Genomic DNA, 121948 nt, shown 5'->3' with positions numbered 1-121948 from the left:
GGCAGGGCCAGCCAGGGCAGGGGCGCAGCGCTCAGTGTGGGGGAGGGCAGCGCGCAAGGGAGAGGGAGTGTGCAAGGCAGGCCCAGGGCGCTGCGTGGAGGGAGAACCCAGGGCCGGATTAGCTCTCCTGTGGGCCCAGGGCGATTAGATTTTGCAGGACCCCAGTATACAAGTCTTTTTCCTAATTTAAAACAAAATTATCACAATTATGGCATCGGAGCTATTAACGCTATACCAAACTTGCCTTTTAATTAACATAAAGTTGTTCTGTGGTGATATTTCAGTCTTAAAACATATAGAATTAAATTAATTCAAAATAGCTGACTTCTTACCTTAGAAGAACTGTTATATTAATTTCTGGGTGGGAGTTTGGGTGCAGGAGGGGGCTCCCGGCTGGGGCAGAGTGTTAGGGTGCAGGAGAGGGTGATGGGTGCGGGCTCTGGGAGGGGATTCTGACCTGGGGTGGGGGATTGGGGTGCAGGAGGGGGTGCAGGGTCTGGGAGGGAGTTTGGATACAGGAGGGGATTCTGACCTGGGGTGGGGGATTGGGGTGCAGGAGGGGGTGCAGGGTCTGGGAGGGAGTTTGGATACAGGAGGGGATTCTGACTTGGGGCAGGGGGTTGGGGTGCAGGAGGGGGTGCAGGGTCTGGGAGGGAGTTTGGGTACAGGAGGGGATTCTGACTTGGGGCAGGGGGTTGGGGTGCAGGAGGGGGTGCGAAGTGCAGGCTCCGGTGGTGCAGCAGGGCTCAGGCAGGTTCCCTGCCTTCTATAACCCTAAGCTGCTCCTGGAAGCTGACAGCTGCTGGCAAGTTTGTGTGTCCCTGGGGGGGAGTGGAGACAGCATGTCTTCATGTGCTGTCCGTGCCTACAAGCACTGCCCCCCCCCCAGCTCCCATTGCCTGGTTCCTGGCCAATGGGAACTGCAGGGATGGAGCTGGGAACGGGGGCAGCATGTGGAGCCTCCTTCCCCCCCACCCGCCAGGGGCTGCAGAGATGTGCAAGCAATAGGTGCTGACTTCCCCTCTGCCAGGTGGGTGCTCAACCCCTGGCCTTGCCCCACCTCCATTCCACCCCTTCCCCCAAGTCCCCGCCCCTGCCCTGCCTCTTTTCTGCCCCCTCCCCTGAGCGTGCTGCATCCCCGCTCCTCCCCCTCCCTCCAGGAAAGTCCTAAGTGCCGCCAAACGGCTGTTTGGTGGCGGTAGGGAAGTGTTGAGGGGGAGGAGCGGCAAGGAGGAGGATTGAGGGAAGCTTGGCTGCCGGTGGGTGTGCAGCACCTGCTAATTTTTCCCCGTGGGTGCTCCAGTATATTATGTGGGGGCTTCCTTAGCCCGAGGCTGCAGCCCTTAAAGCCCCTGTGTTAATCCGTCTCTCGAGAAGGGGAGTGCGCAAGGCAGGGCCAGGTCAGCTCCACACTGAGCAGGGGGGAATGGGGAGGGCAGGGCCAGAGCAGAGCGTGCACCAGACTGAGTGCACTGCTTGGGAGGAGCATGTTGTGAAGGCAACAGGTAATTCTGTAGAAGCAGCAAAGAATCCTGTGGCACCTTATAGACTAACAGATGTTTTGCAGCATGAGCTTTCGTGGGTGAATACCCACTTCTTCGGATGCAAGCAGTAATTCTGGTGAGCCCAGGGCTAGGCTGGGCTGGCTACAGAGCCCCAGGGCTGGATTCTGCCACCCTTACTCCTGTAGCTCTCTCTGCAGGCAGCCCCAGGAATTTAAATTGAACTACTTGGAAAGTGCTACTTAGTGGCAGTAAGGATGCCAAATTCTGGTCCTGAGAGCACTGGCCAGTGGCTGGTCTTGTCTGGTTGTGGGGTTGGGATGATGCAGACCATGGGACTAGTGAATGCTGGGCTGAGTGCCAAGCCAGGGCGCAGCATGTGCCAGATGGTGACAGAGCCTGGGAATATGAATATGATGCAGTAGTAGAGATGCATAGTTTAAAGTGGTATTTAGGTAGGTGCATAATATAACAGTCTGGGAGCAGTATGGAATAGGCTAGTGTGACGAAGTGGAACTGTTCTTAATGTTTCCTCTGAATACTGTGTGGGTGCCTCAGTTTCTGGCCAACACTCTGTCTCCTGGCAACGAACGGCCGGGGCCCTTCCCCCCTGCAAGGGGATGCTAAAGGTGTGGGAGAACAAAGGTCAGGTGACCTCCTGGCCTGGGAAAGGAACTCCACAGAGAAGGAGGGGCTGGAGGGGGTTTCACTTTGGGGCTGGCTGGGGACGGGAAGTGAGTGCAGACGGGGTTGTCTGGCTCGCTGGGCCCCAGAATGGACCCAGCTGAGGAGTTCTGTTCTCTGTACCCACAAGCTCTGTTTTAGACCGTGTTCCTGTCATCTAATAAACCTCTGTTTTACTGGCTGGCTAAGAGTCATGTCTGACTGCGAAGTGGGGGTGCAGACCCCCTGGCTTCCCCAGGACCCCTCCTGGGCGGACTCGCTGTGGGAAGCGCACAGAGGGGCAAAGAATGCTGAATGCTCCAAGGTCAGACCCAGGAAGGTGAAGTCGTGTGAGCTTCTTGCCCTGAAGACAGTCTGCTCCAAGGGAGAGGAGGCTTCCCAAAGTCCTGACTAGTTTTGTGGGGAGCAGTTCCAGAGCATCGCCCAGTGACAGCTAGACATGCATCCTGGGAATATCACAGACCAGGAAGGGTTCAGCCTGGGTGAAACAGGTGCTGGACTTGACATATACCTTGAGAATAGTCTGCAGGGCACAGTTTGTGGGAACTTTGTAGAGCTCGAACCTGGCCTGGGATAATGTGAAATGCTTGAGTAAATCACATAGCAGGTTGGGTGCAGAGCCTAGGTAAAGCATGCAGCAGGCTAAGTGCACAGTCTTTGAATAGCACGTGCAGAACTTGGGTGCAGCCTGAAGAAGGGAATTCTGATTAGATACAAGAACTAGTCTTCCACATGGCCAAGAGTATTTATTCTGAATTGTAAGGTGTTCACTCGCCTCTAGAAATAGCTCAAAAAAATTTAGTCTTAAAAAGGAAAAGGCCCAGCCAACAACAAGCAATACTTAAATGACTTATGAAAAAGGGTAGAAAATGCAATTTATAATAGACTCTCTGTTCTTTCCTGTAGTACTGAGATGAGAAAAAGTATTTACCTCCATCATCTCATGGTAGCTTTATTTCATCCTGTTTGTTTAGAACCTGATTCTGTAGAGCTGGGCTGCAGAAACACTTTTATTTATGCAATGAGTTCCCTGAGTATGGTAGGTAATTATGAGGAGCAATGAAAGGTTCTTGTTTACAGGTGGAGATGGTATCTATATGATAAATTGCAGAGCCACAATGATAAATGAATCCTGCACCTTTGACCACCTCACCTGTATTTTGCCTAATCTGTTTCCCCAGGATTTAGTCAAACATTCCATTTTCTTGAACAGCTTTAAATAATAACCATTAAAAAACCATCAAAGGGATAAAGAAATGATTCCTTCTTCTGACTCTAAATGTGGAATTTTGAGTCTGCAAAATTACCCCAGTCCAAGGCATTAAAGATATGTTAATAACTTTTCTATACATAACATAGTGAATTTAAAGTCTTATAGCTCATGACTCTATAAATCTGGAGACTGGATTTTTAGACCACAGAAAAGGAAATTCTGATTTTCCAATGGAGCCCTGTACTCACATCTACCCCTGGAATGGACTAAAATATACTGAGATTTTTATGTATAGGAAAAGCAGTTTTATATAATTTTTAGGTGTTTTAAGGCTCTCTGAGCCTTATACTAATTTGACTCATAGTAACTAAAGCACCTGGCTTTATGCATCAGGTAATTAAAAAAATTCTAATACAATTTCTAAAAACTTTAAAACATTGCTAAAATAGTTTTTCGGTAACAGATGTGGCATATACAGAATATATGATGACAGTATAACAGTTTAATCAAGTTGGAGTTTGGAATAGCAGCAAAGATTATAATCTATAATACTCTGACTTTTTACCTACTGTACAGAAAAACTGTCATTCATTCAGAGCTGAATTTTGCCTAGCCTAGGCCTTGGAGAGGTGTAATTTGGAGGTGGGGGGGATTCCCATTTGCAGGAATGAGAAAATCTTGAGGCAGGTTGACTTTTAAAAGGGGTGGCTGTTGGTGTGTTAAAGTCCCAATTAACTGGATTAATAGGCAGAAAAAGGTGATTAAATTCATCTTTTCACAATGCTCTGCAATTATCACATTGATACAAACACCATCTGTTTAGTATGTAAAAGAGAAATGTAGAGTACACACAGATTTTATAACTATATATAATATGAATACTTTCATCCAGACACATGCGAATAATGTATACAGAGCTAAGAGGACCTGAGGTTTGCATTGACAAGGCTCTAGTCTTTGGCAACATAGAATACTAGGGTTGGAAGAGACCTCAGGAGGTCATCTAGTCCAATCCCCTGCTCAAAGCTGGACCAACACCAACTAAGTCATCCCAGCCAGGGCTTTTGTCAAGCTGGGCCTTCAAAACCTTGAAGGATGGAGATTCCACCACCTCCCTAGGTAACCCATTCCAGTGCTTCACCACCCTTCTAGTGAAATAGCATTTCCTAATATCCAACTTAGACCTCCCCCACTTCAACTTGAGACTATTGTTTCTTGTTCTGTAAAAAAATTGGCATCTCTAAGTGGAATGGTTATATTATGATCTGCACCCTGAAGAAATCTGTACAAGTACATGTCTGCAGTATTTTATCACATATCAACATTTCAGTTGCTCTTGTCCATAGTTGTTGCTGCATTTCAGCTGCTCTGACCTGGTCTTTCTTTAGATACTCAGAGCTGGTTCTTGTTTGCTATGAGGCATCTTTCATCTTGGTTGTTTTTTTTATATTATAGCATTTAATTTTACATATTATATAGCGTAAGTGACAACTGATTCTGGGCAAAACTGACCTGTACCACTGATGTCAGAGAGTTTTACCATAGACTTTAATAGGAAGTAGTATTGTGCCCAAATTCTTTTTCTATATTGGAGGAAAATGGTCAAATAATACCACAAGGTGAATTGCATGGATTTCTTTTTCTTTTTTTGTCTTTTGTGCCTGGGCTGTCCCTCGCTTCCATTCAACTGGCCAGGAATCAGAGACACTCTGGCCAACTGTTACTGCCCTTTGTCAGGTTCTAATTTACTGAACCACCATAAAACAAAATTATCAAGCAACATTCATTCAGATTTGAAACAAGGGGACATTTCATATGTTTATTGCTCCAGAAAGTACATAACTTCTTTAGGCCACTCATTCTCCATATTATAATTTTATGATGCTCTGAAGTTTGCCCTCTACAGTTCTGATAACCTCTTATGTTGTTTTGTTTATTTTTATGAACAGATTGACCCCATTAAACTGGGTGTCAATCCATAACCATAAAGAGCAATCAGCAGAAAGCTTCCAGACAGGTACAGAGCTTGGTTTTAATTAAATATTATCAGGATTCAGAGCAGGTCAGAGGACAGTCTTGGACTTCCAAGTGTCCTAAAAATTATCTGTATAGAAAAAAATATATTTACCCAAAGTAAATAAATAAGCAAGCATTCAATATGCTGCTTATACCTTTTCAAAGATCTTGTGCATGAGAAGCCAAGGATGTGTAAAAACATTTAGAGAGCCAAAAGATTTGTATAGTTGCATTATTCTACTGAGTGCAGTGTGACTGGCATCTTCCAACCTGACTCATATGCTTGGTTTTGGAGGACTCATCTATATTCGCCTCCAGGATGAAATGTTTAAGCATGTAAAAATTCTAGTCATGAAAGTGAAAATTATGAACCTAATGTGAACAGAGTTTGTCAGGCTTTTGTTACAAGTGATTAATATGTGTATGTTTAGCACTGTACAGATCAAATTTGTGGAGTTAGGCATACACCAGAACCATCTACAGGCTCAACTCTGAATTTTTTAACAATCCAGTAATGGGGGGGACTATATGGTAACTTGTTGCCAGGCAGATTGTGGCAAATTGTTAAGGAGAGGTGCGGTAGTATGGAGGAGTACCCTTCTGTGACTAACTGTTCATTTAGAAGTTTATAATGTATTTTTGTGTCCTACCATTTGGGGGAGGGCTGCCACACTTCCGCCAGGAACCAAAAACAATGAGTAGTGATTAAGGCAGGTCACACAGATTGTAATAGTGCCAGAGAGGTATCACCTCCCAGAAAGATTCACATACTCTAGTTCAAACTGAATGCTCCAGGCACCAAGAGACCAAACAAAACAAAACAAAAAGACTTTTGGATAAATACCCTGAGTTTAAACTGACTCGGGGATCTTCATCCTAATCTAGCAGATAGGACTTTCTGCCCAAGGGAGGGAGTCCCAAACCTTGCAGAAGGAAAGACTTTAGTCTACTAGGGCCCCATAAGACTGATGAGCAACCTCTGCTGAGCTTTTAGCCTGCATATAGTAACAGTTTTTAAAAATGTTTTCTGTGTTATGCTTTTAACCTAAAGAAAACATGTGCTTGCTTAGAGCTTGTCTGGTAACTTGCAACAGCTGGCAATACACTAGTTCTAGCCCTTGGAGTGAGCAAAACACTGGCACTGGCCTTTTAAGCAGACCAGCTTGCTGGGGATATCACAGCAAAGGCAAGGAGCTGTGCAGCCTTAAAACTCCCAGTCAGGAGGGAATGAGACATGGGTGTCTGCCCAGCAAAGGTAACATTTGGGAGCTGGAAACCTTTAAGTGTATGGTCCCTCAGGGCACTGAGGGGGAATACAGGTGCAGTTCCCGGAAACTGGCAGTGTCCACACAAAGCATGATTAGAGTAATTCTGTTGTAGAAATGCGTCACATGCTTGCAGGTTGAGTGCAGAAGCCTACTTACTCCCTGGCTTGAGCAACCACAGTCATTATGCAACCGATCTGAGGCAATTGTGTCTTCACTGTAGGAGGTGGCCCAAGTACATGGAACTCACTTGCCTTTCTGCTCAGTCTGTTGCTCACTGGTGGTTAAAGACATCTTTACAGAAAACCATTATGTATTATTCTCTTTTCCATTTTTGTGGTTACAGCACTTCTGCTTCACTCCAATGGTGAGTGATTGTCTTATTAAGTAAGTTACACGTGCAAAGTGTGTATGCAATTGCTCACCTAACTACCATACCACAGGCACGCCTGGAACTGCATGCACCTATGACCACAATTAGCTAGTTGTGTGCAAAACTGCAGTGAGTGAACATTCAAGTTAGTCACATGATTACATATTTGTTGTGTACAGAACTGCAGATGTATTTTGTTTCTATAAAGCAAAGTTTAGCCCCTCAGCCTTATACTCAAAACCTCAAACCATGTATGAATAGCATGAATCTCCATTCTTGAGATTTTGGTTTAAATTGACACAATGCCAAAATCCATTTTACACAGATGCAGGACGGGGTCTGTGTGCGCAGGGGAAGGAGTAGGGTGAAAAGAGAGGTGTCTTCCTAGCTTATGTAACCAATAAGAGCTATTGCAGATTCCACAGCTGCAAAGACAAGTTTGATCTGGTTAGAGCCTACTGTATGTTAGATTAAACCTGTCAATTCAATATATATTCTTGTACATACACTGAAGACCTGGGCATAAATATATAGTTTCATTAGGTAACATTTGACTAATAAATGCCCCCCCCCCTTTTTTAAAGACATGATACAAAACCATTGTTTTTTTAAAAAAACTGCAGTTTAACAAAAGTTCTGGTTTACCCAATCGAAATAATACCAGCTGTGTAACACTTCTGTGAGCCTGCAACTAGAAAAGCAAGCTAAAAGCAATGCATTAAACAGCCTGAGACTAGTAAATGTTTGCCAGGTCTTGGAGTCGCTGATGAAACTCTGATGGTCTATATTTTCTCAGAGGCTAGGTTACAAGTGAAAGGAAGCATTAAAGACAGATGCTGCATTTCCTGTCTTTGTTATTACTCACTCTCTCTTTTTGTGCAAGTTTGTCTTGTGTTGCCTGGTGTGTGCACCTGCAACAAAAATTCAACTTTTAGATGGATGATGGTAGGTGTAGCATTGTTTTTAAAAATTATATGTTTGAAGTATTACTTGTACTCATATTTTCCTTGGGGTATTTCCTACAACCTTCTTCCTACACACTATGTTGTACATACTGAGATGTAACAATATTTTTGAGGACTTAGCTAGGGAAATTGTTGAAACCAAGCCAGCGCATTTATAAAAACATTTTATTAATAAAATGTTTACACCTTTTTTGCACAATACATCACATTGGTAGTGATTTTGCATGTTATTACATTATAAAAAAGTTTATTATGAATGATTAAGCTGAAACAAAGCAGTTTACAATATGCCAACTCGTTTGCAGAGTACGTACTATAACAATACAAACGAAAAAGAGATCAGAAGTCTAGCTTTCTTCATTAGCATCTACAAACCAACAATACAGACTTACTGTGTACACTCAGGACCAGCCCAAGAGAAGACCGTAAAAAAAAAAATCAAGTCTCAAAACATTCATAAGCTTGGCAATTCATTCTTACAATATTTCATCACTAGTAATCAGACTATATTTCATGCAGTGAAGCAATGGTTGTAAATTTGTGCACTTTACAGTACTACAAATGCTTTTGTAACTGTGAGCTTATATTTTGTTTTAATAATGGATGTTAAATAAGAAGGCACAGACCTTTTAACCCTTACACCAGGTTAACCCCCAACATAGTCTTTAAAGGCAGAACATTCTTAAGAAGGACCAGAATTGCTGGTACAAAGATAAATGGGAAAAATTAATGTTTATAGACAAACTTATTATACTGCAAGAATTATATGCTTAATTAAGATTTTTACTTGTGCCCTAAACACAGGAATTTAAATGCTCTCCTTTTTTATTTTTATGCCCCCCCCCCAAGACATGTGGAATGATTTCTTCATCCTGAAGAATAAAAAACATTTGCCAATGTATTATACACATTCTATATAGGTCTTTGTACCGTTTCCATCACTGTGCTCCATGAGCACATGGTGTACCACACACACACAGTATCTGTCAGCCTTATTACCCCGTATTCAAGAATACAAAAGGTTTATTAACTAATTCTTGCAAAACTTTACCCATCCTAGCTGAGTAATGTTTTTGGCAAAGAAGTAACACTTCCTACATCATCCCAGGAGGATGTAGATGTATGTGTCTTGGCTGCTATGTTTTCACAACAGTTTTGAAAGGCAGTAGTAATGAATTACCATTTTGTTTACAAATATTTGCTGCTATGGCAGATGATTCAAGAAGAAGAAAAAAAGAAGATGTCACCCCTTACAACCTGAATCCCTTGCAGCATTGTGCAAGATGTCAAGAAAACATAATAGGTTTAAGGTACAGTATAGCTTCATGGAAAATACAAATCATAACATGAGTAACTAAACAAGACACCAAAGTAGAGGTGAACCCATCTTCACTGACTACTCAAGTAAAGGGTTAAAATATGTTCAAGAGCAATAACTGGATGGAATTACTAGAAAGGAAAGGTCAGACTAGAGAGAATAGGGGCTTATCTTCCAACATCTGAAAAATTACAGTACCTATGCAAAGAAGGGAACAGGAATGAAGCAAAGAAAAATTAAATCATATCTAAAGACAAAATAAAAATACCTTTGAATAGATTCAGAGGTAATGGGTTTCTTTACCACAAAAGTGAAGAATTTTGGGGATTAGAATATGGCCAACCCCAAGTTCTTAGATAACACAAGGGGAAAGTCAACAATTGTTCCTTTTGGAAGAATGCCAAATCTTGTAAGTGTCCTGGAATTAGAGTAGTTTCAACAAATTCTGATGTAGTAGTTAGAGGTTAGATCATACGCCTCATGTAGAGAAACCCACAGGTGAGGAAGAGGGGCACATGGCAGCCACTCATGTAACCTCCCCTGCTTCCACTGGATCACTACCAGTGGAAGTGAAAAGAAAAAGCCAACCATCAGTCTTAAAAATTTGATCCAATTTTAAATAATTATGCTCACACTACAGGTTGTCAACATTAGGAGCAAGATTTCCAGAAGCCTTCAGCATTTAGCAACTGTTACTGTTGTCGGATGGAGAATTTTTGAAAAATCTGCCCACTTCATTGAGGCACCTACACTGATCTCTTGAAAGTCAGACCCAGGAGCCCTACAATGTACATTATAATATGGGACTATCTGTTAGGGTCTCAGAAAAAGTTCTGCTGCCAGTAAGGATTTCAGATTAAGATAGATTTGAAGCCAGAGTCTATCTAGAGGTTTTCTTCCAAACACCCTCTACAGGATTTCCTTTCTATGACACTGCCTGGATAAACTTCAGAAAGGTCAAAAATGTATAACCAAGTTCGGCATCTTTGGTTCCAGCTGTATTACCAGGAAGAAGATCTGCATTTATTTCTCAACGCTCCAGAGAATCAGAAGGCATTTTTCTGAAATTATAGGCAAGTATGAATTCTTACATGGGAAACCAAAAAAACGCTGTTTCAAGCTTGCTTCCTTCCACAAGTTAGAGCCACTTGACAAGGCATCTGCTGTCACATTCTTTGGCCAGAAAGAACAGCTGACAGATCTTTTATCCTAGAAGCCATATTTTATTTTTGCCTCAAACATCCACATGCCAGCATCTCATTTCTACATGCAACAAGTTTGTTGTTGTCTAATAAAACGTACAGCTGGAAATGTAAAATCAATATTAATTTTGTCAGTTTTCTTTGTAGAATTTTATAGTGATCTTTTATGTAGTTTGGTTCTGGACACATGGTTCTTATATTAAGTGACTGACTGTAGCTCCATAAAAATGCATGAAGAGAATATTATTTGTGAACTCAGACTGCTAGAAGAGTGCAAAAATCAACCTAGACATTTATTTAGTTCTTATCTCTGTGGTTTTGGGATGACTAATACACCTGATCAATTTTGGGAAGCTTCCAAGATCCTCAAGTGAGTAACTGGGAGTGGATGGGTCACTACAAAAAGTAATTTTCCGTCTGCTGATACTTTTACCTTCTTGTCAACTGTTGGAGGTGGACCATGTCCACCTTGATTGCATTGGCCTTGTTAGCACTACAAAAGTAATCAACTGTTGAGAATAGGCCACTTCCACCTTAATTGAATTGGCCTTGTTAGCACTGACCCCGCCCCTAACTTGGTAAGGCAACTCCCATCTTTTCATATATAAATACTGCTTACTGTATTTTTCACTCCATGCATCTGATGAAGTGGGTTTTAGCCCACAAAAGCTTATACCCAAATAAATGTGTTAATCTCTAAGGTGCCACAAGGATTCCTCGTTGTTTAAACTGAAATTATTTTAACAAATAAGATGTGGTCTGGGATGGTGCTGGTAACAGTAGGTCTGTGAATAATCCAAATTCTTGCCCTTTTTTTTTAAATTACTTTGAATTTTTACTTTTATTTAGTTATTGCTATTTATGAGCAAAGTTCACTAAAGGAGTCACAGGCCATGGAGTTCAGACAGCATCTCCTGTAAACCTGCAATTCCCAAAAGTAGTCAACACACCACAAATATAAAACCTCATTCTCAACAAATACTAGAGACACTTCTACAAGGAGGGAAGTCATCCAAACATCACTGATAAAAGCTGCTTTTCCCCTCATAATCTTAAGTGTTTTATATCATGTTTGTCTCCAGTAATATTAAATACAGAATAGTTTAGATTTAACATCTTCATGAAGAGCCTGTCGAGGATAGCTTTTAAATCATGCAAAATATTCACCTTGAATGATTTTATTTTCAGCAACTAAATTGAAGGCTTTACCATCTACAAAGGAGATAGCTCCCTGATGAGAGCTGGCCAGTGAACAACGAATTCTCAGTCTCCTGACCAATTTAAAGAATGAGGTTTCCAGAACACTATAGTGACTATCATATCTTCCAACTACACTATCTTAAAGGAGGAGAAAAACTCCCATCACATGTGCTTGTAGTAATGTTATATTCATATTACATATAGTCACATAAAGGGTTTATTTTGCACAGAATGCCTCCATCAAAAACATTAAGGACCAGACCCTGTAGCACTTCAAGCAAAAAATACTACTGATTTTACTGGAAGTTAAGCGTTGCATCAATTTAAAGTTTAAAGATAGGCAAGACAAATAAATAAGCTAGTAATACAAGGTGTGGTTTCTCTAATAAGCTCAAGAATTTTAACTTCTTGGCAGCAAAAACTGTGAACTCCCAAGAGAACTCAGATTCCTAGTTTCCAGAGGATTTTCAATAATCTTGCCTCTAGAAAAAAACCCAGGAACGTTTCTGCCTTTTGTTAAAGTAAGTAAACCAGCAGAGCATGTCCATTTAGAGGCTTAGGAGGAGGATCTCAGCAGGTGCACAAAAACCCAGTACTGTAAAGCCACATACATCAGAGAAGCAGTTTCTAAGCATATATTTAGGACTAAAGAGTTCAATTCATAGTAGTTTTGTGGGGTTTTGCCCCCACAAAAATTTAGGAGCATGCTTATCCTGCTCCCAGCTTGATCTTAGACATGTCAGCCAATAGTTGCTACACTTTTGTACTCCATTTGAAAAACAACTCTGAAGAAAGAGCTGAAATGTTTCCACTTTGTCAGTTTCAAAAAGATGCATAGGATCATTACCAAAAGACATGCATTGTGCTACAGAGAGGATGTTACTTTCAGCCATTACTCAAATCATACCTCAGAAAAGTCCATTCCCTTTGGGAATATCAGAGGCTAAATTTTCAAGAGTGCATTTCAGTCATTTAAAAAGTTGAGACCTTAGAAGTGCTGAGCTTCTGATCTCCTACTTCAGAGAAGAGAATGTTTTTAGAAAGTCAACTAGAACCAGTGATGCTCAGTACCTCCAAAAGAACAGACTCAAAAGCTATTTAGGGACAAAAAAATGTAAGTAACTTCAGCTGAACACTGTGCAGCACATATGAAGGCTATGTCTACACTAGAAACTTCAAAGCGCTGCCACAGCAGCACTTTGAAGTGTGAATGTGGTCACGTGCGAGTGCTGGGAGAGAGCTCTCCCAGCGCTTGGAGCCTGTCCACACTAGCGCTATAAAGCACTCAAACTTGCTGCACTCAGGGGGGGTGATTTTTCACCCCTCTGAGCCAGCAAGTTAGAGCGCTATAAATTTAACTGTAGACAAGCCTGAAGGCTGATGGCTTGATGAGATGCACTGATACAGTAGAATTTGCAGGAAAGCTACGTAGCTCTGACAGATGAAACTGCACCAAGCCAAACACTCAACTACATGGATGTCTCTGATCCAGGGAGATGTTTACTCATGTTATTGTATTTCAGCTTCCAGATAATTTCAAGCGAACAATCAAGTTGGGATCTGGGATCAAGCAGCATTCTGACATATTTTAAACAGGCATGATACTTACAAGACACTATGTCGCAGCTAATGTTCATGAAACTATTTTTATGTAAACTGATAACGAAGGCATGGAAACGGTCAGGTTAAGTCTAACAGTGGGTGATTCAGAATCAGAAGACAGTTGCACAAAGGGAAAAAAAACTACATTGATACCTCATTCAAGTGGGTAGAGCTACAGAGAAATTTCACTTGTGTAGATTTAAAAAAGTAAAAGGAAGAAGAGTTATGAGACGTCAAGATTTAGTCAGAGGAGGAAGGATATAGGACTGGCTTGTTAAAGAAGATGATGTATTAATCTTAGTCTATCTTGCCAGGGACCAAATTTACCATATGCCAAACTGTATTTGGAAAAAACAAATGCTGGCCAAAAAGAGGGGCTTTTCCTTGGTCATCTCTCAAGTTATTAAAGATTTGCTAAGAGATACGGCTATATGGCTTCATTGGATCCTGATTGAGGACTCTATTGTAAGACTATTACTACAATTCTAGAGTCAAATATCTTCTTTTCAAATAATGCATATTTTATAGGTGTAGTTAAGCCAGTTATTCTCAGAGAGGAGACAATGGAGATTAAACCTATACTTTTATGTGCAAGGACACTGAAGTGATAATATAGAGGGTGTGAATCTGTTTGCAGCTACCTGAATGGATCTTCTGCATGAGAGATATTATTGATCTTTCACAGATTATATAATATGCTGTTCAATGTCCGGAAACTTGTCAGATTTACAATAAAATTCTTATGCTCAAACACTATTAACAAGCCTGAAGAAATCCAAGGCAGGTGAACACATTAAAGATAGTGAAGGCACCTAATGCTTTGGGTGGAATGGGGAAGGAGACTTCTGAAGCACTGCCAACATCAACAGCTTGCAAGTAGAACCGTGACACCATGCAACCATGTGATAACAAAATATGGTGTGTAGAAGCAGCTCGACAGAGCCTACTGTAAGTATATACTAAATCTTATCTTTAGATAAGAAGCTGGAACAAAAAGCAATTATTTGTAATTGAAGGGTACAAAATATTTTCAGTGTGGGGTTACAGTGATAACACAAGATTACAAAACCAGCATTACAAAATGGTGAGCTGCTGATGCTTCCAAGTAAACAACCCCCAACCCTAAAAGAGGAATATATTTTGTGTTATCCTGAAAGAGAACTCTGCTACAAAAGCATACTGAAGTGCCAGATGAGTATACTGCTTGACATCTTTTTTGGACTAGCTTTTAAATCAAAATTTTTTAATCTCTCTTCATTAATTGGATAACCACATCCCAGTCTGTTATTTATTAAAACCCTGCCAGTTGGTTAACTGAAGACAGAGCAAGACTTTCAAACAAGTTTGGCATTCAAAAATGATTGCCATTGTGCAAGGGCTTTGAGTAGCTATATATAATTAAGTCCTCAGTTGCTAGCCTGCTTTGATATAACACTATCATAGCTTTTACAAAACTTTAAACTTTATACTTATAATCTATTGCTTCAAATGCCACACAAAGATTTCAATCATATTATTATATATTTTAGGTTGAACCATGCTGCACACCAATACATAATTATTCTGTCTTTATTGTAAGATTCTTTATTAGGGCAATTTTTTTCATAGGGGCTTCAAACCAGCCTCCATTTTTGGGCACACGCAATAGACTTTATATGCTCGTAACCCATCTGCACATGCAGGAAGTTTGAGCATGTATAAGCTATTGCAGCAAACAGAAGTGCACACTCAAAGGACTGCATACCCACAGATAGAGGCCACACTTTGAAATCTTGGTCTTAAGAAGTTTTAATCCCAACATTTCATTAAAGCCTATTAACCCCATTCAGAATATGCTTTCTATCACACCAAGTTACTATAATAGCGAAACAGTTTGCTTGAGGATAGCTTTGAAACAAGGATTCTGAATAGGATTTAATCTGAAATATAAGCTGTTTTATTTCCTCCTTAGCCTTTGAATTTTCCTTCAGCTAAAATACTTAAGATTGTAGACTGCCAAATTACAAAATCGGGAACAAGTGTCACAGACATGGCTTTAACTTCAATATCAAAATAAACTCAAATATTGAAAATACTTTATTAGGCGCTTTCTTTAAAAATAAGAAGTTCTCCACTAGCTCTAGAGGAAACCAAAAATAAATAATGAAAATAGCATAATAGGATACGGTCAATTTATAGTTTAATATAAAATGTAAGAAAAACAGTACAACATAAGCTAAAAGCTGATTTGCTTAAAAAAAATGCCAAGTTATTTGGGCTAGACCCAGGAACCAAGAGGTAACGATCTACGCTACCATACGTGACTTGGATTTGGTTTCCTGTTCGTTTTTTTGTGCCTCAGCCAGCAAGGATTGGGTGCACTGCAGAGGTGATCTGCTCAATGGACAAGCCACATGCTTCACCAACAGTGACATCTACCAGCCATTTCAAGCAGAAATGCAGATGTGATAGGAGGGGAGCATCACCCAACCTTCTTCTGGAAGAGGTCATTGATTGCAATGTAAGACCTCACAAGCAGGGACAGAATTGTTGGAGATCCCCAGAGACTCTATCAATGGGTGAGGAATGGAAAGACTGAAGAAAGCTGATTTCTCAACTGCTTTTACATAATTTATAATACTTTAGGCATTGGTCTCATAAATATAGTACAAACACTTTACACATGCGAAGCAATAAAGAGCTTTCCCCCAAAATATTAAAGTCTTACTAGAACTATTGACGGCATCTATTGTCAGTCATGCTCAGTTTAAATTTAGAAAGAGTTTTAGCTACATTCTCTTTGACCACCATTTTTAATAGTAAAAATGCTTACTAAAAATAAATAGGTGCTTATAAATGTATCAGTTTGCCTTTAAATGATTAAGCCAGCATGAAAAGGTAAGATTGTCTATGATTTAAAATTCACTGCTTGTTTGTTCATAATACTTTTAAATAAAAAGTGCAAGTGGGATCTGGGGACTGGATGGGCTGATTTGCTCATTTTTATCAGTAACTTATTTTGAAGCCATCTACAACCAATTGCCTCACTGTACTTTGGATTAGCTATAATTATATTTAAAATAATGCTCATAACAATTGAAAGGGTAGCAGAATAGCCTTAAAATTAAAGTCACTATTTCAACAGGGCTGTTTCTTCTCCCCTCCTCATCCCTCTGGACCACGAAAGTGCTCATTTCCCTTTTACAAAAAACATTACACATCATGTTGATTACAAAACTATTAAACATTTCAGTCCTACCATCCATATGTCAACATTCCTTTCACGCAAGGCCAAAGAACTGATGATGGATTCCCTTTGAATACAAGAGACACTATACGTGTTGTAAATAAACAGGCTGACATTATCATGACTGCAGTCTCTTCTGTGAGCATACAGATGTCAGATGAGCTGGTCCATTTTTATGGGACCTTGAAGTATGAACATCAGGCAGATAAGTTCTAAGACCAATAATATATACCCAACATAAACTATTAGCTTCCAAGACCACCTACTTTCAAAACAAGTCTGATTTTCTAAAGTATCAGTCAACAACAGCTGCGTTTTGTCACTGAAGGCTGTCTTCTAAGTTTGAAGCCCTTACTGCTAGATGGGGGGTTGGTGTCAGTTGATGGAATTCTACGACCTATAAAGAGAAAAAAAAAAGTTTTTAGCAAGAGTTACATTAATTATTGAAACCACTTTTACAGAGCATCTGATATCTGCAAAAGCGTTTAATCCAATGGATTGGACTTTGGAGGGAACCCTCGTAAGGGCAGGTTCCCTTCTTTCCTGAATAGATATTGGGCTTTTAGGACTCCTCATCTCTGCTCTGGCCCCTTTTCTCTGTGTAAAAGTGCCAGAGTAGAGTATCAGATCTCACCCTATATCCCTAAGCTTGATGTTTAAACAACATGATCTGGTTTTGCATTTTTCAAGAATCAACATTTATTCAAAATCAACTAAATGCATAAGAAAAATAGCTTCCTGATTTCCTTAAATAGTTATAAAAGAATCAAAGTTGTAGTTAAAGTCAGTAGTAAACAAAATATTTAATTACTTCCATGGAGTCTAATTTTTTTTTTTTAGTTTAAAGAAAAAAAACATTAAATAGCTTCACAATCATTTGACAACTCTGATGTGTCTATGCAAGGATTGCCTCTAATTTTATACTGTTTACTTGACTCAAAAGACAAAGCTGAGAGATATTTGCACATAAGCGTTCAGTGTTTATTATAGCCATCTGAATTACAACTCAAATCCTCACTATAAGAGTGTAGTACTGCACTGTATTCCCTTGTGGGTACGGTTTGCATTTCTTCCATGTAAAAGTCAATTTGGAATAATGTAGAAAAACAAATTATTTGTGGTCTAATTGAGGGACAGGGTTATCAAAAATTTCTTAAAGGGAACTCACACAAAAATGCTTTGTTTTAAATCACATTTAGTAATTGTTGTGTGATAATTACACAATTACTGCCCCCCATTAGCCAATTATGCTTTGGATAATACATTCCCCGAATCAAATCTAAACACAGTACTCTGATTGGAAATACTATTTCCCCTTCTGTATTTGTGAAGGTTTTGGTAACCCTCATACATTTCCTTCCCTCACCCTTCAGTGACCTTGAACTACTAATTGAAACATTCACCAACAGATAGGGTAAGATGACACTGACTTTTATGACAGTGACCTGCTTGCTATTTATCCAGTGATGTGGATCATCATAGTAGGTTTAGAATCTCTAGGCAGAAGCTTTTAGAGGTCATAAGAGGACCAGAAACCAGCAGATCATCTTGCAGTCTTGTATCCCTACCAGTGGTGACAAATATGAACTCAGTGTACTCTCAGCAAACTAGAACTACAAACTAATGCAGTAGTTAAGTTTCTGCTTAGGCTTCCTTCAGAAAAAAAAAAGTGTTAACTCAAGTAGTACTTACTAATTTCTATAAAGAGTTCATTTATGTTAATTGCATTTTTAGCACTGGTCTCTACAAATATGGCATGGATGGAATCTGCATAGTCTTTAGCGTCTTTTTCCATGACTTCTCTAAAAAGAAAAAAGAAAACATGACCAAAACAGAAACATTAATTATCCCAACTTTAGAAAATTGGCTCGCTGCTTAACAGTAATTTCAAAAAGTGATTTAGTGTCAACTGTTTGGCATCTCATTCCTCATGGAGAGGTCAATTTCTATCCTCAGCTCTTCTTTTACGTAACCCCAAGGACTGGACAATAGTGTGGCCTGAACAACAGTATTTGGACAGCACCATCATATAAATTCAACAGCTACCACCATTTTCCTCTCTGTGTTTTGTTAAGGTTGCCAGAATGCAGCTCTGAAGTCAGCCGAGGGGGGAGGGACAGCTTTATTCTCAGAAAAACAGCTCAAATTATCGGAAAAAACCATGTTACTTCTAATATCCATCTCATTCAGTAGCAATCCAGACTTTGCTTATAAACCCTAATATCCTGCATCACAGCAATGTTTAAAACGTTCAGATTGTACAGACAAAAGAGACAGGAAATGAAAAGGTTCCCACAGGCATCTGAGCCATACTACATGGCACACCCTATATATTTTATGGTAGATATTTAACACTAATGTCAAGCTTCACATTTATTGTAAATGTGAGTAGAAAATACATACAAATTAATTTTGCTTTGAGAGGTCAGGAAACTAAAGTTAACTAGGAAAAAAACGGTACCTACCTTTTTGTAACTGTTCTTCTTCGAGATGCTCATGTCCCTTCCATTCTAAGCGTGTCGTGCCCATGTGTGTGGTCGTCAGAGATTTTTGCCTTAGCGGTATTCATAAGGTCGGCAGTGGTGCTCCCTTAAGTGCCATGCTCATGTGTCGGTATATCAGGTGCCGCCGGCCCTACATCTTCTCGGATCCTTCGGATGGAGCAACCACTAGTGGTGAGACAAGAAGGTCCTGCTGAGGCGATCTGCAAACATGTTCCTAGTCCCGGGCAGATGTGTGGCTACCAGATGAATGGCATTCCGCACATAAAAGTCCCAAAGGTGGATAGCTTCTTGGCAAAGGGTTGACGACCTGGATCTGCCTTGCCTGTTGATGTAATACATCGCGGCAGTATTGTCAGTGAGGACCTGCACCACCTTGCCCCTCAGATGGGGTAAGAAAGCCTGGCAGGCCAGGCAAGCCACTTTGAGCTCCCTGACATTGATATGGAGGGCCAGATCGTCTCGCAGCTGGCAGCCTTGTGTGCTGAGCTTGCCCAGGTGGGCTCCCCAGTCCAGGTCCGAAGCATCGGATATCAGGGTCAGAAACAGGGCCGGGGCTGCGATGGGAACTCCCTGCAATACCGACCCAGGGTTCATCCACCAATCCAGAGACGATAGGGTGCTGGATCACATCCTGACTATTCAGTCTAGGTTGTGCCTGTTGGGAATGTAAACTAACGCCAGTCATACTTGCAGAGACCGGAGATGGAGCCGGGCATGACTGACCACATACAGGGAGCCATGTGGCTCAACAATCACAGGCAGGTGTGAGCCATGGTGAGCGGGCTGTTCTTCACATGGGAGATCAGGTCCGGCATGGCCTGAAAACACGCCTCCGGAAGGCAGGCTCTGGCTCATATGGAGTCAAGAACCACCCCACTTAACTCTATTCATTGGACTGGCCTTAAGGTGGATTTTTTCTTGTTTACCAATAGGCCCAGGTTGCGCCAGGTGGAAGGCTTCTTTGTACTTGTTCCTGAGACCTGCCCTTGATGAACCAATCGTCAAGATACGGGAAGATCTGGACCCCTCGACGTCTTAGGTAAATGGCCACGGGTGCCATACATTTTGTGAAGACCCTTGGGGCCGATGAGAGGCCAAAGGGGAGCGCTGTGAATTAGAAATGGCATCTGCTCACAATGAGATGGAGGAAAAGTCTGACCTTCGCTTATTTCCAAGTCGAGGGCAGCGTACCAGTCTCCCAGATCCAGGGAGGGGATGATGGAGGCCAGGGAGACTACATGAAACTTCAACTTCTTGAGAGACTTGCTGAGGCATTGAAGGTCCAGAATGGTCTGAGGCCCCCCTTTTGCTTTCGGGATTAGGAAATAATGGGAGTAGAACTCCTTTCCTGTCATGTCCCAAGGGACCTCCTGCACCACCCCTAGGCACAGGAGGTTTTCGACCTCTTGAATGAGGAGTTGCACGTGAGAAGGGTCTGTGAAGAGGAAAAAGGGTGGGTGAACGGGAGGGAGGGGTGGCTGAAAACACTTGTGACACTCTGTCCAGTACCCAGCAGTCTGAGATGACCTGCATCCAGGCAGAGCAAGGAACGAAGACAGTCAAGGAAAGAACAAGGTGGATCCTGAGAGTTGACTGGCGGGGGGCGGGGTGTTCGAGTGCACCCTCAAAATGAGCGTTTCTGGATCCCGGAATGCTTTGCCGGGCCGGGCTGCTCAGGTGAGCAGAAGGAGGAAGGGTGGTGGCGGTTGTAACTTATGTCCCTATCCCTTCCCCTTGCAGATCCTGGACGAGGCTGCCAAGGCCTTGGCAGCAAGGGCAGCCAGAACTGCTCCTGGGCAGACTGGGGCTTATGCATGCCTAGCGAGCGAAGGGTGGCCCGAGTGTCTTTTAATCCATGCAGCCTCGCATCCATCTGCTCTGAAAAAAAAAAAAAAAAAAAAAAAAAAAAAGACCGTTCCCATTGAATGGGAGGTCCTGGATCAAGGTCTGCATCTCTTGGGAGAGGCCAGTGGTCTGAAGCCACGAGCTGCACCCCATAATCACTGCCTAAGCAGCCACCTAGCTACCAAGTCAGCCATGTATTATGTCATTTGGAGGGAGCATTTAGCCACTGTGGCACCCTCCTCCACCGAGTACCAAATTCTTGGGCTAAACCCTGTGGGAGGTACTCCTTGAATTTATGGAGGGAGTCCCATAAATTAAAATTGTATATGCCTAGGAGGGCCTGATGTTTTGCTACCTGGAATTGCAGGCTGGCAGTTGAATAAGTTTTCCTCCCAAACAAGTCCAGTCTTTTGTCCTCTTTGTTTTTGAGAGCTGAGCTGGTGTGCACCTGCTTGTCTTTTTCATTGGCTGCAGAGACATCTAGTGAGCTTGCGGGAGGGTGGGTATAAAGATATTTAAATCCTTTGGCTGGGAAAAAGTACTTCTTTTTGGCACTTTTGCAGGTGGGAGGGATAGATGATGGGGTTTGCCAGGGGACCCTGGCAATTTTCAGGCCTGCTAGTGTGACATGGGCAGAGGTAGAGGCTGAGAGGATGTTGAACAAGGTATCTGCGTGCTCAGCCATCTCCTCCACCTCTAGGCCCAAGTTCTCAACAACTCATTGAAGCAGGGCATGGTGTTCTTCAAAATCGTCTAGCGGGCTGGCCCTTGAGGGTTCCTCAACCGCTTCGTCCAGGAACAAAGACGACGACTGTACCACCAGGGGAGGCCCGGGGGCATAGTCTCCTGTGGGAGAAAAAGGTTTAGGGGTGGGTACAGTCTCCTCTGCCTCGACCTCTTAGCATGCCTCATGCACCCAGCCCAGTGCCACTGGTGCCGCTAACTGATGCTCTGAGGTGGTGGCAGATGAGCGGTGCAAAGGGGCATCGCCATGACCAGCACTCCCCATGTGCTCCAATAAGGCCACTGCGCTGGCCACTGGCCGTGCTGCCAAGGCGGTGCCGTTGATGTTGACGTGGCCCCAGGTGCCCTATTGCGCAGGTGGAGTCTGGGTGAGGGGCTGAACTGCCCTTTCATGCTGGAGGAATTCCTTCCAGTGACCACGGTGGGGCCATCGCCATCTGAGTCTGCCTGCTGACTATCGCCGACTGGTGCCCAGAGTAAGAGGATCAGTGCCAGTATCGAGTGGACCAGTACTGATGGGACTGGAGATGCGACGGGGAGTGCTCCCATGGGGCAGGCGAGCAAAATCTGTGCCAAGAGGACGACTGATGGGAGGGCCAACAGCGCTGATAGTACGGAGACCGGTGCCTCCCTTTAGGCAATCTGTGGTGAGATGGCAGGGACCGTGATCGCGGTGCTGGTGACCGAGGGCAAGCCCCAGAGGATCTGGGATGTGACTCCACCAATCTGCGGTGAAGAGGTGGAGACGCCGTCTTGTTTTGGGGGATCAGCATCACTCTACTGCCCCCTGAGGGTTCTTAGTGGCTGACTTGCCCTCGTGGGGAGCCTTTGCCATTTCCTGTGGCACATGCTGTGTCGGTGGCATAGGCAGAGATTTCTGCTCTCTCGGCGCCAAGGGAGCTTGGGAAGGCATCGGTGCAGTCAGGGGTTTGGGTCCCATACTGCTCCCAGGAGTTGGTGGTGGACCTTTTAACGGGCTAAGAGCCCCAACTGGGGAGACATGGCTCTGGAGTGGCCAGGCGGCCCGAACTGGGTCTCTTGCCCGATGACCCATGACTCTTGCCTGGTGCCAGGGAACCGTACTTCCGTGCTTTCTTTCTGGGCACCAACAACAGGGAGCGGTGCCGGGCAGAGCTGGGTGCTGGGGGTGCACTGAGGCCAAGGTACTCAGTGAGTCTTGGCGGGACGGCTCGGAAGCCGGATGAAAGGCAGATTCCATGATGAGAGCTTGCAAATAAATATCCTGCTCCGAGTCCTGGGCTGAAAGTTTTTTACAAATGCGGCACATGTGATTCCACCAAGCACTTGAGGCAGCTGCTATGGGGGTCACTTACAGGCATAAGCCTGTTACAGTCCATGCAGGGCTCAAACCCGGGAGACCGGGGCATGGTCACCTGGGGCAAAGTCCCCGCTGGGACTATAACTTTAATTACTAACTACACTTAACTACTTAACGCTAACTACTATAAACAAACTATTTACAAGGTCCTAAGGCTTAAAGTCAGTAGAGATGAAACCGCTAGCCCTTGCTACGCAAGAAAGGCACTCCGACTAACCACCATGGGCGGTAAGAAGGAACTGAGAGAGTATAGGGCCAGCGTTGACTGATATACCGACGCATGAGTGCAGCACTCAAGGGGGCGCCACTGCTGACCCTACGGATACTGCTAAGTCAAAAGTCTCTGATGGCTGCGGACGTGGGCGCACACACACCTAGAATGGAATCGACATGAGCAAGCACTCAAAGAAGAACTATTAATATCACATTACTGTATTATTTTTGCATTCAGTTGTCTTTATGTTCAGTGGGCACACTGTCGTGCCTAGTCAGGCTCTAGTCAGCAGTTATTAATATGCACTGAGAAGTGCACACTTCAGGGAAACATGCATGCTCTCAACCTCCTGAAAGCAATGCAAACTCTCAGACTCAGTGAATTGTCTATTGTCAATACCCAGTACAATTTTCAAAACACATCAAAACACTTTATTGATTTCTAACAATTTTTTTTCTCCAAAACTGGTCCAGGATGTGCTTCTCACAAAGGACCCTATATTCCAAATTTAATATTCAACTGTTTCCAAGTTGTCTGTGTTTTATAAAATACAGTGCACAACAGTCACGCTCCTGCCCCAGAAAAACAAACACACTCACCCACCTAAACAAGAAAAAAACAACACTACCTGAGGCTTTAAGAGAATACTTCCCCTTAGGGCAGAATTTCAGCCAAAAATGGAATTAAAACAAGTGCAAATATAATGGAAACTGTTCTGCAACTTTAGTTACAGTGTGACTGGCAGTAAGTGCTAAAATTCCTTAAGTCACAATGCTATTTTCACATTACCCCTGGGGGAATTCTGTGCTGCTGCATGCGTGCATAATTAATGAGCTGTGCATATTTTTAATTTTTTGTGCAGAAAAAAGCTTCTGCTGAAATGTTGCAGCAGTTCCACCTTTTGCCCACCAGAGGACGCTATGGTACAGGAACAGCAGCAGCACCTGGCCAGCTAGGAAAGAGAAAGAACCTGCCTTCGCAGCACCTGTCAGGCCAGCTCAGGAGCTGTGGAGAGACAGACAGCGTGGGGTGCTGGCGGGGTGGGGAATTAGACAGGGGCTCATAAGGATTAGTGGGGGGGACGACAGACTGGGACAGGGGCTGAATGGGAGTGGAGGCACAGGGCCACATCATGATTGGGGAGGGGAGCTACATAGGGACAGGAGAGTGGCGGGGGCAGAGCCACATGGAGACAGGGGGAGGGGGTGCAGGGCCACATGGGGGTGTAGGGATACATGGGGACAGGGACAGATGTGCCTGACTGAATGGGAGAGGCTAGGGGTCAGCCAATGTCTGCATGGGGGAAGCTCCTTAACAATCCCTCCCCGCCCCCCCGCCCCCCCCAAAATACCCATTTCATACTTTTCCCACCTATAACCAACAATCCTCCAAGTTCACACCCAGGCTCCTACCCAGCAATTTACTTCCCTCTCCCTCAGGTCTTCCACTACCCCTGATTCTCCCAAGCCTTTGCACTGCTTCTGTGGGGTGCAGGAAATACGGTTCTGTATTGCAGTTTAAATGAATTATTACTCAGAGCTCTGTATTAAGATGCCTACTAAGAATCTATATGTCAAAAACTTTCTTGAATCTTTTTGTCGTCTGTATTGTTACAAACATACTTGCTGACAGGTATTTTGAAATAAATGACCAAAAATAATTGAAACTGGTGTGATTATATTGTGTTATTATGACAAATAAAATATGCAGAATTTTAAAATATTGGCGCAGAATTCCCCCAGGAGTATCACATGTAGATTTAAATAGTTTCTATCTTAAAGTTATAATTCTAGTCAATAAAATTGAAATTTCTAGAGTAGCATGTACACTGCATATTGTAGCAAAGTCCTAAGTCAGACTGCCAAAAGTCATACAAAACCATCAGCATTTTAAGTATTACACTGATTCAAGTTAAGGAGCCCTGTCACTCATCAGTTTCAATGGGGGAGTAGCATGTGCACAACTCATGGTGTTATCAGGCCCCAAACCATCAGGAGGGACAGAACTAGGTTTGGCTTCACCAACACCAAGGACCACTACCAAGAACACAGTATTTGTCTTACAAATATTTAGCTTTTAGTCATTTACTTCATATCAATTCATCTTTGGAGAATATAAACATGTTTCTTAAAGATTTATATTGGTGTTCGTTAGGTAACTGAAATTTTAGCATTTTTTAAAACACCAGTGACTGAATTTTGTAGTCCTATCTCCCTTGGGATCAATGTCAGCCAACTTTGCAATGGCTCTTTAAAAACATATCTGCCTGTTTTAGCTGAGACCCCAGCTGTGGTAGTAAAATATAAACAAAGGAGAGACGTGTAGGCAGGTCCCTTTCCCAACCTGCTCTGAAAAAACAGTCCACACACTATGTAGAATCCAAACTCATTCCCTTTTTGGGGCTTGGCTTCATTAACCAGACTTCAGTAATAAAGAAGTTGAGTTCAAACCTTTTCCAAGACTTGGCCGCCTCTAGAATTCCTTCCTCAGGACTTCATCCCATGTTTTAGATCCACTTTCCCCAGAGCAGCTCCCACCCTCTTTTATATTGGTGGGGATAACAAGGTACCTGAATCAGCAAGTCAGCAAAAACCCACTTAAACTTTTCCAGAAGGATCAACATTTGCTAATAAGATGAAGTGTTGCAGACATTGCAAGCCTTTCTAAAATGGGCTAGACACCTTGTACTAGTTTTTAAAAAGACTTGCATTTTTTAATTACTATATATCTTTCATGGCTTGCTAAATCCCTTAATCTTCCTAACACATATTTAGTACCATCACCTTGTATCTGAACTTACACCTGCACTGGACTGACATCAATTTACCTTACATCATTAAGGTCACACTTATTTCCCGCAATAGCTACAACAATGTTTGGAGGTCCATGTTGTCGAAGTTCTTTCACCCAGTTCTTTAATGTTGAGAAGGTTTCCTGGTATGGAGAAGGGAGACAGAATTAAGATTCAGTACTGGCCAAATAAAACATACATGAGTGTTTGTAGAACTATATTGCAAACCATCTCCTCTTACCTCTTTTGTGATGTCATAAACTATAATAGCTGCTGCTGAGCCTCGGTAGTACATTGGTGCTAAAGCACGGAACTGTAGGGAGAAACATCATATAGAATGGATTTAATACTCTGCCAAAGATCATGTGGCTCACTGACCAGTTAATCCAATTTTCACTGCTCTAGCAAAGGAAACGAGTTTAGGTTAGTGGAAAATGTATCCGGGGCGGCTCTAGCCATTTCGCCGCCCCAAGCACGGCGGCATGCCACGGGGGGCGCTCTGCCAGTCGCCGGTCCCGCGGCTCCGGTGGATCTCCCGCAGACGTGCCTGCAGATGCTCCACTGAAGCCGCGGGACCAGCGGACCCTCCGCAGGCACGTCTGTGGGAGGTCCCTCGGAGCCACCTGCCGCCCCCCCCGGTGACCGGCAGAGCGCCCCCCCACGGCATGCTGCCCCAAGCACACGCTTGGCGTGCTGGGGCCTGGAGACGCCCCTGAATGTATCCTTAAATTTACAAAGACACTGCCAGTAGGATATAAAAGCTTCACATGAAGCAATCTTAGCTGAAGGCTAGCCAGTGAACATTTTTGGGTGCTAGTAGTGCAAGATTACTATAATAAAATAGACTATAATAAAGCCATATGATGACAAAACTTGAGTTTATCCGGATTAAAGCTAGTAAAGAAGTGGTTTAACTCCCAAAAGAAGGCAGAGAAGAATTATAATTTAAACTTGTAAACCACTCTGTTTCTCCAAGACCACTCAGTGTTAAAGAACTCAGTTTTCTTGTTACTATTCAAGCTCATTTAGGTGTGGAGCGATGCTCCAAAGGGGAAAAGTTTCTGTTCTAAGCCTCAGCTTCAGGGATAGCAGGAATCTAGTACAAGTAAGAAGAGGGCTGCTTCTATTGAAGGTAGAGTATACTGCTGAATCTTATAGCAATGACTAATCTTTTGCGATAGAGAGGATTAAAAGAAAGGATATAAGGGACAGGAGCAATACAGAATGTCAAAGGCATGAAGCAAAATTCTTGGACTTCATGTTATCTCAGTCTCTAGTAAAGTTCATAGTCCTCAGAAGAGCCAGGTTGTAAAGGCCAAATTACAGAAGGAAGCCTGATAGTAGTTATGTGAGGTATGGGATGGGCTACCCCCATTAAAAAAAGATCTGTAGCTATACAGATATAGACAATACACAAAGGATATATGCCTAATTTTGAACACTGAGGGAGAGGAAGGGCGGGGTGAATTGAATACATTTCTTCCTTTTCGAGATACTCATGTCCACAGAAGGAAAAATAAAAAGAACCAGTGTACATTATTACCAACCCAAAACATCCTGAGAATGGCTTAAAAGTGAGATTAACCCCCCGCCCCTGCAAAACAAACACACACATACTGTTGTGTTCTTTTTATTTACCGTCTGGTATTTAGGATTAATGTTTTCAAGCTTTTCCCCTTCAACCAAAAGAGTTGGGTGGGGGGAGGAGGAGTTGTTAAGAAAGAATAAAAGCTGAGAAAGTCTCACAATCACCTGACCCCTTGAAGCAAAGGATTTAGGATACACACTAAATATCATAAGACTTACAGGAAATCTAAGGACTTCGCAACACTGACAATTGCTACAAATCTGAATGAGGCTGCAGTTCACAAATCAGGCCACTATCCTTGCATGAATGCTACTTGCTTTTTGACTCCATAAGAAACTGCAAAGGTTTAACACATGCTTGGCACTATAAAATAACTACTGTTTTAGATGCAGTGTTCAGAAATTCTGCTAAGGTAAGAAAAAACAACTCATCTAGCGCTCTGAAGTGTCAGTGGAAGAACAGAATAATTAACTGACAGATGCAGTGTTTTGATGTATGGCTTTATATACACTATTTACTACTCTAAGAAATCTAGAGATATAAAAATCATGAAGACAACGTAGCTTTTCACAAAGACTTATTTGGTTATAATAAAATATTAGTTTTATTTTGGTTAATATAGTTCAGCTGAGAGCAGTTCTAAACATCCTAAAAATCTCCTTTGTTATAAAACAAAATTCCAGCCCATTTAGATTTGGCTCACAAAATTCTTCTTTTGAGAATAAGCCTTTATACAAGGTGAACAGAATGAAAATAAATGTTTGAGAGGTGGGAAAGAGGAAATGTGGGATGCACACGACTCATCCAAGAAGTGTGTAATATACACCCCCCCCCTCCCCCAGCACTTAGAATGTAAAGGGAAACATATTTGATAAACCACTACTCAGACTATTTGACTACCTGGCTTTTTGATGTCTATTTATATTGGGAAAAATCCAGCTTTCACTTGCTGATCTTGTATTACTCATTTCCTGCCTGCTAACATTTTGATTTCTTTTCTCACCTAGGAATAGTCAGCAGTTAAAGAAAAAAAAAAAGTTTCCCTTTAACAAAACATTTTCTTTCAGCTGTCTGTTCAAAGAGTTCAGCTTTCTCGCACTGCAGCCCAACTCTGATTTGAGCTTTGACACAGAATTACCAGTGAGAGTCAGTATAACACAAGAATTTGGCAGCATGGACAAAACTCATATTGGTTGAAGGTAATTTCATACTAACTTTAGTCAATGAAAGAGAAATAGTTACTTCTGGAACTTGAGCAGAAGTGCCCCAAATGAAGTGTTAAATTTAAGTGAGATGTAATCCAAAATCACAGCTTCCATCAGCATGAATACAGGAATGGAAACGGAGTAAATAAATATGGACCGGGGGAGAGGAGATGCCGGCTAGTCAACACCACACTAAATTAATGTTTTCTGCATTTGGGTTCCAAGCATCAGAACTTATTGGAAATACAGTTCTAGAATGAATAATTGAAGTAGAGAGTAGGGTGAAAGAAAGAAAGAAGAGGGAAAAATATCTTGACAGCAACTGGTGTGTTTTCATTTTTAAATACTAGGCCATTATTTGTAACAATGGAAGCAGACACTTGAGATATTTTAGTGCCTTACAATGCCAATTAAGGCATATTTTATAAGTAGTCAGTGATCCTCTAATTTACTGTTTAAATCCGATTAAAAAGTTTGAACTGGCAGTCAGTGGAACTACACCCAACCTGAATGAAACTGCTTTACAACAGAGATATGTTAGTTGCAGACAATCTGCATTTCTAAAGTCCTTGATTTTTATCCCTTCTTGTCAAATACAACAATTCAGGGATAAAGGAGAGGGAGATCTGTGGGAAATAAATTTACATCAGGTGAAATATTGTGTTCTAGCTTAAAAATTAAGCTGTTGTTAATCAAGGTGTTTATAATGACAAGGAGTTGTGCAACCTGCTGAAAAAGAACTGCTCACTGATAAGCCTTGGAAGTGCATTGTTAAAATACAGCAAATGGTAAAACTAAAATATAGGGAACAGCAGATGATACTGGTTCATATGAACTCAATGGTTCATATGGACCACTGCATCTATGTTTTAACACTGTGTTCAAATCCTGACGACTGAGGTTATATGTGGTTTGATGGCAGTTCTCAGTAAACCTGAGAAAGCCAATAATTTATCCAAACCTCAGTCACTACACACTTTACAATTTCAGCTGAAGGCGGCCCAGGAACAGAAAACTGTCATGGAAGTTTCAGGGCAGGAGATTCACTGATAGAACTGACTAGCAGCTTTGATCAGTCCTTTCTGTAGTTGGTCCATCCCTAGCCAATGTTCTTAACCCTTCATTTTGAGGCACACCAAGTTCCTTGGCTTTACAAAGATTCTGCAGTAAGATTTTCTCCACACTAAGTTCTTGAAAGTTCATAGCCAGCTGTGTTAAAGTAAATATAAATTAGATCTTATCTGGCAGCCGTACAAACATTTTTGTAAAGAAAAAAACAAAACAAAAACAAAACAAACAGTACCGGTATTGGAAAACAGAAAAAAAAAATGTTGCAACTATTCTTGTGTATGAATAAGTCCTGGTTCTGTGATGCATTACATTATCACTATCTCTTTAATCCTTACAAGACTAAGTCTTTTGAGCCTCTAAGCATTGTCCAGATTAAGTACAGGTAGTATGTAAATGTAAGGAGAAGATGCACAAGTGATTAACAGTGTAGTTTATCATCATCAGAGTGGTATTACAATCACTGAAAACTTGATATAAAATCCAATACCACATTCAGGACTTGATATAAAGTCAAGTGTTGGATTAAAGAGCCCTACAAGTCACATGAAGTTATGATAAGGGAGTTTACTATGGTTTCTAGTGGCTACCCAATTTGATTGATGGGTAAGTGGAAAAAACAAAGAGCCCTGAGCTTGGTCAGTTTTTCTTTCCTGGGCCAACAGAATGTGGGGGCATCACATATGTTCCCTAATGCACAAGAGAGTTTTACTCTTACACCAGAAGCCGCTACTGATAAATTGGGTTATTAGTAAGTAACTTGTGCTATGACATGGGAGTTTGTATTTGACTGAATTGCTATGAAGCATTAATGCTTCCACATTTAAAACAAAACTTTCAGTTTAAAAGGAAATATATATTATATATATATATATAAAAAAAGACACATTGCCCTGACTGATCACTTGGAAGGGTGGAAGTATTGTTTGTAAAGGAACTCTGCCTAACTCTAAACATACTGTCTGTGTGGGGCGGGAGGTGGGGGAAGGAAGAATGAGGATACATGGATGCAGGTGAGCTTGTAGATTCAGCAATAGCTGTCAGCAGCACTCTATAGTGGAGGCCTGGTGAAGGAACTAAGGTGACATTGGCATGCTCTTATGAAGTGTCAGAATCTTGTTCCTACATCACTGTAGTCTCAAGATGTATGTTTTCCCCCAAAATAACCCCTCACCCTCAAGATGTGGAGGGACAAGTCTACAGAATCAGCAGCTCTGAGTCAGAGGTGGGGCAGGAGGGGAGGACATCTTCATCTCTTCCACTTAGACAAAGTGTAACTACTTGCATGGAAAAAAGAAAAGGGCATTACTCCAGGGATAAGAATAGAAGAGAGGAAACATTCACTTCATACTAGCCGACAGCACCAATTGTCAGCCATTTACAGATATAATTCCTCACAGAATGTACTATGCTGAATCCGAAGTAGGGCATTCTCCCATTGCTTTCAAACATGATTCAAATGAACAGAATGAAACTCTAATGCATAATAGAAATCCTTTGCCAAACAGCTTCAGGCATGTTTATAAAACTTTATACATAATTGCAGCTTTTGTTGTTGCTGCCTGTAGTTCATGAGCAAGGTAATTAGTATGCAGCACAAAGACATTTCCTCCAACTCCCTTTTTAATTTTAGTTTGTGTGCTTGTAAGTCTTGAATAAATATGTTGCATCTCCTCAAAGGTGTGTATGTTGCAGAAGCAGCCATCAAGTTCTTCTTCTGGAAAGACTGCCAGGTTAAAATTTGTATTTCAAATGAAAAACTTTCTGACACGAGCTTCTAACACAATCAGATTAGAAATGAAAATTTTTAAAAAAAAATCAATCAAGTTCATAAGATCGGCCATATGGGGTCAGACCAAAAGTCCATCTAGCCCAGTGTCCTGTCTCCCGTCAGTGGACAATGCCAGGTTCCCCAGAGGGAACGAACAGAACAGGTAATCATCAAGTGATCCATTCCATCGCCTGTTCCTAGCTTCTGGCAAACAGAGACTAGAGACACCATCCCTGCCCATCCTGGCTAATAGTCATTAATGGACCTATCCTCCATGAACGTATCTAGTTCTTTTTTGAACCCTGGTATAGTCTTAGCCTTCACAACATCCTCTGGTAAGGAGTTCCACAGGTTGACTGTTTGTTGTGTGAAGAAATACTTCCTAAGGTTTGTTTTAAATCTGCTGCCTATTAACTTCATTTGGTGGCCCCTAGTTCTTGTGTTATGAGAAGAAGCAAACAACACTTCCTTATTTACTCTCTCCGTGATTTTATAGACCTCTATCATAACCCTCCTTAGTTGTCTCTTTTCTAAGCTGAAAAGTCTCAGTCTTATTAATCTCTCCTCATACGGCAGCCATTCCATACCCCTAATCATTTTTGTTGCCCTTTTCTGAGCCTTTTCCAATACATCTTTTTTCAGATGGGGTGACCACATCTGCACGCAGTATTCAAGATGTAGGCATACCATGGATTTAGAGAGAGGCAATTTGATATTTTCTGTCTTCTTATCTATCCCTTTCTTAATGATTCCCAACATTACATTTGCTTTTTGACTGCGGCTGCACATTGACTGGATGTTTTCAGAGAACTATCCACAATGACTCCAAGATCTCTTTCTTGAGTGGTAACAGCTAATTTAAACCCCATCATTTTATATGTATAATTGGGATTGTGTTTTTCAGTGTATATTACTTTGCATTTATCAACATTGAATTTCATCTGCTATTTTGTTGCCCAATCACCCAGTTTTGAGAGATCCTTTCATAGCTCTTCGCAGTCTGCCTGGGACTTAACTATCTTGAGTAGTTTTGTATCATCTGCAAATTTTGCTACCTCACTGTTTACCCCTTTCTCCAGATCATTTATGAATATGTTAAATAGGACAGACTCCTGGGGACCACCACTATTTACCTCTCTCTGAAAACTGACAATTTATTCCTACCTTCTGTTTAACCAGTTACCAATCCTTGAGACACTCTTTCCGCTTATCCTATATTATTTCACCAATATTATTGTTTCAAATGCAGTATATAAACACCTAGGCCCCAATCCCGCAGATATATAAATGTCTGCATAATTTTACTCCCATAATTAGTTACAATATTGAAGGCAATGGGACTGCTCATATCAGTAAAGCTACACAAGTGCATACATTTGCAGAATCAGGGCCTTAGCTTGTGCAATTGAACTGGGATGATCGGTGTTGCAGAGAAACATTCAAAGCCAAACAGAAATGCTTCTGTGAAGTAAAACTATTGCCAAAAAACATCACCTTGCAAGTCTGTTTTTGTGACAGACACTGTCCATTTGGTGAATATAACCTGTTTTTTTCTAATCCTCTTGATAGTTATAGCCCTCCTCTTATCTATATTCTCCTCAGTTGTACTTTTTCTAATTTGTCAATATCCTTCTCATAACAGTGTCTGAAATTGTGCTTAGTATTCCAAATGAAGTCTCAGTAGACCTTTAGATTACTATGAAGATGTTACATAAATAGGGTATCTTCATATTTTCTAATAATTTATTTCCCTAGGGGAGCCAAATAACCAAGGTGAAAGATTTTTGATGAAATAAGTTATCATGGGCTTGTCTCCAGTGTACTTTGAAAGAATCATGCGTGAAAACATACATTAACATGCATAATTTACAGAATTAGACCACACAAAAATCTTTACGAACTAAGGAGGAAAACAGCTCTACTTACTCGTTCCTGTCCAGCTGTATCCCAGATTAGGAATTTATGCAACTCATTTTGATACTGCACAGTCTTTGTCATAAAAGATGCTCTGAAAGATTTAGTGTAACATTACCAAAATGCAAAGAAAAATCTATTTCTAGCATAACTAGTTCATATCTCCAAATTTTTATATATAAAAGGTCAATATCGTCAATTAACTTTAACACCATAATTTTTCATAAAATAGGTCTTCTTTTTACTATATATAAAACTGATTAAGATCATCATACATAATGTTTGAAATTAATTACTGTGCAAAGGACCCAGACAAGGATGCATGCACCAATTAGGTCAAACGTACACCTCTTAAACAGTGGTGAAACTCCATCCTAACAGAATACAGTACTAAGGATCAGAGAGGGGATAAGAAGCCTTGTAAATTTGCATTCTCCTTTCTCTTAACTTTTCAGTTGAAGGTGAGGGGATGTAGGTTTTGTACTGCCACAGAGGCAGCTGGAGAGTGAGTGGTGGCATTCTTCACTCCCTCCTCCCACCCAAAAAGGAACACCACAACAAATTCACGAAAATATACAAGAATATTAGAGGAGCTACTGAAAGGATACCACATGGAACCTCTGCACTAGCCCTTGCTGGACTTATGTTGACAGGAAATTTGGCTGCCATCCCCATTCTGGGGAATCCCACAGAGCAGAGACTGAGAGCAGATAAGTTAATGCTGACTTCCCACCAAAATTTAATGGGTTTTTGGGAGGTGAATAAGGCAGTGGTGCATGCTGCCCCCAAACCCTCTCCCCATGAATGTACCCTGAAACCTGCAGATCCCCTCCACTTTCAAAAGAAGGGCCATAAAATTTCCTCCTCTTCCAGCTCCCTAAATATATATAATTTTTCTGTGCAGGAGGATGGTAATGACTAGGCTTCAAGAGATTACCTTTTTTTAAAAAAAGTAATCTGCCATGACCCAATGCCAGGATTCTACAGGTGTCCTGCAAGAGTTGGATGACAACTCCAACACCTACCATGGTTACTTCATAAGGGAAACAGTTCCCAGCTCTGCTTTAAGTGTTACTTATATCATCCACTCTTGGAAATGAAACATTACACTGAATTTGGGTCTGCAGAATAAGTGGGACAGCAGGAGGGTGCAGGTTGGGGGGAGAGCCCAGGGCTGGGGCAGCAGGGGAGTGCAGGGAAGGAGGGAGCCCAGCGCTGGGGCGGCAGGGAGTGTGGGCGGGGGGGAGCCCAGGGCTGGGCTGGGGGGCAGCCAAAATTTTTTTTTGCTTGGGGCCGGCCCTGCATAGAAGTTATGACTATAAGCCCTTCATAATTTCAGTTACACATTAATGGCAGCTATAGAGTATATCAACACAGTTCAACAGTAAGGGAGCATAGTATAGTTAAGTTTAATGCATTTGTTTTTAAAGGAAAGCAGAAAGCTCTCAAGTTCTCCCTGGAGGTTAAAACCTCCCATCACCTCAGATGATTTAGCTAGAGTCTAACACAAAGACTGCAAGATTTTAAGTTTCCTTTAAACAAGCTGAACAAAAGGTTACAATGACCTTAATACGAGTTAATACCGAAGCACAAGGGTAAGAGAGCCAAACTTCAGTGGATTTAAACGTAACTAATTATGTACTTGAGCAAAGGATAAGGGAAAGTAGCATGTTAAAATAAAGTGTCTATTGTAGGCATTGTAAGCACTGCCACTTTCTTACATTATAACACTGCTGCACAACAAGAATGAGGTAAAGCATGCAGACCATGAATACGATATCCATTAACTGATGATTGTTAGTGTGTATTTAAAGTGTGTGGATACACATTTTAATCCATCATTTGAAAAACAGTCATTTATACACTGTAGTTTAATGCACAAAGGGGGCACATTTAGGTTGCACAGTTAATTTTAATTTATTTCCTAACTTTTAAAATTTTTAAATCTAGGAAATTACACTCAAAAAAACAAACTGAAAAACACAAATTCTGTCAAGTGACATCATACTGACACCCACATGGTTCCAGGGCCGGCCAGAGGATTCAGGGGGCCTGGGGTCTTCGGTGGCGGGGGGCCCCCTGCTTCAGCGGCAATTTGGCGGCAGGGGGTTCTTCTGCTCCAGGACCCGCCACCAAAGTGCCCCGAAGACCCGTGGCAGGGGCCCCCCGCCACTGAATTACCGCCGAAGACCCGGCACTTCAGCGGCGGGTCCCACTTCAGTGATAATTTGGTGGCGTGGGGGGGTGGTCCTTCCACCCTCGGGCAGAAAGACCCCCCGCCGCCAAAGACCTGGAGCAGAAGAAGCTCCGGGGGCCCGGGCCCCGCAAGAGTTTTCCAGGGCCCCCGGAGTGAGTGAAGGACCCCGCTCCAGGGCCCCTGAAAAACTCTTGTGGGGGCCCCTGCGGGGCCTGGGGCAAATTGCCCCACTTGCCCTTCCCTCTGGGTGGCCCTGCATGGTTCATTGGCCAGACTGGAACTGTTTGAGCTACTGGACAAACCTCTACCACTTGAGCTAAAAGACTAACTGAAAGCAGTAGTAGGTTGTCATACTGTATGTGGACCATAAAGGGAGGGGATGAGAGACACTTCACCCTTGGTTTCACAAATATTTGCGGAGAGCAGAGGAATGGTGAAACTCAGGAATTTGAGATTCCATTCCAGGCTTTGGAGGGGAGCGTGGTCTAGCAAGCACAGACTCTTCGGCTTGTTTTGGGTACAGATACTTCTGCCTGTTTTGCCCAAGCTTGACCCCTTCCATCCTATACATTCCAACCTGTCTCAGTCCTGTCTCTTTGTCCATGGGCTCTTCCCGCCTGAGCTTGCTGTCCGAGTCTTAGTTTCCCCTACTACTCCTAATCCCTCCCTCTCCTCACAGCCAGTACCAGTTCTGTCCCCTTACGTTAACTCCCTCTCCCAAGTCTCCTTGCCCACGCAGTTCAAGTTATACTCTTCTGGCTCCTTGTCCAATCTGTCTTTTCCTTCTCTCCCACTGGCTACACATCCTGATCCTCCCCCTGCATCATAGCTCCTTGTCAGATCTATCGCCCCCTTTTCCTTCCCATGATGGATTCCTAGTCCCAGTCTCCTTGTCCGGCCAGACTCAGTCTTCCCACCCGCCCCAGTTTCTCATCTAACTAAGTGTCTTTTTCCCCCACCACCTCCTCCTAGTGCTCTGACTGAACACCTTTAAATAGCTCGCCTGTAATGAATATAGCTGCAGATAATGATTCTCAACTTTTTTTCATATCAACACAGCTTTTCCATACCCTCCTGCACCCACATCTAGCTGGGACTTCCCTGCTCCCACTCTATTTAGTAATATAAAAAGGGCAGAGCACTCACAACCCCTACGTGAAGAACCTCTGCGGTAGATTAATTAACAGATAAAAACTTGTAGTCCTTAAGTTTTATGACATAAAATGATATAGCTTTTGTTAATAAAAGAACAGGATTTCTAAACAGCATGACTGTATTTAATCCAAATTTCTGTTTCATAATTAAAACACAGAAAAGGAAAACTAGATATTTCAAAGGAACGAAGGAAACACTTTTGATCTTTATTAGGAAGTGTTATTGCATTTACCCCATTTTGTTTGTTAAGGGAATATGCATTTTATATTAATCTAATTAAAGAAACAGCTGGGAAGGAGAAAAAGATGCAGTTTACAAAAATATTTGAGCCACCCTAGGAAAAAAAAAAAAAATCTATGTGACTTTGTTTTTACATTACTGTTTAAAAACTCAAGCAGCCTGATGGTTACTGTACTCAGTTATTTTTGAAGTTCAAGAATGGTGTCTCAACATAAAGTGGACACAGATTTATGTTCTTCTGTTGATGAATGAGAAACAGATACTGATGTTTCCATCAGCAGTAGACCACACTTGTTTGTTCATAATCCAGAAATCCTAACAGGATATTTTAGTTAGGATTATTAATACAAAAAACAGGACAAGATTTTAAACCTGCCCTACAGTATAAAAATTGAAACTGCATTTAGCACTTAGCATTTAAGTCTTTAAGGGTATTTAGAAATCTCAGTCATTACAATGACACTGTAAGGCAGTTAAAGGGTGGATTTTTAAAACTACCTTATTTCCATGTGCGTTAGTTATGACTGGGTATTCAAAACCATGTATCTGTGTATACAAATGGAAGGTTATGTATGTAACTGGTGATTTGCATGTAGTTTTTACTACATGCAGTTTTGCTGGTCAAGCCACAAATGACTGGCCTAAGGCCTCACAGCAAGTCAGTGTCAGTGCAAAGACTGAATTCAGGAGTTCCTGACTCCCACTTCAGCATTCAGAGCATGCATTTTTCTTGCATTGAAATGAAATTTGGATAGATTTAACTTCTGCTACTTCATGCAGAATGTGCTTCATATGGGACTCTTAGGGATTAAATGATATATTCCTCTATCTTATTTACAATTCAAATACATTTTATTTAGTGTCTTACCCTATCGTTGGGTTGATGTTAGGATCAAAGCTGTCTTCTACAAATCGCCACACAATACTTGATTTGCCTACACCAGTGTCCTGAAAAAGAACATAGCAGTTACACCAGTGAGAATTTAACTACCATAAACAGTTGGGAACATTTAGACCCCAATCCCGCAATAAGCGCCTCACGGAAAGACTGACCCTAGTTCCTATAGAGAGCATCACTGAAGTCAATGGGGGTCCAGCCAAGTGGAACAACTCTTAGGATCAGTGTTTTAGGAATCAAAATATTTCAGTGCAGCAAAACTGAAAAACTGAAGGGCCATAAAATAATGTTTATGTTGAAAATAGGAGATAGCGCTGTTAAAGATACATTATCCCAAAACAGATATAAAAAGACATTTGATAACTTTGGATAAGACTTTAACAAAAAGCTATAATGTTCACCTCTTGAAACAGATTATTCTGTATGTTCCCCTCCTACCATACCTCCCCCACCAAAAGTCTGCGTTAAGTGCTTGGTTTGAATTAGGGATATTCGTACAGGAGATCGAGAAAGAGCTGCTGCTTTATACCTCAACTGTTAAAGTGTACATCTGTAGCTGACTAAGGTAATTAATACATACAAGTAGATCAAGGGTGTCACACTGTTACAAGCATTACAAATACATTTCAGCCTCTGAGTCATTGAGTCCCACCCTATTTAATGAAAGTCCTTAAACATCTTCTGAGACATACCTGAAACTAATTTTTTTTTATCTCACAGCCGCATGGAACAAGAGAGGAGGAGGAAGTCTAATTCTAAAGTGACAAACCACTTCTAAACCACACCTTAGAAATTTAACACCAGGTTGTCTGTGTGTTTTGAATAGTAACTAAGACAACTCAGGCTTAATAAAAGAAAGAAACAAAAGGCATGCTTCAAATTGCATCTAAGTTAAGACGTCTGATTGCTCACATGCCTTTATTCAGGCTTCAGATGGCAATTTAGTTAACATAGCTGAACCACTTCACAATTTTTAGAATGATAGACTCAGATAATCTATACCCCAAATTTAAAATTTTGAAAAAGAGTTTGTAACCTGTCCTTTAAATCGGCTTCGGTACCCAATGACTGGAAGTTAGCTAATGTAACGCCAATATTTAAAAAGGGCTGTAGGGGTGATCCCGGTAATTACAGACCAGTAAGTCTAACGTCGGTACCGGGCAAATTAGTCGAAACAATAGTTAAGAATAAAATTGTTAGACACATAGAAAAACAAACTGTTGAGCAATAGTCAACATGGTTTCTGTAAAGGGAAATCTTACTAATCTATTAGAGTTCTTTGAAGGGGTCAACAAACATGTGGACAAGGGGGATCCGGTGGACATAGTGTACTTAGATTTCCAGAAAGCCTTTGACAAGGTCCCTCACCAAAGGCTCTTACGTAAATTAAGCTGTCATGGGATAAAAGGGAAGGTCCTTTCATGGATTGAGAACTGGTTAAAAGACAGGGAACAAAGGGTAGGAATTAATGGTAAATTCTGAGAATGAAGAGGGGTAACTAGTGGTGTTCCCCAAGGGTCAGTCCTAGGACCAATCCTATTCAATTTATTCATAAATGATCTGGAGAAAGGGGTAAACAGTGAAGTGGCAAAGTTTGCAGATGATACTAAACTGCTCAAGATAGTTAAGACCAAAGCAGATTGTGAAGAACTTCAAAAAGATCTCACAAAACTAAGTGATTGGGCAACAAAATGGCAAATGAAATTTAATGTGGATAAATGTAAAGTAATGCACACTGGAAAAAATAACCCCAACTATACATACAATATGATGGGGGCTAATTTAGCTACAACGAGTCAGGAAAAAGATCTTGGAGTCATCGTGGATAGTTCTCTGAAGATGTCCACGCAGTGTGCAGAGGCGGTCAAAAAAGCAAACAGGATGTTAGGAATCATTAAAAAGGGGATAGAGAATAAGACTGAGAATATATTATTGCCCTTATATAAATCCATGGCACGCCCACATCTCGAATACTGTGTACAGATGTGGTCTCCTCACCTCAAAAAAGATATTCTAGCACTAGAAAAGGTTCAGAAAAGGGCAACTAAAATGATTAGGGGTTTGGAGAGGGTCCCATACGAGGAAAGATTAAAGAGGCTAGGACTCTTCAGCTTGGAAAAGAGAAGACTACGGGAGGATATGATAGAGGTATATAAATCATGAGTGATGTTGAGAAAGTGGATAAGGAAAAGTTATTTTACTTATTCCCATAATACAAGAACTAGGGGTCACCAAATGAAATTAATAGGCAGCAGGTTTAAAACAAATAAAAGGAAGTTCTTCTTCACGCAGCGCACAGTCAACTTGTGGAACTCCGTACCTGAGGAGCTTGTGAAGGCTAGGACTATAACAATGTTTAAAAGGGAACTGGATAAATTCATGGTGGCTAAGTCCATGAACGGCTATTAGCTAGGATGGGTAAGAATGGTGTCCCTAGCCTCTGTTCGTCAGAGGATGGAGATGGATGGCAGGAGAGAGATCACTTGATCATTGCCTGTTAGATTCACTCCCTCTGGGGCACCTGGCATTGGCCACTGTCGGTAGACAGATACTGGGCTAGATGGACCTTTAGTCTGACCCGGTACGGCCGTTCTTATGTTCTTACCAAACCTAATAAAACAAGAAGCTTGCTTTAATTGAAGCTTGCTTTCTGCAGTGTTTGCAGCCCAAATTTAAATATATTATTAAAACTAATGTTAAAAAATTATATAATACACAGGTTAAGAAAAGAGTGTCTGTACATCTGGGTATAGAACTTAGATTATCCACAAATACCAAGTTTATTTTTAAAGTCATAAGATGCTAATTATGCACTATATGTAATATAGCGCAGCACTAATTTGTACACAATTTAAGTTTGTGCTAAGCCTCTCGAGGGTTCTCGCTTCTTTTTTGGGAGAGGAGAGGGGAATTCAAAAATATACTATACTTGTCACCTACATATTTTAGTGTTTAACAAATAACAATACAAGTCACAGAAAGTTACAAAGAAGAGAAAGGGAGATGAAATTAAGTAAGTTTCCTGGCTGAGACATTTAGAAGGGGAAATTTTCTTAGTTGCTCTCTTATTCCCCCTTTTCCCGCTCCATAAAGATTTCACAGGTAGAGTTTGATGTAAACAAAGGATAACATATTTAGCAAGCAAAATTAGGGAACATATACCAATTTTCCAGGGAAAGGGAACATGACTATCTAGAACCAGGAAATACATAGTCCCACCTGTCAAATTTCATTTGTTTAGGAGCAGACAGAACCCCCATTAGAGTGGCTTCAGGAAAAAGCTCCAATTGACTTCAATTGGATTTGGTTTGGAGGACCCTTGACTGGGAACACTAATTTTGGAGCTAAGAATTTTTAAAAATGTCTGTCTTTTGAGATGAAGATTTTGCCATATATATATGTATATATTTCTAAACAAGATTTAAAGTCTCACCTACATTTGTTTTGAAGTCTCCTTCACCCATTATCTAGTGTTTGGAGAGGGCTTTTGAAGCCTGAAAATGGCATTAAGAAGTGGCATAAATACAAGGGCTAAATATTATTCAAATGATCAAAACCTTGGACAGCATAAGTGGGGGTGGGAGCAGAGCAGTTTCAACACAGGACCATTTTTTAAGAGGGGAGCCTTGAAAATAAAAGTGTGCGTTATTTTGTGTCTCAAACACAGACAACACAAATTCTTCCTCGAGAGAAAGGCTTTTACTAGCTGTTGTGGAGCGTCTCAGTGGAGCACACAAACAGATGCTGCAGACATCAACACGAGCACTGGAAAGAGACAAAACTATCTTCTCACCACAGGAAAAACACCGTCACAAACCACCTTCGCTTTAAAGCAGTTTTAAGGGCTCTCACGATCACACATGGCAGAACCCCCCCCCTCACCTTTCATATGAATCCCTCTATGAGGGAACCCCACATCTCATCCCCTCCCCACATTCACCAACCCCACCCGGGAGGGCCTATACAACAGACACCCCCTTCCTTATCACCCCAGATACACCCAGCAGGTCACTTACCCCCAGCAAGCAAACTTTCAGCTCCCTCAGAGCCATGGCCAGGGAGGCTGCTGCCTTAAAGAGAACCAGAGGCGCAGCCCAGCATCACCATAGCCCCCAACCTGAGCACACCCGCCGAGGAGCCCTCCTGGGCACAGGCAGCAGGGTCTCCCGAGGAAACAGAGGACTCCCCTCCCGCCACTGCTTACAAGTAACCCCCGCTTCTCAGGCGCCACACACCAGACGCCATCTTGGGCAGCCCATACGAGTCACCTGACTACCCCCCCTTCCTTCAGGGCCACACTTTTTTAAAGGCTGTAATTTTCCTGTCTCCTGGGGCGAGCTGGGCGCTTGGGGGGCCACCTGCCTCCCAGGCAGCATTTGTTTATTAAATCTAGTGAGTGGGGGGGTGGGGGTTCAGCCGGGGTCAGGCAGCGCAGGCAGCTCCGCCCTCTGCCCCCCCCGTCTCTTTTCCCCATGTCCATTCCAAGATGGCTGGTAAGCAGCTCTCGCTCCTCTCTTCCTGCTCCGTGTGGGGTGTGCGTGTGTGTTGGGGTGTGCGGGTGACTAACGCCAAACGGCCGGGTAACTTCGTGCGTGCCTCTTTCTTCCTCTGTCTCCTGTCTCTCCAGAGAGCCTTGTGAAACCAACCCCCCGTGTCTCTCTCTTTTGTTTTTGTTTGTAGGGATCCCTTTGTATTTTGTGGATTTGCAGGATGACTTAGATGATTGTGAGTAACTGTTTTTACTTGTTTTACTCATTCACCCACATGCTCCTTTTTGCACCGCCCCCCATCTCCCTCCCCACGCTTTCACCCGGGTTAGGGTGAAAGAAAGAGACTTGGGAGGCTTATTTTACTGATAGGTGAAAGATCAGAGAGGGCTTGGGCTTTCTTATTTAACACACAGACAGTCTTGAATTTTCATGTTGCTGCTGGCAGAGGGGTCTCTAATGGAGTAATTTCTGTGCTTTATGCTACATTTTTAGGGCTCCTTATGCTATCTAACTGTTGTGGTTTGATTTTTTTTTTTTAATGCTCATTGACCCTGTAAAATCCTTTATCATAAGAAAGGAAAGGAGCTGGGGGCTTTAAAACGCTTTATAAAATGATAGGTTATTTTATTTTAAATTTCTCACTAAAACACACTGCAGAAAGCTGTGGGTACAGGAGGGAGAGAATTAACCCTAAATGAAGGAGCCTTGTCAGGTCTCCATCCCATGAATCCAGATCTGAGTAATGGGAAAAGGGGATAAGTTAATTCAGAACTGTCATAACCTATGATACTTTGAATGAGAGATGTTTCTAAATTGTTTTTATAATTTTTGCATGTCTAATTGTAACCCCAAAATGTCAATCTTTCATCATACACAGAAGATATAAGGTATTTCTTCTTCAGTAAAACACCTAGCACATATTTGGGTGTTGCAGAAATAATACTTTAAAAACTGAAATGCAGTTAATTGCCAGTGAAGGAGCCTACATTCAGGTCTGTGTTGTTTATAAAGTTAAGAGACTAAGTGGATGAGGTAATATCTTTCTCTCTCACCATCAGAAGTTGGTCCAGTAACAAGCTTTCAGTCTTATACTGAGCTTTTCTTCACGTCAGGTTTATAAAGTTGACATTAGTTCTGTTGCTTGCAAAGAACGTTTCTAGAAGTAGGCCTAAGAGAAGGACTTTTTGTTGTGATAATTTGAATGAGTGAGATTTTTAAATGATTAACTGAAACACACAGGACAACAATTTTTTACAAGATGGTTATTTGTTTTGCATTTCTTATGCCATTGTGAGAGCTACAGTGATACGGAAAAAACGTATCATCACTTTCTGTGATCTAGACTCAGTCTCAAGTGCTAGTGAAGGATATTAGGGAGTTCAATGTTCAATCTGTTACTGTAATACTCCTCCCTTCATCCAGTTTTCTACAAACTTCCTACTGCGGTCTGTCTCGATGAGGTTGCAGGTCTCATACATTCTCCCTTTAGCGTCTGTCTCTCTCTGACTTTTTAAAAAATGTGATTGTACTACTTTCTAGAACTGCCACTGATTTGTTTGGAAGGAAACTTCACTCATGGATTAATTTTGAGTCTGCTTTTAAAAACATCTCTACTAATGGCAGATTTTTACAGAGTGCTTCAAAGTGACATTTAAAATCTCCCTCCAAATTGTTTGTACCCTCCCTTATTTAGGCCCTGATTATGCAGTGAGCTCTGCACAGCAGATTCTTGTGTCTATGTAAAGCATTGTTGAAGGGTTGGGGCCTCAGGTCCCAATCCTGCAAAGGGATGTGCATGTCAGAAGCTCCATTGTCAATAGGACAACTCACATACTTAAAGTTGAGGACATACATGTCCTGCGTACGTATGTATTTAGTGGCTTGAGGGCCACAGACTCCTAGAGTGTGTTTACATTGTAATAAAACATGGTGGTGGGGCTGTGTCAGCTGATTTGGAGTTGGGGGGGCTCAAACTGCGGGGCTATAAAATTGCAGTGTAGACATTCGGGTTGGGCTGGAGCCCCGGCTTTGGGACCCCAGTGTGGTACTAATGGCACTTTGGATGGCAATTTGGGTTTATCATTTGAAAAAAATTGTGAGCGTTTTTAAAGTTGTTGCTTGTGAGGGACCTGTTCTGTATTGCTTAGACAATCCTGATTTTTGGGGGAGATGGCAGTTCAGAGACTGGGGTATAAAAATTGTCTTAAAGCTAATTGAAAATTATATGGAATCACCCTTTAAAGTGGCAAAATTTGGCAGGTCAGGATTTGTAGGGTTCTGCTTGTTTTTCCCACTTCAGTTCATACATTTGTCTCTCTGGGATATTGGTTTTAAACAGAGACAGAGGGCTATTGCTTGCTAAGTTTGTGCCATGACCTCAAACAACACCAAGTACCTTTGTTGAGCAGAGGATTTAAATTGGGAGCAGATTGGCTAATACACTTCTGTGTGCCCACACTGGATTTGAAAGAAGCTTCTCAAAGCTCAGTACATCCCACCTTAAAGTTCCATTAATAACAAGGGGAGCCAAAGTAGCTGGATCTGCAGTTTAAACTCATTAGTAGAGTTGAAAATCTGTTCTGTTTTGCTTTTCTCTGCCACAATTAAAATAAATAAACCCCCTAATAATCCAACCAGAAAATAGTCTATATATGTCTTGCCAACTAATTCTTCCCTCTTTGATCAGGGCTGGCGGGGGGGGGGGCAAGTGGGGCAATTTGCTCTGGGCCCCACAGGGGCCCCCACAAGAGTTTTTTGGGGCCCCTGGAGCGGGGTCCTTCACTTGCTCCGGGCCCCCAGAGCTTCTTCCGCTCCAGGTCTTCGGCAGCAATTCGGTGGCGGGGGGTCCTTCTGCCCCAGGACCCGCCGCCGAAGACCCCAGGCCCCCTGAATCCTCTGAGTGGCCCTGCCTTTGATTGGAAAGAGTGAAAGATCTCTGTCTGCCAGCTGAACTCGTCTGTTTTCAGCGCAAGCACAGTACAAGCAACAGTCCAAACCTCCCACAGTGTCCTGCCAATGTGCCTTGACTGACTTGGAGAGTACGATCTCCAAGGGTGAAAGGGCAGTTCATTCTCCATGGCCAGTGAGTCCTTGGCTTCTTTGCCAAGGCTATCAGCAGAAGTGTCATTTGTCCTGGTAACTTGACTAAAATAGTTTTATGATTGCAAGCCAACTTTCTGGCTTGGGGGATAAAGCTGAAGTTTGCCTCGTCTGAGCAATTTTTTTTATTATTTTGCAGTTTTGAATCTAGAATGGTGATCCAATAATGGAAAAAGTGTGCTTTGTATATGTCTATTTAATTTTACATCAATCTATATGTACCACTATCAATTTCAGGTTGAAATAGATATAATGCAACATGTTGATTATCACTACTATGGCATGGACAGAGCAAGAAAAATGTCCGACTTGAAGTATTGTTAATGACACCTATTTAGTTTTGAACTAGATCTTGAATTAAAAATGCAGTGTGAACTGCTCCTAGTTGGTGTGAAAGAGCACCTAGAATTAAGATGCAAAATCTGAGAACTCAGTGTGTTGTCTTGATAGTTTGTTTTTATTACAAAAGGACCCAGAAGCCACAGTCTAGATCAATTGTGCTAGGTGCTGTGATTAGTCTCAAAGGGCATGTCTACACTGCAGTTGGGAGCTGGCTTCATACTGCAGGTAGATGGGAGCTTTTGCTCGAGCTAATAGCAATGTGGGCATGGTGGAACGGGTGACCGCTTGAGCTAGCCTAGCCACCTGAGTGCAAACCTGCCCAACCTTCTTGTTATGTACTTGGTTGGCTAGCTTGAGCCGCTGCCTGTGCCACTGTGACCACGCTGCTATTTATAATTCAGGTGCTCGAACAGAGCTAGCACGTATCTGTCTACCTGCATTGAGAAGCATGCTCCTAGCTGCAGTGTGGACATACCCTAAGGAAAAGGTTTCAGAGCATTTTTAAGCAACTCATTGCAATGAATCACTAAAACTAGATCTATGGTGTCTGAAGGAAAGAAAGTATGAAATAGTGGAGATATTGGTAAAGAGATGTAATGTGCTGCAACTAATTTTATTAAAACAATTAAACAAAAAGAGCCAGAAGAGCTCCTGGGAATTATGGAATGGGAAATTTCCCTTAAATTCCAGGGGAGCTGATGGAGAAACTAATTGTGGATAGTGGGATACTGCACTTGAATAAATATTAACTGAGGGTCAAACCAATACTGACTTCGTAAAATGCTTTTTAATTCCCCACTGTAAAAGCTGTCAAACCTGTATACAATTATTTAAGAAGATTAAAATAATAAATGAAGCTGATTCTGTAGGTTTTTTTTAAAAAAAAAAACCAACCTCCTTTTGTAAGATTAAAGAAAATCTTGGTTAAGAAATGAAGTTTGATGGTGGATTTAAAAACTGAGTAGGTGAGAAAAATGTAGGGAATGACTGATCTTTGGTCTTTTGGCAGATTAATAGTTCCACAGGGGTGGGTATTGGTATTAATATATTTATTAGTGTTTGGGTGGGGGAAATGGGCGGTGAGATGGTGGCATTTGCTGATGTCATTAAATTGTTTGGATAGTAAAACCTATGGCAGGATATGAGATTTAAGTACCTTTGGGATAGTCACATGATATATTAAATTCAACTTCAGTAGTGCACATTGGCTACACTAGTAAAATTTCTTATACACTGATGGTTTCTGAACTTGTCCACCTGATCTTCTAAGTGGGAAAATATGGTAGACCTCTCAGTGGATAGTTTAATGGAACTGTGAGCCGTGTGTGTCAGCAATTGTGAAAGCATATTGGGTGCATTAGAAATAACAGTTCATGATTTTCTGTATTTTCTTTTACACATGCTTATAATATATCCAGTGTATTGTGTGCACTTTCAATTTCCTCACTTTTGGAAAGAGAGTTGAGATTAAAATGGGCCAGAGAAGGTCAGTGAAGATGGTTAGAGCTATGGTGGAGTTTATTTTGTACGAGTTAAGAGGCTGCTAAAACTAGAATTACTTAACTCTTTACATTCAGTATATAACAAAAGTGGTGTGTTGTGTAGCCGATACAAGTCGTAAACCTGTGGACACTTACCTGTAGGCTGGTATTGTTTCTAAAATAATTAGTAATGCCACCTGCAAGAAGCAGAAATGGCTAGTTAAGTGGAAGTAAATTTTAGTTTCCAGGTTATAGGTCGCCTGTATACAATACTATATCTCTGTGTGGCTATACTGCCCCTTAAACTGTCATATCTATAAAAGATAGTTGTGAAGTAGTTGGATGATTTAAATATCAAGAGAAAAAATGCTCAGACCCTTATTTAAAAAACTAAAAAAAAAACCCAATAAATATTAGCCTGCCTAGTTATGTCGTTGTGGGTGCATGTGTGGTAGCTGAATATGCATAACTAAAATTGAAAAATTGGGCTTTCACGTTAATCCCAGTTTTCTTCTGCTTTGCTTTGTGGTTAGAGCTATGGTGGAGTTTATTTTGTACGAGTTAAGAGGCTGCTAAAACTAGAATTACTTGATTCAGTTCTTACTCTAGTCTCTTGTTCAAATAGTTTCCTATGAAACTTCATATTGCAGTAGAGGGGGCCAGCTAGCTTTCTTATTTATTTTATTTTATTTTTAAAGACTTTGGTATCAAATTCTGTCATCAGCTGTGTGCGCACCATTCCCTTTGAAGGAAATTAGCTGTGTGCCTATCTAAAGGCAGAATTTGACCATACATACGTAGGACATCCTGTGTCTGAAACCACCTTTATTGTTGTTTTAAATTTAATTTTATCTCTTGGCAGGAAGTCTGCAGTATGCTCCATGAGCCCTAATTTATAATGATGATACTAGAGGGGCATGGGGCCCCTTTCTGTAGTACGCAAATGTTCCCCAATATTACTGATGGATACCTCTCCGTGAGGTTGGGGAAAAAACCCCTAGGATGCATATTGGGAGGGGAGAGTAAAAAGCAAGTTTGGCATTTTGCGGTGACTTCACATTTTGTTTTTATTTCATATGCATCACACCTGCAGAGTTGTGCTGAAAATAGCTATCTGCATAGTTTTCATATTTGCTGATTGCTACTCCAGATAATATACCTATATCAGTTTAGTATTTATATACACTGCAGTATCAGTCTAACACTCTCATTGGTAGTAGAGCATTTTAATGTGGTTCAGAGTCAAAGTGCGTTCTATCAGGCACACATTCAGAAGACCTTTGGGGAAAAGTGTTGATCTTTTTAAAATTAATGCTGTAATAAATGAAGGGTGAAAATGGAAGTGAAGGTGTTTATCCTTATTAAATGCAAGCATTTGAACCCTGTAAAGAGTGTTGTATCCGATAGCTTGGAGCGTGTAAATGACCGAGTGGATATAATGTTTTTAATGTACTGGCAAATTCTAATTTGAAAATGAATAGACAGATATAACAAATATTTAATGAATATAAAAGTCTTGTGCAATTTGTTACATCTCATTTGGAGAGATTTTAGTTATTGGCATGTCAGCTATTGTGAAGGTATGTTACTCTTATTAAACAATAATACTTTAACATAAAGCTTTACTTCTTCAAAGCATTTTATATGAATCAGTTAATCTTCACAATGTCCCAGTTAGGTAGATTAAATATTATTATTCCCATTTTACAGAGCAGGAAACTGAGAAGCGATTAAAGATCCTTTCTGAAGGATGTTGCAGAAGTTCCATTGATTTCACTTGGTGTAGGACTGGTTCCAATGTGACTCTCCCACCCAAAGTCCATTGATGGAGTCTGTCAGAGCCAGGAGATGCTAGCAGGGATTTGGAGCAATCAAATTTTTGAAATGCTCCTCTCTGGCTCCTCTCCAGCTCCTGGCATAAAACCTACTGGTCTGCGCTGCAGTTCTGGGCTCTGCTCCAAAGCCCTGGATGCTAGATCATAATTCATTAGGCTATGCATGTATCAATTTAAAATTAAAGTATAACAGAATATACCTAATCAATAAGTTCAGTAAATACCTGATTACCTGTTAGTTTTATTGTGTTGTCTTAAGAGCTGCTTAATTTTATATATGCAACAATATCATTTAGCATTTCTTGCTCTTTGAAAGCTTCCACTAGTTTGAGAGACTCCCTTAAATGTATAGTGAGGAATTCTGGTGCAACCAATACCAATGTTGTAATTATGATCACAGTAATTACATAGATTATACTATATATGTGAGCTCTGTGTATAATTCTTAGCCAAATGATGTCAATAGGTGCAGAAATTGAAGTTCAAGGGACAAAGTAGAAGGTATAGCTGAATGGAGGTCATCTTTAATATACTATATGCAGCTTAATTTGCTGTTAAAGTTTATTTCTTTAAGGACAGAGGTTAGAAATATCTTATCCCGTGGATCAAACTATTATACCTATTATTTATGCGTAGTCTGTAACGTTTACAGGACTAGAAGCCAGTGACAACAGATGGGGTGGAGAGCAAATACTGGCAGAGTACTGTTTGGTTACTGTTAGGAGTCTGAAATCACAAGAAAATCACACTTGCATGGAGATGTTTATGTATCTTCAGTGGAAAACTCCCAAATGTGTCTGCACAGTAAGGGAAAATTACTAATATTTATTATGGAAATTGTGATCCACCCTGCATTGCCTGTCTGAAAATAAATGAGAAACTAAGTGGATAAGGTAATATCTTTTATTGGACCAACTTCTGTTGGTGAGAGAGACAAGAAGTTGATCCAATAAAAAATATTACTTCACCCACTTCATCTCTCTAATATCCCGGGACAGTCATGGCCACAACTCTGCATACAACAATGAAAATAAATGGCAACTTTCCCATTCTATCATTATACAAGCCACTCTTATTTGATTTGTTTAAAATTTATCCAAATTAGTGTTTCAACCCCTTGCATTCAAAAAGTGTTAAGCTTCAAAAATGACAAGATTAACTTTATAATCATGAGGGTTTGTTTTTTTTAAATGAATCGTGGTGTTTTTTTTTTGCCTTCTGTGTTTGAGCCTTTACAGTTTGTTTTCAAGCTTTTCTCCACAATCACAAGGACTAGAAACTTTTTTTAAAATGAAAGATAAGATTCTCATGTAACTAATTGCACGATTCCAGGAGCTTTGGCTTCAAGAATTACACCACACATCACACAATTCGCAATAAATTTGTGAGATCCCCTCCTCCCCCCCCAACTGATTTTTAGCTTGGGTGCTAGTATCAAATCAGTATTTTTATAGAAGTGGGATATACACTCCCAATAAAATTCTTTCTTCCCAGAAGACCAAAACAGTTTGCTAGGTTCTTATGATATGTGTATCCCTAAAATGTCAAAACTTGGTCAAAATTTAAACAAATATTCATTTTTTTCCAAGACAAAATCAAGTTTTTATTCTGAAATGTGTGGGTTTTTTAAAGCATTATAAAACCTAATTTTAATATAAATATCTTCATGGCTTAAAGAAAAATGAAAAGTAATTTTGTTTGAATTTAAACATTCACTTACAGGGTTTGGGATGTAAACTCTGTAGTACTGAGCATGAGAATCTGAAAGTGAAACTGAATAGTCTTTACTGTTGAAGCTGAGGGGCAAAATGTAAGCAAACAGCAAAAACTGAAAAGTAAGATTATTTTTTCATTTTTAATAATCTAAGGAATTATTAGTAACAGGTAAAGACAAGTTTCTTAGATATGATTTTTAACCAGACTGTACATACTGAATAGCACTCAGGAACACACACAAATATTGAGAGCCTTAAGGCAGCACTATTTCCAAAAAAACATAAAAAGCTTATAGACATCGATTCTGGATTTAATTGTCCATGTAATCACATTTTTGGTGAATCCCTGTTTCTAAAAGATGATTATGTAAGTTGAGTTTGGGTGTGTCTACACTATAGAGCTTTTTGTTGGCCATAGCTACTCCAGCAAAGCCCCCTAGTGGATATTCAACATCTACCAGCAAAAGCAGTTCTGTGGGTATAGTTACACCACCTCCGTGAGTGATACTGTGTTCAAAAGCACTCTTCTGTTGGCATCTTTGAGTATACACCTGGGATTTTGCTGACATAGCTACGTTGGTTGGGTGTGTATGATTTCTCCCCCCTCTCCTAGCTGACATAGGTATTTTGGCAAAACTTTATAGTGTAGACCAGGGTTTCTCAAACAGAGGTCGCCGCTTGTGTAGGGAAAGCCCCTGGCAGGCCGGGCCGGTGTGTTTACCTGCCCCGTCTGCAGGTCCATTGGCCCAGAGCAGTGATCCGCGGCCAGTAGGAGCCGCGATCTACACAAGCGGCGACCCCTGTTTGAGAAACCCTGGCGTAAACTAAGCCTTAAGTAGGAACATCACTTACATGAAGGAGTTTTGCATTTTCCAAATATAAACCAGGTAGGGCTGAGACTTTCTGAGCCATCAATAGGAGTTAGATGCACCGGTCTCATTAATTGCAGTGGGAAATATGTGTCTAGGTGGCTTTTGAAATCTCAACCTATATTCCTATAAGGGACAAATAGTGACTTTTGCAGTCATTGTTAAAATTCCCATTTACTTCAATCAGACTGACTTGACTTCTGGATTCATCCTTAAAAGCTTAGTTGTTGAAGTGCATGGGGGTGTGGCCACTGACCTCTCTAAGGGTACGTCTACAGTACGAAATTAATTTGAACGTATTTTATTTGAATTTTCAGAAGCTATTTTATACATTCAGTGTTGTGTGTCCCCACTAAAGCACATGAATTCGGCGGAGTGCGTCCACAGTACGGAGGCTAGCATTGAATGTCAGAGCGGTGCACTGTGGTAGCTATCCCACAGTTCCCGCGGTCTCTGCTGCCCATTGGAATTGTGGGGTAAGCCTCCAGTGTATGATGGGGCAAAAACATTCTCACAGGTGTTTCTGGGTGTGTGCCGTCACTCGCTCCTCCCTTCGTGAAAGCTACAGCAGACGCCATACTACCAGCAGATGGTGCAGCGTGGTGCACCGCCTGTCTCCTAGTACTATGAATCCACCATGCATGTGCTCTCTTTCTTTCATCTAACCATTTCCCGCTTTTTTTCGGCTACCATGAACAGAGCCTCACAGCTTCTGCTGTTTTTTCCATGTTGTCTGTCCTGGGCTCCTGTGGAAGCTACAGAAGGCAACGAGTCCCCGCCGTTTTTCGGCCACCGTGAACAGAGCCGCACAGCTTCCGCTGCAAACTCTGCTCATGTTTCCACCGCATACTCTGCTCTCCCACTCTTGCAGCTCTAACGAGCTTCCCGACTCCGTGAAAGCTACAGAAGACAACCATTTACTGCCTTTTATCGGTCATCTTGAACTGAACAGCTCGTTTCGCGCCCTTTTTCCAGGATTACCCATGCAGGAGCCATAGCGCGGCAAGCACGGAGCCCACTCAGATCTCTCCTGCAGTTTTGACCATTGTAAATACCTCATGCATTATCCAGCACTATGTGCATCACCTGCAAAACCGGGCGAGGAAGCAATGACTACGCAATTACTATACTGATGAGGACATGGACACAGACATTCCTAGAAGCACAGCATGTGGCGATTGGGAGATCATGGTGGCATTGGGCCAGGTTCATGCCATGGAACGCCGATTCTGGGCCTGGGAAACAAGCACAGACTGGTGGGACCGCATAGTGTTGCAGGTCTGGGATGATTCCCAGTGGCTGCGAAACTTTCGTATGCGTAGGGCCACTTTCATAGAACTTTGTGACTTGCTATCCCCTGCCCTGAAGCACTAAGACCCAAAATGAGAGCAGCCCTCACAGTTGAGAAGCGAGTGGCCATAGCATTGTAGAAGCTTGCAACACCCGACAGCTCCTGGTCAATCAGGAATCAGTTTGGAGTGGGCAAATCTACTGTAGGGGCTGCAGTGCTGCAAGTAGCCAACACAGTCATTGACCAGCTGCTATCAAGGGTAGTGACTCTGGGAAATGTGCAGACCATTGTGGATGGCTTTAATGTGCCGGGGTTCCCTAACTGCGGCGGGGCGATAGACGGAACACATATCCCTATCTTGGCCCCGGCACACAGGGGGCAGCCAGTACATAAACAGCAAGAGGTACTTTTCCATGGTGCTGCAAGCACTAGTAGATCACAAGGGACGTTTCACCGACATCAGTGTGGGATGGCCGGGAAAGGTGCATGACGCTCACATCTCCAGGAACTCTGGTCTGTTTGAACAGCTGCAGGAAGGGACTTGCTTCCCACACCAGAAAATTACTGTTGGGGATGTTGAAATGCCTATAGTTATCCTCGGGGACCCAGCCTACACCTTAATGCCATGGCTCAAGAAGCTGTACACATGCACCCTGGACAGTAGTAAGGAGCAACTCCCTCCTTGCAGGTGTCCACGGACAGTGATGGTGTAGTGGTGGCGTCACCCCCCATAATTGCATGGAGCTCACGGTAGAAGCGGAATGTATGGGGCTGTGACCCAGAGCACCCATTTGCCTCCCTGGCTTTTTGGTATGCTTGCCTGAGCTCCTTGATTTTTGTACGACACTGCTCTGTGTCCCTGGAGTAGCCTCTTTCCGTCATGGCCCTGGAGACTTTAGCTTACGTATTTGCGTTTCTTTTTTTGGAACGTAGTTCTGCCATAACAGACTCATCTCCCCAACATGCGATGAGATCCAGTACCTCCCGTTCGGACCATGCTGGAGCTCGTCTGCAAATCCGGGACTGCGTGATCTCTTGTGATGGTGGACTCTGCATGGTCACCTGTGATGGTGGACTGTGCTGACGGTCACCTGTGCTGATGGTGACCAAACAGGAAATGAAATTCAAAAGTTCCCGGGGCTTTTCCTACTCACCTGGCTAGTGCATCGGAGTTGAGAGTGTTGTCCAGAGCGGACAAGAGAGCATTCTGGGATAGCTCCTGGAGGCCAATAACGTTGAATTGCATCCACAATACCTTTAACCCGGGATTGCGATCTCGATTTAAGCGCTACTCCACTTGCCGAGATGGAGTACAGAAATCAATTTAAAGAGCCCTTTAAATCGAAAAAGCCGGTTTGGTCATGTGGACGGAATTAACTTAGCTAATTCCAAAATAACAGACTAGTGTAGACCAGGCCTAAGTGAAGAGTTAGATTCTGTATGAGCAGTTCTAAGCACTGTACTGATAGATGGCTCTGTTATGCAGAATATTTCTAAAAGGGATTCTGCCAAGGAGATATATTTAATGCTGTGATTTCTTCTCTTACTGACATGTTTTTTTTTTGTTTTTAAAGTTGGGTTTGAAGACTATGGACCAGATTGTGATAGCATGAGGATAACTGCATTCTTGGACATCCCGGGACAGGATAACTTGACTCCGCTTGCTCGTTTGGAAAAATATGCTTTTAGTGAGAATATATTTAATCGGTAAGGACATGACAATTAGACTAATATTCTTAAAGACAAGGCTAGACATTTCTGCATTGTTATTTTACTCCCCATAGTTTTCTAGCCATTATGTTAATATTTTTTATTTTATTTTGAATCTTATTATGGATTTTAAATGAATAAAATATTATGTTACTATACCTCTTGTGCATTTTTAAATGCATATTTATTATAGGTTTTATTGCAGTAGAAACAAGATTATTGTTGTACATAATTTCTACAAGGGCCCAGTTTTCAATTTTGGTCACTGTAACAGGACATCTATATCCCACAGTTCTACATTTGGTTTGGGATGTAGCCGTACTGTGTACCTGTTCTGTATGCCTGAACATTTAAAAAGAAGATTGGCCATCCTTTTTAAGGTGCAAAATGCTGCGCTTAGGAAGGAAAAATCAAATGTACAAATACAAAATGGGTAATAACTGGCTAGGAGGAAGCACTGCTGAAAAGGATCTGGGGGTTATAGTGGACCACAGAGTGAATATGAGCCAACAATATGATGCATTTGCAAAAAAAGCTACTACCATTCTGGGGTATATGTATGACCACAAGAGGTAATTGTCCTACTCTACTTGGCACTGGTAGCCTCAGCTCAGGTATTGTGTCCAGTTTTGGGCACCACACTTGAAGAAAGATGTGATCAAATTGGGGAGAGTCCAGAAGAGAGCAACAGAAATGCTAAAAGATTTAGAAAACCTGACCTATGAGGAAAGGCTAAAGTAAACTGGGTACATTTAGGGAAAAGAAGACTGAGGGAGGACCTTATAAGTCTTCAAATAATGTTAAGGGCTATTATAAAGAGGACGGTAATCAATTGTTCTCCCAGTGTAGGTAGTTAGCAAGTTTTTCCTAATAGATCTATCTATAAGGTAGTTAAGTGCTGAAATAGGTTTCCAAGGGGAGTTGTGCAATCATAATCATTGATGATTTTTAAGAACAGGTTAGACAAATGCTTGTCAGGGATAGTCTATAAATAATGGCCCTGCCTCAGTGCAGGGGATTGGACTAGATGACCTTTTGAGATCCCTTGCAGCCCTGCATTTTTATGATATTCCCCTCTGTCCCTTCCCCTCTCTTTTTCCCCCCCACCCCCAAGTGGCAGCAGGATGTTAAAGTGCACATTATGTTGTCCCTTTGCAGACAGATTATTGCCAGAGGTCTACTTGATGTCTTTCGAGATTTCAGTAATAATGAAGAAGATTTCTTGACGGTAATAGAGATAGTGGTCAGACTGTCCGAAGATGCAGGTTTGAGATTCAATTTCTTAATTTTTTAAAACTCCTTATTTAGTATTTGACTGACTTACTACTGCATGGTTTGGGTTGACAAATACTGTGTAAGGGTTCATTGAGCAGGAGGGACAGGTCTATGTACTGTGAACACCTTGTGACCTACTTTTTATTCAGCTCTCCACTCTACCTTTGTATATGTGATGTATGCTCTCTTTGGAGTGGTGTGACATTTGTTAGTGACTGAAGGATGTGGCTTCTGGCAGCAATTCCACATGCAACACTTAGCAGCCAGGTGTATCAATGAACTCTTATCTTCTCTTAGTTTAGAAATCATACTCATTCTGGAGTATGTTTTTGATCCATCTGGCTCTTCAGAGGAGAAGGAAGAAGGAATGTGAATGTGTTAAAGCACATGGTAGATTGAGCAAAACACACTTGCTTAATGTACCTCATATGACACCCATTACTGTAGAGTTTAACTATCTCACAATCTTTAATGTATTTATCCCATAACATCCCAGAGGTAAAGAAGTGCTGTTTATCACCATCTTGCACATGGGGAACTAAGACCTAGAGAAGCTGAGTGACTTGGCCAAGGTCACACAGGAAGGCTTGGGCACAGCAGGGACTTGAACTAAGATTTCACGTAATCCAGTGTCCTAGCCACTGGACAATTCTTCTCTGGAAACGGTTAATAGCTTTGCCATATGGGAGCCATAGAGATTGAAACACCAGTTTCTGTGTTTTTGCTTATTTCTCTATGGGCTCTGTCTTCAAGTCAGCTCCTGACTTAAAAAAATCAGAAGGCAAAGTTTGTACATAGAAGAAGTACAAACATAATGACTTAAGCCAAAGTACTAAGGGAGTTAGGTACCCAGATCCCATTAAAATTCTGCGGGAGTTGGGTGCGTGACTCCCTTAGGTTCCTTTGAAAATCCTGCCCGCAAACTATATTCCTTCATTTAAATTAGTGATGAATACTTAAAATTCCACTGAACTCAGCAGGAGCAGCAGGTTTTCAGGACCTCTAAAAACCAGGCCACTTAATGTAGGTGCCTAAGAATAGATCTGGGTGCTTAACTTTAGGCACCCAGAACTGAAAAATGTTATTTCCTAAACATTTCTCTACTTACTAAGAGGGGGTAAAAATATATGTAAGCCCCCCACACACCACCTCCTCTCCCCAAAAGCGCACTCACACTTTGCTTGTACTGAGTATATTATCGTAGGCAAGTTAACATGGATTGAAGAATTTTGTATTTGAATTTCCTGATGTTTGGGGGGAGGGGAGGGGATTGGTTTAACATATGCATTAACATGGTTTTGGGAGTGTTTTTTGGTCGCATATTATTTATGTATATTTAATATGACAACTTCTGTAAGTGATTGCTTTCTTTGGGTTATAGTGTGCTGAGCTGACGCCTGAACTACTTAACTGTTTAAAGTTTTTTGTTTCTATGATATTTTTCTGCTTGTTTCTTCTAAACGCGTCTGTCTTAAAAACAATTGGAAAATGTTAATTGCAATGAAGATCATTTCAAGGGAGAAATAGCTTTTAAAATACATACCTCTATCTTATCACTAGTTATATGCTTAATATGAAGGCAAAGTTTAACTATTAATTAGTGATTGATTACTTTCTCTATCGCTCTATGAGGAGACTAAAAAATGTTGCCCCTTGGCATGCCTAAAGTCAGAAAGTAAAGCACAGGTCCCCAACCTCTGGGCTGTACACTGTCTGGGACAGTGGTGCTAAAATGCAGAAAACTTCTAAGTACTATTCTACGTCCCAGTTGTGACTTTTAATGTTTGTGTGGTACTTTACAGGTGATATGTGATCATTTTTATTATTAAACTACACCTGAGAATGTACAGGATACTTTTCAAAAGATGAAAAAAATCCAGCGAACCTTAGCAAAACACAGGAAAACTGTGTGAAAAATAATGTGTGCATCTCTTTTCTTTTAGACTACTAGCTCCGTCCGCATGCATTGGCTCATAGATAAATGAGGTACTAGTATGCAGAAGCTGTAAGGAAATTAGTTTATAATGCATGAAAAGGGCAAGATTCTCAAGGAAGATACCTATCCATTTGTTTAAAAATATGGCTCTAAGTCTCTTGGGCTGATGGGAGGTTATATCTGAGACCGTTTGATTTCTCAGCTGACCTTTAAACACAGATATTCTAAATGATGACATTTCTAAAAAGAGGATTTTTTTTTTTTGGGCTTTTCATAGTTTCACAAGAGGAAATGCTATTTATTGAATGTATCTGGTTCTAACTTTAAATTTACTAAAGCCACTTTGACTTTCTCTATGCTACCAGAGCCTACTGTACGGACAGAACTGATGGAACAAATACCTCCCATTGCCATTTTTCTGCAAGAAAGTCGACCAAACTTCCCAACAGCATTTTCTGACTACCTTATGCCCATTGTAGTGAGATACCTCACAGACCCTAACAACCAGGTAGGAAATCTCAGACTGTAAAAGTTGTATAGTTAATTCAGTATGGCATATGGACCTTTCACAATACGGAGGAGTTAAACATTAATTTCTATTAGTACTAATAATACTTAGATTGTATATAGCATTTTGTACATAGATCTGAAAAGCACTTTACAAAGGACGTCTGTATCATTCCCATTTTACAGATGGAGGAACTGAGACATAGAGACTGGAAATGACTTTCCTAAGGTCACCCAGCAGGTCAATGATAGTCAGGAATAGAATCCAGGTCTCCTGAGTCCCAGTCCAGTGCTCCAACCAGTAGGCTAGTACCCAAAGTTGGGTTAAAAGTCCCCTTAAAATCCTCAAGTTTTTATGTTTGTTACTAGGAATACTTAGTTTTATTATTTATGAGCTTTTCACTATTTCCTTGACTTTTTTTGCACTCCATTCAGTGAGAACAGATGTTGACTTGACTTTTATGGTTCTCATAAAATATTGCATTTACAGTGTATTGTTTTAATCTTTTCTTTTGCATGTTACTAGGTTAGAAAAGCAAGTCAGGAAGCACTGCTGATACTGCTAGAACAAGAACTTATTGCTCAAAATGATATTGAAAATAAGGTGTGTCCAATTCTGTTGGACCTCTCTGCTCCAGACAGTGACGATGAGTACAAAGTGGAAGCAGTGAATGTAAGTGGCAGTGAAAAAGATTTTTTGTTTTAAAATTGTATCCCCTATTTGGACACACTTTTTTTTTTTTTTTACATTGGTCAGTGCAAGGATCTGGGAGATGGACTTTGTATTCAAACTTTTAACTTGCTAATTAAGTAAACTAGTTAACTGGAAGATTAGTTTTAATTCTGCCTGTATTTCTCAGTTGTCCAGTTACAAGTGATCTTTCTGTAAAGGACTAACCAGTTTTCCAGCCCCCTTCCAGTGTCTCAATATGCATGTGTGCATGTGAGATTTAAACAGACATACACACCCTAAAAAACCACAACAAAACTAGTGAATGAAAATTACACTGACTTGAGTTCTGGAATTTGCTGTCTTCCAGCCTCAGCCAGTGCTGGTAAAACATTTCTAGATCAAGGAATATGAGTTGATCAAGGTCCTCTTTTGTAAACCTTCTGGAATAGAATTAAAGCCTGATACAATGAAAAAAACTTAGAATTATGATTAAAACGGAGATGCAAGATGGTATTGGCCATTATTTTGAGAGGTTAGAAACCAGTGTTAAAACCCTTGCTAAGCTTGGAATGCCAGCTTCAAATGTGGTAAGCTATTGAGGCTTGAATTTATGTGGTCACTAGTAACTTGTTGTATTGGGCCCCTTGTGGCTCCAAACTTGCATCATTGTCATCAATGCAAGTTGTGCCATTAACTTGGATGGGAGCAGGTTGGGCTCTTAAACACTAATTTGGGTCTCTCTTATAAGGAACCTTGTCTAGTTCATAAGAGATCACCAGCTAAAGTTGAAGTGGTGAAGAAAGCAAGATGGTAATGAGAACAATGTCACAGTAAGGTTTTTCAGTCTGCCAAAGATAGAAGCACTTTGTGAACCAATTCAAATAACTTTTCAACTAGTACATTTTCTGGGCCTGGTACATGTGGTCAGACAGAAGAAAATTCTGAGCTCTGCATCAGTGAAGTGTTTGAGGAATCCTTTGGACTCCCATGCTTTTGAGACTATTATTTATAACAACTCTTCTTGGAAAAATCTTTTTTATTTTTCTGCTTGTAAATGTTATTACACCCACCTTGTATAGCTTTCAGTCAGACAGTTAGTCAGACTTTCCAAATCTTATTTTCCTAAGTAATTTTCAAGAATAGGCATCATTATGGTGTTGACAAACAATTTCAGTGGAGACACTGTGAGGCTACATCTACACTATGAACTAGGGGAGTTCTCTTCCGGCTTGCGTACACATACTCACGGTAGCTCATAGCAGTGTAGCCACGGTAGCAGGCGTAGCAGCAGTGGAGGCACGACTTAGCCTGCAGAGTACAAACCCACCTGAAACCAGTGGTATGTACTCAGCACAGCTAAGCCATGCTACAGCTGCCACTACTTGTGCTACTTTGGCCACACTGCTGTTTATACACCCATTAGCTTGATGAGAGCTAGTGTGAGTCTGTGTAAGTGAGCAGGGGACTTGCACCCTAGCTTGTAGTATAGATGTAGCCTAATGGTGTGTCTACACTGCAATTGGAGGTGTTATTCCAGCACATATAGATGTAACCGAGCTAACTTTAATTTAGCTAGCTCAGGTACCAATAGTAGTAAAGCTGTGGCAGCACAGACTTCAGCATGGACTAGTTGCCTGAATACATACCCAGGGTCCCAGGTGGGCTTTTACAGCCTGTGCTGAAGCCTGTGCTGCTGTAGCTTCACTGCAGTTGGTATCCAAGCTAATTAGATTAAAGTTGGCTAGAGTATGGATATACGTGCTGCGGTTGCCCCTCCCTGCCCCACCCCCATTGCTTTATGGGCATATTCTTAGAGACACGGTAAAACAGCACAGCTTCAAAATTACCTATATTAAAATTATAATGTAGTTGGCTTAACTGTCTGTTTAAGGAAACTAATAGTAATTCCATCACAAAGGGATATTTTTTCTGTATATAAAGTTCTTGGTATATAATGCTCAATAAGAATTCTGTTATAAACTTGTGCCCCTTCTTCTGACTGCAGCATCCGTTAATCTACAATCCCAGAGTAGTGGTGACATCACAGTGTTGACGCACAAACAAGCAAGCAACAAAACCTATGTTAATTACAAGTGCAATTAAATTCATAGGGAAAAATCAATGTTCTCCATATTTGGGAAAAGATCAGAATCAGAGTTTATATTTTCAGGGTGCTAAAAGATTGTTAGAAACTAAGAGCAAATAAAAAACACTTTGCAACTATTTAAAGGATGCTGCCAAGATTATAATTTCCCCCAATGATCTCTTTCTGAAGTCTTCAGATTTCTACCCTGGTTCTTGTTAACTTTACAGAGAGTGTGAATGATGACTAAAGTCTTAAGTCTCAAGTGTCTTGATGAAAAAACAGATTCTGTTCACTTATAAGAAATCAGATTTGGGTTCAGCAGGGACCTCTGACACTTGACCTCTAAAATACCTTTACCAGATAGATTCCCCTTCCTCATCTGGAAGTTGGTTATTGCTCAGGGAGACTTCCAGGGTGACATCTGAATACCAGATGTCTTTTTGAAGGACTGACAGTTCCATTTAAAAAGTGGGATTATACGGTATTCTTCCTTGGTTTTTATTTGGCATTCTATCACAAAGATGGAATATTCTTGGGAGCGGTACTTGTTTTTATGGAGGTAGAAATTATATATTTTCTGAAATATTAAAATAAAACGTAGAGTTCTATTCAGTCAATAATATTTGTGTCAGTATGCAATTCCTGGCTCTGTGGGACACTGACCTTATCAGTGGAAAGGCACGTGGAAGCCAGTAAGCCCTCCCTCTCCCCGGAGTCACAAATTTGGGACTCTTCATGCACTGTAGTGAAAAGACAGCAGAAAGTGTGTATATGGCTAAAGTCATTAAATGCTGCAGGTAACATGGTTTGTGGTGACCTTTGAAATTGACAACTTCACACAGAAGCTTGAATTAATGAGATTTTTTTTTAATCTTAAGTTTATAAACTAACAGCTAACTGAATCTGAATTCTATCGAGTTGTGCACTAGCTAACCTATATAACCATGTTGTCTTAATCATTGTTTCCATTGTCCTTCCTACCCTTTGTCTGTCCTGTGGTTGGTCAAACTCACTTGTTATTTTTTGCCTTTAGTTTAGGCCCTGGTCCTGCAAAGAGCTGTGCACATGCTTAACTTTAAACACCTGAGCTGGCTAACTGAAGCCAAGGAGACTACTTGCATTCTTAAAGTTAAGCATGTGCTACAGTGTTTTCAGGATTGTGATTTTGGACAGCACGTACCACAGCAGGGCCTCAATCATGGTATGGTCCTCCAACACTGCTGTCACAAATATTTAAGTGTAATCCACACTGTAAAATAGTTTGAGAATCCTGGATTAAACCATGTATAAATTGTTGATTTGTGTAACTCATCCTACGCAATTTAAAAAAATAAAATCTCAGTCCTCTAATACAGAAATGTCATGCATAATAGTATGATGTCAGTGGATTTTGTAGTTTTAAAATGACTGGCAAGCAAAACAATGTCCATTTAACTCGTACAGTAATTGTATTTTAAAGTAGTAGTTTGCCTTTTGCTTTCAGAACTCTTCTTTTTAGAAAGAAAACTGGAACTAAAAGTGCTTGGTGACTATTACATTAATGGTTTTTCTCCCTCTTCTGTGTTATAGATAATTTGTAAAATGGCTTCTATGCTGAGCAAAACTATTGTTGAACGTATGCTACTTCCCCGTTTCTGCGAGCTGTGTGGTGACGGGAAACTTTTCCAAGTCCGTAAGGTTGGTATGACTTATTTCAAAACTGAAACACTTCAAGTACATTCTACAGTATTTTTAACATCTACATCACATTATCTTTAAGCATAGTATTGATAGTAATATGATTTCAGACTTTAGCAGCGCCTTTGATTCTCCTTTTTCAATGTAAAGGAATTTCCTTATGTGTTTGATTTGTGTATTCTGTGTTTAAAGTATAATGCTCATGAAAGTGAGGTACCTTCGCCCCTGGCTTGAGACAAATATAGGCCTTGATTCAGGAAAACATGTAAGCGTGTGTTTGAAATTAAGCCACTCAGGGCCATAGTGAAGATAGTTTTGTCAATACACTTAAGTACTGACCTGCACACATTTTTCTTCTACTCCGTTTTTGGCAACCTCTTTAAAATATTCAGGTGGAGAACCCCTGCAGTCCATTCAGAGTCCATTAAAGTTGATGAGACTCTTCACTGATGCAGAGGTCCAACCTAGGGGTGTCATTGATTTCAATGGCGCTGTGTATGTACCACAGGGGGCTGCCCTAATGAATCTCTTGTCCAGGACTGAGGCCTTAGCATTTACAGGATTTAAATTTGTCAATAGGATTTGTATTGTAAAAGACATGCAAACTACAGAGTCTAAATTTGATGCTTAGGAGTGAACAATAAGGGGTAAAATTCTTGACTTCAGTCAGTAGCAAAACTCTAATTGATTTCAATGGGGCCAGGAGTTTACTCATAACTTTTTTTTTTTTTTTTTTTTTAAGGTTTGTGCAGCTAGCTTTGGCGATATTTGTAATGCAGTTGGACAAGAAGCCACAGAGAGATTTTTGGTATGTAAAATTTAGAGAGACACAAAAAGATTTGTATTTTGCTTGAGCTTTCATATCTGCTTTTACAACTGAAATGTTTTGGGTTTTTTTGAGACAAAAGAACAAACTTCTGGATAACTCTTTCTTGAATTTAAACCTGCTTCACTGGTTTAGTCACCATTGGTGGCAAAAGTTTGTTTTTTAAAAAAGACATTTCAATTTATTTTTTAAGACACTGTTTATGCAATAAGGGAGGGTTCTTTTCAGTGAATATATTAAATTATCGGGAAACAATCAACTTGAAATCTCAACAATTGTAAAAAATTGAGTTAAAGTAATTTCGCGTTATACCTATTCATGAGTGCCCTGGCAACTTTTGTAGATTTACATTACGGTTTATTATATTTTAAATGTTAATTTTCTTTCTCATCCTGATGTTATATAAAAGACTCTCACAAACAGTAGAATTAACTTGCAATATTCACTTTTGTTTAGGTAATAGTGAGTGGTTTTTAGGTGTCAGTGCAGGACAGGAACTAGCTGTACTTATTGCAAGTGAGAGTCCTGGTAAAACACGTTTGTGCCACTAATATTCTGTCTATTTTTTTTTTTTTTTAGCAAAAAGGCAAGGAAAAATCAGTTTTGATTTGAGTGTGATTGCTGTACAGCTGTGTATAAAATAGCATTTTAACAGAAACACAGAGATGTTTTCAAAAGTCTAATTAAAACAGATTACTTTCTTCTGCGAGTAGCTGGCTATTTTCCCTTTGCTAGACTTGTTAAATAAAATCCCAGAAACTTGTGTGAGAGAGGGGGGAAAAAACCAAAGCGGGGGAAGAGGTGGTGGTGGAATGTTCCTGAGGCAGTGTTTCCAAATGAGGAGCTGGTCTGGTACTGAATAGGAAGATTGTGTATTTTGCAAGTTAACAGTTTTATCCCTCACCTCCAAAATACTTTTTTTTTTTTAAGCACAGTTGAAAGCACAAGAGTATTTTTAAAGTGATCTGATTTTTCTGTCCCCGTCCTGCCACCCTCCCCAGACTAGAAAGAATTAGTTTCCCATGCTTAATAAGTTATCCTTATACTAAGATATGCTTGCAGAAAAGAGAGCCTATTACTGATTTTCCCTATGCCCTTCCCCTTAATTTAAATGAAAGCAAGACACAACTGAGATGAATGAGGGAGGGAAATTTTAATTCTTCAGTAATTAATATAATTATTTTTCTTCTCAGTCACTACTTTCGTGTCCTTTTTCACCCATTGCACACAAACTACTACCAACTACTTTTTTCCAAGTAATTAAACCAACCAAAAGTGGTATCTTGTACTGCAGCTTCAATACCTGTTTGATTAGCTATAGTTTCATTCCTTTTTGACAGATTCCAAAGTTTTTTGAACTCTGCTCTGATAGTGTTTGGGGAATGCGAAAAGCTTGTGCTGAATGCTTTATGGCTGTGTCTTACACCACTTCCCCAGAAGTTCGCAGAAGCAAGTTGTCCCCTCTCTTTATCAATCTCATCAGTGACCCCTGCAGATGGGTAAGTCGGTGGTGAGGTACCTCTGAACTAAAAGAAATTCACGCATGCAAGCTGCCTTTTTCAATTACAAGGACTTTCAAGTGGCCAAACCAGTGGCTTAATAGCAAAGATAGGTCTCCTGTATAGGCAAACATGGTAATTCTCAGTCTTGGTCCCTCAAATTGAGGACACTGAGGGCAGCATGGATGCAACACGCATATGCTTTCTTCATGCACAGCCTGTAAAATGTAGTGCTAATATAATTAGAGGACAGATTAAAATTCAATTACATGGGCACCATGTACAGTCACCACCAAAGACCGAAAGCTGGGTATGTTAGGTATGTGGTCTCTTCTGCTCTTTTTCGTTTCCATGTTCGCTTTAGAAATGTAAAATGTCACGCTTAGAAGGTGGGTGTCATTCTGGGCCTTCTAAATTTTGGCCCGTCAAACTTGGGGATGGTGCTTTAATTTTTTTTTGAAAATGTCATAATGGGGATTACATTAAACACTGTGTTTTCATTGTCAAGATACTGGGTGCATAGCTTTTGGACCATGTCTGTGAATCAATTATGATTTGACTTGAATCACGTAGTGAAAAATTAAATAAGTGAGATGAACTATATTTACTGACGCACATTTTGCTTCTTGAATCCCCTTACTCTGATGTCTTGCTTGTTCCTGATAAACTCTAGTAGTAAAATGTATTAAATGAAGCCAGGGCTGGCTTAATAGCATACTCTGAAAAGCTTAGATAATAGCAAAGTATAACCTTATAATATAGTCAGAGCAAAATTTGAGCCACATTTCATATTCATTATTAACAATTTACCAAAAGGCAGCATGGCTACAACATATGTCACATCTTTATTTTTGTGCCAGGTTCGCCAAGCTGCTTTTCAGTCTCTAGGCCCGTTTATTTCTACCTTTGCAAACCCTTCTAGTGCTGGTCTTTATATTCGGGAGGATGGGACGCTCAGTATCCGACCATCAGCACAGGATGTGTCTTCCAGTTCCCGCCAACCAGGCAACAATGCAAACATCACATCTGCCAGTACGAACATTGTATCCTCCAGGTAAAGCTATGGTTGAGGTGTGAAAAGGGAGAGGAAAACTGACAAAATATTTTTTCCTCCACAGTCCTTCAGTTAAGTCTTTAGTTTTAGTTGATATGATCTTGTGTTTAATATATGTGACTAAAAATAAGACCTTTGGTACTGTAGATGTAGTTTCAATAATGGTTTAAAATGTGGGCTACATAGGTCTGATGAATTGCCACATGATTTAATCTAGCTACTTTAATGTTTCACCAGTAATTTCTTGGAGGGGAAAGGGAAGAGAGGAAAGGGAAAATGTATTGAAACTAAAGTTGAAACAAGTAGTTCTAAAGCAGGATTTGTCCTCAAGTAGAATAGCTCCACTTATTATAATTTCTCTTGCTGCCTTATCTGAAGTGTGTGTCTTTTTAACTGGAAAGTGCTGTTCTAGGGTCTATACCTTTTGTTTTCCTAATGCTATGTCTCTGTTCTCAGTTTAGAACAACCAATAGAAATTAAATCGGAATCGTCAACTGAAGGGACTTCAGCAGAAGCGAACCCCTTGATCTGTGTTGAAAGCCCAAGGACAGATCCACTGAAAGGAAGTTCAAACAGTTGTGGTAGTCCCGGAAAGGCTCTTACTAGATTGTCCCAGAATGAGAATACCACTGCATGTGTGATAGAAGGCATTAAAGACTGTCACGTGAGCAGTTGCCAGGGAGTGAACTCAAGGTTCCAGTCTGCTGAGGATATCTTTAATACTTTCCTGTACTGGCGCCCCCCACTCCCTGATATAAGCCAAGATTTGGAGCTGCTTCAATCCAAGACTGAGAAGCATGAAGAAGGCTGCTCTATGTCGAAAGCTATGTGTAATAACTGTGTTGCCAGTAGTGAAATAAAAAAAGTGCTGGAAAGCTTGCAGGAGCACATGGATGATCCAGATGTCCAAGGTAAAAGCCTACAATAGTAGCGATATGTGGAGGTATAGTTTCTGATGTCTCATGCCGCGAGGGTTCCCTGCACCCTTCAAAGCTCCTTATTGCAGCAGCCCTTTCTTGCCTAAAGCCAAGTTTCTCAACCTGTGGGTCGGGACCCAAATTCGGGTCGCGTGGCAGTTCCTGTGGTTCCTGTCCCAGAGGGCTGGCTGGGCTCGTCTCCCTGCTCCACGCACTGCAGCCTCTGGAGTCCCAGCACCACTCAGGTTTGGCCCAGACGTTATGGTGACAGACTCTGGGTAGGCCAGATTTGAGTGAGTGGTACTGCAACCCCCTGAGGCTGGGAGGGGCAAACCAGTGTGACACTGAAACCTTGGAGCTTGCAATGCTTGCAGTGGAGAGCCAAGTCCAGCCAGCCCCACAGCATAGGAGCCACCACTCTGAGGTAAGTGCTGGGCAAGACCCAACCACCCTGGGGGACAGGATCCGACCAATACCTCCCAGGGCCTCCATCCCCCAGACTATTTACCGAGTCACAACAGGCCATAAACATTTTCAAATGGGTCCTGAGCCCCAAAAGATTGAGAACCACTGGAAAAAGTGGAAGGAAAAAGTGAGTGGTGGGGACAGAAGGCACAATAAGAAATATAAGAACAGAAAACTCATGGGGAGAAAGATTGATGACTAGGAAAAGAGCAAGAAGTGAAGTGGAACTGGAGCATAGGAGTTGGCAGCAGAGTGGGGAGTCGCATGGCTGACACATATACAATAGAAAATAAAGAAAAGGGTTTGAGGCTACTAAGAAACAGTGAAGGAGTTAGACAGGTAAATCTGTATCTTTTCCATCATACCCTCTACTGTAATGTCCTTGCTTTTCATTATTCCTCAGCCAAGCAACCTTCCTCCCTTTCAGAATAAAAGGATGTGTGGATGCTCATTTCTCTTCCTTCCTAACCAAGCTGCCAAAACCCTCTTACATACCTCTACCTTATCTGATCCTCATCTCTTTTCTGCGACCATCATCTCATCTCTTCCCATCTACTCTTAAATGGTCGTTGCTTTTGGTCCCGGTATATGCTCTCGTGTTTCACCTTTAAAATCTAGTCACCGGGAGTTGGACCAATGTAAATATTTTGAAAGCTATTTGAAAATCTGAGTTCGGGGAGCCTTTTTTGTTCCTATTTTCACAGAATGGTGCATTACATAGAAGTGGAGCTGTGTTCAAAACTACATTGGCAGAATCATGGCAAAACACACTCATTTTTGTTGTTTTGATCCATTCCTGAAAGACACTTTGAGCGACCTTCACTAAATACTTCCTCTTGCTTATATTTGATCAGAAATGGCTTCATCTGTGTGTATGTGATATTCTGGGGATCACCCAAACTAGTAAGCGGTTCTGTCACTGCCTGCCCTGTTTCTTTGGGGTGCCTTAATGCTGTGCTGCTATGGCTCAGATCGCTGACACCAGTAGGTTGCCCACAAGCACAAGGTCTCACCCTGGCTTCCACCAGCTTAGTTACTCTTACAGGGCGACACCAACAGCCCTTCCAGTCCCAAGTCTCACCTAATCTATCCTCCCCAACTTCTTAACTACCAGAGTCTCAGACTTTTTCCCTCTGGTTCATCACTCCCGAAGGTATGAAACCAGCCACCCAGTTATCAACTCACTTTTTGCACAACAGAGATCTGCTTGGGGTAAAAAATTCAAAGATGAAATAGTAAGGAAGAACAAACATACAAGTTACACAGTAAATAAATACGAAATGCAACTTCTGGCATTTACACTTGTATGTTAGATACAATTCCTTTTCTATTACAAGTTACCTGTTGCCTTTAAACAGTTTCTCAGCATACACCCTAACTGCAGGGGGGATCCAGAGTTTTACAGGCAGCCTCCTATCTCAAGGTTGGCCTTCAGTTTCTGGATGAAGGCCTCAGTTTCAAGCTTCCTTTCTAAAAGTGTTCCCCGCACGCCCCACTCTCCTCCATGTTAAATTGTTTTAAGGATAGTGAAATAGGACATGATCCAGGGTTCCTTGCCATCAGAGATTATCAGAGGTCTGTCCAGAGAATGGAAACAGATACTTATATACTTCTGCTGGAAACGGTAATACTGCCTCTAAATCTATGCTCACAGTTTATCTGAAAGGTTTTGCTGAAGTTAATTCTTGACCTTTTTTTGCAAAGGTAAATATTTCCTCTCATGTTTCTATGCATTTTGTTGTGTGTGTTTGTTTTTTTTAAATCTCTCAGTATAAATAATTGTAGCATTAATAATCCTTTAAAATGAAGCACAGAAAGGAAACTAAGGACCTGTATACGGTATGCTGGCGAAGGGTACTAGAGGGATGTGTTTTGTAGAGCGCGCTAATGTGTTGTGCTCTAGCTGCCCTGTGTAGAGCCTGATGGTGTGCTCTAAAAAGTACCTGGTTCACGTTGATGTTTTCCCATTTTACACAGGACTACGTTAATGTGAACTAGTTATCTTTCAGAGTGCATCATAAGGGGCTACACAAGGCAGCTAGAGTGCAGCCTCTTAGTGCTCTTTACAAATCACATCCATCTGGTGACTTTGCCAAGCTGTGTAGACAAGCCCTAAATGTGTCCCCGATCCCTTTACTTTATACAGCCCAGGTTCAAGTATTGTCCGCTGCGCTCAGAGCTGCTCAGTTTGAGTCCATCAATGATTATGAGACCAAACACACAGAAGAGAGCAATGGCAAACTTCAGAATGAATTGTCCACTTTTGAAGCCAGCCATGCCACTGTGGAGAAGAACACTTTGTCCTCTTCATCATTCCAGAATGATGTAAGCAACCAATCCACTACCAGCATACTGAAAAGCACAGTAAGTAGACACTCATCCTCTGTAAGCTCTTAAGGTACGGACAATGTCTACCTCCGTTTGCCCAGCAATTAGCACAACAGTGCCCTGTTCTTGACTGGGGGTCCTAGACGCTACTGTAGTATAATTTATTATATCCACTTATTATATAAAACAAAATTTAAAGTTTTTCAAGGAGCTTATTTGTATTTGGGTTCAGGTGAGCCAGGAAATAGAAACCTTTAAGTGGCCGTACAGGAGCTTCATAGAAAACAAACCTAACAAAATCTTCTCTGTTTCTGAAGCAAATATAAGTCATTTGTCCCCAGACAAGGGACTAAATCAACCAGTGGCAATACACATTCTTCCTGACTGCCATTTTACAATACTCTTAATGTGCATGTGGGCTAAATAGGAAAACTTTTTCACAGTGCTTGTAATTTTGTCTTTATGATGGAGCTAATCATAGGAAGATACTAAAACGCTGCTTGTCCCCTAAAATAACACATTCAGTGCTAGCATATGTGTTAACTACAACTTGATGTTCGCCTTTAATTCCTCCGCAATACAGGAGTAAATTTTTTTAATCACCAGCATTTTATTAGGAATTCATAAGGGGGCATGCTTCACAAATTGACCTTGGATTGGAGTTCACCAGAACAGTTTCTTCACTGGTCTGTGGGAATAAAAGCAATATCTTGAGGGAAATACAGGAGAATTAGCGTTTTCAGGAGTGTACTGCAGAATGAATAAAACTTTTGTCGGTGTATTATTTTTTTCTGAAGGAAAGATATCGAGCTGCTTTGTTAATATCTGCTAAATTGGCAGAGAGAGTAGAACCTTTAGAGAATAAATAAGAAACTGCCTTCCAGTATCTGAAGGATGTTGGGTTCATTGCAATTACAATTAATAATTGATTATACCGTTTTAAAGTATTGAAACTATTCATCAGTCGCTCAATCTGAACATGGTTCTGAATTCAGAGTGTGAGCATGAAGGCAGAGGCGTTATTTCAACATTGACCTTTTCACTGAAATCAAAATATTCTGGCAAGTGTCCCATGGACATTTTAATAATCATAAAATTTGGTTAAAGAAAGTCCTTTGGGGTAATAATTTTGTTGCCATAGTGGGTCAATAACTAGATGTGCAGTATCTGTTAATCATAGTGATTGTTCTTGATCTGACCTGCTATTCATGAAGCTTAAAACTGATCCTTTCTTGATTAAGACACTGCATAGAATCAGTTTTGTTGTGGGTGATTCTTATATGGCCAAATCCTGCTTGCATTACTCACATAAGTAATCATCTTGACTTGGCTACTTACGTGAGTAGTGTGAGCATGATTTGTCCTTCAAAGACCTGCTCTGTGTCTGAATTGTGTTGCTCTTCAGTGTAATGCTTTGAGATATACTAAACAGTAGTTCTGTAATGAAAGAAAGTAAAATTAACTGTTTTCATCATAAATACTACATCCTTTTACAGGAGTCAGAGGAACAACACAATGGGACCATTGAATTTTTAAAGAAAGAACAACATAATAATCCACCCATTGAAGATGATAAATCAAAATTACAGGTGATTTAAAATATTAATTCATGATGCCTTACCCTCAACTCTGTGGCATTTCTTTGTTTGTCTGTAATGTGATAATTTGTAAACACCTGTCCAATCAATTCCATAATTTCAGAAAATATTCTAGGCATTAATGAGTAGAACTCTATTGATTTTGATAAAATAATTAATGGAAATCCAGGCTTTTCCTTTTCCAGGCAAGCCCACAGAGTGCATATTTGGTGCTGCAAACAGAGGAATCTCTCTCTGGTGTCCCCAGCTGCTGCCTACACATCACAGGCAGCAGCTTAATATGCTGCTCTCACTGGGTGTACAGATTGGCCTACAAGCAACAATTTCGTTTTTAAATTGCCAGAGAAGTTTATATTAAACAGAACTGCATTGGAAAATCGAGCTGTTAGATCTAGCTGCATAAAATAAATTGATGCAGAACCCAAAATGATGTTTATTCAGTAATAAAATCAACCTTTGCTATCTTCCTGATTTGATACATAGACTGTTGCCTACTGCTTTGTCTCAACTGGATGACAAGCCACCTAAGGTAGTGACTCGTGCTGTAGTTTGTTGTGCTAGCCTGACATAGGGAATGGAGTGTTCAGTCATTTGTTGTTCTGTCCTGGCATGTGCCCCTGGTGCACTTGCCATCTGCTTAGAGGCAAGAGGGAAGGCTGTTCTAGAGCAGATGTCTTTCCATGCTGATGATATCTTCCTCTTTTTAAAATTTATTAATGTTAATAATTTACTATCTTTGTCTGCAGGATATCATACCTCAACCTTTGTTAGACCAGTACTTGTCAATGACTGACCCAGCTCGAGCCCAGACTGTTGACACTGAAATAGCAAAACACTGTGCATATAGTCTCCCGGGGGTGGCCTTAACTCTGGGCCGGCAGAACTGGCATTGTTTGAAAGATACGTATGAGACCTTGGCAGCAGATGTACAGGTAAAGCTGCATTTTCAAATAAGCGTTCAGAATTCTAAGCAAATTATACAAATTAGAAATCTAAGCAAACTATGCTGTAGTTTACAAGAAATAATATCTAAAATTGACAGTGAATAAAATTCTATGATGAATATAGAATGTTGGGCCAGATGCACTTTTTTTTTATTTAAGAAAGGAGACTTTATAAATGACACACATGCTATGCAGCACCTGGCTTTCGTGTAATGAATTCTGTTTTTTCTGCCCATACCCTTCAAAATATAAGTGTACTTCTATTTAAGAATCAGAGGGGTAGCCGTGTTAGTCTGGATCTGTAAAAGCAGCAAAGAGTCCTGTGGCACCTTACAGACTAACAGATGTATTGGAGTTTGAGCTTTCGTGGGTGAATACATCCGATGAAGTGGGTATTCACCCACGAAAGCTCATGCTCCAATACTTCTGTTAGTCTATAAGGTGCCACAGGATTCTTTGCTGCTTCTGTTTAAGAGTTGCTCAAGAATCTCTGTAGTGTTTAATCTAGATTGTCTTTTCTTAACTATGGACAGTGGAAGGTCCGTCGGACGCTAGCTTTTTCCATACACGAGCTGGCTGTTATTCTGGGGGATCAACTAACAGCAGCTGATCTGGTGCCAATCTTCAATGGATTCTTAAAAGATCTGGATGAAGTGCGGATTGGAGTTCTTAAACATCTCTACGACTTCCTTAAGGTAGGAGATTATATAGCAGTTTAAATTTTTGCTTTCATTTTCTTAGGCACATTAAACCTCCATTTTTCATGCAGCAATTGCCACAGAAGCTTCTTGTGGATTCAAATATATAAATTAATTGCTTTTTGGGGTTTGGATTTTTTGCAGAGAAGTTAATTTTTTAATTAAAGATCCTCCACTTTCCCCTCTGATACTCAAACTAAATCCATCTGAAAATCTGACTTTGTTTGCTTGCTTTTGTAAATGTTGTAGTGGAACTGTGTTCAGAGCAATCTAAGTGGCCTATGATCAATTGAGAAATGAAAAGGTATCAGGTCATCGAGTCCATCTTCAGAGTCAATTGCAAGATTGACACCCTGTAGTGGTGTTTTAAAAAATGTTTTGCCCAGTCTTGTTTAAAATGTCTCCAGAGATGGGACTTCCACCATTTCCCTTGGAAAAGTAATACGTTGTGCACTCAAGTGAGGGCAGGCCTGAATTTATGCTCTCTACTGACCTTAGCTGGTAGAAAAAGTGTGACTGGAATAAATCGTCTAAGGATTTGTGTGAATGCTATGCAGGCCTAATTTGTTCATGCATTATTTGAGTAACTGCACAGGCAGAAGTTCCTAAGTAGCCCTTGGCATATGTAGCTACCCCAACTGGGTGTGTATAACTTTCAGAACCTGGGCTTTAGTTTTCTGGAGAAAAAGCAGATTCCCTGTAAACTGTAATCTGATTTTAAGAGTTCTTTCTAGCAGGAAAATACAAATAAACAGCAGTGACAGGGAGTAAAGAATAGAGGACTAACCCTGAAAGAAGTGAAAAGTGTTTTTATAAAGCTTCAAACAAAGTTTTAAACTGCTGGATTAATCAGTTGTATTTACTAATCAGTTGTTTGTGGAATGACATTTCCTGTAGTTGCTTCAGGCAGACAAAAGGCGCGAGTACCTTTACCAGCTTCAAGAATTTGTCGTGACTGATAACAGCAGGAATTGGAGGTTTCGTTACGAGCTGGCAGAGTAAGTAAAACTTGTTAATGTGTGGTTCCATTACCTTTCATGGTAATGTTCAGAATTGTAACACACTCTGAATGTGAGTAGAAGGCAGTAGCTTTCCATTGAAAGGGCCATGGAGATTATTTTTAGGTTAAACTTTGAACTACATGAAGGCCAGAAGATCTTGTACAGTAGCAACAATTTAGGTTACAACATATTGCCCCACCAATGAGCCTTAGCGCAACCTTTAGGGATCACCTGTTAGACAAGAGGATAGATCAATATCCGTTATCATTCACTTCTGCTGAGGCACCAGCCAAAGGTGCTAGTTATAGTGATGGATTTGTGATGTGGATTCTATCCAATAGGAAGTATACTATCAATTTATTTCATATAGGTCCCTATCTCGCTGAACCGTACTCTGACAGCATTTCTCATGGTTGGCAAATAATAGGGTTATCTAACTACATGGGAGCAGTGAGTATGAGTAGGTAATTTTACACCTGTATATAGCATTGGTAGACATTTTAGAGTACTGCATAAAGTCTTGTGTCCACAATTTAAAAAGGATGCTGAAAATTAGAGTGGGTGCAGAAAAGAGCCACGAAAATGACTCAAGGGCAAATGCGTTACAGTGAGAGACTTAAAGTTCAATCTGTTTAAATGATCAAAAAGAAAATTGAGAGGTGACTTGACCCCAGGATAAAAGTATCTTTACAAAGAGAAAATAGCAGGTAATAAAGGACCGTTTAATCTAGTGGAGAAAGGCATAGCAAGAACAGGTGCTAGATGCTGAAGCTAAACAAATTCAAATTAGAAATAAGACCCACGTTTTTAAGAGTGAGTGATTAACCGTTGTAGCAAGCTATGAAGGCAAGTGGTGGATTCTCCCTGTCTTGATGCCTTTGAGTCAAAGCTAGATGCCCTTCTGGAAGATATTATTTATTAATCATGTTTACTATCATAGGGCCAGCCAATGGTCCCTTTTGCAGTAGACCTGTATAAATAGAGTAGCAGGTAGAGTCAAATGCAGGTTATTGGGTTTGATACAGAAGTAACTGAGTAAAATTCAATGGCCTGTTATATACAGGAAGTCAGACTATGTTGTCAAAAGTTCCCTTCCAGGTCTTAAAATCTATGAAACTCTGGTAGATTATATTAACGCTCATTCAGTTAGTTGTATGTCAGCAGCAAGAGCCAATGACACGTATGATCCTATTCAGTTCTAGCACTTATATATAAATCAACAAAATGCGTATGGCATTGGTTTTTCCATTTGTACAATTAGTTGACTCATTTTGGTGTTTTCACTTAAGTGGGAGCGGAATGGGATGGAATAGGGACTGGTAATAGTTCTAGTAATGGTGGCTTGTTTCAATATGATTTTAGGATCTAAATGGCTAGCCTGTAGATAGACACATTCCTTGATGTCTCTAGCTACTTAGACTCTTTTCAAAAAGCATTTTAATGCATACAATTAAAAGACTTTCCTTCACAGTAATCTTAGTTCAGTATGCTTTGTTTGGGCTGTTGAGGTTTTAACCCCCATACCATGCTGCTGGTGTAATGTTATCCTTGTATTATAAACCCAGTGAGGAAAACTGCAGTGAATGTTGTGTAAGTTCCCTGACATCTAGTGGGAGAACTTTGTAACACCAGTATTATTTTTTTTTGCTGTGATTGGCAGAATTTCACCAGCTACTTGTTGTTCTTATGGTTATGATATGTGCAGTTTCCCACAGATGATGCAACTTAAGTGGGAGATATTTACATATTCACTGCAGTAATTCAAATATTTCTCATCTTAACTTCCCAAGAGTATGTGTGGTTGTGTTCTGCAGTTAGGAAGAAATTTCCCATTATAGCATAAAAATGTCAAAATTCCTCAACATTTTTATCTAATAATAATATTTTCAAGTATTAGTGAAGAAGGAATGAGGGGAAAGTAAGATAAGGAATTTGAGAATCCCTAAGTAACTTACTTTGTAGTTTGATAATTTCCTTATACACCTGCAATTTATGTCAAGTCTCATTACCAAAGCTGCATTTTTTTGTATTTAATTTTATTGAAATGTAGTAGTTCTGAAACATGCACTTCATGCATAAATTTTAGTCTGGCTGGGAGACTAAACAGAAGAACAAAATCCCAAAGCTTTGCGTATAAAAAATGATTGTTCTCCCAGATTTTCAACAACTTTATTCATGAAACCAAAATGGTTTTTCCCCCATCTTCAGCAGGAAGGCGATTAAAGAAAAGAGAGGAATGTTTTGACTCAGTGATCCCTTGTGTTTCAGACAGCTGATCCTGATATTAGAACTCTACAACCCCAATGATGTGTATGACTACTTACGGCATATTGCGTTAACTCTCTGTTCGGATAAAGTATCGGAAGTCAGGTGGATCGCCTTCAAACTGGTAAAACATTTTACTTGCCAAAAAAAAAATGTATTTAATAGCAACACTGTTACTTGAAAAGCTTATTGAAATAATATAGTAACAACAGATACTATGAACACATATATGTTTCAACTAGACCTGGTCAAAAAATGAAGAGACAATTTTTCACGAAGTATTGTGAAGTAGTTTCTGTGCTCCAAATGGGTTTTTTATTTTTTAATTCCAGCTGTCAAAAAATGACTGTAGGGAGGGAAAAAAAGAAGTGGAAAGGAGGGGGAAAAAACCAAAATGATAAATGAAAAATGTCAACAAAATCTGTGTTTTGAAAAATTTTATTGAAACATTTTTTTAAAATTTACAAATTTTAAAATTTTGAAAAAATAGTTTTTTCATTTAAAAAAATCTTGTTCCAAAAAAATGTGGACCAGCTTTAGTTTCAACATCTTCCATGAATGCCCATTTTTTTCTGGGCACAATACAATTATACATGCACTTTTGCAGAGACAAAAGTGGTGTGGAGAAAGTAAATAAGGAAGTGTTACTTACTCCTCATAACCCAAGAATTAGGAATCACCAAATGAAATTAATAGGCAACTGGTTTAAAACAAAGAAAAGAAAGTATTTCTTCATACAATGCACAGTCAGCCTGTGGAACTCTTTGCCAGAGGATGTTGTGAAGGCCAAGACTATACCAGGGTTCAAAAAAGAACTAGATAAATTCATGGAGGAGAGGTTCATCAATGACTATTAGCCAGGATGGGCAGGGATGGTGTCCCTAACCTCTGTTTGCCAGAAGGTGAGAATGAGCAACAGGGAATAGATCACTTGATGATTACCTGTTCTGTTCATTCCCTCTGGGGCACCTGGCATTGGCCACTGTCGGAAGACAGGATACTGGGCTAGGTGGACCTTTGGTCTGACCCAGGATAGCCGTTCTTACGATAAAAGGTGACGTCCTGGCCCCACCTGAAGTCAGTAACAAAACTCCAGTTGACTTCAATGAGGTTGGGATTTCATGCAGACTTTTTCAGGTGCATTTTTGTAAAGGCAAAATCAGGTTCCTGAGCAAGATGGTTTAAAAAATTCTCGCCCGCAGTCTATTACATTAGACTTCTGTTTTTTAAATTGTGGCTCAATAAAAGTTTACAGAATGGACTGGACATTGGGTATATTGACTAAATACTAATTTTACAAATCTATAAGCCTGCTAATTACATGGTTAACCAACAGAACTATTTTTAGACATATTTAAAGATAAAGGGGGAATTTTAATGTATGTACCCAGGTCTTCATGGACTTTATTCTTATCAGTAAGTTTAAAAAAAAATATGTATAAAAGAGATTAAGGAAACCTAGATCTTTTTTTAAGTAAGGCTAACTCATATGTACAGAATGATGGGAATACAAAATGAAATCCTGACTACTTACTATAATTTGATGTGCTGTAGTGCTGATAGTGTGCAATGCTGCACATCATGTGGTGGTAAAGTATTAGACTGCACTTGGAAGATGTGGCTGCTTTGAAGGGAAAGCTGAACTCTGAATTTCCCTCCTTTCTTCCCTTGTGTCATAGTGTTAATGGTAATTTTCTTTATGAATGAATGAATGAATGCTATTTTTTTTGTCTTCCTCAAAATTAAGATTCTCATACGTAATTATAACTATTCAGGAGATAGCAGCACAGTTCTCTTGAATTTATTTCTAATGACTTCTTTGAGCCCATTTTGTGTCAGACTTTTCCTGTTAAATATATATGCCTTCTATAGTGAAGGACATGCTAGTAATCTGATACATGAAAAAGTAGGCAAATGATCTTACTGTTCACTGTTCTTTCCTGTAAGTTGGTTTTATGCTGTAATACAGTTTTGTTTAATAGTGTTTAGTAAGTAGAGAACTTGTCTATATGCTGGCACCACAGACATCACAGGATCTGCTCTTTACTGCTGTGGTTCTCCACAGAAAGGTGGTGGAGTTGGCGGTAGCGGCAGCAAGGATATCACTGAGAACACCCCAAAGTGGTGTTGTAACATTTCTTTTAAAACCAGCGTTTTAGTGAGACAATATCAAAGTAGACAGTTGGGTCAGTAAAGAAGCTTAAAAATGGCCTCTTCTCTCAACCTTTGTGTTTCAGAGCTGTGCTAAGTAAAGCTTTTGTCAAAACAAACAACACTGTAGTTTAATGATACCTATAGTTCTGCAGAGGTTTTGGCATTCCTAAGTAGTAGTCTTCAAGTAAAGTGATGCCACTTAAATGCTAGTATTCACAGTCTAAATCTCCCCTCTGATCTTTTCACAGGTTGTGGCAATACTACAGAAGTTCTATGCAAATAATGCAAATGCGTTGGGATTAAATTTCATTAATGAGCTTGTAGCGAGGTTCCGTCATTGTTCCAAGTGGATTGGAAGACAAGCTTTTGCCTTCATTTGTCAGGTTAGATTGCCTTTTTACATGTATGGGTTTATCAACAAATAATTGAGAGGATTCATAATGCTGGCAGGAATTGCTTTCAGAATTGGTAAAGGAATATAGAGCCATTCACCTCCAGAGTATTTAAGAACTATTCCTAATCAGTAATGAGTGAAAGTCATTCTCTTCTCTGGGTGGTTCAGTGGTTTGTGTGAACTGACATGTCCAAATCACAAAAGCAAACCTCAGAAGTAGCACCCTCCCTTGTCAGCACTCTTGGCAACAAAGCAAAATATAGATGAGACTGAAAACAAGCTGTGTTTCGTGAAATCCACCTGTAGTACTGGCAGGAGCATATCGTCCTGCTGTGACAGGGGTATACAGTTCACGTGTGCTCTTTGAATTAGTGGTGGTTGCCCAGAGGTGGTGGAGAACGGGTATGTCTCTAAACTTGTTTGCTACCAGGAGGAGGAGGAAGGGAAGTGGTCATTGACTGCCCTACTCTTCAGTTTGGTGGTCAGTACTAGCCCCTGAAAAGGCCATACCTCATTTCTTTTAGCCAGGGAAATGATTCATATTAGTAGTTAGTTGTAAGGCAGTGGGAAGAGGAGAGGCAAAGTCAAGGTGTTAATGATTCCCAGAATGAAGATTGAAAGTAAGTCCACTGCCTTCACTGGGCCAACGTCAAATGAATCCTGACATCCTAAATTCATATCTAGACAAAGTAGAATGACTAAATGATACTTATCCTTGAGTGGGTCAATCAGATACTTTGATTGCGGTGTCCTTCCAGAAACTTGCAGGGGAAGGAAGGGCCATTAAAAGAAAAAAATATATATAAGTAACCTCCCCTTTGTTGTAAATATAAATTTAGGCTGCTTGTGTGGAACAATATACATTTGAGAGTTAGGAATACATCTGAAATACTCAGCCAGACAGCTAACATGTTTTAAATACAAGCTAAACTTGAGGCAAGTTGGAAAAGAATGGGAGAGAATTGTTTTTGTTAAAGATACACTGATTATTCACCTTGCTTTATCTTATGTTCTGCTCTTCCTCCATAGGCTGTAGTAGAAGAGGAGTGTATGCCTGTTGACCATTTTGTCGAACACTTACTTCCCAGTCTTTTAAGCCTTTCTTCTGATCCTGTGCCAAACGTAAGGGTTCTGTTAGCCAAGGCTCTAAGGCAAACGCTGTTGGAGAAAGGTATGCTAACCTAATTCCTTTGATGTCAGAACTAATTTCTCATTAATAGCATCATTTCTGTAACACCGCAGCTTTTCACAAATTGGCTTGCTCAACTGATAAAAAGAATGTTCAGATTTACTAGATAACAAAGGCAGAAACTAGAACATTATAATTTTGGGATCCTACATTTAAATTCAATCTGTGCAGTGCTTGATATCGGTTAGTTAGTTTGCAAAAAGAACACAGGCTTGTCTTTCCTTTCAAAAAGGTTTTTTTTTCTGCTAGCATTAAAAGGCTACTGTATATCCTCTGTAGTTTGTCACCCTTTTGTGATTTTGACATACATAATACAGATGTGATATTCTATTCAGTGGAGGGCAGTTGATTGCCTGTTTATAGTGGGAAAGTCACATAGCATGTTATATAAATTATTGAAGGCAGGAGTTTTCAAACTTCATTGCACTGCCACCCCCTTTTGACAACAAAAAAAATTACCATGTGACTGCAGGAGGAGGGACCGAAGCCTGAGCCTGCCTGAGTCTCACTGCCCAGGGGGCGGGACAAAGCCAAAGCCTGAGTCCTACCACCCCAGGCAGGACAGGTGTTAAAGCCGAAGCCCAAAGGCTTCAGTCCCAGCCAAGGGCCCTGTAACCTGAGCCCTGCCGCCAATGGCTGTATCCCTTGGGCTTCGGTCCTGGGCGATGGAGCTTGGGCTTCGGCCCCGAGCCCCTGCAAGTCTAAGCCAGCCCTGGTGACACTATTAAAATGAGAAGCGTTGAGAAGCACTGACTGAAGGCTCAGAGGAGATATCAGTGAATTATAGATCCAAAGAGGAGATGCTTTTGAGAAATTCAGAGGTTCGAAATAAGTGAAAGTAATTGTAATCGGATGTTTAAAAGGTTCTGCACAAACTCAGTTTGCTATATTCATCAACTGTTTCTCAGTTCTAGAGAATGAATAGTATAACAGCCTGGTTTGCAAATATGGCCACTCTTCCACTCATAGGCATATTCCTGTATTAGTGTTTCTCAAAACATCCAGGCCACCTCCGATACGTCCCTTTTTATAAAGGGAGTCTCCCTTCCCCACTCCTCACCAGAATCAGTTATATTAATGGGAGTATTTTGATAGTACTTTAAGAAAAAAATGAACATGGCAGCCTGCCAATTTTCCTTTCTTACTGGTACATTTCCACTTGGGGGCCAGCAAAAGCAAAGAACCACTTATAGAAATATTGCATATTCAACACAGAGATCTCCATTTGCCAAACCCTAAGTGAAAGAAATTAAGAAAGGAAAAACACAACATTCTTTCTCAACTTCCGTGGGCTAGCCTCAAAGTTAGACACACTTCTCTGGATGAAGGAAGACACTGACACTAATCTCACCATGTCTTTTGTGTGATCTATAACTTTAAATTAATAAACAAACAAAAAAAAAAAAGCAAAGCTTCATTCTCTCCCTTCTGGCAAAGGGTAAGAATAATTTTGTGATGTGCCTGTACAGTACGGCACAGCTTTAAATAAAACTGTTTTTCCTCCCTCCCCTTTTCTGCTTGTTCTAGCTTATTTTAAAAGTATTGGCAACCCTCATCTGGAAGCTGTGGAAGAGACTGTTCTAGCTTTACAGTCTGACAGGGACCAAGATGTGTCTTTTTTTGCCACTGTAAAACCAAAACTGAACAATATGGACACGACTTCCCTTGAAAAACAAAACTAAACTGTTCATCTACTACAAACCCCGAACATCAAAATGGTGACACACTTCATGTTCTTGGAGGAACATGGAACCAAGCAATTTATTGCCTCCCTGGTCTGAGAGAAAAGGGCTTGTTGAAAATGCCATTATCTTCATTCAGTGACCACTTTTATATCTAAAGCTATGCTTCAGATGGGATGCCTACATTCATACTTCTGTTCTTTTCCTTGTAAACATGGATTGTAACTCATCTCTACACAAGGTCCAGTATTGTAAATACCCTCTTATGAAGTTGCACACATACAGCATTTCAGTATCATCCGTTACAGTAATATATTTTTAAATATTGTATTTTAAAAAAATCCAGTAATAAAGCAGTTTGCTAGAAACCCCTCTAAGCTCGTAAGTTTAAAAACCTGAAGTTAGTAAGCTTAAGTGTAGCTGCTTTCCCCCATTTTATTGTGGTTTTTATATTTTTTTTGTTTATAGTATTGCATTTTATTATTTACCTGAAAAAATGTATATATGTGAATAGCTCTTGAAACTTGGCAAAAGAATTCAAAACATTTTAATCCCACACCAGTGAGAATCATATAAGCCATTTTATGTTATACAACACAGGTGGTTTGTTGGAACTAAAGCATGGCTTACTTCTATTTTTAACCTATATGTGATGTTTTTAAAATCAGGGCTTGACTTTCTCTGTATATTGGGGCAGTTTTTATTACTTTTGTCTTTTGTAAACTGTATTATTATTATTAACATTTTTTCTCACTTCCTGCCGTTAATCCTTGGTCTCCTTTTCTCACTGCTAGTACTATTGGGTGTGTAATATATATGGACTGTTAACTCCCCAACTGGAAATTGCTAATTCTGCCCTAGCAAAGTTCATTTCATTCAAGGAACTCCAAGGTCACAGATTACATGAAGTCTCTGCAATAGGAAGTTAACCTCTATAAATGCTCTGCAAAGTGTAAGTAGGGATGCACGTGTATGAGAGTGTATCACATACACCTGTGACCTGAAAAACACAGATCCCTGGGAATCTGTCTCTCTGTACTGTAATGACAGAGAAAGGTTCTTATGTTGTGGTCTCTGTACATTTCCGTATAGTGCAGATTTCCAGAATACTTCCCATTTTACTTTGCAAATTCGGTTTGTAGTATTGTAGCTGTTGTCATGATTCTTTGGATTGGATGTAAACAAAAAACGAAATGGGGAAAACCAAGATTACATTAACTTGACACGATATTGGATTCTTCTCATATCTAAACAGGAACTTCCGTAGAAAAAAGTAGCATGAAATCCTCTTCACTAAACCTGGCAGTTTTGCAAAATAGTCACTTAAGCTAAAGAACTGATTATCTTTGCTGGGCCCTGCTTATTTCAGCTCTGCCTTCCCCTCTTTATGAAGACTTGAACTAACATACGACCTGATCCAAAACCTATTGAAGACAATGGGCTTTGAATCAGAACCACAGCCTTGCCGTATATTTACTGCATTATGGGGAAATGGATCTCATTTAATGGCAAGTAAATTACTGTGTTCAACATTTGCCTAATGTGTAAACAGATCAGTGAAAGAATAGTTCCTTCCACTTTATTTCATTGTTATAATATGAATTACTTATATTGTCTGGAAGTTAAAAATACTAGTTTCTTAAAACTGGATTGTCAGCCTCATAGCAAGTAGCTTTCCCAGCCTGATTTGTGTGAGTTTTTTTTGAGTGTTGAATTTTGTATAAATATTTACCAAACTAGTTTTGCATTACAATGTATAGCATTTGTAATAAATTGTTTGCTTGCAAGACCATAAGATGCTTTTAGAAACTATAGGCAGAAATATATTGTTGCTATTTCAGAAAACAGTTTAAAATCGGTAAATTCCACAACTTCCACCCTTAATTTTTTTATATAATTTAAAACAAATGCCTCTTCAATGCAAACCAATTTTTTATGACTGCAATTTCTCAGCAAAAAAAAAAATGCAAGTTAGTTTTTTTGTAGTTTTAATATCTTTTTCTAATGCTAACATTATACTAATATTTTTTAAACAGTTCAAATTTTCTAAGATTGTTCTGACCAGGTTTTATTTTTGTTGACTATTAACAGGTCGTTAAATTTCTCAGCACTGATCATAACGTTTTTAAGTGTACATAGATATGTTTTAAATGTACTGTATATAAACTGGTTACTTTGAACATTAATACAACCCAGCTTTCTGCTTCCATAATCGTCTTAAAAAGTTACCTTGTCCTGCAGTAACTTACTGGAAAATACAAACTTCGGTATGTTTGTGAAAGTTGGGATAGTTTTCCATGATGGTATTCTTAGAATCACTTGTAAGCCACCAACTAAGGTCACTAAACGTCCAAAACAAAAATTTGTGTTAAATCTTTTTTTGGCACCTTTCTAACTCCAGAAATTCACGTCCATTTTAAATGATGTGATTTTGGGAGGTTTTTTAGTAGAGCTTTAAAAAATTTGTTAAAACTCTATAGTTGCATGCACTAGAGGGGACAACATAGATCTTCCTTTAACTTCAGACAACACGCAGTTCTAGTAAACTGGCTCACTTTTTCCAAGGTGTGCATTTTGTTTTCATTTTATACTGGAAATATGACTTCAGCATGACTAAAAGACTGCACTTTACCACTCACACTAGACAAATGGTTGCAATGAAGATTAAAGCTGTGTATTCACATGCAATTCTCTGGGCTGTTTAAATTATGCAAAAACTGTATTTAAAAGCCAAATAGAGCAAAGTGAGATAGTCAGTCCACTTTTGCAAAAGCAGCAAGAATATCACTCTAAAACACTTTTGGCTAAGGGACATGAGAATAACATTAGTGGTGCAATATTGCTTGGATGCTGTAGAAAATTATCAGGCACTTGTAATCCAAAGCATGTTAGTCATGTTGCTTAGAATTCAGACTCACTGTATCCGCTATATAGGATACACACTTGGCAACTAACAGGATTCTGCCCTAGTGGCAGCTGTCATCTATAAACAGTGTTGTTTAGAGTCCAAATAAGTGGAGACACTCTGGAAGTGCCACTGATTTGCCAGAATATAGAATCTATGTAACTTTCTATTGTATTTATCTCAATAAATCTCATGACTGTTTTATGAAATGTCTTTGTGGTAATTGACTCGTTATAAATAGCATATGCAACTTGTTTTCTTCACCTGCTTAAAATACAAGTTCAGTACTAAGGATTATAAAGTGGTAATTATGTGGTTAAAAATAAACCATGAGCGGGTATAGATTAACAAGGAAAACGAATATAAAACACCCTAGTGCATACGTGCAGCGTGGCAGAGTTAATGTTGCTGGAGGAGCCTTAATAATAGAATTTCCTCACTTTTCTCTGTTTGATTTCTTAATGTTGCATCAGCACTAAGTTTTCCATATAGGAGACATGGGGACTGGGGGAAGAAAGAGGATGTCACAGGGGCTATTCACTGCTAGGGGCACCTCCTCCTGGCCCATCTGGGATTTAGCTCCTTCCAGATGCTGCCCCCCTCCTCTGGTGGTCTCTCCACCCACCTTCTTGTCTCACCCTGCAGCCCCTCTTGCTCCAGGAACTGCAGCTTCCTCTTCGTGATTTGGCCTTCTGGCCGGGTCACTGTGTGTTTCCCTCTTCCGGGGTATCAAAGTTTTCCCTCAGTGCTAGTCTCAGGCAGTCTTCCCGTTCATTTCCCCATGGTGCCACTTCCTCCGTGGCTGGCAGGGGAAACTGGGCCTGCCCTCTACCCTGGGTTCCAGCTCAGGGACCCTCTAATGCGCAGCCAAGGTCTGTTCTCTCCTGGACCTTCCTACCTTTCCCTGAGCCCTCCCCTATCTTTCTGTCCCCTCCTCCCGTTTGCCTGCCCAAACGGCCTCCTCCCAGGGAGTAACTGTAGGCTACTTGCCTCTATAGTCCCAAACACACCTCCCTCCTTCCAGGGAGTGACTGCAGATTATTCCCCCACAACCCTCTCTGGGGTTAATTGGCCCAGCTAGCCACCTAAACCCTTCCAGGGCTTTTGGGGGTGGACACCCCATCACAGGGGGGATGCTGGTTATTAATTTTCACCCCTCTCTGTGTTGCTCTCTGCCTCTCAAGGTCTGTCATCCTCTTCTTTTTCACCCCCCCCATGATCCCTGTGCCTTCCCATAAATGAGTTGTGAAGGTCTCCCATACTTCTCCCCAGCTGTTACAGAGGAGGTTGGGGTCAGGAGAGGTAAGTATCTGTCTCCCCTTCTCAAGGTGCTCTCCTGCACTCCTTCCCCAGCTCTTCCCTTTTCCCCCTCTTTTGGGTTCCTCACCTAATGTGCTCCTGTGCCCGGCCTCACGGTCCCCCTGTGTCTATTCCCCACTCCTGCCTTTACCAAAGAGCAACTCTTCTTCCCCCTCCCCCCTCAGCCTCCTCCACATTATCATAAATGAGAAATCTCGGCCTATCGCCTCCGCCCTTGATCTGGCTTCTGGGAAGGAGGAAACGAAGCTGCTGCTGGTGAGCAGGCTGGTGGCTGTGACTCCTCCCCAGCTGTCTCAGCTGCTGCCCTTTGAGGCTCTGGCCTTTGTTCCCCTTTGAGCAGGAAGAAGGGAAGGACCCCAGTCCTGCAGAGCAGAGACTTAGGGCTTGTCTACACTGGCAACTTTCTGTGCTGTAAAGCAGCTTTTTGCGCTCAAACTGCAGAGGTGTACACACTGCCAAGCCACTTTGTGCGCAGAAACTCCTCAGCTGCCGCGCTGCAAAAAACCCACCTTGACGAGAGTCGTAAGGGGATTTGTGCAGAGGCTCCAGCGCTCTATTCCCAGTGTAGACACTTGGTTGCTTTCTGTGCTGCAATTGGCCTCCGGAGCTGTCCCATAATGCCTCAAGTGACCACTCTGCTTATTGTTTTGAACTTGGCTTCCCTGGAGACCTGCACCCCTCCCCTTTCAAAGCATGATCTGCCCCGGGACACAAAGCAAACCATTAATGTGGAATGCTTGTGCTGTTGAACACAGACTGTGTGTGTGTATGGGAGAGAGAGACAGACAGAGAGAGGCTGCTGTGCAGAGAGCCCAGCGAGGGAGGTGGGGTTCCCCCTGCCTCAGCACTGATGGCTTCCTGCTGCTGTCTGAACATGCTGACACACTCTGTCCCCCAAAACACAGTCTCTCTCCGCCCTCCATACGCGCGCACACGCTCCCTGTCTCACACTTCCCCTCCCCCCCCCTCCTTCAGTTGAAAAGCAGCTGGCCATGTTGTAGGATGCCCATGGGCCAAGGGGATTGGGAAACCTGCCTAGAATCATAGAATCTCAGGGTTGGAAGGGACCTCAGGAGGTATCTAGTCCAACCCCCTGCTCAAAGCAGGACCAATCCCCAGACAGATTTTTGCCCCAGATCCCTAAATGGCCCCCTCAAGGATTGAACTCACCCTGGGTTTAGCAGGCCAGTGCTCAAACCACTGAGCTATCCCTACCCCTTCATCATGTGATGCTGTGCCTGCCAGATGAGGCATTGCAAACCCTTCCCAAAGCACCCTACGGCAGCTGCACAGTGGGATAGCTACCACAATACACTGCTGCCTTTGCCGTTGCAAGAGCTGCTAATGTGGATGCGCTCCAGCATCACAAGGAGCACAGTGTGGACATGCAACAGCGGTTTAATTCCAGCTTTTTAATAAGTGGTATGACTTGTGCAGAAACTTGCCAGTGTAGACATACCCTTAGATGCAGCCTTCACCCTGCTCCCCAGCAAGCATCTTAGTACAGAAAGAAGGAAAAGGGTTGGCTGAGTTACTGCTCCCAGCAGGCTCGCTCCCTCCCCCCTTCCCTGGCTGCCCTCCAGCCAACTAAAAGCTCTTGTCACTGTTGGTGACAGTTGCGGGGGTGAGACTGAGCAAACGGGCCCCCCTTTAATCACACTGCATGTGCCCTGATGGTACGTAAGTTCAGAGGAGCTATGATGACACACCCATGCCACTGTGATTGCAACACGACATCATACTTAAGCTGCCTAGCTAGCTATTATGTCACATGTATGATGTACATCTAAGCCACATCCTTCATGCTGCCCAGATGTACTATGATATGCTAATACTGCCCAGGTAACGTCACCTGGAGGGTGTTTAATAGCAACGGCCTAATGGCAGGAAGAGGGAGTGGCCGCCACCAGGTCCAACCCCAACCCTTAGGTGGTGCTGTGTTTTGGTTCAACTCCTGCTCCAAGCAGGGAAAGAGCCACAAAGTGGTCCCGAGCGGCAGCTTGCCCCACCGGCTCTTCAGCATCACAATCCATCTGGCTGAAACTAGTGAGACTTTCCCATTAGCCGGGTGCTACAGCAACTTGACTGTGTTGAAGCTGAAGCATCATCTGGAGCTGCTGACTGGTATCCCTCTGCATTTCCAACGCCTCCAGTACCTGGATGAAGGTGGGGACTTCTAACATCCTGGGGGGCTTCAGTCTGGGTTCCTTGCCACATCTGGTGTCCCCAATACCACCCCTGTCAATTCCAGTGACGTTAGTACCTGGATGAAGATCCAAGACCTTTCCTTTTTCCTGCTCCATTCCTGGAACCCATCTCTTGCTTCAACCCTTAGCATTCTCTCCTCCAGCCCTGGGATGCCCTGCAGGGCTTGGAAACCCCACTCACCCATAGCTGCTTGGGAGCTTTCCCCGATGGATGCAAGGGCTGAGTTCTCAATTTTGGCAGAATTTAACCTTTCACTTTTTTTTAATTGCCTAGTGCTTAAGGCTTTGGTGAAACCCTTCCAGTGTGAACAGTGAACAGAGTGCAAACTGAAGCAGGGCCCTCTTCTTGAGTCTGCAGAAAGGCAGCTCAGAGCTTTGCCAAGCTGCAGCACCGTGAAACTAACAAGATTTCTGGTCAGTTTCCCTGCTGCTCTTTAGAACCCAGTGATAACTGTCTAGAGTTAGTTTTGCTGCCTGACTTCCTATTTTTGGAGAGTTTATATAATGTTTGTCAGGGATCCCCTCCTCAAAACCCACCTATACCTTAACACCCAGTTCAAAACAAATAGCTCCTTTTCTCCCCGACCCTTTTGTTTTTAGAATAAAAAAACAAACAGTTGTGTGTGTGACACACACATGCTCTGTATATATTTTGACTGTATCCCTCTTTACCTCTTACCCTCCCCCCACCATTTCATATGTTATGTCATCTTAGGCCCTGATCCTTCAATGAGCTCTGTGTTGAAATGGGTCTATTCAGGTGGAGGTTTTTGCAGAATCAGAGCTTTAGATTATAAACTTTTCCAGGCAGGGAGCCTGTGTTTGTGTTTGTGTTTGCCCAGCACTAGCACAATAGGGCTTTGATTCTGGATGGTGCATCTGGGTGCTTTTGCTACCTATTTCTCAAACAATAAATGAGCCGACAGTGAAGCCAGATCACAGTTCTGTTTACTAGAGAAAAACCAAGAGATTTTCAAATGGATGATATTCACCATCTAATGGTCTCGTAGCGAGGGAATCTCTTCAGTTGATATGCATATTCATTTCTCTCTTAATAACCCAGTTCTTTGCAAATGCTATCTTGACTTCTTGTTTTTCATTCCCTCCAGTAGATCTACCAGATGAGTCTACGTTTAAGTACAATGATATTGTCCCTGGCGGAACAATTACTATACGCATCTGGCGACAAGATGGCTGGGGGCTTCTCGTGGCAGCTGCTGCTGAAGGAAATATTATCCAGGTTGATTCCATGGCTTTTGTAAACTATAGGTCGGCTTTGTGCAAACACTCTAAAAGGGGGATTGTTAAAAGATTCATGTACTAGATGAATATCTTCAGAGAGCAGCAAATAGTGGGGTGGCTATATATGGGGTTCTATGTCAAAAACCAATGGGGTGATCTTGAGCACCTGTTAGTGGTAAAACCCAATGAAAGGTTGACCACAGGAATACTCCGGGACTTCAATATGTCCGTCCATTTCTGAGGGAAGTTTATGGACAACTGGGAATCTGAAGAGGATGAACTGCTTTGGGAAGGAGGGGAGAAGATCTTTGACGCAGTTGGTTCACTTTAGCAGCCAGCCCGCTTGTTTTGTTAAGCTGCGGCCTTAGTTGTAGTGGACTTCCTTTTGTCGCCACTACAATTTGGCTTTATTTTTGGTAGTGGTATTTCCCAATTCTTTTTCCTGTCCACGGTCATATTACTGTTTGGTCAATATTCTGCCACATGGGAGAGTCTTTATTACTCTCATTGCAAATTGCCACTATTTTAAATCTCTCTTCTCTTCTGACACTTTTATCACCATGCTTTTCCCGTGGGTAGCAATAATAATAATACTTGGTATTTACATAGCACTTTTCATCCATATATCTCCAAGTGCTCTAAAAAGGTGAGTAAACCTTTATTATCACAGTTATAGCTAGGGAAACTGAGGCACACAGGATATGTGAGTTGCCCAAAGTCATGTGAGTCAATGGCAGAGCTTTGAATATAACCCATCTCATGTGGTCCTTTATCCATTGACTCCTGAGTAAGGACCATAGGCTAAGGACTCCTTCAAAGCTCATGAAGCTTCCAAAATCAATGGAAGGGAGGGACTATTGTAGCAAAATCTGCATGTTCTCCACAGGTCCCGGGAGTTCCATTGGTCTGCAGCCACACACTCTTGAGTTGGGGTCTTTGACTAGCTAAGTAGGCTTTGGCTGGGTCAGTTCTGAGATGGGAGATCTCTGTGGAACACATGGTCTTCAGTGATTCAGAAGATGGCATTCTTCTCTCTGGAATTAGTACTGAACCAGGGTCTGAATTAGAGGGTAATGTGTTGTAAATTCAAGGTCCTGACTAGCTGTGGTCATGAAATATCCCATGGCATGTTAGGAGGGCTCTTTACCCAGTTATCTTGGCTAAATTCCAACTTGGCTAATTACATTGTGCTCATCTACATTTCCACAACTGTTTGACGTGGATACAGAGGTGTTCTTCACTTCCTGTCCTACACTGTTGTGTAATGTTGCAATGCACTGGTAAGTAGCTGCTATATTTTGAGCCAGAGGTGGCTGTATTTCACTGTTAGGTAAACTGAAATTGGTTATAGTGTCTATGTCAGTTTGAAGGCCTGATTCTATGTTCCTTGTGCACCCAAAATTCCTACTGATCCTGTATTGGCTGGGCAGGCAACATTGGAGTGGGCCAGAAATGCGATGGTGTCTTCTGAGATGAAACATGCAGTGTATTATTGTATGCATTATACTTTTAGCTGGTAAAAAAAAAAAATCCCGTTAAAACTTTTTTTTTCAACCACAAATTGGGTTTTCAACTAAATGACCCTGAGAGTGCCATGATATGTTACCTCCCTTCACCAAGAGGAATGACGATGGTGCATCATGGGAGATATAGTCTGACCAGGCAATCCAGCCTATTGAGGAGAATGGGAGCATGAGGCACCTAAACTACAACTCCCATGAGGCACCATGGCAGCGTTTCAGAATTGAAATATTTTGGCTTTTGATTTTTCATCAAAAAACTCTAAAGCTTTCTATGGAGGTGTGTGGGAGGAAAATCTTTTCTGATCAGCTGTAATTATAATTCCACCGACCTGAAGACCCAAAGTCTCTTCTAGAGACACACACCTCTTCCCTGCCCTTCCCTCCCCCCAGGTTCCAATGCACAGGCAGCTGCTTAGCAAAGAGTCAGTTTAAGTTTAGAATGTAAGACCATGTAGTTTGAGTCTTTATAGGTATCTACACACCTTTTAATATTGGAATTGATTGATTGAATAATCGGTCAGCATTTGTGTGATGTTTTCATTTATTTTGCCAGCTAATGAGTTTAGGAGTTACAAAGGGATCCACATGCAGCACTCCAAATTCACAGTTACTGAGACCAGAAGAGAAAAAGGAATGGATCGCACACCGAGCATTTGTGGCATTGTACGTTGCCAGCCACAGAGGCCACACTGAAGCTGTAGAATTTCTCCTGGAAAATGGTAATATTCATTCATTTTTAAGGGGTCCTTATGATCTTCTAGACTGACTTCCTGCATAAGGCAGGGGTAGAATTTTCCCCCGTGATTCCTGAATCAAGCCAAATGCCCAATTTAGTTCAAGCGCAAGTCAACTTTTCAAAAGGCATTCAGTTGGGAGGAAGAATCCACCCCAGCCCTTGGTAAACTGTTCCTATAGTTCATGACCTTCAGGGTTAAAAATGGGCATCTCATTTCCAATTTGGATTTTTCTGGCTTCAGCCTCAGAATTTTGTCGTTATTTATCATATTTATTCCCATAGCACCTGTAGTCACTTTCAGCTCTTGGGTGGCTTCACCAGCCAGGGAAGCGGAGGGGAAAAGCGCCCAGAATTATCCATTGAAGGCCTGTCCTCAGGGCCTGCTTGGTCACACACAAAAGCAAACCAACTGAAAACCACTAGGCAATAATCCACAGAGATTTTCCCCTGCTGGCAGCCAGAAGGAGAGACAGACCCTTTCCCTTTAGACCCACCTTCCCCTCCCTTTTATACTCTACCTGGAGCAGCCATGTGACCAGCTGGGACCTGTTAAATTTGCAGTCTGCAGCACCTTTACATGGTTATCCCAGAAGCAGTGACATGACATGTCACTGCTCTGGGAGGCTGCTTGAGATAGTGCCACCCAGAGCCTGCACCTCTGATGCCCCCCAACCCCCCCCCCCCCCCCCCCCCCCCCCCCCCCCCCCCCACCCCCCCCCCCCCCCCACCCCCCCCCCCCCCACACCCCCCCCCCCCCCCCCCGGCCCTCCCTCTCTCACCACCTGAACTCTTCATTTCTGGTCCCACAGTATTTTATTATATCTTTATGTGACACTAGGAGTCTGATCCAAAGTGCACTGGGGAAAACTGAGGCTAGCTACTACATGTGGAATCATAGAAGCTTAGGGTTGGAAGAGACCTCAGGAGGTCATCTAGTCCAACATCTTGCTCAAAGCAACACCAATCCCAACTAAATCATCCCAGCCAGGCCCTAACCCATTCATTCCAGTTCACCATCCTCTCCCCTAAAAAAAGTTTTTTTAAATATATCCCGACCTACTTCCCCCTGCCTTGAGAGACTGTTGCCCTGTTTCTGTCATCTGCCACTACTGAGAACAACCTAACTCCATCCTCTTTCTCTTCTTTTCTGAAGACTAAAACAAGCAGTTTTCCTTCAGCCTCTCCTCAAGTCATGTGCCCCCCCCCCTAATCATTTTTCATTGCCCTCCTCTGGACTCTTCCAATTTGTCCACATCCTTTCTGTAGTGGGGCCTGTTCATCCAGCTTCTCTGTGTCTCTGTAATCCCCAGGACCTTTTTGCAAAAAACTGCTTTAGCCAGTTGGTCCCCAGCCTGTAGCAGTGCATGTTTTGTCATGAATCTTATAAATGATACATTGATTCAGTTGGGAATGATTTTATAACATGGCCTCAGCTGCACCTATTCAGGCTGTGAACCCATGCAACACAAGAACAAAGTGTGAGTGGTTAACTCATGTCACCTGAAGCCCCTAAATGGAAGGACGTTTCTTTATCATCACTGACATGTCTTACTGAGGAGTTGCTAAGAGGTGAGGAAAAGGATCCAGCAATGCTCTTCCGGTCCAAGGTTCTCATACCCAACCTTGATAAAAATGACTGTTCCCTTCCTGATTATCATCCTTGTAACGATTTGATCAGCCATCAGGAGCTCTAGAAAAAAATCTGGTTAAATAATAATTCTTCATGTGCCCTACATGAGGCCTGGGCAGACTCTGGTGCTTCTGAACAGAACAGGTGTATATCAGTTCTCAGACATGATGCTACTCAGAACCAAGGCAGAGAGAGCATTTGGCCTGTAGATATTTGTTAATTTAAATAAGGGTGATTTATTCAAGTTCCTTTCTTAAGGAGGATTTAATTTTCACCTGCCTTGAACATGCTAAGGGATGTGCACTCTCCTCTTCTTGCTTATTGGGTTCTGAATGTGCATTATCTTCTCTGCAGGTGCAGATTTGCATGCTAAAACACCACTGGGGAGGACTGCTCTTCATGCTGCCACTGTCATGGGTCGATATGACTGCATTGATCTACTCCTTAGCTGGGGGGCACAAACTTCTGACTCAGACAATGAGGGACAAAGTGCAGTGAGTCTAGCCCGCCTCTGGGGCCAGAAGCAAAGCGAACGCAGACTGTTCCGTTTCCAGTGGCAGCAGAGAGCGACTGGCACCACGTCACCCTCACCAAGTCGGAGCTTACAGCAGAAGCTGGATTCCAGGACACACAGGCCTCAGTCACGTGCTAAAACACACGTGGGCTAATTTATTTTGTGCTGGCCAGTTTCAGGGGACAGTCAATAATTCTCCCAGAAAGCCACCTGTTAAATATTGGGGGGAGGGGGAAATCTGTGTGGTTCAGATACTAAATGAACTCTTGTGTTGGTGATGCTGCAGCCTTGATGACAGAAGGCTTGACAGCACAGCTCCCAGACACACTCGTAATTTGTAGGTTATAGGGATCTGGAAAATTGTTACATAGCCATTTCAGCCATTTAATTAATACACTTAGTAGCGAGAGCTCCGACCTGCCTGTGAACTCACCTTGGAATGCTCTGTGTTGGGGTAATTTTCTGATGGTTGGCACTAGATTGTGACAGTGTTGTCTAGTGAGTAGATCAGAGGGCTAGGGATTAGGACTTCTAGGTTATTAACCCCGTTTTCCTGACGAATTTCGATGTAATGTCTGGCCGGTCACTTAAGGTGTGCTTTACTCAAACACGGGGGGTTTCTATTCCCATGACTGTATGTAAATCAGATGTGCAGGCGAGTAGCTAATTATGGTCAGCTAAATACTGAACTACCCTGGGTTCAGCCCCCCAGCTCCAATCACTTGTTCATTATTTATCCACAGTGGAACAATGGAGGGAGCCCCTGGCCTGCCCCACAACAGAACATCACATATCTCAGCTGTTAGAGCACCCTCCTGGGAGGTGAGAGCGGGAGCAGTTGAACCTGGGTCTCCCACCTCCCAGGTGAGTCCTCTAACCACTGGTCTAGCAGTTTCAAGGTGGTGGTGCTATCCCCACCTCCTCCTCTGGATTTTGAATGGGGCTTGATCTGGTAGGTGTGCTCAGAAGGCAGCCTACTGGATCGGTCCTGCACGCAAGTTAGGTGACTAAATGTCTGTCTTTCCCTGATTCATGGATCGCTCCGGGGCTTAGTCATCCAGATGCATGAAGTGAGGCAGCAGTCTGCATGCTCAGAGGCAGAAACATAGGTGCCTGGGTAACTTTTTACATTGCAAACGTAGGCACTGAGGGTTTGTCCACACTGTGATTTAAAAAAAACCTATGACACCGAGTCTCGGCTGTCTCAGGCTATGGGGCTACAAAATAACAGTGTAGACGTTTGGGCTGGAGGCCGGGCTCTGAAACCCTCCCCGTTTGTAGGGTCTCAGAGCCTGGGCTCCAGCCCAACCTCAAACATCTATGCTGCTATTTTCTGGTTCCACAGCCCAAGCCCTGTGAGCCTGGGCCATCTGTGGCTGTGCCGGGTCTTTTATTGCAGCAGTGACATACCCGGTGCATCTTCAGGTGCCTACAGGGTTTGGCGGGAGTTTTGTGGTTCACAGGGAACCCAAAACTGGGACTTAGATGCCCAAGTCTGGGGGTTAGGGGCCTTAGCACTTCTGTGGCTCCTACCCCTACAGTCTGATTTCTCAAAGACACTGAGCTCGAGCACATTTCATCAACTTCAGAGTCTGTTGTGCCCACTCATTCCCTCTAAACATCAGGCCCTTAACCTTTCTCTACCATACTCATCCCATCTGTAAAACAGGGATACTAATTCTTACCTACTTCACAAGACTCTGTGTGGCTTAAATAATCCATGTTTATAAGGTGCTTTAAAAAGCTGTGGGTAAAAGGCAGTGTGAGAGAACAAAGCAGCATTACTGTGCTGTAGACACACGATGGTGATACGATCTCGCGCTCTTTCACACTCATTCTGTCCCGGGGTGATCACACTGTGGGTGGACAGATGCATAGAGAAACAGAGCTTATTATACAGCTGAGAGATGTACTTCCAATTTCCAATGCAACTGAATGCAACTACATCAGCTCAGTTTTACTTTATAAACAGTTTTCCCTCCCCCCACATTTAAAATGTGTTTCAACTTCAAGGAGAAACTCCAGGTTTTTTTTTCAATCCTATTAATAAAAGTTGTACAACAGAAATTGCATGATACAGAATTAGGTGATCATTCTTAAAATTCACAGCAGAGGGCACTCTGGGATCAGACATAATGATACAATAGGTCACACTCCTATTTAGAAACAGGATTATTAGTAAAGCCTGTGTTTTCATAGACTCATAGGTCTGGAAGGGACCTCAAGAAGTCATCTAGTCCTGTCCCCTGCACTCATGGCAGGACTAAGTATTATCTCTAAACCATTCCTGACAGGTGTTTGTCCAACCTGCTCTTAAAAATCTCCAATGATGGAGATTCCACAACCTCCCTAGGCAATTTATTCCAGTAATTTGGATGCCAAGACATCCTTAGTATTACATTTGAAATACCAGAGAAGACTTTGATGTTTAAGGAAGCAGACACACTGTTGGTGTAATATTGTTTGCCATTCAGATTGGGGGAAAAACAACTCACTTTTTTCCTTCCTTCATTTCTGATTCAGGTATATTTTTATTGTTCCTGTCTATTGTAAAAAAGAACATATGCTGAGTTTGGGGGAGACTTTCAAAGGTGGCCAGCTCCCATTGACTTTCTGGACCTAACTGACATATGTGCCTGTGAAAATGCTATGTGATAAGTTCACATAGCTTCCTGTATTGTTGCTCTCGTGAAACAGTAAATGAAGGTTCAGATGTTTAAAACATTGGGTGCATAATTTGTACATGGGAATAACTACCTTCATTCTGGTAAACATTCCAAATTGCTTACACCAACCAAGCCTAAATCTAACAATCTGAGCATAGATTTCAACAATCCAAGAGCTCCAAAGTAAGTGTTTAGCAATGTTCTGCTCTTGGAAACAAAAAAATTATTTTAGTAGGAAGTGAGATGGTTTTCTGGAAATCTTTCTCTGTTCACTCTGTTGCTTAATACTTTAAGGTTTAAAAATGACAGCTGACTGGGAATGATAGGCCCTACGTTATATAAGTGACAATCAATGGCGCTGATATAGAAGATGTTGCTGCCGGCATTTTGCTGAATAGTTGCATATTCCAAGGGAGAATATACAGCTGGTGTCTCTGGAAGTCCTTTATCCTTCCCTTCTTTTATCTGCATGGATTGTCATTTAATCTACATCCAAGATCCTAGAAACATGCAGAGGATTTGGAGCTTTTTCTGAACCGTTTGTGGTCGGAGGAATGACAGCAGGTGCATTCACCTTTGGTATCAGGAAAGACCAAACTGGCCTGCTGAATCCACAGAATTATCAGCACCTTTTGCAGTTTTTGCTTTAACTATTCGAAAGAACAAAAATTCTAGCTCAGTGTGGATGAAGGGAGCATGTTGCTTGTTTGAAAATTGGGCGGTGAACCATGCCATGATGCTTATCAATACATAGATATCATCTCGAGGGGTAGAAATCATTAGAAAGAGTGTTCTAGCAGCTAGTGAAGGGGCTGGGAGTCTAGTTTCCTGGTTGCTGTTCTTAGTTCTGCCACTGTTTTATGACTCATAGACTTTAAGGTCAGAAGGGACCATTATGATCATCTAGTCTGACCTCCTGCACAATGCAGGCCTCAGAATCTCACTCATCCACTTCTATAACAAACCCCTAACCTATGTCTGAGTTATTGAAGTCCTCAAATTGTGGTTTGAAGACCTCAAGCTGCAGAGAATCCTCCAGCAAGTGACCCGTGCCCCATGCTGCAGAGGAAGGCGAAAAACCTCCAGGGCCTCTGCCAATCTGCCCTGGAGGAAAATTCCTTCCCGACCCCAAATATGGCGATCAGTTAAACCCTAAGCATGTGGGCAAGACTCACCAGCCAGCACCCAGGAAAGAATACTCTATAGTAACTCAGATCCCAACCCATCTAACATCCTGTCACAGACCACTGGGCATATTTACCTGCTGATTATCAAAGATCGGTTGCCAAATTAATTGCCAAAATTAAGCTATCCCATCATACCATCCCCTCCATAAACTTATCAAGCTTAGCCTTAAAGCCAGATATGTCTTTTGCCCCCACTACTCCCCTTGGAAGGCTGTTCCAGAACTTCACTCCTCTAATGGTTAGAAACCTTCGTCTAATTTCAAGTCTAAACTTCCTAGTGTCCAGTTTATATCCATTTGTTCTTGTGTCCACATTGGTACTAAGCTTAAATAATTCCTCTCACTCCCTGATACTTATCCCTCTGATATATTTATAAAGAACAATCATATCCCCCCTCAGCCTTCTTTTGGTTAGGCTAAACAAGCCAAGCTCTTTGAGTCTCCTTTCATAAGACAGGTTTTCCATTCCTCGGATCATCCTAGTAGCCCGTCTCTGAACCTGTTCCAGTTTGAATTCATCCTTCTTAAACATGGGAGACAAGAACTGCACACAGTATTCCAGATGAGGTCTCACCAGTGCCTTATATAACAGTACTAACACCTCCTTATCTTTGCTGGAAATACCTCGCCTGATGCATCCTAAAACTGCATTAGCTTTTTTAACGGCCATATCATATTGGCGGCTCATAGTCATCCTGTGATGACTCCGAGGTCCTTCTCCTCCTCTGTTACTTCCAACTGATGTGTCCCCAATTTATAACTAAAATTCTTATTAATCCCTAAATGCATGACCTTGCACTTTTCACTATTAAATTTCATCCTATTACTATTACTCCAGTTTACAAGGTCATCCAGATCTTCCTGTATGATATCCCGGTCCTTCTCTGTGTTAGCAATGCCGCCCAGCTTTGTGTCATCCGCAAACTTTATTAGCATATTCCCACTTTTTGTGCCAAGATCAGTAATAAAAGGGTTAAATAAGATTGGTCCCAAAACTGATCCCTGAGGAACTCCACTAGTAACCTCCTTCGAGCCTGACAGTTCACCTTTCCGTACGACCCGCTGTAGTCTCCCCTTTAACCAGTTCCTTATCCTCCTTTCAATTTTCATATTGATCCCCATCTTTTCCAATTTAGCTAATAATTCCCCATGTGGAACCGTGTCAAATACCTTACTGAAATCGAGGTAAATTAGATCCACTGTGTTTCTTTTGTCTAAAAAATCTGTTACCTTCTCAAAGAAGGAGATCAGGTTGGTTTGGCACGATCTACCTTTTGTAAAACCATGTTGTATTTTGTCCCAATTACCATTGACCTCAATGTCTTTACTTTCTCCTTCAAAAATTTTTCCAAGACCTTACATACTACAGATGTCAAACTAACAGGCCTATAGTTGCTCGGATCACATTTTTTCCCTTTCTTAAAAATAGGAACTATGTTAGCAATTCTCCAGTCGTACGGTACAACCCATGAGTTTACTGACTCATTAAAAATTCTTGCTAATGGGCTTGCAATTTCATGTGCCAGTTCCTTTAATATTCTTGGATGAAGATTATCTGGGCCCTCCGATTTTGTCCCATTAAGCTGTTCGAGTTTGGCTTCTACCTTGGATGTGGTAATATCTACCGCCATATCCTCATTCCCATTTGTCATCCTTCCATTATCCCTAAGCTCCTCATTAGCCTTATTAAAGACTGAGGCAAAGTATTTATTTAGATATTGGGCCATGCCTAGATTATCCTTAACCTCCATTCCATCCTCAGTGTTTAGCGGTCCCACTTCTTCTTTCTTTTTCTTCTTATTTATATGGCTATAGAAACTTTTACTATTGGTTTTAATTCCCTTTGCAAGGGGATGTCAAACATCCGTTCTTGGGTCTGATTTACAAACATCAATGTGATTCTGTATAAAAATATACAGACGCATTGTGTGCATGGTACAGCTGTGTACACAAACTGGTTACCTGTGCAAATGGCAAGGTAATCTCTAACTGGCCATTTATACATGCAAATACCTGATTTGCTAGTGCAGCTATGGTATCAATGTGCAAATTTGGTGTGCAAATACACCTGTATTTTTACATGCATTCCTTAACCTCTCTTTCCCTTTCTGTAAAGTGGGGATAGTAATGCTGATCTACCCCACAGGGCTCTTGCGAAGCTTCATTGAAGTTTGAAAAATGCGTTGAGATCCCTGGAGAAATGTTGTTATAGAAGGCACAAGTGAGATGATTATGAACAAGAGAGGCTGCACTAAAAAAGCCCAAGCCCTAAAACACAGGGTTAGGAAAAATGCAATGTCTGCTTTTGCTTCACAATATTAAGAAATATGAAGCGCTGGTTTCTGCTGGATGTGAAAGGCAATAAGAGTATAAGTTAATAGTAATGACAAGCACAGCAATAACCCAGCACACTTCCTCTGTGTTACCAGCTCTACTCATTTCCTGTGTGGGAAGGGCATCTCCAGTGCTGCCCTGGGCCATCACGTTGAATGTTTTCACTAGAAGCTTGATAAAGCGAAGGTTCAGAGATCCTGAAACATCTGACCTTTGCTATTTAGGAATAAAGTTGCCTTGAGCAGTACATGTCCTACAAATCTCCTAATTGTCACCCTCTGTGCCATGTGTTGGTGAAATTTTGCAGTGTGTTCTGGCAGTTCCTCCATACAGGATCCCTAGAGGTTCCTTCTTCATTCCCATCTGCTCCAGAATTACATTTTGATCTTGCTTATATTTGTTGTGTGATAGAATTCCTCTTTTTGGTCCAAATTCCTCCTATGTGGATGGTGCAAGTTAGCAAGGTCTTTTGGCACAGTGGTTAAAATCAGTTACTCTCTGACCTCAACAAAAGACTCTCTTAGCTAATGGCATTGCTCAGAGGTTCTTTGTCACAGCCGCATTGACAAGGTAAAGTAAGTGGGATTAGGCCTTAAGTAAATAACAATGCACTGAAACGCGGAAGCAAACCTAGCTGAAGAACACAATGTCACTGTTGGAACTGGAACTTGGCTAAGCTGCATGGGTTAACCCTCCCATGGAGTACTGAGTACAGTACCATGGAGAGTGAAGCAATGTGGTAACCTGGCTGCAAAAAAGCAGGTCTCTCTCTGACTCAGTGTAACGGTGTCGGTACCCACTTCTCGCAAATGCCCCCTCTCTGGCTGATACGTGCCTGCAATCTCAGTTTGGAATGGGGCAGCAGCCACCTCTCGTGAGCACCTCCCCCTCTGGTCAAGTGTGAGCCTGCTTCTTTCTTTGGTCTTTCATTGGGGTGGCACCTACCTCTCACAAGAGCCGCCCTGGCCGATGGTTCTTTCATTGGGTATTCAGCGACTCAGCCCTCCAGCTGAGTCTCACACACTGTCCCCCCACACCACTCTGGGGAATACAGTCTCTAGTTCTTGCTCACGGTGCTGGTATGGGGCTGTAGCACCACGGCTTCCTTCCTGGAGAAACTGCTGCCTGTAACAGCTCAAAAGGGCCCATCTTGGTGCCCTCAGTTGGTATGTTCCTTTTGGCAGCCCTCCTGGGTTCAGTCCTTAACCAGACCAGCAAGGCCCATCACGGTATCCTCGCCCGGTCTGGCTAGGTTCTAGGCTCAGTCTGCCCTCACTGACCTGTCCATGGTTCTGCTGCTCTTCCAGCCAGCCAGGCACCCAGGCCTTCCTCTTTGAGCTCCAGGCAGCAACTAACTGCTCTGCCTCTGCTGCTTTCTGTCCCCTGATTGGTCACTCCAGCAGCCCCTCTGATGCCTGGAGGACTTCTCCTCTGCTCTTTCTGGGGTGGGGTGAGGCAGGGGCCACAACTCATCCACCCCATCACACTCACTTTCATCATGAGTATAGGACATGTTTAGATACAGAGGTCCAAATCTTCCTTTCTCTAGTGGCCCCTTTAAACTTCTCTGGTGGCATAAAAGGGCATCGGGAAGTACTGGTGCATCTGGGCAGCAGCAGCTGGTGCATCTGGGCATGGCGAAGTACTCCCAGCATAGGAGGAATCCCAGTGTGGCACAGCAGCTCTACATCAAGTTTCTACATATGTGCTCCTGCAAAGGAGGCGTGGCCAGGGGGAATGGCCAGAACTCTGACACCTACTCTGCTCCCACCTAGCTTGGACAGACCAGAGAAAGTCCAGTTAGGAAACAGGTGCATCTATAAAGGTAGGTAATGAAGTCAATATAACTCGTAATTCCATATAATCTAAACCAACCTCTTCTCTATACAGTCACGTGTCTTTCTGTTTGTCTCACCTGCTCCCATCTGTCGTGTTGCCCACTTACCTCTGACATCACAATCGTACCTCTCTGCAGTGACCTGTTCCACGGGAGACTTGTTTCTGGGGGTCACAATTCCTCCCAATCAGCAGTGAACTCTATGGTTCCTAGGGCATAGCAGCAGAGGGGATAGGAAAGGTAGGACAAGGTTCCTTTGCATGTTACAGGTCTAGCCACCTGTTAATTTTTTTACTGATACCAGCTAGCAAAGGTACCAAGCTATGACACACTTGGTTGATATCAATGTAAGGACTGTACCAGTAAGACCCCAATATCTCCATCAAAATCTCTTGAGCTATTTAACTATAATAAGCAGAGAAGAGTGGAAACCAGGCACACATGAGTGGAGGGAGGTAGATCTCCAGAATTGTTTTTATTAAAAGGTAAGTGAGGCTAACCACATCCCCTTCTTTCCTTTGGCTGCAGTAGAAATACTGCCTGCCTCAGCCAACCCAACAGCCTCCCATAAGGATACTTATCATGATATGTATCAGGGGCAGATTTAAATGTGAGCATCTGTAAATGGAGGTGACAGTAGAAATCAGCTGACTTGCTCCATTCATATGTCAATAGCTTGAGCCAAGAGAGAGAAGAGAAACATTTGGGGATTAAAAAAAAATCAAGTTGTGATATTAAAGCAGAGGATCTGTGTGACTAGAGGCCTATAAGACTTTTTTCATGGTCTGCCACATCTACAGCCACTCTAGGTTAAGTCATACATTCAGGCTTTTCCACTTACACATGAAAAGCTTTGTTCACTAATTTGCAAAACCTCTAGTTCCTAATAGCACTTGCATACATGGGTCGTGTTCTCCAAACTCCCGGCCAGTCTGTGATACAAAAAGGCCTTTCTTCAGTTCCCCATTTCCTGTGCTTTTCTACTCTTTTTTTTGGTGGAACTCAGTAATCATAACTAACAGTTAACTAATCATCCAAATACGTCCTTCCCCTCTCCGCAAGCTCCTTTTCACAACAACACAGCCTTGTTGGGAGAGCCTTCCGGCATTTGCATGGTGGTCAGTGGTTTTGGATTATAGTGAGAATGGATCAGAAGATTCTTCATTGAGAATGTAATCTAAAAGCCCCAATTACCAGGCAGATCCTTGGATTATCTCTCAAAGAGGCTGTGTGTAAGGCCTGATGCAAAGTTGGTGGAAGTCAGTAGTAATCTTTCCATTGACTTCTGGAGGCTTTGGATCTCTGGCCCATAGTGACCAAGTCACTGCTCAGGTGAAATACTGATTACAACAACAGGGAAAGACACTCTTCTCTTCCCTGTTGGGACCTGTGTATTTGTCTAATGATGAGATCCATTCAACAGAGACCTAAGATTACTGTCTGTCTTGCACAACTTGCTAGTTTGATGAAGTATTTTAAATAGAAAATATCCAGCCACTCAGGGTCATTATTAAATCTATTCCATAATGGGATGGCCTGTGTTAAACAGTAGGCAGCACAGAACCATTGCAACATTTTTCCATTACGTTCATTCCTTAAAATAAATCAAATGAACAAATACATTTTAAATTCCAGCGTACATTATGGTTTTAAAAAGAAAAATCTTCCAATAGATATCAGGAAAGCTCTTAGATGTTGTTTTCCTCTCACTTTAGAAAGAGAATTGTAGTTAGCTTGCAATCTTCCTGACATTGTTCATGGAGGAAGCAAAGAAAAAGCACCAACGAAAGAGAACGGCTGCAATTTAGTTAATTTTATGCAAAACAGACTCAGAATTTAAGCCGGGAACTACTGAGCATAAACATAGTGATGGAGAAGCCAAATATTCCATGTATATAAATGGATGAATTATTAAAAGGATTGCAAAGATACTCCATGCACCTGTATCTAACTATAAGTCTGGGAAGACTCGTGGTGACCTAGGCTCCACTGAAGTCAATGGGGCTATGACTTTGTTCATGATAACTTAGCTCCTGGAGGAATTATTGGGCCAGATCTCCAGCTGGTGTGAATTGATGCCAGGGGCGGCTCTAGACATTTCGCCGCCCCAAGCAGGGCGGCATGCCGCGGGGGGCGCTCTGCTGGTCTCCAGTCCTGCGGCTCCGGTGGACCTCCCACAGGCGTGCCTGCGGAGGGTCTGCTGGTCCCGCGGCTCCACTGAAGTTCTGCTATGAGGATCATGTTGGCCATTAACATTTAGAAGGGATGGCATTTTCAGAAGGAAGCTAAAAAAGATACACCTTTGAGTATGCTTTCAGGATCTCTCTTGTGTTGGTTGATGCCTACCCTAGACTTCAAGTGGAGGATTACCTGAGGTTAGTGCTTTGGAGCTCCAGGTCACCATATATCATTCTATTTGCTTTCTGCAGTGTATCCCTTACTTTACATGAAATGTAAAGCTCAAATGTTGGCTTTGCTGTGTTGTAAAGAAAAAAATTCAGGGAATAAGAAAATGTTGCAAAATGTGGTTGACATTGTTGCCTTGTGTATTTTGGAAGGATTCCTGCGTGCGCAGAAGCTGAAAAACTGTCAACTTTCAAAAAGTAAATCTTAAAACCTGCCATCTCCGGTCTGGATGAAGAAAGGCAGACACTCCACTGCCAAACCTCTGCAGTGGAATTTGTGATCTATTTCACCTTCTGTGGTTTTCCAGGTAACCAAACTACTATGAAAGTCAAGTAAAAGTCAAGGTATAAAAACTCCTTGCTTTATATGCTGGGCTATAAATTAGAGGGGTGATCTGTAGTACAGAAGTTGTCTTAGATCCCTGATGAGCATTTGTCTGCTTAATTCAAGTGCATGCGTGTGTTTGAATTCCAGCCTATATTGATTGAATTGGTCTCGGATAATAAACAGGATAAATAAACCTGATGTGAGTTAAAACAGGTATATTGATGTGATGGAAAACATTTAAATTCAATGCAGTGGTCTTGAGCAGGATGTAATTTCAAAAGTGACTTAAATGTGCTGACACACACACACACACACACACACACACACAGAAGGGGGCAGAGGAACAGAACAAACATGTTCAAAATGATTTGGATATATTGGGATTATGGGCTGATAAGTGGCTTATGCAGTTCGTTATAAAGAAGTGTGAGGTAATGAGGCCAGGGACCAAAACTAATCAGAGACTGCAGCCTGAGAGTGAGAACACTGCAGAATACAGATTGGAGCGTGGCAGAAAGGCATGCATGGTATTGGGGGAGGTTTTGTTTATGACGACACAGACACCAGGGAGCCTCCTTCCTTCAAGAGACCACTTCCGCCACTGTGACTACAACATGGCTGGGATTCTGTTGGTTCCTCCAAAAAGGCTTCTGCTCAGTATGACTGTTTCATGAACTGGCTTGTAGATCAGATTGTTTTAATATTCCCCCCCTTTGTTTTAATTCCCCTTTGTAGACTGGTGCCTTACTCTGTGAGCAGTCCAATTAATTTCAAAGGAAGTAAATGTGGAATAAAGCCCACTCAGCATCGGTAAGGAGAACAGAATTAGGCCTTATCTACATGTATAAAACCACCCAGGACTCCTTTTACTTTCACTTCTATGCTCTCTACATATTTGACCGTGTCAGAGATTCACCAAGGACTTTGAGTGGTTCCTGGCAATCCAATTTTAATAGAATTCCGCCCAAATTTGACTTACTCATTGGTCAAATTGATACTCGCTGTCCTTCTCCAAAGGAAATGTCAAATATCTAATGAGCTATCTGACATTCCATCACCTCTGCTTATGATTTGATAAGCTAGAACCTCATATCACTTGTCTTGTCGGAAAAAATGTAAAGCCACATTTTTTCAGCATGGCTCCCTGCTATCAATCTGGTTAATGTAAACTCAGTCTAAAGTGCTGCTGATGGGCAGATGCAAAGTACTATTGATAGTCAGAAGCAAAACAAACAATAGTCCATGAAGTGTCTCCAGCATTTGGAGGTAGGTTACCAAGGTTATTAAAACATTTGGTTTCTTCTATTTTTCCTTTTAAATTTATTTCTGCATATCTTAATTTTTAAAACAGTCTTCATTTCCCCCCCCCAAACGGTAAGTTTTTGATCTCACTTGAAATGTAGCCAAAAAGCTTTTGAAACCTAGTCAAGGAGAGAGATAATTACAGAAAAGGAGAATTTGTATCTCTTTCTGAATTTAAAATATATCGACTCATCTAAAGCATCACTTCATTTTATTAAATAGCAGATTAACTACTCCTATTTAAAGGCACACCATCAACCTTAAAATCATATTTCTGAATATCAGTTTTCCACTTAGATTTTTGCTTAACATCTTAGAAATTTAGAAATCACTTTTCATACCAAATATTTGTAACCATCGCAGTTTAATTTATATCCAGAAAAAGCCCCATATTTGATTATTTCAAGTTTCTGAACCATCCTGAAATACCAGTAACATTTAGACTTCTCTTTGGCCAGTGCTTTACCAGTCCTGTGGTTTGGTGCAGCATTAGACTGACGTCTGGGATTGTCCATATAATCTGGATTCAGATTTGACCTAGGAAGTGGGGCTGCATGGGTTATGTTTGCAGGGGTGTTTCTGTCATTGGGGAACTGGAGGAAGGCTTCACTCAGAAAAAGGAGAAAATGAAACTAGAGTAAGAAAAATATTCCTTCCTTCTGGTTCATTCAGAGCTCCATCATTGACACAATCGTTCTTCTGGGTGAAGGATCCATGGAAGAGCAGTGCTCAGATGTTCCCGTGTGTGTCATTCACGTGTGCCCATTCCTACAGGGGTAAAAAGCAGCATCAGAACTTCATAGGCTAGCATAGCAGAGGACTTAGGGACATGTTAAATGCCCCCTGTTACCCACCTCCTGGGCAGCTAAGGCAAGTTGTGGACTGGCACTTTACCTAAAACTCTCACCCTTAGCTACCAGTGGGTGGGAGGCTGCATGCCCATCTGTAGGGCAATCTGCGTGAGGATGAGCCGCACCTCAGATCATTGCACAGCAGTGTGAAGTTCATTTGTATAAAACTGAGGGCCACATTCTGCTAACAGTTACACAGCCATAAGTGTGGAGTAACTCCATTGACTCTAAGCTGACTTGAGATTAGCTAGGCCTAGAGTGTGAGGGGGTGGCGGAACACTCAGAAGATGTCTGAGACACATCTGGAAATGCTTCTATTCTGGGTCTCTTAGGGCTTAGTTGATGTCTGGTACACGGGCACTTCCCGAGACAACTGGGAGCACATTGTCTTGCAGAATGCACTTTAAGTGAGGGGTTATCCTGCCACACCTGCTACTGGCATCGTATATGCCCAGCAGCCATTCTTTGTCCCTTATGTCTAACTCCTGTGCCTAATAATGACGGTGATAAAGAATCGTCTCCACGTCCTATTGCTCTGTGTTTTCGCTCGCTGTCGATCCTCCACGTCGAACGGTCATTACTTGTTGGAACCGGTGACTTTTTCTCGCTGTTGTCACAGAGTTAGCTAATACCCTCTAGCACTTTTATTCCTTATTCACATGCACTCTTAATGTCCTTAGTCATTAAACTGAGAAATGTTAACCTTGTCATAGCTAGTGACTGGAAGCAGAAAAGTCCATTTAGTTCTCAGGGGGAATGAATTCTAATTTTCTGCCTGTCAGAAACTGACATTTTACATATTTTCCTCCCCACCCCCGTTTAGTGCTAAATTTAAATGTGTGTGCCATAGGGAAGGTCCTTTTGCTCATGCTAAACCCCAAAGCCTTAGGAGATATCCAAAGTGTGAGGCTCTTGGCCAGTAGCTGCTGCAGGAGCTAATTTCATGTGCTGAAGGAAAGGGAGGTGAGAATGAAAAGTTGCAGATGAGAGGGCTCTGCAAAGACCACATTAGAGTTCCATGTCAGAAAACATTGCTTCCCGCCCGCCCTCCCCCCCAGATAAAGTGGATGAAAAACCACTCATCAGGAATTAAAATATGAAACAAAGAAACAAATTATGTTAATCAAGCAGCCTGGTATCTAATATTTGTCATTACGATGTAACACCTCTTATTTAGCGTCACAGAGTATTGGAGGCCTTTGACAAGCGGATTGGTTGAAATGAAACGTGTCTAAAGATACCAAGAGTTCACTGTTCTAGGCTCAGGTAATAGCTCACGTCTTGACAAATATATATGATACCGTGGTGGGCTGTATACAGCCCCTACAGGCCCATAAAGAGTGAACAGGCGCCTGAGAGCCCAGTTAGCCCACTTTGTTGCACTCAACAGGCCTGTCGGGCTCAATTTAGTATTAGACCCAGCAGGGGAGGAGCTGGCTGGTTGCCGTAAGTTCAGAGCAGTCGTGACGGGAGACCTCGGCCTGCGGAAACACTGCCTAAGGCCCAGGAGAGCACCAGGTTGGAACTTGTCCCCTGGTGGAGAGGCTGAAGAAGGACATAGGGAGTAAGAGAGGAATAAGTTGCAGGAGTCAGGATTAGTGTCTATGGTGGGCCGCTAGGGTGGGGCAGAACTTGTCCCCATGGATCTTTGTCCTGATAACAGGACTGAGCACAATGACAGAAATCTCAGACCTGCAAGGGAGGTAGTGAATTAGTGTTTTATTGTTTTGATGTCACTAGGCGAAGAGAGAGGAACTGAAGTAAGACCCTCAGCTGGGGAAGAAAACATTTTGATTTGCTACCTGTGTTTTAATAGTGATGAAGGTCATTACGGTCACAGATGCCCTGGAATGGGTGGGACTCCAGAGGGACCTGGCCGTTACACGAGATTGATGACAGTGCCACAAGAGCGAGGTCCACGATGGTAAGACCACTACAGACATATACTGGAAAGAGCCGTATTCTTCCTGCAAAATCTCCAGTTATTTGTTGTGTTGCTTTTGTGTTGTATTGACCATATTGTCTTTAATAAGTATTATAAATTCTACTGTATTATTTTTACAGTAATGGTGAGAAGCCTGACCGAAATCAGGGTCCCCTTGTGGTAGGTGCTGTACTGATACCCAGTAAGAGATGCTGCCTCAAATAATTTGCAGTCTAAATAGAGAAGAGGGTAAAGGATGGAAGGAAGGCAAATGCTCCCCGTTTTACAGATAGGCAACTGAGATAAAAGGAGTCTGTGACAGGGCTAGGAACTGAACCCAGAACTCTTTATTCCCACTCTGCTGCCTTCATCTCAAGACCATCCTTTCTTTCTTACAGCTGAAGGTGGAATTAGAAAGAGGTGTCATACAGGCACTACATGTGTTTAATGAGCCGAATTCTGACCTTGGGGGCTTGTTTCAGTTAGTGCATCTAAAGGCCGGAGATAACCCACTGGATGCAAAACATTATTAGTATTTATTCCATGAACCATCCACCTGTGGAGCTTGATGTGAGATTCATCCCTTCCCCTGGTGTTTTAACCTGCCAGGGATTGGCTGTAGACTGGAGTGGAGATGGCAGTCCATTGTTCCATTAGTTGGGTGGCTGCCTCCTCAGCAGTCGAGTATTTTGGCCCAGTTATGTGGCCGTGGGTGTTATCCCAATGCACCCAGGTGTCGAATGGTACTTGGCACATAATAAATTATCAGTCAATACAATAAACAAACAAAGCCTTCAATAGAAGTGACCTGTCAAGTTCTTTCATTTTTTGAGGAAGGGGGGAGAGACTGGTATGCATATATCCTATACTCAGTATATATCCCTCTTGTGTTGCTTCAGGGTAACTGGATATAGGCTGACTACAAATACAGACAAAATGAATTCTGCTCTTTTAGGCAAGTAAATATTTGTTTAGAAGAGTAGCTGAAGGATTTTGTCTGGCTGCATTCTGTGCTAATATTTTCTAGGTGGTGGAAGTTTGGCCCAGTGGGTAAGGTACTAACTTGGGACTCTGGAGACCTGAGTTCAATTCTCTACTATGCCACTGATTTCCTGTGTGATCTTGGGTGCATCACTTAATCTTTCTTTCCTCAATTGTAAAATGTGATTTGTTAAAGACGGTGGGTTTCTCTAATATAACAGTAATGGGGGCCATGCAATATCAAAACTATATAGGATATTTCTGAGAGCTGACTTTGTAGATGCCATTCACCTCTTGGATGTACAGGAAACTACTGGTAAGCTTCTCCAAATATGGACTCTGTGTGTGTGTGTGTTAATTCCTGAGCTGATGTACAATGTTTTGGTGCTGTTTGTTTTGGAAATAAGTTCTCTTGTGCACAGTTCTCTGGACATAATGGTGTGTTCTAATACGTGACAGGTATATGCATGCAGAATTATCAGGAATAATAAAGAAAAACAATGTATGGAATTTTATACAGCCAATTGTACATTAAACAGCAGTAATTCTATTGTGAGGGTTTGGAGTCATCATAAATCAGGAGAGTGAACCTTGCCCGGAATTACATGAGCAATTGCAATGTCTTTAATACTTTATGATGCTTCACTGTAATTAGAAAGGACTCTTTTTTTTCTCCATATTGTTCATTACAGTTGCCTGGTGGCCTTTCCCTCAACCCTTTCCTTCTGCCTTGCTCTCTTATCACCTTCTTATATTGGGCTGCGTCTCTTTCTCTCCTGCTTCCTCTTACTTCTTTTATTCCTTTGTCTTCTGCTGCTCCTTTGCTCCTCCATCTCATCTTAAGTTTAATAGAGCCATTATGGCTTAGAGATGGCTACAAATCCATTTTCAGCACATCTGGATAGATGTGATCTTGCCTTTGAACTCTGGATAAATAATAAAAGAGTGGTTGGAGCAGGAGGACTGGACCTAGGGTCTCCAACCTCCCAGGTAGGTGCCCTAACCTCGGGAATACAGTCATTTTCTCTTCTTTTCTCTTTCTCTCGTGCTCAATGACTATCCCACTGTAGAGAGTCATTACTAGTTCTACCTCAGATCACCATTCCACACAGCACTGAGATATGTTTATAGTGAAATCAAGTATAAGTTTATTTAACAAACCATAGAGATTCAGGTAATAACAACAAACAAAAACAAATGGTTACCTAGAGAATAAAACTGTAATACACATTCTAGAACATAGACTGCATTAACTAGATACACTTATGTCTGGTAGAGTATTGCTCACCCAAAATCTTGCAGCACTTTGCAGCCAGATAGGCTGTGATTCTCCTTTCATGAGATAGACACTGTCAACTTGCCTCCTAGGTGAAGGACCCTGTGTGTTTCCTTGCACTCCAATATATACCAGAACAATCTTTTTGTCTTTTTTTCATAAACAGGAGCCCCTGCACCCTACTGTCTGGTTCATCTTGTAGATTTCACAATCTCTTATTTTGCCTGTTGCTCAGTATGCAACTAGGCCTATAGTGTGGGGCTTACAATACACAAATGATCAGACAGGGAGATAGGTGTCTGTTACCGCCTGCCCGAAAGGAACATTTCTGAGGTACAAATCTATTGTTGTGTGTTAGAAAACCACTCCCTTTTATATGAGAAAAATACAGGCAGGGTAGGGAGGAGAGGAGGGTGTTAGTAAACAGGCCCAATGCAAAGAGAGAGAGACCAGAATTGAAGTGTGAACAGAAGCATCTTTAGCTGCCTTAACTCCAAGACCTTAAGAACATAATTTTTAGTATAGATACATAACTCCTTAAATATGATCCCTACATACATTGCACATGATGACCAGTGGTGGGTACTTGCTTTCAGCAGAGACCTCACATGCCACCCTTTGGTGCACTATTATGCATATATCCGAGCCAGGTGGTCTGTGGGTCACAGCTACTCACGAATCTCCATTTTCTTGTGAAAATCCCAGTTAGGTTTCTTACCCACTCAGTGCTCCTACATTTAACAAAGGGGAGAAAGAGCCCAGAAGACACTTCTTAAAGGAAACTACAGGCACAACGTTATGCTAGTAAAATCACAGCCTTTGCTCATTTGCTTACAGTTGGTTCAGAGAGGCTCCTGTGATGTTCCAAGATTGGTTCTATGTAGCTTGCCCATGCTGTGAAATGTTCTCCCCTTAATCCTAGGGGAAGTTGGAATTTTATTTTTCTGTATTCAAAATTCCTAGTTTTCAATCTCTGGCTTGTTACAGGACATCTGCTTCTGAGATCTCATTCACACAATTAAGAATATGGTTCTTGACAGCACAAAACATCTGCAGTGGCAATTTGGAGCAGAGCACTTACAAAAAGTGTCTTTTTTTTCTTTTAAGAGACACTAAATATTTTGTTTTTGTTTATGAAATAAACATAAAACTGAGCTGGCAACTGTGAGCAGTGCATGGTGGGGAGCACAGAGAGCGGCTGCAGCTTACATTGTCACAAAGGACATAACCATGCCTTGGTAATAGGAGGAGAATGGCTGTTTAATTTCTCCAGACAGGAACTTGCAGCTCATTGTTTTGTTTTTTGCTCCAGCTTCGGAAGGATGAGAATGTTGTGTCTGATGCATGTCAGCAAGGAAAGAGGATTCACTAGCACAGCTGAGTTCATTTCGCTCCCCAGTGAGGAGTAAAAAGCATTAACCGTCTCTCACTTCACCAGGGAAGGAGGAGGGGGTGTTTTCAGCTTGCGAGAAGTGTGAAGGCATTGTCAGGTTTAGGTCAGGCTGTAGCAGGGGGCTGTGTGGTTCTCTCAGTAGGACAGATTAATTTGATGTCAGACGGCAGTCTGGAGGCAAAGCACAGAAAAAGCAAGAGCCCCCAGGAATGGGGTGGGGGAGATTGGGGAAATTGCCATGTTTCCTTGTGATGCAAGGCTGTTGTCTCTGACAACGACCTTTCTGGAAAGCAGATTCAGAAAGACTGGTTTGTGTAAAGAAACCGTACCAAGGAAATTGGACTGGGGAGGAAATGGCCATGTCTCTAGTCCTTAAACTGTAATTGTAACTAAAAGTTGTGGTTGTCTCTCCTTGAGCTCTTACAAACATTTCTCCATGAGATTCCTGTTCAGATATATACCAATGCTGATGACAACAAGACCTGATCCTACAGTCCTTACTCAGTCAGACTCAAGGAAGATGACATCGAAATGAGCAAGGGTTTCAGGGTGGGGCCCATTCTTTGCATTCCTTTTACCATTGTGCTTTACTATTATACACAGTTCCATAGTGCCTTACATCCCAAGGTGTCAGGATTTAGTGAGTCACGGCACACCCCTGTCGGGTAGATCCTGGGCACATGGGAAAATGTGAGACAAAGAGCCAGATTCAGAGTTAAGTGTAAATTGACATAACTTACACAGTCAGGGACCGCAAGGTGTAAGTTACACTAATGCAAAGTACCTGAGACTGACACATCACCTCTGAAATTCACCCAGATTTTTGTACAGCTACATGACTAAGCGAGTCATGTATCAGTGGTGGCGTCGAGAATAGAAGTCAGGTGTCCTGGCTCCCAGGGGTAAGCACAAGACCATATCCTTCTCTGGTGCTCAGTCCCTGAACTCCGTGGTTCTGAAGTTCTGAGGTAATCCCCTTCCTCCTCTCTATTCTGAAGCAAGACAAAAATCTCCTAGAATGATGGCTGGGCTCACTTTTGCTATGCATACACGAAGGCTGTGAAGTTCGTCACAGCTTGTCTGAATTCCACCAGCAGAGCTGTGCAAAATGTTCATACTTGACCCTTGACTCAGCCACCAGCTCAGACTCAGCCTGAATTCAAAGTTTGCTGTGTTTTTTGTCCTGGCGGGGGTGTGGAAATTACAATAGGGTGAGTAAAATCAGTTCAGAGGGGTTGGTTCAGCCCACAAAAGAGTAGGGGTGAGGCCTAAAGTTTGGATCATTATCTAAAGTTTGGAGTGAGTGGGGGAGCTGGAGCTGGGCTCTGATTCAAGACCATCTCTATTTAGAAAGTTTAGAGGGCCTAAATGAAGAATCTTTTGGGAAATCTGCTATATTTTCTGTGTATCACGCTGCTGTATTTTATACTGTGTGTTCCAGAAAGCTGGCTGAATTTTTTTCTCTAAAGAATGCCGTAAAATAATGGGATTTTGATGGCAATGACTTTTCATTGTCATTGACATTTTGAAAAGAAAAAAATTCAACAGCACTTACAAAACATTCAGACCTTTTCCTTTTGAAATGGTGGGGGAAATGCCAAAACAGCAAAAAATTTCAAAGTGAAACATTTCATTGTATAATTTGTTGTTGAAAAATGGAAATGCTTGTGAAAACTTGTGAACCAAATGAAAGTCTTTTGGTTTGGTTCTTTTCCCACTTTCCCCCCACAACACACAATTGTGACAGTGTACCCTATAAGGCTTTATGGGATGGGGGTGCTCATAAATGTATGTAATTCAAACCCTGCACCTTTGTTGGAGCAGATGGGAGTGTCTGGCTCAACAAGACAAAGTGCTCGAGTCCTGAGCTGGCAGGGAAAACAGGAGCAGAGGTAGTCTTGGCACATCGGGTAGCAGCTCCCAAGGGGGGTTCTGTGATCTAACCCGTCACAATAATTATCTTTTTTTTTGACCATCTCTAGTATTCTGGCTGTAGCCTGACCTTTTCTTTGTTATTGGTACAAGTCAGGGGTAATTAATTTAAATGATCTGACATTTTGTTATCCTTAGAGGTGCTCTCTAAAAAGGATGATTTAACATATTGTACTATACTGCACCTGGAACATCTTTCCCATAAAGAGTAGCCTACATTATGTATTAACAGTTACAGAGGAGGAAGCACTTTCATTCTATTTTCAGCACTATTTTCAGATGCTCTTATCTTTAAAACAAAAGATTGGGCTGTTTTCTAAACACACAGCAAACTCTTCACATATGCCATAATTAACCCCGGGATGTGTTAAACTACTTTTGAGAGATCAACTTATAATAATAATAATAATTAAAAAAGGAAGTACTAAACCATGGAAAATCTTATAGCGTATTTCAGGCATAGTTGCACTGATCTCTGCTTATCTGCTCACAATCTTCTGAAGGTGAGGGGTTCCAGAGGAGGACATGCTGAGTCACATGTCTAGCTGGAGCTTTGCATGATACAGTAAATATAGCTGCATTTGTTTAAATGATTAGACATTACAATAAATGCAGCAGGTTAATTATAATGTCTGACCCCATGTGATCCTTCTCAGAAGATCTGGTGAGCCCACTGCCTGGAAATGCATCGAGACTCCTCCACTCTTAGATAGCCTGAGGCAGGCTGAAGCTACAGGCATAGGTGGATGGGGCTGTGAAATGTTTAGGGGCTTTAAATCACCCTTCAGGGCATAACTAGGAACTCTGGTGCTTTAATGTCTCTTTCCATATTGGTGGTCAGTGGATACAAGACTAAAGTGGCATCTGGAGGGCACCACTACCTTGGATTTGCTTTCTACAGATTTCCTCACTCCCACAGGAGCCTGCAAAACCCAGTGCTCTGTGTGAGGAGTGTCTCACTTTCAAAGGGGTAGTACTATAAATCTTACTGCAATGAGATGCACATATACCCTGCACTACTGTTCAGATTATACCAGTGAATTTCCAGTTGGAAATCTTTATGGAAATAAATCCTGCACTGCTGTGGATAGGAAAGAGCGTTCTTTAAACTCTGTATTCTCGTCTATCTGGTGCAAGAGCAAGGCTTCAGTCTTGTGTGAGCAGCTTGAAGCCGTAATGTAAATCTAGCTCCAATCCATCTGAAAAATAATGCCCCGTCCAGTGTTTTACTTTGATACTATAAGAACCAGATCCTTGCAGTTTCCCTATTGTTTACGCAGGCTTTCTAGTTTTGTTTTAAGTATTTCCCATGTTGTTTACTGCTGATCATTCTCACGTACAGTGGAGTCCTCAGTGAGAGAAGACTAAAGGGATGCAGGTTTGCACCTCTAGAAACGAACCAGTTTCCGAGTACCTAAGAACAAAAGAGCGGCTATACTGGGTCAGACAAATAGGCCAACTAGGCCAGTATCCTGTCTTCCGACAGTCACAAATGCACACCAGCGCATTGTACAAGTGTCAGTTTACAGTACCGTTGAATTTAATACAGCAAGGCTCTTGAAATAGTTAGTATGCTTTCAGCCATTGAAATCAATGTAACTACACCTCCTTTGCCTTGATGCTTACAAAAAACTTGGCAACAATTAGGATGCTGCTGTGCTGAGACCCTACTTATCATGCTGACCAATTGTCTCCTTGTACTTTCCTATTTATTTGTATCTACCTCTTGTCTCTTGTCTAATACTTAGATTGTGATTTGGTTCTGTGTTTGTACAGCACCTAGCACAATGGGGTCCTGATCCATGACTTGGACTTCTCGGCACTATGATAATACACACAATAAATAATACGTATGTGCCGTTTTCCAGAAACAGAAATGCCAGTTATACAATACTAGTGAGAGTTATTTTTTAATTGAGAGTCCTCCTTGCACAGTAAGTCCATCACACATACACACACCGCAGCTGCTTATGTAGTCCGCTCACCTCTCAAAATGTACAGCAGCACTTGACTGGTGACTGGAATTCCAGCAGTGTTGCTTATTCAGAATCATCATTTGCCTTTCATCTAATCAAAATCTCTATCCTCTGATGCAGAATGCAGCTTTCAAAACAAATAACAATCTCCTAAAACTAAGTCTCATCCAAATCATCTTGTATTAGTGCCATTATATGTAGCAAGTGTCAATTCTAGGTTTTCCATGCATATTTTAACAGCACAAAATGTGAATGGAAGATGCATGAAGTTTTTGTGACCTAATTTCGTTGGCCTGTAAATAAAGTAACTGTTGCTTGTGGACAAGTTAATTTGATGGCAATAGGAGTATTGTATGGGCACTCCCTGGGATGTAGGAAAGTCAGGTCCAGGTCTCTGCTCCAAATCACACAGAATGGAGATTCAAACCTGAGTCTCCCACACTCCAGGTGAGTGGTCAAACTGTTGGTGTATGGGGCATAACTGAAGAGGCTCCTTCCCAGAAAATTCCTGGCTGTCCTTTTGTCTGAGATAGGTGGGGAAATGCCTGGTTTGAAAATTCTGCCAGAGCTTAGGCATGAGCTAGGGTGCTGAGCAGATTGGCGGGGTCTTAGACTCAGGCGGCTTTGTGCATGCCCAGTGATGGAAGCTTTGGAGGTGGTTGAAGCCAGGAGCAGGTTGCAGCTGAGTGAAGGGTTTTGAAGATCTCGGTGGCACTTAAATGTTGGATTTAGGCTTAAGTCCTTTGGACTTCTAGCTCATGCTGACTACACATAAATAAGACTTTTGTACATGCATTTTTTTAAAAATGCATCTATTTTCCTGCTTAAGAATACTGCTATTAACGTGTAAGAACCTTGTCTACAAACAATGTTTAAAGGACAGGATGGCTTCAATGGTCTGTGAAAATGTTAGAAAACTAGGGAACTGCTAATGTATATTCCTTGGCTAATGTGATTATTTAACTCTATTTGTGTTAGTCAAAGGCTTTGAGAAACACATCACTCAATGAAACTTTAATTGAAAAATAGAAGATTTTTATACACTCAGGTGCAATTTTGGGCTTAAAAATTAGCAAACTGTGTTTTTTGTGTACATTCAAGCTTTGACTCATGCAGAACTATGTATGTAAAAGCTGTACAAACAGAATTACAACTGTCTTGCCTTTTGCTTCAGTTTTGAGTTTAATCGTTTAAAAATCGGGGAGTTCATTGTCTTGATAGTCCCCTAATGTGTACATTGAGTTTGTGACATAAGTGTGCAGTGACATTTATGTGCCCTGTTGGACTCCAAAAAAGATGTTAATTTTCATAGATTATATGTCAAGTTTGAAACAGTACAAGGTAGTTTAGTACTTCTACGTTGTCTATTTGCGCTCATGGTTGGAGCAGTTGACTGGACAGTTCTCTCTAGTACAGTTTCAAAAGAAATTGTATTAAATACAGAAAAGGCAAAAGAGGAATCTTGGGAAGGTAGATACAATCAGAGCAATACAAAATGATTCTTTCAAAAGTTTCATTAAACAAAAAAAAATCTCCACTGATTTGTGGATCGAGTAATGATTAATTCAGATTAGATGAAGTAATTCAAATCCTGTGTACAAGTATTTGAACATCACTGTTTGGTAGGGCTCCGTGTTTGTCACGGAGGTCATGGAAGTCACGGATTCTGTGACTTTCTGCGAACTCCGTGACTTCTGTGGATGACAGTGTGGCTGACCCCAGGGCTGTGCAAGCAGCTGGCTTCAGGGGCCAGCTGCTCAGGTGGCCTCGGGGACAGTCATGCCAGCCACTGCTGGAGTGGCTCCTCAACCAGCCGCTCGGGCAGCCCCTCAGCCAGCTGCACCAACTACTGCTGGAGCAGCCCTGGAGCCAGGGAGTGCAGGAGCAGGGGCAGGTGTCCGAGGGCTGCCTGAGCATTGGTCCCGGGGGTGGCCAGAGCAGCCACTGCTCGGTGGCCCCCAGCAGTGGTCCCAGGGAGCCCCCCAGAGCCCCCTCCCCAGCAGCGGCCCCCGGATCCCCCCCCAACAGCAGTCCCCCCTAGACACCTGCCCAGTAGCAGCCTCCCGGGGCATCCCCTGCCCCAGCAGTGACCCCCCCCGCCCCAAGATTTAGTCAGGGATATTTATAGTATAAGTCATGGACAGGCCACAGGCCATGAACTTTTGTTTATTGCCTGTGACCTGTCCATGACTTTTAGTAAAAATACCCGTGACTAAATTGCAGCCTTACAGTTAGGTTACCATCAAAAGGCCCCTTAACCGAATCAAAGTGGAACACAAATACTTACTCTTGGTCTTGAGTTAGTTTTTAGGTATCAGTTATAAACTCCAGCAATTTACAGTTGCAGATTGGCAAGCTGGGGGTTTTGGGGTTTGCAAAATGTTGTCAGTCTTGTTTTGGTTTTGCAAAATAAAAACCCAGGAGGTGTTTGGAGCTGAACCACATTTTATACAAATCACCACAGGATACAGGGTGCCATTTCTGGTTCTTCTCGAGTCAGTCAGTATTAAAAAATTCAAAATACAATCTCAGCAGTGTTGTCTCCCCTCTGTTTGGCTCCATCTATACTGGCTTTTAAAATAGTTCACTCTGAATTTTATGTGCCTTTTCAGCTATTAAATTACAGGTTCATCTGCAGCACAAGCATTTATCTGAAACCAGATTGGAATTAAAGGGCCAGTCTACACTTGCCTTTAAAATAAGTCGGAGAACCATTTAATGGAAAATTTGTTAAATATAATCAAAATGGGCCACCTTCCTGACAGCAATATAAACACAGCTCTGGCAAGGAAGGAAGGAAGGAAGACATTGATCAAAAACACTGACTTCTAGTATGGCCCTATTTGTTCCCTGAGCACTGTGTTTTCTTTTTAATGCTATGTTGTTTGTAGCAAACTTGAAACTTCAGATAATTTCCAGAGTCTGATTTTAAATTATTCCTTACTCTGGTTCTAAAGTAAATTGTCTGGGGTGATTTCTGATATGGGATCTCATTCTTTGGGTAATCTTTCCAAAGGATGTGAGTCACCTCTCCATTATTTGTAAAGAATATGGAGAAAAATGTTCTTTTGTGGGCATTTGGAGTGGGATGTTAAAGTAAAAAATAGACGGGCTGTTGATCATGATGAGTCACTTCTTGGGAAGCAAGAAAGAAAAACAACTCCTCACTAACAGCTGACCTACTGCCATTTGTGCCAGTGGGTTGCCGCTGACTCAAGAAGTAGCTATTGACAGCTGCAGGATGCACTGGAGTTTTGATAGCAATACTACAAAGAGAGGATTTCTGAGGTAGGGAGAAGTCACCTATGTTAATTTCTGGGATTTTTAAAATCTTCCTTTAATTTCAAATATCTTCACAAGTGAAACAACCTGCAAATGGCTGTAAATTCAAAATAATCATAAAAATATAGGGCTGGAAGGGACCTCAAGTGGTCATAAAGTCAAGCCCCCTGTACTAATGCAGGACCAAGTAAACCTAGACCATTCCTGACAGTTGTTTGTACAATCTGTTCTTCAAAACCTCCAATGATGGGGATTCCACACCTCTTTTGGAAGCCGATTCCATTATGTAACTATTCTTACAATTAGAAAGTTGTTCCTAATCTAAATCTCCCATGCTTCAGATTTAAGTCCCTTACTCCATGTCCTACCCTCAATGGACATGGAGAACAATTGATCACCTGCTTCTTTATAGCAGCTCTTAACATAGTTGAAGATTGTTATCAGGTCCACTGTCAGTTTTCTTCTTTCAAGACTAAACATGCCCAGTTTTTTAAACTTTCCTATTAGGTCGCATATCATCTCTGGCACCCTGCATCTGACTCCACTCCCATGGCTTCCAGTTCTGAGCAATATTGCTCTTCATATCAGATGAGAGGTTGCCACTGGCAAGTTACTGGAGAAAGTACATGCCAACTCAAGCCTGCCGCTACACAGTGACCTTTTTAAACCACCAGCTGCACGTTTGCCACCATGTCGCCCATTATGGACTCATCTGCCACGCCAGGATGTTAGGATGGAAACACTCTGGTGAGAGGAATGGATGTCTGTTATAATCCCCAACCAGTCCGTTGTCGCTGACCCCACAATTTGCCTTCCTGGTTTGACCTGCTCCATCACCAGTGGTCCCTGTTGAACAGGTTTCAGACTGGGCAATGTCTCTGTGCAGCCAACCAGTATCAACAAGGTCTTCATGACAGCCCTTTGTGCAGCTGCGGCGCAACACAGATGATGACACACGTTGTCGATGAATGCCTGCTGACTAGGTTCAGTGGTGGCCTAGAAGAACTGAAGATGCCATTGCTTGGTTAGATGACTATGAACATGCTAAATAAATAGGTTGGAGTTATTAAACCTTTTATTGCTTATTTTGCCTCCAACTCTTTCCAATTTATCCACATCTTTCCTAAAGTGTGGTACCCAAAACCGGACACATTAGTCCAGCCAAGGCCTCAACAGTGCCGCGTAGAGCAGGACAATTGCCTCCTGTGTCTTACATATGACACTTTTGTTAATACACCCCAGAATTATATTAGCCTTTTTTGCAACTGCATCGCATTGTTGGTTCATATTCAGTGTGAGCCACTATCACCTCTAGATCCTTTTCTCCAGTACTATTGCCTACCCAGTTATTCCTCATTTTGTAATGGTCCTTTAATGGACATTCAGCTAGGTGGCATGTATTGAAGTGTTTACACAGTAAGACAGGACTGAACCCCGCAACAGCTTGTTTTCACTGGGATCGCTAAACCACTGTAGCTGCACAGGGCAAATCATAATGTTGATCCACACTGCACCAGTGTAAAGTGTGACTTGCCCTGGTGCATGGCTCACATACAGGCTGCTGATGTCAGGAATAAAGAAGCCATGCTATAATAGCCAGACTGGTATGACATAAGTTTTTCCACCTTAAACAGTACAGCAGATCATTTGTCCCTAAATGTAAACTCAAACAAGTGAGACTGACCCCCTGATCCCCACATTTGCTAACACCACAACGATTACTAAAAAATCCTTTGTACCAACAGCAAGAGGAAACCGGGTACCTGCTGCAGAAACTAGTGATTTCTCAACACTGATGAGAAAGGGACCAGTTTACACATAATTATTTGAGATCCACTGAAAGAACTCAGTACCAATGCCCAGTAAACTCAATAGGAACATGAATCTTTCCATTGATTTTAATGTCAGGTGGATCAGACCTTCAAATGTATCAGATGAGGCAGAGAAACCTCGTTCTGGTTTGCATTCAGGCCTAATTTATGTGCAGTAGCAAAGTGCTTTTAATTTTAAACCTGTGCATGTTATATTGCACTCAGCTATGCAGCTGTGAGACTAATGTGCCTATTTGATAAGTGGGACACAGGGTGCACTCTATAAGCTCTCTAAACGTCATGTGACAAGCATTCTCAAAGAGTGAGTAGTTCTGTAACCTGACGGCT

At 41.6% G+C, this 121948-nt stretch overlaps 3 protein-coding genes across 11 annotated transcripts; 2 read left to right on the top strand and 1 right to left on the bottom strand.

Moving 5' to 3' along the window:
• Positions 1-7712: 7712 nt before the first annotated feature.
• RAB22A (RAB22A, member RAS oncogene family) lies at positions 7713-42193 on the bottom strand. Of its 2 annotated transcripts, XM_039497930.1 has the most exons (8): positions 42056-42193; positions 38010-38089; positions 33562-33643; positions 26245-26316; positions 26040-26146; positions 18259-18368; positions 16833-16963; positions 7713-7964 (listed from the first exon to the last, which is right to left on the bottom strand). In XM_039497930.1, the coding sequence occupies exons 1-7, from the start codon at positions 42089-42091 to the stop codon at positions 16866-16868; spliced, it is 585 nt and encodes a 194-aa protein (XP_039353864.1). In that variant the 5' UTR covers positions 42092-42193; the 3' UTR covers positions 7713-7964; positions 16833-16865. The 2 variants fall into 2 exon arrangements, with proteins under 2 accessions (XP_039353864.1, XP_039353863.1); XM_039497929.1 differs by lacking the exon at positions 7713-7964 and having other exon boundaries at positions 11359-16963.
• On the top strand, positions 42118-85153 carry LOC120380316 (serine/threonine-protein phosphatase 4 regulatory subunit 1-like). Of its 7 annotated transcripts, XM_039497922.1 has the most exons (21): positions 42463-42532; positions 42720-42764; positions 51009-51121; positions 54736-54868; positions 56030-56136; positions 58448-58590; positions 59116-59262; positions 62918-63025; positions 63768-63833; positions 65192-65350; positions 66211-66404; positions 66861-67315; positions 69933-70150; positions 71611-71703; positions 72459-72644; positions 73190-73351; positions 74252-74352; positions 76624-76744; positions 79023-79157; positions 80198-80339; positions 81885-85153. In XM_039497922.1, exons 4-21 carry the CDS (start codon positions 54771-54773, stop codon positions 82037-82039), a joined length of 2790 nt encoding a protein of 929 aa, XP_039353856.1. In that variant the 5' UTR covers positions 42463-42532; positions 42720-42764; positions 51009-51121; positions 54736-54770; the 3' UTR covers positions 82040-85153. The 7 variants fall into 7 exon arrangements, with proteins under 7 accessions (XP_039353858.1, XP_039353855.1, XP_039353862.1 ...); XM_039497924.1 differs by lacking the exons at positions 42463-42532; positions 51009-51121 and adding an exon at positions 42118-42245; XM_039497921.1 differs by lacking the exon at positions 51009-51121 and having other exon boundaries at positions 42385-42532.
• A 2896-nt stretch (positions 85154-88049) lies between these two features.
• Positions 88050-94530, top strand: ANKRD60 (ankyrin repeat domain 60). 2 transcript variants are annotated; one of them, XM_039499150.1, is made up of 4 exons: positions 88050-88430; positions 89584-89711; positions 91790-91955; positions 93957-94530. In XM_039499150.1, the coding sequence occupies exons 1-4, from the start codon at positions 88145-88147 to the stop codon at positions 94268-94270; spliced, it is 894 nt and encodes a 297-aa protein (XP_039355084.1). In that variant the 5' UTR covers positions 88050-88144; the 3' UTR covers positions 94271-94530. The 2 variants fall into 2 exon arrangements, with proteins under 2 accessions (XP_039355084.1, XP_039355083.1); XM_039499149.1 differs by having other exon boundaries at positions 89581-89711.
• Positions 94531-121948: the final 27418 nt, after the last annotated feature.

The sequence above is a fragment of the Mauremys reevesii genome, linkage group 13 (genome assembly GCF_016161935.1).
Source record: "Mauremys reevesii isolate NIE-2019 linkage group 13, ASM1616193v1, whole genome shotgun sequence".
Taxonomy (NCBI): Eukaryota; Metazoa; Chordata; order Testudines; family Geoemydidae; genus Mauremys; species Mauremys reevesii.
The sequence above is the reverse complement of the archived record's forward strand: the minus strand, read 5'-3'. Positions and strand labels throughout refer to the sequence as shown.

Coding starts and splice junctions, on each gene's coding strand:
- RAB22A (XM_039497930.1), bottom strand. CDS start 42,091: ATGGCTCTGAGGGAGCTGAAAGTTTGCTTGCTGGGG. Junction 26,147..26,244: donor TTTATGACATCACAAAAGAG/GTAAGAGGAGAT, acceptor TCTCCATACCAG/GAAACCTTCTCAACATTAAA. Junction 16,964..18,258: donor TGAACTCTTTATAGAAATTA/GTAAGTACTACT, acceptor TTCTCTTTATAG/GTCGTAGAATTCCATCAACT.
- LOC120380316 (XM_039497921.1), top strand. Junction 66,405..66,860: donor ACGAACATTGTATCCTCCAG/GTAAAGCTATGG, acceptor CTCTGTTCTCAG/TTTAGAACAACCAATAGAAA. Junction 80,340..81,884: donor GCAAACGCTGTTGGAGAAAG/GTATGCTAACCT, acceptor TGCTTGTTCTAG/CTTATTTTAAAAGTATTGGC.
- ANKRD60 (XM_039499149.1), top strand. CDS start 88,145: ATGGCAGGAAGAGGGAGTGGCCGCCACCAGGTCCAACCCCAACCCTTA. Junction 89,712..91,789: donor CTGAAGGAAATATTATCCAG/GTTGATTCCATG, acceptor TTATTTTGCCAG/CTAATGAGTTTAGGAGTTAC. Junction 91,956..93,956: donor AGAATTTCTCCTGGAAAATG/GTAATATTCATT, acceptor TCTTCTCTGCAG/GTGCAGATTTGCATGCTAAA.